This window comes from Calonectris borealis, chromosome 1, assembly GCF_964195595.1.
Source record: "Calonectris borealis chromosome 1, bCalBor7.hap1.2, whole genome shotgun sequence".
Taxonomy (NCBI): domain Eukaryota; kingdom Metazoa; phylum Chordata; class Aves; order Procellariiformes; family Procellariidae; genus Calonectris; species Calonectris borealis.
This window is the reverse complement of record NC_134312.1, coordinates 60,701,474-60,812,762: the sequence shown is the minus strand read 5'-3', so window position 1 is coordinate 60,812,762 and position 111,289 is coordinate 60,701,474. Positions and strand designations below refer to the sequence as shown.

Genomic DNA, 111,289 nt, shown 5'->3' with positions numbered 1-111,289 from the left:
AGATTATCCTCCACACACGCCTCTTCGTAGAGAGGAGGGTGGAGCAGAAGGGCGGCAGTCAAGCACAAAGCCGGGCAGAGGAAGTGGAGGCAGTACTTTGCCTATGCAAGTTTTTTAATCTTGTGAAGCATTTCATGGCATATTTAGTATTCCTGTGCTGCTGAGAGGAGTTCTGTTTCTAAACTCACATTTGAAGTACCTGGGACTTCCCTCTCTCCCTTGCCCATCCAACACTTCCTTGTCTAACAAACCTGAAAGTCACTGTTCATCCCCAAAGATCCTTAGAGAGGCACATGGAGAGGTCCCAAAGAAGGGGACAAGGGCCAGAAAACGTGTCTTTCCCCAACTATCCACGTTGGTGTACTTACCTAAAAGCCATGCCCTTAAACCAGCATGACTACAACTTTATTCCCTACAGATTGTGCACAAGTAGCTCCACTCACTCAGATAATAGCTGGGATAAAGGGTGCAATGTAAACACTGCTTAACGCAAACCCAGATCCTTCGGATTAGTGTAGCGGCTTCGCACCACGCCGCCGGCGGTGCTCCTCGCAGGAGGGTGCTGCTCCTGGCCGCAGGGAGCGTCTGCAGCCTCCCCTTTCTGCCGACAGCGCGGCCAGGGCCCCCCACGGGCGCAGCCACTCAGCCTCACCTCTCGGCCAAGGCACTCCCCAGCCCAACCAAGTGCCACAAGCCAAACTCCCGCACCCTGCAGCATCTCGGTCAGCGACGGCAACGCTGCCATCCCTTTCCTTCTCTCCTCCGCCCTACCACTACCCGGCATCTTCCTCCACCTCGGTGCCCCGGCCCCGCAGCCACCGAGGCCCCGCTTAGCGCAGGACCCACACGGGCCCTTGGGGGAGCCGGGCCCTGCCTGTCAGGGCCTGCCCCGTTCCCCGGGGGGGGAAAGTGCCCGCGCGCCTGTGAGGGCCATGAGGGTCGGGCCGGGGCCTACGTAGGCCCCCGGGGGCGGCCCTGCCCGCTCCGAGGGCGGCCGGCAGGGCTGTGTGGCGCCGCAGGAGGAGGCCGCGATGGGGGTGACGCCGCGAGGGCCCCCCGGCACCCTCGGGGCGGAGAGGGGGCGGGAGCGGCGGCGCCTGCGCGCCCCCCGGCCGCGGAGGGGGCGCGCCGCGCCGGGCGCTGGGGCGGGGTCTGCGGGCGCCGACGGGGCGGGCGGCGGCGGGCGCCACGTCGGCAGCGGGGAAAGGAGCGGGAGTAAAGTCTGCGGCGGAGCCGAGCTGTGTCCGCTGCGCGGTGAGTGAGGGCTGAGCGGCCGCTGCCGCCCCGGCCGCGCTGCGCCGTTAGCCGGGGGAGCCCGGCAGGCGGGCGGGCAGCCGCCCGAGCGCCCTTCCTGCCTCCCCTGTTCTCCTCCCCGCGGAGGAAGGGAAACTTCTGGGGGAGGAGGCGGGAGGGGACCCGGCGCGCCCCGGCGGAGCCGCCGGCGGGAGAGGCGGGCCCGGGGAAGCGGGGCCGCCGCCGCCACCTGCCCCCGGCGCCTTCCCGCCGCGCCGGCGGCCCGGCGCCCGCCTTTGTGCTTCCTGCCGCGGCACCGGGGGGCGTGAGGGAGGGAGGGAGGGCCGGGTCGGCCGTAGTGGCTCCGCCGCGGCCTTGCCTGCCACGTCAGTGCCGCCGCCCTGCGCCGAGGTGCCCGGCGCGGCCCGCGGTCGGCCCGGCGAGGGAAGCGGGCGGAGGTCGCTGCCGGGCGGTCTCCCGAGCTCTGCCGGGGAGGCAGGTAGCTGCGAGGGGAGGACGTGGCGGGGCCTGCGGGGTCTCGGGCCGCCCTACGAGGGGGGTGTAGGGCCTCGACGGGCCGGAGTTGGCGCCTCCTTGGGTGCGGGGCCCGGACCGGGCTGGGGGGCGGCTGCCGCGTCCTGCCGCTGCCGCCCTCCCTGGGCCGGGCGCCGCGCTGCCCGCGTCCGTGGCGGAGCGCCTGCCGCCTGCCCGGGAGGGCAGCTGAGGAAGCCGTGCTCGCCTTGGCCGCGCTCCTGCCTGGTCGTGTTCTCCCCCGTGAACTTCTCCGTGCCAGGAGAAGCTTTGTTTCGGGTTTTCTCTTTTTCTTTTTAACCTTTGCTGTACTCATGTTTCCTGTAGTGCCCTGCTCTTTATTTCATCTGTTTCTCTCAAGTCCAGCTTGATGGAGCAGAATCTGGAAGAGCGTTTTGTGAACTGTGTGGGAGCATTAGCTTTCAGCATTCGCCTAGCCTAGGCGTTTATGTGGTGTGGCCTGAAAATAAATGCAAGTTATTTTAGCCGTGCAGCTGGTTCTGGTCATTGTGCGAAGCTTATAGATAGCCTCTGCAGATGCGATTAAATGCTTCCTTCTGCTCATTTAACCGAGCTGAAAATGAGAACTCTGATTCAGGATGTCAGTCTGTAAGGAACATAAATACCAAGTGCACGTAGCCTGCTTCAGTGTGTCCAGAGCATTGCTTTGGGCAGCATGTCTCTGTATAATTGGAAGGTACATACAAGATAGCTTAATGTAGTACACAAATACTGGTTTGTATGCACATCAATTTTAAGACTGCTCTGTAAATACTATCCAGACTTTTTTTTTTAAAGCTTTCTGTTAAGCTCTGGTTAAACATTCAGTAGAGTTGGTGTTGCCTCCTCAGTATAGAAATGGACTGTGTTGCAAAAGCGCAAACCAAAAGGTGGTCCTTGTCCGGCAAGCGAACAGGTCTAAATGTCAGACAGGAACCAACAAACAGGTGGTGGACGCTGGGGAAAAAGTTCATTATTTCATTAGCAGGGGTGGCAAGGAAGTTCAGCAGCTGCTTTATCTCTCTGGCTGTTAGGCACTGTCAGGATTTGTCTTTGTAGGCCTGGTGGAAAAGGAGAGCTGAGGTGGGTGTGGAGCTCAGGCTTTGGGATAGCCTTAGAAGAAATGGGGAAGGCTCTGCTTTGGAAAGCTGAGCTAGCAGGAGGCGGAGGCTGACAGGACTGGTAAAATGGAGCAAGTTCTTGGTGTTTCTGAAGCTGTCCCCTGTGCGTTACTGGAATTTACCATTTAATTTGTAGAAACTAGTTTTGGAGGACTAGAAAAGGGGAATTTGGGTTCCTGTGCCTTTGATTTGGTATCTTGCGAATCCTTGCTTCAGAGGAAATTTTGTTTGCCAACATCAGGTGTTGAACATCTAGGTGTTCCCTAGAGCCTCTTCTGCAGCCTGATCTGTATTTTAGTTGAGGGTGATGGAGAAATGCTGGATTCTCTTATAGGCAGATACGATGCTATAATGTCCCGGGCAGAGTTAAGGGGTTTGGTTTTTTTTTTCAGGAGATATGCCTTTTTTTTTTGCCTTTAATTGTGGTGTGTGTTTGTTTGTTTTTTAATACAGATACATTGCATTACCTTCCCAGCTGTGTGCTGAACCCTGTATGCTGTGAGCCTGTTGTTTATATTTTTTGCGGCAGACTTGGTATCTTTTGGTGGTGGGGGGGGGAAGGTTTAGCTCATCCTGCTAGAGGTTTAAAAGTAAGCTGTGGTTCACACCTGGAAACTTCTGATCAACTTGCCATAGTCTTTCCCTGAAAACTGTCTTTTTCCCTCTGAAACGGGCATGCTTGCTTCCAAGTCGGTCCTGCTTTGTATATAAATCTGAATTTTGAAACTTGGCTTTTAAACAGAAGGCTTGTTGAAATGTCAGCTATGCTCTTGGTTTTTAGCTACACGCTTTCTACGTGCCTGGATTTGTTTTTTTTTACTTCAGTGCTGTTAGCATCGACTCTTTCTTCTTGCAGAAGCTCAGTCAGCTGTCTCCCTTGCATTAACTAACTGAAAAACACATTTCCATATCGGCTGTACTCTGAGGATTGTGTCTGAGAGAGCTAACAGCACTGAGCACTCTTACTCCTAATATGTTACAAGCTCTAATCCAAGGCGGAAAGTCAGGGGTCGCTTGTGCAGCTTGAAGCAGTACCCTGAAAAGCAGCCATGGGTGGGATTATCTTTTTGGCTTCATGCTTATTTCCTTGTTTAATTTGAAGAGTAGAGCACTGTTACTCTTTCCAAAATGTATTTCTTAAAGTATCATCCCTAAAAATACTTCTTTTTCATGTACATGAAAGACATCGGGTTCATTTTGAAATCTGCTGCAGCCGCTGAAAGAGGGGAAGGAGAGCCATGCACGTGGCAAGGGTGGTTTTGTTTTCCCTCATCTCTGTAGCCAAGCTTTCTAACTGCATAGCTGGTGGGCAGAAGGAAGATAATTTTTTCGTGGTGGACTAAGACGAGGCAATCGGTTTGTTTGCAGTTCTGTCAGGTGAATAGTTCCCGCGCTGTCTGCTGCTGCAGCCTTCTGGAGCAGCGTTATGCTGCCAGCTGAAATTGGCCCCATCCTTGGGTAGTTTCATTGCTGCCCGCAAATATCTGAGTAGCGGCGTTGAAACAAGCCAGTTTTTACTGGCTGCCGCTTGGGCCAGGTTTGCTGTGCAGAAACAGTAGGGCTTTTTGTCTGTAAAGTCAGAAGGACATCAAGGGCATCATCTGAAGCTCGGGAAGTTGCACACACGTCTAATTATTAGAGCCCGCTTCTCAATGGAAGGCTAAAATTTTACGCAAATTGCTGTCCAAGAACTGCAGACTGGTTAAGGAGAGGTTGTGTCTTAACATTGATTACCACAGGGCACAGCTTCTTAGTAATCCTCATGACAGTATATGGAGCAAGTAAAATTATCTCCATTGCTCAAGAACACAGAAGGAATTGGCGTTTTGGTGAGACAAATCTCATAAAATTTTGGCATCTTAAGGCCATGCTGAGTGTGCTTCTCCCCCAGTGTGGGGCTTTGTATTTATGATTCCCACCATAGTCCCATGGCAGGTACGTGACAGTAGCGCCGTTCCATAAGATGTCATTAACCTTCTACTTTTCTCGTAGGTGTATGCAGAATACTTTTGTGGAAACAACTAACTAGACATCTTCACGAAGGAATATATTTGGTGAGAAGATTTTATTTTAATCAGCTTTGATGTGAATGTGCGTGTGGCTGTACCATTACCTCCAGAGCTTCCTAGCGCTTTCATTCAGAGTTCTGTAACAGTGTTAATGTTATAAAGAGCTCTTGAATCAAAAATCCTCTTCTAAACCACTTCTTTCCTTACAACTATGTTAAACTTCAAAGGTTTCTATATATTTCATATTCTGACAATATGAAATTGTTTTCTTCTTTAAAACCAATTGAAAGAGTGACTTCCTTTTTTTTTTTTTTTTTTTTTTAGTATGAAGGTTGATACAAATTTTAATGTGTTGTTAAAAAAGATGAGAAGTTATCCCTTATCTCTTGAATGGCTAGCACCCTCATAAGCACACAGGAAAAAAACAGAGAAAGTAGTTTCCATGTGTGCCTGTTTGAAATCTCTTTTAAGATCTGGGCTTGCTTCCACATCTTAACATAAGAAAATACAAAGCTTACATATTCATCTGCATGGATGAAGAAGGAGACTGGAGAGTGCCACTGATATGCTAGATGTCTGCTTCATGAATGTCTGTATGAGTTCTGCCAAGGCTCATAGAGATACCACCTCATTCCATGTGATCATTTAATGCAGGTGTTAAATGAAGCTAGAGGCTTTTCCCCAGTCACACAACACACTGTGAATTTGGCATCACAGGATGAAAATGCCAGAGGAAGATCTATTTGCTTGCTTTCTTTTTCCCTTTTTTTTGGGCAGCCTTAGCATACTTTGAAGAAGATTCTGAAAAACGTATCAGAAAAGTTCCAAAGTTCAGGCTTCTGATAAATCTTTGCCTTGTTGCATGTGCTTGCAATACCAGTAGTAAGTGTGACTAATGATTCAGTGCATAGGGGACTTGGAATCTGCAGCTTCCAACTTAAGTTTCCAAAGTTCCTTAATCAATACCGTGTCTGAATGACCTAATTCTTTGCACAAAAGTCTTATCCTTGCACCTCCAGATCTCTGCCTTAGGTGTTAGCTGAGTTGTAATCTCTATTGGGTCTCATGAATTTTGCTTTCTTCTTCTTTGCGGGGACACAGCTTCAGCAGGAAGGGTGAAGAGGAACCTCCCTTAGGATACACTACAGACTGGTGACCCGGGGACTCCTGCAACGTGGGACATAGGAGCTTGGATCTTACTAGACGAAGGAGGTGTTGAACTGTAAGTGAGTGCTTTCACCTTGATGGTATTACGTAAAAGATAGTGAGTGGTTTCTGCTTTTCTAACTCCCAATTTTTGAAGAAAAAAAAATTATATTCCTGCCCTCTTCATCTGAAGACTGGATGAAGTCATCTGCCACCAAGCAGTTATTCCAGGCCTTTGACCTCCAGTCAATAGAAATACTCGCCTTAAATCTCTAGAGGGGAGCCAGGTTTAAGACATGCTCCTGTGTGTACTAGTTCCTGTTCCCCAGAGGTGTTACACTTGTTCAGCACACAGGATTTTGGATCACTTTTCAGAGGCGCTTAAGTCTCCTGATGCGTTAAATTGGCTACAAGGATGCATGATGCAGGCTGTAACCTAGATATCTTAAAATTTTCTGCTTAAGTCCTTTGTTAGATCTTGGTCCTGATTCTGTGATTCTGGAAAGAGCTGGAGAGCTTCTACAGAAAAACAAAAGGACTTGAATTGTGCTTTGTGAGCTCCCTTGGGTACCAAGTACTGTTTTGAGCCTTTTCTGACAGTGATGTGATTCTGTTTTCACTCACAATGATGCAGTAGGAGAACAGTGAGTAAAAACTAGCACAAGTTGGTTAGGCACATCTCTTGGAGCATCCCTGGAGTGCTTCCAGGCGCCTGTAGAACCACACGTCATACATTAGTCTTCCAACTTTCTGACCTGCAGACCCCTGAAGGCTCCCTTCTGTGCGGAACAAGTTCAGTCCTACCAACAGTGATTTATTTTCCCTTAGCTGCTCTTCTTAGGCCCATGTAGTACTCCATTGGCTTCTGGGGTCTGACAGCAGCAGGTTACTGGTGCCTGAGCTGTGGGAGATAGACCACTGTGGTCCATGTAGTTGTAAGAGGGTGAAGTATTTCTGTGGTTTAGAAGGAGTTGCAAGTGTGTTAAATCATTGCATATGCGTGATATATTGTGTAATATTCCTGTCTAACTTTTAAAAAGTAGCTGTGGTCAAGAATTACGTAACCTTAAGGTTCTGGGGAAGGTAGCAGGGGAGCAAATACCTAATCTTGTCACTGTTTTTTATGTAGCGCTGCAATTTTCTACGCTTTTTTTTTTTTTAATACTTTATCACTAAACTAGAAACTCTGCTGTGAAACTCCCCTGCCTGTACATTGCTTTGCTCATTTGGCTTTGCAGGAACTGCAAGCAAATCTGACAGTAGCCCAACCTAGATTACGGAGAGTTATGAAGGCATCTTTTCCCTGCGCTGTCTGTTTGCCAGTCTTACTCTGATTCTTTCCATTGGACAGGTCTTGTCTTAATGAAATACTTGTGTGATGCCTAGCGCAAGAGAGCCTTGGTACTTCATCGGGGCTGTATCTGCTGTCAGTGCTGTGGTGTCCAGTACCTTCTTAATAGTGGAAAATATTAAAACTTGCATGGAGCCTTGTGACACTTTATAGTGTTCTGCCATGTTCAAAACTGGTAACTTACTCCAACTCCCCTCTAAACTTGTTGATGATCCCTAACAGTATTTTGTCTCTCCTAACAGTATTTTGTCTCTCCTTATAAGATTAAATAACATTTCTGAGCCTCTTATGAGGAATTGTTGACAGAAACTTTTTGGAAGCTCAAACAAGCAATTGCATCTGGGTTTCTTTTGCAAGTTACATGCAGGCTAGGTACAAATATATTAGTGGAGGTAGTTCCTTATAAAAATTAATTTCTCTCTGGCTTAATTAATTTGTGTTTCCCTTGAGTCTGCTTTAAAACTCTTTTGGTCACTTTTTTTATTCCTTTGTTTGAAGTAAGGCTTGCTAGGTTGTGATTTTCCTTTTTTTTTTTTTTTTTTAGGACTTTCCCTAATGCAACAAACAAAAAAACCTCCTTCCAAATTCCTGATACAGTAATCATCTTAACGAACAGAATGGCCACGTGTCAAGTAGAAACACAGTTACTTCAGCTTTGTACAGATGTTTTGATAAAATAATGTCAGGCCTGTCAGTTTCTTACAGTGTCTGTCTTCTCTTTCTTACAGTGCTTGACATTTTTGTTTCAGATTGGAAAAAAGCAACAGCCTAGATGTAACTTCACACAATGAGGATGAAATCTTTATATTTCTTCCAGCTTGCATTAGATGAATGCAGAGAAATCGCCTAGTATCTGAATCCAGTCCTTTCTCAGAACCTGGTCGCCCTCAGTTGCTCCTTGTGATCGGTCGGGCGCGCTCCCCTTCCCCCTTGACTTACTGACCTGTGATTAAATAAAAGCACAAGGAATTATATAACTGATACTTTCTCAAATTGTCTTTTAGCCCTCATGTATTTAGTCTTCCATCTTGATGTGTTGCTACTGACTTTCCTATTTCTTAGCTTCCACATTTGTGTTTCTGGCTTTTGAGAGGTACTTGTTCAGCGTTGCCATCAAATCAGCCATCCTGGTAGTAGGTTTTTTTTTGCTTGCTTTCCTGTTCAGCTTCTTGTGTAAAGGTACCCATGTTTTCTGAGTCGTGAACTGATACCCTTAGTGCTGATTGTGAGGACTCTTTAATATTCAATTTGGGCTTGCTTCGCATCCAAAGATCTATCATTTAGTGTGTGGGTGCCAGTTTTTACTGTGATGTTTTGACTTCATAATTATACTGTGAGGGTTTTAGCTGTTGTTTTCTAGGTGAGTCTTCCCACCCTCAAGTTCTGCTTCTGCCTCCTCATCCCTTCTTTAGATCCCAGCCACTGTTTTCTCACCCAGAGGGGGTACAGAGACATCTGGGCATGGCAAGAGAGGCTGGAATTATTTTTGTGGTGGTTGGTGACTCCTGGAAGAAATTAAATGACTTAAAGGCTTGTGTATATGTGCAGGGAGAAGGGAACTAAGAGGTCACTGGCAAGAAGATAGAAGGATGCTGAGTGGTATAATGCAACTTGTTTTTCTTTCTCCTTTCACCTCAGTTCCTGCTGAGGAGGGAAAGCAGGATTGGCAGGAGGGCTCAGGGGAGGAGGCAGGCCTTAACACCAAGGCACGCTTTGGTGGGGGAGGAAAGCAGGAGGGAAACCTGTACTAGATATTGCTTTCTTCCCCTCTGAAGGTAAAATGTCATAAGCAGAGCTGCTGATTTGAGCTTTCTCCTGTGCTTCCCCGCAGTGTCAGGGACTGCTGCTCTAGAACTGCTCTACGAAACAGTTTTTGGTGTAAAGAAATTTTCTTTCTGAAATGTTTTCATTGGAAATCTTGTGTGGAGTTGAAACACCCTAGTTCTGCTGCTGTCACCACACAGTGTATGCAATACCACTACAAGATAAATGGAGTGTTTTCATTACAATTCTTCCATCTTGTTTTCTTGGCATTTATTCAAATTCTGCTTCAAGGACTTGTTTCTTTAAACTACTGCTTTCCAGGTACTAACAGATCTTATAGGCATGCTGCTGTTGTTTTTCAAGTGCCCACCATCTCTATGATCACTAGGCTTTTCTTTTCTAGTACATAAACATAAGCTGTTGTACGGCAGTGGCTGTTTTATTTTTATACTGGTTTTCTTCCTGATTGCTTTTTAGGTTTGAGATGCACTTGGTGTGGAGTAGCAGCTCTCACCAAGCCTGCTGACCTGGTGGAGGGCTCCTTTTTCTAGTATTGAGTGTGGCTGAAGAATGCAAAAGCACAGTCCGATAATAAAAAGAGCAGTAGTTTGGCAGGAGCTGCTAGCTTACCTAGTAATGAAAAAGGAGTTCCTTTTCTGTGGAACTTAAACTACATGAATTTTGGATTCATGGGTTACATTTATGCTTTGCCAGAAAAGATGTATAGCGTATGTGAATTTCTTTTTTAGGCAATAATGAATCAAACGGACAAAAATCAACAGGAAGTCCCATCATACCTTCATGATGAACCACCAGAAGGTATGTATTGATTTTCATAATACGAAGTAAGTTCATAGAAATTCATCAGAAGTTCAGTTCTCTCTTAAAAAAAAAAAATGGATCTGCAAGCTGAACACTTTAACCTTCATTTAAGTAACAGTAAGCAAGCCAACCCTGGGATGGGATGGGCCTGGATTATTGTTCCCTTCTGCATTATCCTGATTACAGTAAGGCCGCTGAATATAACTCAGTAAACAACTGTACTGATAAATTGTAGAGAAGACAGGAAGATACTGCAGGACATAATTCGCAGATTAGTTTCCAGAAATGTGAATTGGTTCAATGGGTATTTATTTCTGCTGTTCGTTATATGAGATGGGAAGAGCCCAGCTTCACTTTTGGAGACCTTGCTGAGTTCATAGTGCTTGTGACTTTTAAACAAGCTGTGTTTAAAAATATGTGGAACTTTATTACTACTTTTGGAGACCCTTTTCCATCATACCATTAACTGTGGTTCTAACTGTTTACTTAATCTCATGGTTTCATAAAAACAAACACACATTTGACTTCATTAATCCAGTGGCATCTTGGTCTCCTGAATCGAATTAATCTTAAATTGGTTATTAGATCTGCAGAGGAAATGCAGTTGCAAATGAGCAGAGTTACCTTCCGGGCTGTGGAACTGCAGGACTGTGAAGAGTCCTGGTTGCATAATGTGACTGGAAGCATACAAGGTCAAAAGCCATTCTTGGCACATAGGTTGTCTGTGTTCTGTTTTTTCTTGCTTTAAGACCAAATGTGTTTGGATGTAGAGGTCAGTGAGTCCCGATTCATCTCGTTTCCTTGCTCTTCGATTTACAATGGCCCTTTAAAGCTCTGTTTGTTTGTTGGTTTGGGTTTTTTTCTTGGCTTTTACATGGTGTATAACTGAACAATTTACTTCACTTGAACAACAGTATTATCCACTAACTGTAGCAGAAGGGATTGAAGTGGAATAGCTCGCTCTATTCTTAACAACTATTAGACAGGACACACGAGTACAAGAAGATGAGAGGAAAGGGAGAAATAGATTTTTGTGGCACCGTGGTTCTTAAGCTCTACTATACTTGAACTTGTTACAGTATCATGGTGTGAGGACAAAAACCTTTCTTTCTAAGCTCTTATGGAGTTGTCAAGATCCCAGAAGCACTTCTGAAAGCAAATGCCAGGTTGGAAACTATGCCCTAATGTGTGTCATCTTCAGGTCTAATTTTTACGGTGCCTTCCCCCTCCCCCCCCCCCTCCTTAAAGATTGAATTGTGGTTTTTAGCTGTTAAACCTCACGTATAGAAAGTGAACTGTGGTCCAACTGGTAAACTACAACCGATTCTTTCTTGAGGAAGGCAGTGAAACGAGGGCATTTTTTATCTTCCTGGAATATTCAGTAGGTTGTCCAGATTCAGAGCATAACAGCAGAGTCTGACCATCATTAGGTATTGCAAGGTTTTATTTAAAATTTGTGAGCAATTGAGACTCACTGTCTTCTGCACAGTATCTTCTTTCAGTGTGACAATAACCAGTTTGAATATGAAGTCTAAATAGGTGGAGAAAGTTGGTGTAGTTAGGAGTAGAATGAAACACAGCTTATCTTTAATGGAAACGCCATCCTTGAAGAGGCTTTTTCCTTTTGATTCTGTTTCACCTGCACTCTTCAAGCCTTATGAGTTTAGTTAAAATTTTGGAATACCCTTGAAGAACATCCCTGTTTTAGATGTCGTGCAAGGTCTTCGTATGCGGTACGCTTACACTATCATAGAAAGATGGCCAAATGTGGATGGAAGGCTACCAGTTCAATGTTGGCAAGAAGATCGTCTCTCTGAACAGGCTGCCAAAAAAAATCCTTAGAGGAAAGGCTCAATTCCAAAACCAATTTGCATTTTTTTGTAAAGATATAAATAGTTCCAGTTCGTCCAAATCACACTCGACAAGCTTGGTGCCCAAAGGGTTTAAAGAAATACATATGTAGAAGAAGCTTTTGTGCTCACGCTTTCTATGAGTAGTGCTATTCTAATGCTTTATTTTCTGCTTTGCAAGTGGCGCCAACCTTTGCAACCTACATTCATTCAAACCCTTGTTTGCTGTTGGACTCTTTTCAGCAGGAAGCTGGCTGCAAGGTAGCATGGTAGAGCCAACCCCTGAACAGGGAACTTGTGTCATTTTCTCCCTAGATTTAGGAATGATCTGTTTTACCTTCTTTCTCATACTGGTTAGAAACAAGGAGACCAGGAATGCATATCCTAGAATAGAAATCAACCGGCAATAAAAGTTCTTTGCAGCTGCAGGCATTTACTAGATCTAATGGACAATGCAAACAGGAATGAAACGGAAATGTGTCAACCATCACCAGAAATTATTAATACACCAAGTCACAGTCAGTATTTACACTTGTGAAACAGAGTAGATGTCAAAGGATTGGCTACCTGAAGTAATGGGAGGAAAACCATGTCAAGATTACTTTTGTTTGTTTGTTTCTCTCTTGTTATTTTTTAAGTTAGCTATGATGGGTCCTTTCTTGCTAATATCAGGTCTGATTTACTGAAATCAGCTCTTAAAATTCAATGTGATAAGACTTTGCTCCCATTCACCCTGATGATGGTGATCCAGTTAGGTGGAAGTGGACCACTTTCTGACCAAATTTTTTACAAGGTGTGTAAGTCTGGTCACAAGAATCCTCTAATGAATAATACCTAGACAGTGGATTTTACACGAGGCTCTATATACTCCTCTCGAGTGTGATTCTTTAAAGACTTTCTGTATGTAAATAGAAATTCTGATCTCTGTGTGCTTGTGTTGGCAATGCATTTTTGCTGGAGATGTCCAGGTTGAATGCTACTGGCCTAGGGTGAACCAGCAAGGGTATTACTTTGCTTTAAGTAAAAGGCTGTCATTTATGTTTCTAGTTTCCATGACCCTTTCTGTAATCTATATCAATTTCTTAAATAAGAGACTAGTGTAAGCCAGAAGCATTTTTAATATTTTTTCCTCCCTTGAGCTGCACTGTTCCTCCTTATGCTTTTTTTTCTTTTTGTCAAACTTGCAAGAAATTCTCTCATTTAGATGGCATCTTTTGTTTGAATTATTCTGGGCATGCATATAGAAACTCTGAACTTCCCAAATTTTTTAATGAATTCTGAGTTCTGGGTCAGTCCTGGCACTATCACAAACTCATTGGAGGTGCATGGGAAGTTGTTCACCTTAGTTTTCATCTTGTAGTAGATGAGTGCTGGGAGGAGACTCTTGGAAGCTGTCCTCTGAATGCGAGTTGTGAGCAGTCAAGGCACTGGAGGCAGAGCCCTGCTCTGCTGGTTCTCCTGAGGCATGTCACAGGGCAGAGTGGATGTATTGACAGGGGCTGGATATAGGTCTCTGGTGGATCTAGATCTGATTTTTCTTTTCCCCTGCCTCTCTAGACTCATTGTCCTTTTCCAAGCATGTTCTTTCTGCTGCTGACTCCCTCACCTCTTTATTTAATGCTTGTTTCTTCCCTAGCATTGCCCACTGTGGTTCCACTTGCTCTTTTCTTAGTTCCCTCTGTTGTTTTTCCTTAAGAAAGGGAAATGTATCTGTTAAATCCCATATATTATCTACAGGTAGCTAGAAAATACAAAAAACTGTGCAACTCTTGCCCTACTTCTGTTAACTGGCTGTCTCTTGCCATGGTTCTCTCTGAAACTTTGTTTTAAGAAGTGTTTGGGGTTGGTGAGGAATTGACAAGACAGGAGCTAAAAAATGCTTATCTTCACAACATTGTGAAGACCAGAGATTTTTCAAGGTTCACATTGAAAATACCTTGCAGACAAACATGTCACAGCTGCTGGTTTATAGGTGCAGTGGGTGATATTTCTTAAATACAACATTCCTATTTCTTCTTTGAAGATTATATGTTGCTTATGCAGTAGTGGGGCGTGGAGTTGTCTTAATTCCCTGTAGAGGCAAGGTGCGTCTCTCTCTTTAGGATTTTGAAGGCTACGTTTAGAAATATGAAGTAATACTAAACTATTGGAAGGCTGAGTGGCTAATTCGGGGAGTCTTTCTAATACTCTAATACTTTCTATTATTTTGAGGCCATGTAATTGTACTATAAATATGGAATAGGAATTGACTTACACGGCATATAGCAAGAAACTCTGCAAAGTGCACGTTAAACATAACATTAAAAAGAAAAAAACATATTTACGTGGTTGAATAACATGCAGAAATCCTATGGTTTGAGACTGTTTTGTGCATCATATTGGGACTTCTGTTGGGAGCCTGTAACTCTTGCTACTGTTAATGCCTTTGGGGACCACTTTTGGTATTTAATAAGTTTACTTGGCCATTGGACACCCCCCTCCCCCATCCAAATTACAGAAAATGCCTTTTTGGAAGAAACTTAAATTTGTGTACATGATGAAGAAAGTAAGTGATACAGTGAAGAGTTGGCATCAGTTTTGTCCTTCTTGCACTTCTTTCGACTCCTCTGATTGCTCTCTTGTTCGTAACTTTCTTTCCTTCTTTCCTGACCCCTGCACACAACCCTTATAAACACATCTTCAAAACAGTAATTATTAAGGAAAGAAACAACTTTGTCTCAAGGTGAACTCTTTTCAAAGAACAGCCCTTTCTTTTAAATAAACCTTTGGCTCTGCTTCTCCAGGAAACTTTTTCCAGTCCTTCCTTAGAGATTTGAACAGCAAGGTAGTGGTGCTGCTTTTTTGAGGTGTGTGTCCCCCATGGGTTAACTCTGAATATTAGGATGGGGGGAACAGGAGGGTTCCCTCCCCATTAATTAAGTCCAGAAATAAGGCTAACTTGGCCATGAGACTTTCCAGAGTCTGGGAAAGTGGTGGTGCACACAGAGGACAGAAGTTTATCATGTAAAACCATCTCGGAGCTTTATGCCTGATATTTGTAGACTCAGTATTGACTTGTGTTTTAGAAAACAGCATTGAGGTATGTCTCGCTGCAGCAAAGTGTCTTTTCTTGTTTGGAACAATGGTATTGTATCAGCATCCAAGAAGAGTGGCCTGCAAGGTAAGTATATGCTGTGTGCAATGGCGGTTAGGCTAGAAAAGGAAATACTTACAAACAACTTTTGAAAATACTTTGATCATAGCACTGTGATTGACTCGATTGTTATTTCCTCCCTTAGGTTCATTAAAAGACCACCCGCAGCAGCAGCCTGGAATGCTTTCTCGTGTGACTGGTGGCCTCTTCAGTGTCACGAAGGGAGCTGTTGGTGCCACAATCGGGGGTGTTGCTTGGATTGGAGGGAAGAGCTTGGAAATTACCAAAACAGCGGTCACATCTGTGCCTTCAATGGGAGTGGGGCTAGTCAAAGGAAGTGTTTCTGCTGTGGCTGGAGGTGTTACAGCTGTAGGATCTGCTGTTGCAAGTAAAGTGCCTTTAACAGGAAAGAAAAAGGATAAGTCTGACTAAAACCAAAACTGAGACATAGTCGATTCTCCAGAATATTACATCAGTGGCATTAAAATCTGCTAAGATTTGGACCATGAGAAGCCATGTGTCTTAGACACTTTATCTTCTAAAGAGCTGTGCAAGTAACTCGATTTCATCTGAAAAGGACAGAAGAAGCTTGGCTAGCACAGAGTATGAAGATTTATTAGAGCCTAGATTGAAGCTTTGTATCTGGTGAAATGTTACACTTGATAACTATAGAAGTGAGTAAGTGTATCTGAAGGGGTAATACATCTTTGAATATTCATTTACTGTAAGTCTTTTGCAGTTTTGGACTAAAATGTGAACATAGAAACTTGGTAATCTCTGCCGTACCATCAATATGACGAGATGCCATTTACTGTTCTCAGTGGTTTTCACATCCTCCTGCTAAGGATCCTTCAGCTGTGTAACGGCATTGTTGGACGTACCTGAATAGTTTCCGTTATGAAACTGTATTTGCAGGCAGCCTGTAAACTATCAATGACTGCATTCTGCTGGTGCAGACTGGAGCAAATAGAACTGGAGGTGTGCGGAAATTGGAAATGGGAGTGGGAGATAGAAGTGAGAAAGTTTGACAACATGGTAGAAGGGATCATAAAGAGTAAACTAATTTAATGCCTTATTAGAAAAAATATCTTTTTGCTAGGTGAAGCTGTGTAAAGAACTGTCCTGTCGTTTCAGTGCAGCTCACAGAATGAGCTTTAGACTATCTTTACAAATCCCGGTATCTGAAACGTTGTCAATTTTTGCTCCATCTCAGGTGTATTTAATGATATGCATCTATCTCCTGCAAGTGAAAACTTGCTTCTAATAAACTTCTTATAGACACTAGAAAAAAGGATGGCTTAATGGAAACTGGGCTGATGTTTGTGGTCATCTAGCACAACTGTCTGACTTGAAAGAAATTCCTTTGTGTAGTTGGAAACCACTGAAGAACTAGCAAAGCTGTTATCTCAATTCCATGATGTACCAGGTTAGCTTTTTGCTCTGTTTAAGCAAATGCAAGGAATTTTTCACTACATCTTCCTCTCATACTTCGCATTTTGATTTTTGAGTAAAATGCAATACTTTTATTTAAAGCAAACCAAAAAAGGTAGATGAGGCCTTTTAAAAAAAAAAAAAAGAGAGAGAGAAGGAAACATCATCCAAGTAAATTGTATACTGACGAATTCCAAACGTTGACACACCTCAGATGGGAACATCTGTAGGTCCTCTGCAGCATGTGACACAAAATGCACTTGTAATGACACAGCTTGAGGTTGCCTTAAAACAGCAGCTGTTGGTGATCTTTTCTTTTTTTTTTTTTCTTTTTTTTTTGTGTGTGTGTACTGACTCTGCAAATAAGTAACCTCTTTGGAAGCCCGTAGAAGGCGGCTGTGAATGTTGTGTATGCAGTATTTTCTAAACACTTGTGTTCCTACGGAGAACTTCTAAGCACGTAAGCTTACTTTTTCAGTGGCTCTGGTTGTACAAGAAGGATATAGGGAGAGACTTTTTAGAAATTAAAAAAAAAAAATAAAAACATATCACTTGTCTAAAACTTAGTCCTATATTCATGGGTGTTGAAAGTATACTATGTGTAAATTATGGTACAGTAGTCACCTAGTCTTTCTGAGCCATTGGTACTTCAACTGCACTCCGGAACAACTTTATTTGATATCAGTAATTGTATATGTTGGTAGTATGGTATTGGTAAGCATGGGGATTTGGGGCAGTGAGGAGAGCAAAAACCCAACAAATGGCATTATCTGCGCCTTTTGTTAGATGCACCAGCTGCTTAGCTCCAATCTGCTGCAAGGGTGCCATGAGGTAAGTTTGTGCAACAAATGGAAGACTTGAACTGTTTTTTGTAGTCAAAAGCTAATCGCATAGAATATAGTGTAGTTTAAGGCTACCAGTTATCTCTAGAAATGAGCTGGCTTGGATATCGGAGGCAATCTAGCTGCAGCAAATAATTTAGTATGGTCTGCTCCCCTGCAGTTCCCAATGCAGATGTATCCCCAGAGTGCTACCACTGAACTCTTAAGAGTCACCTGCTTGGAGCACGGCAGTATTCGTGACACTCAACCAAACCCTTCCTAATCGTTTTCTGAAAACATAAATGTTGAACTGGCCATACCCCTTTTTTTATGACATTCTCCGATTTTTATACTATGAAACTTGCTGCAAAACAAGTGTGGTCTGAGATAAGTAATGTTAGATCTGTAAGAGCTGCCAACACTTCATTATGTTTTGTTCTTAACATATTCTGTAGTTATTACTTCTGAATCTTGTAACTGAAACACTTAAACATGGCATATGGTTTTAGTTTTCGGAAAGAGCTTTGTCCTATATCCTGCATATTTTCCATGCACTTACGAAACTTGCTTCGTCTTAAAAACTTGTTCTGATTCTGTCCTGACACTTGTGAAACATTAAATTGTTGCTGTTTCAGATATTTGGAAGCTTCCTTAGTTAATTTGTGGAGAAAGGCATACTTAGGTATAAATCTTCCCCCAGTATCATGCCCCAGAGTGTCTTTTATCTGCATCTAAATAGCGCCAACCGGCTCTTAACAAAACCTGCACCTTCACTGTGTAGGCTGTGCATAGACACAGCACAAAATCCCTCATACTAATTTTTTTTTCCTGGGAACCAAGGCTTGGGGATACCCACTTTTAAGATCGTAGTGAGCTGAATGAAATATGGAACTGAAATTTTCAGGGGGGTGGGGTTGTTCCTGTGTTTTGGGTTTGGTTTTATTTTACTCTCCTTTTCCCAGCCCCCATTTCAAAAGGGGAAACGTTTATGAAGACTACGTGTATGCCTGGCTGCTCACTATGTAACGAAAGGCTGGTCTACAGGCTTTTAAGTGCCAGACTTAAACAGTATAAACTGGTTCATGTTCACTGTGAGTAACTGCAAGAGATGCAGTACAACATTTTGGTAGTTGGGAGCTTCCCTGAGGTTTCATTATAAATGAATCCTGTGAAGAAGAGAGAAACAGGTCGGAGGCATAGAGTTATGAATGAAGGATTGAATGAATTTCGGTCTGCTGGTAGAGAAAAGGAGTCTTTTTGCTTATGCTTTTGTTTGAAAGGGGAGGAGGAGAAATTGAAACATTCAGAATGGAAAATGGGTTTGTGGTAACTCAGGCTGTGATGCAATTAAGGAAATATGTCCCTTTCCTGTTCTGTCCGTTGCCACTGGAAATACTGTACGTGATGGGAATAAGCTGTTTCAGGAACTTTAAAAACAGATACCTGTAGAAATGCTGAAACTAAGTTTTCAGGGAAAATGTTGTTCTACGTCTTGGTTTCCTTTTCATCCTAAACCAGAGATCAGTTCTGTGGTTCAGCGTTACAGATTGTGTTATGAATAGCTTCAGCGAGCTGAAATGCCCCCTTGTGTCTGAGGGGAAGGATGCTTTTGAATTCAAATACTACTGTGGTCTGCTGAATAGCTGAGCACTGAAGGACAGTCAGAAAGTGACAAAGGCAAGTTCCTGTGAATAATATGGCTGTCTTCCCAGTTTCCTCTTAAAAAAATGATAACGTGTTTTGAAGAGCCAGCAGAGACATGGCTTAGTAACACAGCCTGACTTTTGTCGTGCTGGTGATATGCGTCCCTTCTTGAGTTCTCGCCGCTGTCATGGCCGCTCCTACAAGGGCGGTGTGTGCCCCCACGAGCTGCTGTCGCGTCCGCACTCCCCTGCATGGCGGTGAGTTTAAGACCTTCAGCTGTTGAGATCTTGGCACTGCTCTAACCAGATGTTTCCAGCCTTTTCCAAGCTCGCAGTGGATAACGTGGCAGGCGATATAAAATCACCATCTTGCAGCCCACCTTCTAAACAAGTAATTCAATACCAGGTTTCCTCAGCAATTTAAAACTTCTTGTTAAGAAAAGGAGCCCTGGACTTGCTGCCAAAATGTCTGTTAAAAATGACCTTGAAGAATGGCCCAGAGTGAGGGGGGGTGTAACTTTTTTCTCCTGCTGTCACGAGGGAATGTGTATGGAATAGTTGCTTAGGAAAGTCTTTCTGAGAAATAAAATCACTGATGATCCTAATTCTATTGAGATGATAGTCAAGATGCCACTATTTTATATTATCAGTCACAGCCCATAAATGAAAATAAATAAAATCCTGAGAACTTAAACACTGTCAGATAGTTACTGTTTTGAAAGCCAGCACTTGTCAACAATTACTGTACAGTGTTATCTGAGAAGCACTGTCACCCATATATTTAGAAACTGTGGCAGCTGTTTGCAAATCTGGTAATCATTTTTAATCACCAGTGGTTTATAGACTAGAGTTTTGTTACACTTAATATAAAAGCATGACTTTTTCCTTTCTCCTACAATCATCTAAGACTCACTTGAGTCTCTCCTGTTGTGGTTTAACCCCAGCCGGCAACTAAGCCCCACACAGCCCCTCGCTCACTCCCCCCCCCGGTGGGATGGGGAGAGAATCAGAAGGGTAAAAGTGAGAAAACTCGTGGGTTGAGATAAAGACAGTTTAATAGGGAAAGCAAAAGCCACGCACGCAAGCAAAGCAAAACAAGGAATTCATTCACTGCTTCCCACCGGCAGGCAGGTGTTCAGCCATCTCCAGGAAAGCAGGGCTCCATCACGCGTAACGGTTACTTGGGAAGACAAATGCCATCACTCCGAACATCCCCACCTTCCTCCTTCCCCCAGCTTTATAGGCAGAGCATGACATCGTTATGGTATGGAATATCCCTGTGGCCAGTTGGGGTCAGCTGTCCCAGCTGCGTCCCCTCCCAGCTTCCTGTGCACCCCCAGGCTACTCACTGGTGGGGTGGGGTGAGGAGCAGCAAAGGCCTTGACCCTGTGTGAGCACTGCTCAGCAAGAACGAAAACATCCCTGTGTTATCAGCACTGTTTCCAGCACAAATCCAAAACACAGCCCCATACTAGCTACTATAAAGAAAATTAACTCTACCCCAGCCAAAACCAGCATGCTCCCTAATCTTTTCTCTCCCCGAGCCTTGCTACAAAAGAAGAAATTAAGAACTAGACAATAAATGCATTTCCTCCTGCCCCAAACCTTTTGCAAAAGGAATAAATTTTGAAGTCTCAGAAATGTAAAGGAGGTTGCTTGTAGTTTCTTTGCATTATGGTTTGTACACAAACATACTAAGGCCTCACTGTAGCAGTCACTAAATAAAAAAATACCATGTCCTGCCCCTGTTCTCGGACTGCGCTCTAGCTGGGCTTTCCTATCCAAGAAGTCAAGTCTGCTGCAAGTCAGGATCCGGGAGCTAGAGCTACTTACTGCAGCGATAAGGAATGGAACCCCAAATGAGTCTCCAGAAGTCAGTGAACCAGTGGGTTGATGAACACTGCTGGAAAAATAACCCTCCTTTTCTCTTCTCAGATAAAGACTGCGCTAATCGCTATCACAGGCTGGACTGTGCAATGACAGAGCTGAAAATCCAAAGCAGTTAATGCCCTGTTAGACCAGGAAACGTAACAGAACCAAAAACACATGTGAGGTACTCCCTGGGAAAAAAGGCAACCTATATTGTAACTGGGTTCTATGACATTATTTGAAAGCATTAGAAAGCTACAATTGTATAATGAAGTTGTGCCTAAGACCCACTCCAGGACAAAGTACCGTACAGGACTACAATCTGGTTAAGATTACTTTTGTTTTGGCTCATCTCAAAGAAACAAACATCTTTTTTCTTTTTGATAATTTTCTTTTGCATAATTTAAAGTACAGCATTCAAATTAGTCTTCAATGTGTACAGGAGCAACAGGATTAAAAATTGGTCTCTCCTTCTTTGATTGTATCTTACCATAATTGACTTCAAAGTCTTTCTTAGTACCATTCAAGCTTTCTAGAGTTCCACTCTTTATATCATAACCCAAAGCAGAGAGTTTTTGAATTCGGTACCGAACAATTTGCGTTGTCAACTCCAGCACCATTGGTGTCTCTCTAATCTGCGCTACAGAAATTCCTTCCTTCAGTAGTCCTTCGAGTCTTTCTTCCAAAACTGGAACAGAGTAGTAGAGAAGGGCGGGGCATTTCAGCACTAGCTGTTTTAATTCTTGATCACTGCACTTAAAGACATTTTTGGAAAAAAGCATACTCTTCTGCATAGTAGTAGAAGTAAGTTGAAAAATGAAACCTTTCAGTTTGGACAGCAGCTGTAGAACTTCATGGTCAGTGAAATCATTCTTCTGGAGAAATTCCAAGTTCTCCTGGATTGCGGTGGAGGTATTTAATAAAATAAATGGATTTTGGCTTAATAGCTTCAGCATCCAGATCTTCATATTTGCATCAGAACCTCCTAAACTTAAGTAATTTCTTTGTAATGTCTCTATCACGTTTTTGTTTTTCTCCACAGGATTATAGAAAATATTGGGTGCGCTTGTCAAGAACCTGGTGATTATATTATTCTTAAGTCCCAACTCTTGAAAAAACAGTATGTTTGCCTTCTGGTTCTCATGATATTCAGTAGTAAAAAAAGACTCTGGAAATTGCTCTATTAATTTAATCAACTGTTTTTCATTCTGGCATACTAGTTGCCATAGAGCTCTTTGAGAGTTTATCTCTGCAGGGGTGCGGAGAATTGCCTCTGGGCAGCGTTCTAAAATGTTGGCTACAGCAGCCTCATCTGCTCCCATTTCTTGTAAGATACCAGCAATTTCTTTAACGTAGGCCACATCCTGGAGAAGGACCCATTCCTTTAGTCTGCGTATTTTCTTAATGTCAACTGACAATCTGTAGAGACTCTCAATGGTTTTTTTATTTTCCTCTCTTGACTTTGTATCAGTTGTGTAAGTCGAATGTATTGGGAAGCTTCTATTCACTACTTCAGTCCATACTGATGAAAAATTCAATCCCAGGTTACAGTACTGAGATCTTGCCAACAGAAGAGTAAATGTATCTTTTGCACTGTGAGCAACTCCTCTCAACATCGTGGAATTCAGCCCTAGGGAGAGAGAACAACTATAAGAAAACACATTTAAGGCACAAGTTAATGCTCAGAGACATTGATATTTAGACTGAGCTGGCGTAAGAAATTACTCTCAACAGTGTTGTTTGTTATTAGCACAAAATTCAGCTTTCACACGAAAGCGGGGGGGGGGGAAACATACTTTTGAAAGGTTAATGTTCTGATGGATGCCTCACTGGAACAGTAACATGCAGATGCAAGACACCTGATGTGGGGGCAGCACTCTGTCCATATAAATGCTTGCAGTCATACAAGAACGAAATTGTCAGCCATTTCCTGCAGCTAACATTGTTATTACATTACAGCTTACTCACACTATACTAGAAAAACGTTTCATGCAATTTGACAGTAATTCTACTAAATCATCTAAAAAAAAAAGCAGCTTAAATATCTTTCTTAACCCTTCTGAATGTATTTGCTTAACTTCTCAAGCATTGTTTGGAGCGTGACTTGCTCCTTCATGTGTCAGAGACCCCCCTGATGCTCCTTTGGCAGCAGTTCATAGTCTAACTGCATTTTGAAATCATTCTTGTTATAATTAAGGAAAAAATCACTGAAACCTTTATGTGTTTTTCACTAGCTGAGTCTGTTAATTGGGTTCTGAATAAGCACACTGGTATTTTGGAGGAGGAAGCAAGTACACGGTAACATCTTCAGGCCTTCACTTGCCTCTTCCAGTACCTACTTTGCTACAGCTGCCCTTTGCCCTGACGCCTTATTTCTGTCTCCAGGTCACTCCTGTCGTTTGCCAGCCACCCCCCAGCAGGCAGAGTCCTCGCGCACCCCGTGGAATAGGCGCGTGGCTGCGCTGGGGTCCACACAGCAACCATAGGGTAGCTGTGGGTAACCCCGCACCCCACCTTTGCTCAAACTGACTGCCAGGTATCGCCAATAGCAGGTGCGCTGCCACCTGCTCTGCAATGGCCAAAGGAGCCACAGCAGCCAAAGATATCATCGAGTCTATCTTTAACTTCCTGGGTGGTGTTTTCATAACAACCTTTTGGAAGCACAGAGCGTGAAAGGGAGAATTGCTGGTCTGTGAAATACTCGCACAAATTGCTGCTGCCGGTAACGTGCCTAAAACTCCTCAAATTGAACATGAGAAAAAAAATACAATTTGTGCATTTGACAATTCTATTTATAGAGTTGCTTTCACCTCTCCCAAAGTATAGCACGCTTCAGAAAGTACCTACGTGAGCATTAAGTTAAATTATTTTTTGTTTTTTTTTTTTTTAGGAGAGAAGACTGTTATGATCATGCAGTCTAATCTACACAACAGACCAACAAGCCTATTGCAGGAACAATATATTGCAGGAACAATATATACGGGACCCCTACAATCTTCCTTATAGCCCATCTTTTAAGAAAATATGTGGTTTGTTTAGATAGAGCCTCTATCTACTTGCCAGGTAAGGTTGTTAAATATTTTCCATTTTCCATGGTAAAATACTTTATCTCAAGAAAGTGTACCTTTGCTTTTAAGTTGATGTTTTTCAGCTTCTAAAAGCTGGACTCTTGTTATATTACTACATCATAAACTAACAGAATAAGACATAATTTCCTATATGCAAGCTTATGTTATTAACAGAAGCTGTTTATTGGTAACTTGTTTCTTAGTATTATTTCAAATCTCTGAGGCAAAATCTGATTGCCTAATGAAGCTGCTTGTGTCACAACCCCGAGGCTAATGATTTTATCTTCATAAACTTTATGACTTGAGAAGTGCTGTCCAGCAAGCTCCACCACAGAACATGTGATTTTTCCCCATAGCCCCGAAAGCACTGTAAGTGTAGGTAAGTCTTTTCGTGTGCTGACCTTTTCATGTCCTGAAAAAGTGACTGTTTCATGGGGACTGCAAACTAAAGCCTCTCCTTCACAGGGAGCGACACAACCGCCTGTGTCTGAGTACTCTGAGCAATTCTGAATTTAGTGGGTCCAGTCAGAGTAAGTAAATCTCTGAAGGATCAGGGCTTTCTTCATTAATGCTTCAGCTCAGCTGGAAACTACCAGCAAAATAAAGTATTGTTAAAATTGGTTGAGATGTCAGATGATATTTCCACATAAAAACTGGAAAAATAACTAACCATGGCTTTTACTTCAATGTGTAATCCAGCTGTTAAACAAAACTGCCTTGTGAGTAATGCAGTCACTTAAAATAGTCATTTTATCTATTACAGAGCTTTTAAAAAACTCTGATATAGTAAATTCTGCTCTTCCAAGATCTGAAATGGAAATGATTGTTATGTTCACTTAAAAGAAGCTTTATCTTGTCTGAAAATGTTTGACATCGTAGTCATTTTTTTTCCTGTTGTTAGTGAGGATCATCCATACAGAAACACAAAATACTATAAAAGCAAGGAAAACTTTATTTGCTAAACCATATTTGACTGGGGTACTCAGGAGCTCTTGTAAAGCACTAAGCAAAATACAACATACAAAATAAGATGAATGGATTTTAATGCCATGGTGTTTTATAAAAACTCAGAAGATGATGAAGAGTTATGATTTGGTGTATTTCAGAGTCCATAGATGACAGTATCACATTTGCAGGGTATGTAACCTGTTCTAAGAGTTCAGAGTTCTCTTAAAGCTCATGCTGGACTACTATTCTAATATGCAGGACCCTGCTGCATCTTTTTACATACTTGTATAGCTATGGGGGTAGTAAATCAATTGAGAGATTAAGAAAAAAAACAGCCAGCTTAGATGAGACGTTTGCTCTCACTGCCAGCAGCACCCTCTTATCGTCAGGTGTCATAACAGCAATAAGGAAGTGAACTAATGTCTACATGGAAGTTATCTGTGACTCTGCTTGCTAGCACACTTGCAGTGACCTATATCTACAGAGTGAACGTGTGTTATAAGTTTCATTATTTAATGGGACTCCTATGTATATCTTCTATAGGACATGGATACTAGGATCAACTGGCTGATTCATCCCTTTCATTCAGAAATTTTGAATTTCTGAATGTGTATTTTGAGACTCAAATCTCGCTTTTCGAAAAATTAGCAAACCAACCTCTTGCTTATGTTTTATTTTTCACAAAGTCTTTCACTGAAGAGAGCAGTAGTACGACTACTACTGTATGCTGTCACTACCATTCCTATTACAGCAAACTGCAGCCAGATCATAGTAGGCTGTAGAGGATTAAATGAAACCATTAAATGCCTAGATTGAACTTTGAATTAACCACAAAGAGTAGGTATCTACCGAGCAGAGAGCAGTCTAGATAGGTGAATAGCTTGTGAAGAAATCTGGAGCGGTAATAGGTAGCAGTTTTGTAGATTAATGCATAGTAAGAGTAAGCAGTCACACTTTTGCACTTACAGACAAAAAAATGAATCTCTGCTTCTGCATTGCTAGTAGAAATGAGGTAAAGAAGGATTACAAAAATACACTAAACCAACATAAAGCTTTCTAGAAAAAAAACTACGGAAGATCCTAGGATAATCCAGGCTGGAAGGGACCTCGAGAGCCCAAAGCAGGGTCAGCTATAGGGAAAGACCAGGCTGCTCTGTCCAGTCAGGTCTTGCAAACCTCCATGGATGGAGCCCGCCCAGCCTCTGTGGGCTGCCTGTTGTACTGCTTGACCATCCTCATGGGGAAAAGGCTTTTCCTTACATCTAGGAAACAGGTTCAAAAAAAGCTTAAGGGAGCATAGCACTATTTAAGCCAAAGGTCATGAAGTGGTGTTTTTAGTACAGAGAAAATGGAAAGCTAGCCAGCAACCACAGCCTGGTTGCCTACCGGCCCGGCCACCTGGACGATCCCCATCCGCACACCCCCTCTCCCGCTCGGGACTCCGCTTCGGGCTGGAGGGGCAGGAGGAGGATGGTTCCCCGCCGCCAGCACGGGAGCTGAGTGTGGGAGGCCCGGCAGGGCTCCCCCGACCCTCGCTACCAGCCAGCTTCTGCCGTGACTGCCGAAGTCACCCGGCAGGAACGCCACTCGCGGCCTACAACGAGGACTCGCGCCTGAGGACTTCCTTCCCACCCAGGCGCCATTTAAACAACACGCGGCTCCTCCTGCATCTCGCCCCGCTTATCTTCGCGCGTCCTCATTGTTATGACACGGCCGCATCTGTCGTCAAAGCACGGGAGGCCGAACATAACACGTCAGCCGGCCCGCTAACGGCCAAGGTTTCCCTCACCGGCCCGTGCTCGGCCGGGCCGCCGCTGAGGCACCCGCCGCCCCACGCCCCCAACCCCCGGCCCCGCGGCTGCTGTGAGGCGGCCGGAGCCGGCTGGGACCGGCCCGGCTCCCCGCGCCGCGTCTGACCTGGCTCCCCGCCGCGGAGCGCTGCGCCGCCGCGCTGGGTCCTACCACCGGTGCCGTCCGGGGGGGGAGGGAGGATGTACCATGCGGCGGGGAGGGGCGGGCGGCAGGGAAACTCCGCTGCGGGGCCTGAGCTTGGCGTGAAGAGCGGCTCTGACGTCCTGGGGCTGCGGCCCCGTGTGTGAGGTCACGTTCTTAATCAGGGTGGTAAATGCACGGTCTCTTCGTGATGCAAAATCACCTGAGGTTCTTCCGCTTGTTAAAAGAGATTTTGTTATGACTAGAAATAGTTGAAGGTGGTTGGATTTAAACAGCTTTCAAGAGAGAATTAGTGTAGTAAATAAAAAAAAAACTTTGAAAATCAATCATTTTGAAGTATTATGATATCAAAGAAATGAACGTTTTAAAATTAGGCTACTTGAGTGCCTGTGTTCTGATGGGGAGCAAATGATCCCATGGATTCGGTCAGGGAAGCGGTCTCTCCCCTGTGTTAATCCAGAACTGAAGTTGAAATAACGGCGCCAGCGAGGCCTTGCGCCCTGGGCAGCGCAACCGTTACCGCGCTCACCCCCCAAGACCAAAGCCCTGCCGCTCCTGGTACCAAACGTGTTGACCTCTGCAAAGACGCTTCTACTCTTTTTGAAAGCAGTACCCTGAAAAATCTCTTCAGGATCAAATTTGGGTGAGAGGCAATGCCGATTGGATGATGGGCATTACATCAGTGTATTTTCTTCCATACGATCACTGTCTTACATCAGTGTATTTTCTTCCATATGATCACTGCAGTTCTTACAGAGTAAAATAAAATTCACATCTGTAGTCATTGGATTTACAGTCTTTTGCTGGTGGTATTTCAGAAGTTAAATGAGCTGTGATGGTGAGAATCACCTTCCTCCATCTTACTTTTTTCAGCTGTATCTACTTTATTTCTCTTCTAAACTTAAAGTAACAGATCAGCAGAGACACATAAATGATTTCTAGACTAGAAAGATTTTTCTAGGTGTGTCAGGATTTTTTTAAACCGTGGGTCTGCACAATCACATCCTTCAGAGAGTGAAAATCAGTACTGGTCTCTCTGGGAACACTTCTTTTGTCAGCTCCATTTTCAGTAGCCTGTGTTAGATCTATCAAAAAGATCTAACGAAGAAGAGAACTGCTGCAGAAAGAAACCGTGCCCTGCAAACCCAGTTCAGGCTTGGTCTCCTACATGACTGCTGTTTCAAGAACAGTTAACAATGTTTGGGAATGTAGGTGACATACAATGATGTTAAAAATATGTACCTAAAAAACACTTCTAATTTGTAATACACAATGTATTGTATATGTGCTTCTTTATGTTTTTATCTTTTCTCCCTTCTAACTCCTCGCCACTCTCTTGATTTTTTGCGATCACGGTCTGAGCTATATAAGCAATAATGTTCTTTAAAAAAGTTATCCACAAGAGAACACACTAGTAAGGTTAACTTTTATGAGTTCCTTGATTAACTGTGATTCTATTTTCTTTTTCTACTAACTTGGAGAGATGCTTCCCTTGAGATTTAACATTTTAATTAATGTATTCTTCACCTTCCTTCCACTTCTAAATCAAGAACAAACCATCTAGCATGGTTCTATTGCTAGAGCGAATGGTGTTTTGACATAATGATATATTACAGTTGTTATTTAGTCTGTAGCAACAAATGGCTTATAGACTGATGGTTTTCATGGTTGCAGTTTGGTTATGAAACCGTAAGGTTTAGTGAGGGAGGGTTACTTCCACCTCAGTATTCCCAAGAAGGCAGATCAGTTGATGCTGGACTTTATTCAGGGCCATCTTCAGTGTCGCAGCCTTGTAAGGAGCTAGCAGGGAACATAAGGAGTATGAAAAAGTTTGAAATAAAAACTATATTGTGAGGTGACTTTAACTGAAAATAAGGAATCTATCTTCTTCAAAAATTGTAGAAATAAAAGGAGTTTGATGGAAAGTGGTCATTAACCACCGAGATTTCTTTATTTCTTTGAGAATTATTCACCAAATATTTGGCGTGTCTTCAGAATAAAAACAACAACAAAAAAACCAAGCAAGGAAGAATGTACTTTGCATTAATTGAGAAAACAATGCTCAACTTTACAATGACCCTACTATTCCAGGTTTGAGTTGCAGCAAGGGTATATGGCAGGATCCCATATGTTCTTCTTGGACCAGAACGATAAGCTGTGGAATGTGATGTTCTGCATATGACAAAATAATAATTGAAAAACTCATAGTAATTTATACTATTGTTAAAGTCAGTGCTTAAGAACAGTTCAGCCTCCATACTTTCTAGAAAGAAATTTTGTATAAAACCAAGTAGAAGGGGATTCTAATCTGCAGCCTTTCTAAGGCTGGGGCCTTTGCTGCTAGCATGCCTTGATCATTAATGACATTTTTTTAAGTCATTCGAAGTGAGGAAAGAAAAGCATGAAGGGAAACGTGATGCATGTCTCTTTCTGTTGACTTTACTTTTACTTTCTGTGTAGCTTAGCAGGAAAAAATATTTTAGTAGAAAGAGACTACAATTCTTGAAGTACTGTCCTGCTCTGGAATTCTGGAAGTCAAGAAAGGTCAGTACTGCTGATGCGAGTCCTCTGCCTTTCACTTGAGAGCCGTTATTTCTAATGAGACCCCCTCTTGCTGTTGCTATCCCCTTGATTGTGAACACTCTGGAAGTTGTAGATTTGAGTTGCAATCCACAGGCGGAGCTTTATTTTCAGATCTGCATCTAGAGCTGCCCCGTTAGGACTCGAAATTACACTACTGAGTCCTATCAGTGCGACACCTCATTCAGCAGTTAGCCATGCCGAGTGGTTAACACGAGAGAAGCTATAGGGAAACCTGCTGTGTCAGCAGCACGCACACATTGGCTTGAGCTCTGTAATTAAAAGAGGAGACGTTAGATATACACCATTTACTAATAATGACTTTACTAACAGTGCTAGAGAGACCATTTTAACTTATTCTGCTGCTCAGAACTTGCTTGAAAGCGTCTTTGCTTTCCGCAGCGCTGCACGGCCGAGCTCCTCTCGCTTGCTCGGTGGTTCTTTTCCAGCTCTTCTGACACCGGCCCAGCACTGCAGCGGGCAGCGGCAAAACCACGGTCCATTTCCTAAGGAACAGTACGCTTCTTACACTAACACGGGAGGGGAAGGGGCCGGGCCGGGTGGGCAGAAGGGGACGTGCACGGGCTAAACCGGGGGAGGACGGCCGCAGTCCCCCTGCCCGCCCGGCCCGGCCGCGCCTCGGCGGGGGCCGCGCATAGACCGGCACCCGGCGGGGGCTGGGCTCCCTACGCACACGCTTACATAAGCGCCCCGGCTCTGCCCGGCGGGCTGGGGCGCGGTGGGATCGGCCGAGCGGGGCCGGGACCAGCCCACAGGCGATGGCGGCGCCGCCACACCCGCGCTGCCCGCTGCCGCCTGCCCCGCGGCGCGCGCTGCCCGTGGGTGGGTGAGGCCAGCCCCCCCGCCCCGCGGGCGCGCGCGGGGCGCTATACATAACAGGTCAGCGGGCGCGCGCCGATGGCTCCGCGCTCCCCCCGCGCGCAGGCGCCTCCTGACAGGAATCGGCGCCTGCAGGAGCCTCCTCGGAGCCCCGTGCTCATCCGGGTCCCGCCGCCCCGAGCCTGAGGGGAGGGGGGGGCGCGGTCTCCACCCCCGGCGCCCCTCCCCGCCGCGGCCCGCCGCCTCGCACCGCCCCGGCGGGTGGGATTCCTGCCGAGATCACGGCCCCCCCCCGGCCGCCGGCGGCCCCGCCACCGTAGCGGGACCGGTGGGGCCCCGCGCCTCCCCGCCCCGCACCGCCTCCCCCCTCCCCCGCTAGTAAACACACTTCAGAAACGTGAGGGCCGGCGGTCACGTGGGGAGGGGCCGGCCAATCGGCGGCGGGGGGCGGGGCAGTGTGGCTGGCGGAGCCCCGGCGCCCGGCGCAGAGTCACAGGGCGAGCGGCGAGGCGGCTGCCACGAGGCGCGCGCGGCCGGCACTGACGGCCGCTTTCCCGCGAGCAGGGGGGGCCCCGCCGCCCCGGAGCGACCGCCGGATCCTGCTCGCCCTCCCTCCGTCTCCGCTCTCCCCGGCGCGGGGGCTCCGCGGGGTGATGCGTCCCCGCCGGGCGGCCGCCCCCGCCGTCTCCGCCGGGTCCTAGAGCCGCCCGAGGCGAGGCCCCGCGGACCCCGCGCCGCTCGGCCCCCTCTCCGCGCGGGGCGGCGGCGGCCGTTGCTCGCCCGGGCGCCGAGCGGCGGCGCCGCGCCATGAGCGGCCCCGCGGGCGGCGGCGGTTCCCGCTGAGCGCCCGCGACCCCGGCCCGGCGGCATGGGGGTGAACGCCGTGCACTGGTTCCGCAAGGGGCTGCGGCTCCACGACAACCCGGCGCTGCGGGAGTGCATCCAGGGCGCCGACACGGTCCGCTGCGTCTACATCCTGGACCCCTGGTTCGCCGGCTCGTCCAACGTGGGCATCAACAGGTGGCGGTGAGTGCGGGGCGGCGGGGGCGGCCGGCGGGGGCCCTAATCTCCGCGTTATGTATGCGGTCACGCTGCCTCCCCGCCATCCCCTCCCCTCGCCGCCCGATTGGGCCGCCGCCAGCACCGGCTTCCCTCGCGCGCCTGCCCGCCCTCCCCGCGGCTCCGGCGGCGGTGTTGTTACATATCCAGCCCCTGCGCCGGCCCGGGCTGCGGCTGCCGCGACGGGGGAGGAAGCGAGGAGGCCTCTGGCGGAGTGCGGGCCCGGGCGGGGCGGGGGGGCCGTGGTTTCCCGGGGAATGGGGGGGGGGGTGTCTTGTTCTCTCTCCCGAGGGCGGTGGTTCCGTGCCCGAGCGGGCCCCCGGCGCCCGCCCGCGCTGGAGCTCAGAGCGGGGCTGCTGGGGGGCTGCGTCGCCGGGAGCCGGGCTGCAAGCCGCGGGAGGAGCAGCCCGGAGGGCTTGCTTCACCTCGGCACCTCTGGGCAGCCAGAAAGCCCGCGCCGGCACAGGGTGACTCCATGCTGGAAAAAACGGTTAAGCTGCTCGATTGGTTCAAAAGTAATTTCTCAGAGTATCTTTCCTGCAGGGAAGGGTAGGTAGTGTCCCTTTCCAGAGCATGCAGATCTATTCTTACACCTTCAAGCCAGGTATGGTCCTACCTAATACAAAGACGAACTTTACTATGGAGTTGTGATTGACTCTTCCATGCTAAATGTATGCCATAGTAAGGCAGAGGTTGATGGGACTTCTGTGCGTACTGATCTTGTGAGATTGCTTAAAACATCACTAGGGATGTGAAAGTTGTTACCCTTTTAAAAGGGTTGATAATGCAGTAGAGTTCTTGTATCATCTGTCTGTCCAGTGTCAGGAACTTGAAATGCTTGTGAGCTTAGCCTGCCCAGACTACGATACTGAGAAGAGTTGCCTAATTATGGAACAAGCACAATGGAACTTGGCTTACACCACGTCACAGAAGAATGACAAAGTTGAGATACTTTGGGTTTCAGTTCAGTTTACTTCTCTTCAAGGATTATTCATTTCAGATTTAATAATTTCTATCTCAGGTCACTAAATACTTTACCAGCAAGGTAACTTACCTTTGGAGTTTTGTCGTCGTGTCCCCCCCCCATTTTTGAGAAGTTTTCCTTATGGTCCTATTTCTGGTTTTCGGAAGATGGAAATACTAAAAATGCTTTCTGTGAACTTAACTTGACAGTTATTCCATTTTCACTGACAAAAATAATGTTCATACTACTTAAGAAGAATAATTGTTAGATAATTCCCTTATCTGAGGTTCATGATGTACATTTCTTCTATAGAGGCTTTTAATTTTTTTTGTTTGTTTTGAAGGGGATAGGTTTTTTTGAATAACAAATCCTGACTTTATAAAGAAAGCTCAGAGGTCTTAGTTTTATGGATGAAGCATGAACAACTACTTAAGTTTTAGAAGAATGCAGGCAACTGGTGCAAGTCTAAGTGTTAAGGAAATCGCATGTCTTAAGAATACTTCATAGGTTTCTAATGTGTTTTGCAATTGAAATGCTAAACTGGTTTTGGTTATATTCTCTGAGTTAGTGAGTGATAGACAAATGTGAACTTTGATTCTAGCAAAAGGAAGTTCATGTCTTTAGTGCTACTACCCTGGTTCTTCAATGACTATTTAATATGATCATTAGCTAATACAGTCCTTGAGTACATTTGTGTGTGATATACTTAGCAGTTGGTTTACTTTACCAGTGTTCTCGGAGATCTAAAAGACAACTAGTCCCTGCACTGCACTTTGCATTTGAAGAAAACCATCTTTTTTTTAGTTGCTGGTTAGAGGGGCTGAGTTTTTGGTGGTGTGGGCTTATTTATTTATTTATTTATTTTATGAAGAAGAGCATTTTTCTTTTAGTCCTGTGTGCTTCCCCCATCCCCAAAGATCTCCCAGAAGAAGGGTAAATTACAACTCCCCTATCCAAAGCACTTCAGACAATCTCCTGGGACATAGATACCCTCAAGGCACATGCTGCACTTGGATTTGAGTAGGAAATCTCACTGCCTTCATAGCCTGGTTTTGTGAGATCTTCAGATTTTTTCAAGTTTAAAAGTACAGTAACTTTACAGAATAACTGGCTGTTACAGCTGTATTTTTATTAGAGTAATCTCAATAAATTCTTATTGACATGAACAGTTACTAGTTTGGAATGAATCCATTTTAGGTTCCAGTGGTTTTAATGAGTTATTTTTAACCAATGGTATATATACATTCACAGTATGCATACACAAGAGTTATGATGCAGTTTTTTGGTTTGACAAAAAACTTGTAATTGACAAACAAGCATTGTAATTAACAATCAAGCATTTTATCTCCTTGGTCACTTGATGACTGTAAGCAAGATTCTTGCTTACATGCGTGTGGAGTAGGGTGTTGAATTACTCAAAAATATTTTATTTGAGATGAGGAGCAGAAGCCCTTCAGCATTTGGAACATCAGTCAAATTTAATCTTCTGGTGTGAATTTACAGTGGTCCTTTCTTAGTTTGAATTGATTGACACCGAGAGCTTATGGTGCTAATGTCCTGGGCAAAACTCTTGTCTGTCAAAATTCAAAGTATGATTAACAGAATGGTTATGAGGAAAAATGGTGCAAGAATACAAGAAACCAGGAGGTTTATTTTCTTGTTAGAAGTAATGTTGTTCCTCTGCAGAGTCACCAGCTACTGTTCATTTTCAAAAATGTGTTTTAAATTTGGCAAATGGCAGCCTTTAATACATAGGTGCTTTCTGAATAACTTTTCTCTTTAAAACAGTCATGTAACACTCATGAATTAATATTTTTGTGTAATTGCACTATTGAGCAAGTCTAATTACTAAGCAGTCACATGGTCTTACTGACCTCCTTTCTCCTGGCATTCAGCCTACCTGTTCTAAAATCATGAATGCTACATAACAAGTGCCAGGGCCTTCCTCAACTCACTTCATTTTTTCTGGTTCTGTTCTGTTTCTTCTTATTGTTCCTTTTTTCAAGCTGTCAAATAAATCAAGATGTGCTTCCATTGAGACACGCTTTTTCTATATAATGAGTTTTCCAGTGTCGTTCACAGATCAAGGCTTGCGAGAGAGAGGTTATTCGGAGCAGTAAAAGGTGATGGAGAAATGGCGGAGGGAGATGCTAAATGGAAAATTGCTCTAACACTCTCTTAAAGTTTTGTCAATTGTCCTTAAACTTTTGGCACCAGAATTAGCATGCCTCTAATTGTGTCAACAGAGTAGACAAAGAATGTAACTTACGTACTCCAACAAGTAACCATTACCTACTTACGAAAAAATGTGTTCGTATGTGCTCGCAGACTTTTCCATATTAAGGAGAATGGGATCTCATGTTGAGCAATATGACTTAGGGCAGGGTTTCATTTAGCCCTGGTTTTAGTACAGAGTGGCAATTGATCACAATACCTAAAAAGAAATGCAAACATTCCATTATTTGCTGCATAAGAATTTACTTTGGCTAATAATTTACTTTTTTAGTTTGTCTTTTTGAGTGTGTATGTATGTTTCTGATATGCTAGTTAAAAGACTCGCTTGCAGCAATTGATTTAAAAAGACGGATAGTCTAATCTTGCCAATCCTTGTATTTCTTTTTTTAATCATTCCTGAAGAGAACAACTTTCATTTTTAAAACAAGAGTAATAAAATTTGTTTTGTATATCTAGTAGATTTTCTGAGAATTTTGGTGTGTTCAACATCATGCAAAGTTAGCTGCTGTTGTCATGGCAGATGGTCTTATTGATTCAGGAGAAAGAAAAGATGTGACTTTTTTTTTTTAAAAAACACTCATACCTCAAAGCATATTAAAAATTAAAAACCTGGGGGGGGGGGGGCGAAGTTTAATTTCCAGGACAATTACTGCAATTCATAGAAATGGGAGCTTGTTTTAAAAATTAATACTTGGACATCCTTCTGTAGCATCTGTTAAATTTTGCTATTCTGTACATCTCGTTTTGAAAATATGCTTACAGTTTCAGGTTATGTAGAAAATGATTTGTCCTGTAGAGACCTGTTTGTTGGATGTGGGATTGGTGAAAAAGTTTGTCAATAGAATTATTCTATGAGTGATTTCAGTATTAAATGATATCATATCTGTAATTCAGGCAGGCAAAATTTGTGTATTATACTTTGTTAATTTTGGTGACATGCTTGGTATGTAAAAAGGAGCATGCCGAAATAATGATGACTTCCCTCCTAAAAACATCCCTTTAAGTTTGTTTTCATGGTGTAGCACTTAGGATGAAAATCTGTTTGATTTATGAAATGTTTAACATCAAGCCAATTATCTAAAGTATAAATAGAGACAAGGCTCTTGGTTTTTCATATACAAAGCTAGACATACATCAGGTTTGGGGCTAACATTAGTTTTGTATGTATTGTGTAGATACTTTGGGGTTGCTTTTACTGGGTAAGTAGCCTGTGCTGAACTCCGCTGCTGTAGCCAGGGTGTAACAGGTCCGCAAAGGAACTTCAGTATTCCTGTGCTGTGTTATAGACATACCCATCATACCTTTTAATGAGTGGCTTCAGCTCTAGCTAAGTGTGCAATTTGGAGCACTTTTGTCCAACCAGCCCACTAAATTGAGGGTGATTAATCTGTAAATTTCAAAATCTGTTATCGAAGAGCGGTAACTTGTTTTCAGAAGCTGCGTGTTCAGATGGGAGTTCTGTGGTAGTGGCAGTTAGATTGCAGAAACCCTCCGGTGCCACACACTTAGGTTGCCCACCTGTCCTCTTTCATAGAAAGCCCTGTCTACCCCAAAAGTGCCTGCAGTTCAGCGATTCCCTCTATAGTTCACGGAGTTATATGACCTAGTCCTATGATTTACAAAGTACGTCACTGAACCACACTGACGTATGTCCTCATGGTTTTAATCCTGCGGTGTTGATGAAAGAGGTGGTTCCACCCTTTCGTGACAGCACGCAGCCCCGTGGTGAACCAGGTTAGCTCATCAATCTGTCCGTAAGAGATTATTTACCAGTTTTGGTGAGATTAGCCCTGTGGTAGATCGTGCCAGCAAAAAGGTCGCGGTGGTAGTAGTGAAGAGGCGAGAGCGGGAAGGGCAGGTACCATTTCTTTTAGTGGCAGTATGGATTTGTTCCAGATTAAAATGGCCATATAACTGCAGCCTGCATTGTTCATGTGTGTAGTAACCACCGGCTGTTTTTTGGAAGGTGATTATTGGTTTCTTCTATGGCTTGCTGTTTGCCGACACCCTTTGAAGTTATATTGTTGAAAATAAGTACCGGCCTTTTTACTGTGCTAGGGGAAAGGCTTGATTTATTTTTTTGTCAGACTGTCAGAATAAAGAAGTAACACTGGCAGCTGAGAAATTACGCTATGCTTGTTTGCTTATTTTGGTGAATGATCTTGTATCACCAGATTCTGTAATGTAACTATTATTAAATGGGACAAGAAGTCTGCACTGGTTGGTCTGGAGAGAGCAGGTGGCACTGCAAATCCAATTTTATATGAAGTGTTCAGTAAGTTGTTTTTTCCAAGTAGCAGGCCAGAAAAATTCCAATGAGCATTTATACAATTTGCTTGCTGACTGCAAAATTGATCTTGAAGGAATCTAATTCCTCAGGTTAAAAGGTTTTGAGGTTTGAGAGACCTGGTTTTACATCACTGATATCCAGGTTTGAGGATATCAAGAGAAGATCTGGGTAAAGTGTTCTTGATATGTGAGAGTAGCGTGTGAACTTTGAGATTGAGTATCAAGGGACAAATGCGGTCTTGAAACAACTCCGTAGGATTATTTCAGTCTTCCTTCTCTTGGGACCAGAAATCTATTTTTGTTTTATTTTACATAAGTATCAATAGATTGCATTCTTTATTTGAGCAGGGGAGGGTAATCTGTCTGCAACTTGTGATGTTACCTCCTCTGGTCATAAAAGGAGAGAGTGATAACCCCCAGCCAACACCATCTGTGGTGAACACAAAAGCAGCTTTTTTTAGGCAATCAAGAATACAGATTTTTTCTTTTTTTTTTCTTTTTTTGATATCTGATCAGTATGTGGTAGTGTCAATGAATTCTGCATCACTTCTTCAAATCAAATTATTTTATGTGTTGTTGTCCTGGTTTTGGCTGGGATAGAGTTAATTTTCTTCCTAGTAGCTGGTATAGTGCTGTATTTTGGATTTAATACGAGAATAATGTTGATAACACACTGATGTTGTAGGTGTTGCTGAGTAGTAGTCAAGGACTTTGCAGCTTCTCGTGCTCTACCGACTGAGAAAGCTGGAGATGTACAAGAAGCTGGGAGGGGGCACAGCCAGGACAGCTGACCCAAAGGGGTACTCATACCATACGACGTCATGCTCCGTGTATAAACTAGGGGAAAGCTGGCTGGGGGGCTGTAGCTTGGGGACTGGCTAGGCATCGATTGGCAGGTGGTGAGCAATTGCATCATGCATCACTTGCTTTGTATATTCTATTATTATTATTATTATTATTATTACTACTACTACTATTATTACTACTACTATTATTACTATTATTACTATTTTATTTAAATTATTAAACTGTTCTTATCTCAACCCACGAGGTTTTTTTCACTTTTACTCTTCTGATTCTCTCCCCCATCCCACCTGGGCGGGGAGTAAGCGAGCGGCTATGTGGTGCTCAGTTGCCAGCTAGAATTAAACCATGACAGTTGTCATCCTCTGTTGGCTATTTCCATGTGATAAAGTATTTTTTCCTCCAGTTTGTGAAAATACCTTTTTTCCTACAAATGGCAGATACTCTTGAAACACATACAGGAAAAGCTGTTCATCATTGTACCACCTGAACTTTTTTGGCTTCTGACAGGTTATCTACAGCATGGAAGCCTTTATTTTCAAGGAAAATGGTTCCTTTCGGTGCCCTCTCAATGCCTGGCAGGTTGTCAGGTTAGTTATATAAGCCACGATAGGAGGAAGGTCAAGCTGCCGGCGAAGTCAGCCATTTTTTCAGTATGAAAGTTACACTAAAGTCTGTGATGTATTAATTTGTATATTGAAAGAAATGCTTCGCTTTAAGGAATTTTGTGACTTTCCCATAGTGACCTAAAAAGGCTAAAGTCAGCTTGAGCATAAATCTGTTGTGCAAGTAGCGTGGGAGTATGTGGCTTTGTGTTTTGTAGGCTTAGTAATTTGCATATCACGTTTTAGCAGGTTTTATAGCCATGCCTTTGCTTACCTCTAGGAAAGGATTGGATTTGATTACCGGGTTAAGAACTTTATGGTATTTTGGTGCAATACATTTTACTTAAATTTTCAGAACTCCAATTTAAATGTGGAGCAAGGTTAGTTTGTGTGCTTCTATATACTTCCGGCTTTCAAGTTCTTTGCAATCTAGGTCAACAGGTGAACTATAATTGCAATGTTCTTCTAACCCCAAAGCCTCCATATATTTTTCAGGTCACCATTAAGCATTTGCTTTCACTGCTTTGGAGTTTTGTGTGTGTAAATGTTTCTTTATACAGCAATAAAGGTATAGCAGAGGTGAAGGATAGATTGGAAAGGTCTGAGGAAAGAGGTCAGTATTGCAATGTTCTGTTTCAAGTGTGTAAATGGAGACAGCTATGGCAAAAGTCCACATGTATATCTGTACTTTTGGAACAGTGATGAATCTGAGAGCATACCAATTACTAATGGAGAGATTAAAAAAATTAACACATGAGTTTTGTTAACATTAGTTTAGCTGAGCTGCAGTGAACAGAGCTTCCTAAAATATGCTTTTTTTCCTTAAATTCTGTACTTTGATTCTTTTTTTTTTTTTAATTGCGCTAGTATTTGAAAGGTCTGAAAGTCTATATTGGTAAATCTGGGTAGGAAATAAGAATTTGATAATAATCAGGGTTTCAGAAGTAAATTCTGGTGTCAAACTGTTGCTCATAAGCTCTTTGAAAAGTGCTAACACAACAAGTTCCTTGCAATAGGATGGAACCTGTCCGGATTATCAGCGGTAGAAGGGATTTCTTCCAGTTGAACATTGGTCCTGCAAGTCTAATTTCTGTGGTGACAGGCATATGATGTCATGTACACCTGAGCTTTGTGTTGTGCATTGCTTCCTCCTGCAACTAAACTAGAGAAGTTTTCTGGGCCTGCTTTTGAAACTTGCTTTATCTCAGTGTTTCTTGATTTGTAGGAACGCATTTCCTTTCCTCTTCAGTGATGGAGATGAAATATCTATAGCACAGGCTATTTAGGAACAACTCCTGTAAGGGAAACTTGGATGTTTCTATCTGTTATCTATCCAAAGTGTGGAATCCATGACCTAGGAAATGCTTTACTTTTTTATAGTAATGAACCTGTGGAGTTCAGCGCTTGCAGATTTTTGTTTTTTTCTTAATGCCAATATTCTACTTACCTTGTAGGTAAAGGGTAAACTATGCTGCAATTTAGAGAGAGGGGCAAAATAATGATCGAAAGAACAGAAATAGGAGGGCAACTTTAATCAGAAAGATTAGTAAATAATAGGTAACTCTTTTAACAGCAACTGTAGGTTGCTTGTTACTTCATGCCTTGTATAGTTTGTAAAACGTGACCATGGTCTGTACGGTTACAATTTTGCTATGCACTAAAGATATAGAACACCATGGCAAGCTTTATCTCAGTTTCAGAATCTGTGCAGTTCTGAAGTACTGGAGAAGTGTGCAGAGAATTTTGAGACTCCACTTTATAGAGCAACTGGCATTAAAAATAGTTAATGATTTGATTTCAATACATTGGATTAATTGAAGAATGCTCTCTTGTGAGTTTCCTCTGAGTTGAAATTTTCTGCCTGTAAATTCTATAGCATCAAGTGATTTTTTTAAATTTATTTTTTCTCCTATTCTTCATATTTCACATTCTTGAGAATAAACAAACTCATTTTTTCTAGGAGTCTTAAAGAAAAAGAGCACAATACGGCTTTTAGCAGAGATTGCCTACTATTGTTTTCCTTATTCCTCTCTCATGGGAGAGGCATGACTCTACATCTGTAAAACTGAGATATGCGTTTAAAGTAAAATATTCTACAGAGTAATTTTTGCCCTCCAGGTTTCAGAAGGGTCTTTGATTGGGGAGGAGGTTGCATTTTGGTTTTGTTCTTTGTTTTCATAAGTCTTGCTAGTAGCAAACTCAAGAAGTTGAAACTATCCAAGTCTTAACGAGGGTGATCAAGCAAAGGACGTAATCTGAATTGTTTCTTTTATTTGGATTGCCTAGGGATAAATCCTGTGACTTTCCATCATTATTTTTCAGTAGATGGCAGGCTTAAGATCTAGTTTCCTGTGCTTTATGTGTGTTTCTTTTTAGACAGCATAACAGTAAACAGCAAACAGCTATTATGCAGTATATCCCAAATCCTGTAAATGCATCTTTAAATTGCATTTTATGAGTGACTTTTTCATTTTCTTTTCTCCAGCATACTCTTTAACTGGTATGACCTGGAAACATCTACTAATGTGTAGTTTTGTCAGTTTATGACAAAGGAAGAAGTTTTAAATTGCTGTGATATTGATAGTTCAGTTTTCATTGTGGTATATTTTCCCCTTTTATTTCAAGGCTTTCATAATCCGGGGAGACCTGTATAAAGATTAGTATTGATCACATAGTCCTGGTGTTTTTCAGTGAGCAGAGTTTTTTCGTTTGATTGAAATTTTCTTTCTGTAAGCTAGTTAGCAATAAATTTACTGGTACTTTATTTCAGAGCTAGTGTGTTTTTCTTCCAAACCATGAAGAAAATAATGGGTTTGTGGGAATAATGTGGATCTTCCTCTTTTTACATTTTAGATTTTGGCTTTCTTTCAAATATAACTCCACCAATCTCTCTTTTTCAGTGCCAACTCTGAAGCGTGTTACTTTGCCAAAGAAAAGTTGCATTTACTGAAAGTTTTACTCCAGTTCTTTACTACTTCCATGTGAGACAGCACAACAGAGCTTGCGTTTTTGGCACTGGAGGTCACGCTTTCAGACTCAGAAGTGTTACTAGTGATCAGATGTTGCTCTTGCACCAGCAGCTTTTCTGATTTTTTTTTCATAGTTCTACGATTTGTTTCTTCTACCAGTCCATCTTTCTTCCAGAATCCTACCTTTGCAGCTGCTGCTGTACAGCTTGTCAAGTGCAATGGTAAAGTAAAAATAATTTTTAGGTTTTTTTTTTTTTGCTATTCTGTTTGAAGAGTGTGAGATTTGCAGGAGTAATTATCTCATATATATAATTTGTTCCCAAGAGAAAGTATGGGGGAAATTTCAAAAACTTTTCCACTTGCAGTACCGTATTGTCATCGATTCCAGTATTTTCCTGCTGAAATTACAAATTTTAAGAAGACTTAAGGTAAAGTAAGCTTTGGAGAGCTTTGCTGTGTGTGCTTTGTTTTTCTGCTTTCATAGTGTGAGCTATATCTGTCAGAATCTCTCTGTTAACCGAAGTTTTAATTAGGATGTACTATATGGTAATGCATAGCTTGCCTTTTGTTGGAATGAGTTGTCTTTCGCTTGGAATTGTTAGTCTCTTGTGCTTGCCTCTTAAATTTTACCTTGAATGAAAGCTGTTGAACTTAGGGTTTGCATGAATTGATCAAAAAATACCTATGCGCAAGTCTGTGTGATTGACGTTTGAAGCCTTGTAGGCTTATTTCTACAGAGATAATCTTCTTCATGAGGTTAAGATATAGTTCAATGAAAAGTTGCACTGGTAATCTTTTTGCCTTTGTCATAAGGTTAATGGTCATTAACAGCAACAGTAAACAGGAAATTAAGTAATTGTCAATGTTACTTCCTGGGTTTGTGTGGTACCTTTGTATGTCCCCCCCCCCCCGCTGTCCATGCAGGGGTAAATACAGTTTAAAAACATGGTACCTTTACCCTGTCATTCACAAGGGTTTTTCTTTTGTGCATATTTAATGTTACTTAGACCTGTAATGAAGGATTATGTCTGTTAGCTTGTGCTTGGACGTAGTGCTGAAGCAGCCTGCTTGTGCTGACGCTTGCTGCCAGATGTTGACTCTAGCAGGGGACACGTTGTTCACGAGCTGCTGTTCACTTTGACACCTTCCTCTTCTATTTGTTTATCAGCTCCTCTGGTTTTGAATATTGGCTTGGTACTTTTTGAACTCCGAGCACATACTAGGTTTCATTCAACCTTTAGCAGCCAACACTTCTAAATACGACACAGAGGAGCAGAACTGACCCGCTGCTTGTACCTGCTCAAAGCCTTTCTCTGTCCTGGTTAGCAATAAAGTTCAGCCGTGGTAGAGGAATCCTCTCGGAACGGCTTGGAAGAGAAGGAGAAATTGGGCTCCTACTACAAGGGTTACATATAACTGGCAAAGTAGGTCATTGTGGCAGGGAGTAGTCCAAACAGCCGCCTGGTTGCTGCAGCAACGACCTACTTTAGGAAACTATTTTGGTTGATTCATATTGAAACGTTCTTCTTACAAATGGTATGAGGAAATGATCAGGTTATGAGACATATAGCAATGAAAGCTGCAGACTTTGTAGACTCCCCCTGTCCCCCTCCCCTTCCCTCCCCCCTTTTTTTTCCCCTTTGGTTTTGCCCCTTGATGTTGGATGATGGGGATTAAAGCAAATAAGGTTTGTTTTTCTTAGTTTGACCTCTAGTGGGGAACATCTCTTCTTGCTTGAAGGTTCTGCATGGCAATAATACTGATGAATGGTGATTAAGTTTCCAGAGTTCAGAGCCTACACATGCTCCCATATCATTTTTGTCTATAGAAATAACTTTGGAGTTTTTTAAAAAAAAAAAAATCATCATCTTTGTTAGGAGTATCTATTTTCTGGAATGCTAACAGTTTGTCTTGATATTCAACTGCTCTTATTTTAACCACTTTGCCTCCAACAAAGCTTATCCACCTTCAGGAAGGTGGGCTTGGTGTCCCCTCCCCTTCCCCCCCCCCTTTTTTTTTTTCTTTTAAATTTGCAGTGTTCCTGTCTGCATCTTCTATGTTGCTATTAATTCTGATCCTGGCACAAACAAACTGGAAAAAATAAAGTGATCCTGTGTAGGATGATGTCTTCCAGTTGACTACCTTTATTCTTTCAACAGTCAAAGTAATAAAAAAATCTGGGGCTGGTGTTCAAGAAGTGAATTTTGGTAATTCATTCCCATCTTCTGAAAGGAATGGGAAAACAAGGAAAATATAAAAATACAGTTGTTCTAATAAAGGTGTCATTCTTCATAAAATAATTCTTCATCTAAACTACTATCACTTCTGCAGAGATGATTGAATATCACTTTTTAGTTATCAGAATGTTCCACTTAACTGTACTACATAACTTTTCAAGACTAATTTAGTTACTTCAAGTGAGCTACTTTCTGTTGGTCCTGACCTTCAGTATTGCAGTGAAGTGTTGCAGTTGTGGCAGATGAAGATAGCATGTTTATCTAGAGGTTATTTGAATTTTTTCATCTATTATGACTTGAGCTATATTTCAGTTTTGTTTACCAAGGCTTACATTACTGAGCTCCGTGCATCTTTTTCTTCAGCTCTAGACTTTGAGATGGAAGGCCTCTGCAGCATGAAATGAACCATAACCTCCATTAGTCTACTCGTACGCTAAGGAAGTTTGCGAAAAAGTGGAATTTTTCTGGACTTACGCAGCTTAACAAGAAAATCTGTGTTTCAGTTATTTGGGTTTTTTAAATTTTTTTTTTTAAAAATGTTGATTCTTTCAACATGATTATTACTCAAAAAACTTGAATGCATTTTGTTCATGTTTACCTTTTATTCAGATATAAATGACTAATTTCAGTTTTGAAAGACCAGTTCAGAAAATTTTGGCCTCATTGGTTCATAAGAGTAGCAGTGGGAAGTTAGGATAATGCTGAATGTCTGACTACCATGAGGCAAGCACCATGGAGATGAAATCCAGTCAGTTTTAATTAAGATTTTCAGGAACAGCTTCAGGGTTTGTTTTTCTGTTTTCCAAACTTTCTACCAATTTCTGTGATTGCTAATAGATTTCATTCTATCCTTAATTCTCTTTTATTAGTTTAATAGATTTTTCAATATGGGAAGCCAGAGACAATGGAATTATACCTTGAGGACTTGCAATTCATACAGTGTGGTTGAGAAATACATTCATTTGACAGTGTTTCATTTCTGGGAAACTTAACTGTGCAAAATCTTATTAGCAGTACTTACAACCTTGAAGAGGTCACTTTAATGTAAGGAGAGTAAAAGGATTTTATTAAAGCAAATGAGGGGCAGTATAAAATTCGTTCTTCAGAATTAGATTGCAAGACTATCTTGTTATAGTGTTCTTACCGCGCTTGCTCTTTTGAAATGAGCCATAGCTGTTACTTTCTCATGGACAGCTTAGACTGCCGAAAATAATGTGGCTGAACTATTTTATTCAGTGGCAGGAAGAAAAAGCAGGCCAGCTCTGGTTTAATTACATCAAGCCTCATGAGCAGCTCATTTAAATAAGAGAACTTGGGTGCGTGAGAGTAAGAAGTTTTAAATTTATTTAAATATGAGCATGTCTGTACTCTCAAGTAACTTAGTTTTGTAATTTGCTTCTAGGTCCTATTTTCCCAGCTGTCCCCACTGCAAATACATTTGTTTGCTCTTGGGTTTTCTTTATGGATCCAACTAGTTTCTCTCTGGAAAGAGTAGGCATAAGGAATTAAAGTAAAATAATAAGGACTTTGAATTATCAGATTGGAATTAGAGGATTAGAGAAAAATAAACACAGAATATATACATTAAAGAATGGAAGACACTGGGAGAGAGATTGAAGAAGCTGTGAGGCTGTTCGTCTCTCATATCACCAGAAGGCTGACCTTTGTAACAAGCAAGTAATTTGAGATGCTTGTTGCTAGTTATATGGGAATAGTTTAGATGAATAATAGGTGCCCTTTGAATGTGAAGTTAAGATCCAGATCTTTACAGCAGCTAAATACAGTATTTGCTGTGACGTATGGTTGACAAAATAGGAGCCAGATTGCTGTTTGAGAGATTATGAATGTCTTTTGAATAGAACAAAAATTTTGTGTTTCCTTCCTTTGGGGAATGCTAACCTTGAAAAGGTAGTTCAATTGGAAAGAAATTAATGGGGAATGATATGTAAGGAAAAGCTAGCTTTGTGTCCAGTGTAAGCTAAGTTAGATTGAAATGATTTTATTGTTCTTAATTGAGCAGTAGTGCTTGCTGTAGTTGGTATTCTAGCTTCACTCCATATGTGAGACGGTCTTTACTCCTTAACTTCAAAGAAGATGCACCCAAAAGGACTCAGCTTGGAGAGATTAAATTTTAGATGTTCCTTTCTCTCAATTATTGTTCGAAGCTCTTTTTCATGCATTTTCAAAGGGTTGAATTTGTTTTTTAAGAACCTCTTTTACAGCAATTACGAGTATTTCAGCTGTACATGGGCGTGGGTGTATCTTACCTTCTTCCTCCATCACAGCTCTGCTTTGGCTTGAAGATTATAACAGTAGTAAATATTAGAGGAAAAAAGCCAAGTGGCGCACTTCATGGTCTGTGTTTCATTTTGGTTTTGCATGTGGATCAGCTCTTACTAAGTTATGAAAGATGCTGAAGTCCTGAATTGCACTCTAAAGGAGCTGTTTTTTCTCCATGGACTATAGAGCAACGCTGCAGGAGATTAGTTAGCTCCCACAGCTGCTTCACTTAAGTATCTAGAGTTGAATAATACGAACTTTTTCCTGCTCTTGTGTATAAGTTTAAAGGATAATACCTCTATGAAATTTATTATTGTATACCTTTTTAGGATGTGGAAGTTGTATGCGGTATTCGCTGAAACAATGTAATATAATAAGGCATGCCTCTATGACCTTGATTTGGTAAGAGGAAAATATTACTATGGCTTGCTGCCAAAGGATGCTGTGGAGTGTACATAACACTTAAATCCTGTCTGAGCTTAATCTTCTTAGAGTTTCGTAAGAATATACTGCTCGCACTAAGACACATTAGTTGACAATCAAACAGGAAAATATACTGATAAAATATTAAATATTTGTATATAGTGATATCAAATTTGAGATACTTCTCAATGTCTCTTACTCTGTTTCAGAGTAAGAAATCTTAGGTGAAATCTGCCTTACGATTCCTGGAGAAGCTAGTATGAGGAAGGTATTTACCTAAATGATACTGGGCTTTCATAATGACCTAACTGAACATATGGCAAAATAGCAGATATGTATGAAAGAAAGGCGCGCGCTCTCTTCCCATGAAGAGAAATAAATGTTGCATAATTTATTAATACAATCAGGGTCTAATGCTGTAAACTATACTCACTCAAATAAAAAATGTGGTTGATGTTATACGGTATGTATTATTGTTTCTTTTTTATTAAATCCAGCTCTACTAAACTCTGAAAGATGAAGGAGGAATATCTGATAGCAATGTTGAAAAAAAAAAAATTGAACGGGAAAATAAAGCTAGCAGATGTTAGGCTGCTTAAGATAATTCTGGTAGACAAAGTCTAGATGGCGATCAAATATCCATAAATATATAGTCTCTTGTTTGACAGCGCTTTTCTTTCACTGGAGAGATTGTAATCAATGGCTTGGCATGAGGACTAGTGGTAGATAGAAGATATTTAAAAATATTGGTTAAACAAGTTTGGAAGGATTGCTGGAAGTTGACCACTCATAGGTAAAAATGTTAATTAAACCTAGGAATGAAACAAGTTTAACACTGTTCTTTTTCACTCAACTTTTTAAACTTCTTCCTCAGAATGAGGAAGCCTGACTAGATTCCTTTCTTTTGTGTTGTATTGGCTGTGCGGTCTTAACACGCCTGCCTTGCCTAACAGTTAAATTCAGAATCTGGATCAGTTCAGGAAAAAAACCTGAAACTGAAGTTTCTTGATTCTTAATGGCTTAGCACCACCATTTTCAGATGTGAATGACACCTGAAATAGAAGTCATTGCATTGTAAGTCCCCTCAATTCCCAGCAACTGTCCTTGTTTCATACTGGCAAGGATAGTTCTATGTGGTTACGGTTTCTGGGTGTTTATTACTCCTAAAAATAACCCCAAACAAGACTTAACGGTAGCCTTAAACAGTGTGTCTATAAGTATCCTTCTTGCAAGTCTCCTCCTAAATAAAAATGCTACCTTTTTAACAGACTGCTCCTGACTTCTTCCCTGTAGAAAGTCTTTAGTCATGTTAATAGTGCAGAGCAGGAAGGCTGCATGATGTAGTGTTTGGTTTTGTTCATTTTGTAATTGTTAACTGTGTTAACAACTAGTTATTTAACTTGAATTTCTGCCTTGATGGTACCAGTTTATTTCAGTTGCATCGTAGCTAAAATTATGATCTGTATTAAGCGAACCAGTTTCTGGCAGTCACTGTTAAGTTGCAGAGGGGCAGAATGTTTAGTTTAGATTTCAGACCCCAAGCAGACTTTGCATGACTGGCAGCAGGGAAGATTGTGGAGTTTATTGGAGTAAACAGCTAAGATTTTATGTGCATATCTTTAAAGAACGTGGTCTTCAGAAGCTTTCATAAAGATTCTGAATATCATAATTAGATGACCCTGAGCAAAATGTATGTAATGCCCTCTAAGAATGCTGCTTGAAGACAGGTACGCTTTGCATTGGCATCTTCCCTGTGTTACAGTAAAGTCTTTTCTGCCTCCCTTCGTCACCTCAGTCATGCATGTACCACACAGTTTGCTACCATGAAAGTAATGGTGAACTTTTACTTCCTCTGGTTTGTCCAAGGGAAGTTGAAGACCAGCTGCAGAAACCTAGGCTGATGCTCTGATCTGATAAATAATGTCTGTGCATCCTTTTTTTGTCTTTTTAATGCAGTCATGTAATGTAGTTTTTGTATTTATTCTAAGTGCAAAAGAAAGTGCTTTCCCATTGACTGTTAGGTTGAGAGGAAAAAGTTGTTTTAGACTGCAGACTCAGAAACATGACCTGTTACTGTAGGGAGAGATTTAAATAGCTCCTAATTGCCACACTTTGGTGTAAAGTATAATAGAGTTCAAGCCTAGTAGCTCTGACTTCATAGCTGCTGTGAAGAAACTTTGCCTCAAGAGCTCATATACTGAAAAGAAATTACTTTTTATGAGGTGGAGGTTTCATATTTGGTTTCAGTTCAGACTAATTTACTATTAATTTTCATTTGTGTTGTACTGTGAAAGGAACATGTTTGTGAGCATTTTGGTGTATCCCTTCAGAGAGAAAGCTGAAATAATTTTGCCTTGTCTGTCCTAGAATGCTGCTCTTAATTATGTTTAAATGTCTGCACTGAGCAAAACACCTGCATGTTCCTGTGCTGCAGCGAGTGCCCTTGCATGGCGTTAGAGTAATTCAGAACTATTTTCACTTGCAAACAAGTGTTATCAGTCAAAATGATACCTTGAAAAACTAAAAACTCTTCTCTTCCAGATCCCGTAATAATTCACTGTGACAGTATGTTGAATGCTGAAAATTATTATTTTATTATTTTTCTATTAGTATGCTTAATAGTGTGTGGATGTGCATGTTGTGGATATGTTATTACTCCTCCCCAACACATGTGTATGTTACAGATGAAACATTAATTTGCTAGGACAGGAGATAAGTGCAATGCGCTACAATGCCATGCCAAAATTGGAGAAAGTGCAGGAACTAGAGGGAGTTGGTATAATTAAAACATTTCCTTTCACGTAGGCCTATTCACACAGGCATCTGTTAACATGTTAGATGAATGGAGAAGTTCTGAAAGGTAGAATTTTCCTTCCTTAAATTCAGAGTAATTTGTATCTGGATGTACCTAAACCTAGATGTTAATTAGCATGCATTTAACCACAGTAAAGATGCTGTGCTGCTTCTGCAAGTTTTAAAGGTACTCATGAGAAAAAGAGGAGCTGAAAACTTTGGTTATGACAAGTAGTTGATTCAACTATTTCTTGGTAGGGGTTGTATCTAAAAGCAATGATTCAAGAAGGTTCATTTTTAATTGAGCAAAGCTCATTGCAGGGGGGGTTAAAGGTCCCTTCCAACCCAAACTATTCTATGATTTTATAAATCTGTGTGAAGACTTTTATGTTAGACAAATTTTAGTAACACTTCAATGAGAAAATGCCTTTAGATGTGGTATAGCATAAATATAGTTGGTGAAAACAAAATAGATGATTAATTATTTGCAGCACATTTTGTTAAAACACATTTGGTCCAACTGAAAGATTCAAATATGCTTAATGAGTTGCACGCTTGATTCTGAGTAACCACTTTAAACTAAATCTGTGTTCTGAAAGTCAAAGTGGTATTCTCTTGCATTGCTTTTACTATAGATATCATAAGGTCGCTAGGGTTTAATTTGGTCTATTATTTTTGAACAATGTGCTTTCAGTGAGTCTTGCAACTCAAGCTGTGGTTTGGCTGTTTTTCATTTGTTCTGTTTTTGTTCAGGTAGGGGGAGTGTGTGTGTGTCCCCTGGCCACTCTCCTGCTCCCTTCCTACATATATTTATCAATTTGAGTCTACACCATTATTTTTGTTAAATACATGAGTTTTATGGAGATGAAATGTTGGAGTCTGGTAAGAGGTAGTTAAGAGAGATAATAGATGGGATTCAGGGAACCAACAAAATAGAGATTAAACAGTATTAAGGGCAAGTTTAGGGAGAATTGGAGACTAGGTCAGAGCATGTAATCTTCTTGAATAGGATTTTGTGCCAAGTTCAGACTAGAAGTTGTATGTTACGGTCAGTCAGGTAGGAAGAAAAGAGATTGAGAAATTAGAGGGAACTGAGATGCAAATAGGGAAAAAACCTAACAATTTCCTGAAAGACAAATTTTTACTTTGAATAGTTATGAACATTTTATATCACCAATTTCTCTTCATACCCTTTCCCTATATTCTGTGATACTAAGTTAAAAAAAACCAAACAAAACCAAAATCAACAAAACAACAGCAAAGCCCCATCAAACAAAAAAACCCCAACCTTTCCTGGACTGTTCCAAAGGCATCTGGGACACTATTGCAGTTTGTCTTCATAGTGATTTGTGGAGTATAAGTGAAGGCACATGCTCTTTGAAAACAAGATTCAGGTGGATAAGATTAGTGATGAAGGTCTGTCATTCCAGCTTTCAAAAAAATTATAAAATTAAGCTGTACGTTTCAGAGTCCATCTGGAAGTGACTTTGGCCTGGGAACGTGGGGCCCAAGTTCTCTCTGATAGAGATGCAATTCTCATCTGATTCTTTACTCCTGTGTGGTTTCTAATTAAATGAGTATGCAGAAGTTTCTTTTTAGATATAGCATATTCTTCATGATCTCACTACTCTGGAGTATTTTTCAAAATAAAATTTAGGAAAGTGAGAGAATTAGACATTTTTGGCTTGTTCCAGTCATTAAACATATAAGCATAGTTACCAGCCAAGAAGCAGTTGTATTCTTGTACACTGGCTTCCTCTCAGACTTGCTTGCTTTCTGTTACCCTTTCAGGTCAAGTGAGTAATGCATTTTTGGCATTTAATAGCACTAGGGGGTTTTCCTGCCAGCCTTCTATATAGTAATTTTTATAATATTTTCCATATAAAGTTGGAGGCAATGTGTGTTAGGTGGGCATCACTTATATATTGCTAAATCTCTAAAAATGTAAAAAATGTTGGTAAGTTTACAACAGTCATGTATGCTATATCCCTCCTAGCATTTTCATTGTAAGTGATTGGTTTTTAGGATTCATTCTTAAATCTAGGTGTTTTCTGAACTCCTGATTTTAGTAAGCCTGGTTGCTTGGTGCCTTTGTCTTTGTAATGCTCAGGGCACTTGCAGTTGTGCAGCCTGCCCTTCCCTGGTGTAGCTCTGCACCCTTTCACCTGGGCTGCGGGCGCAGTGTCTCCAGGCATTGCTTTCCCTGTGTTGGTCTCGGGCAGTTGCTCCCGTGGTGTCATCCTCGTGGCCTTGCACCTGCACATAGTGTCGTACAGCAGGCTCTCTCAGGAATAATGGCCTGCAGTGTGGGACTCTCCTCTTTTTTGCCCCCTTTGGGTGTAGCTTTAGGTTTATGGCAGGGGATCCAATAATGTGTGTGCACAGAGGTTAATAACCAGCAGGCTCTGACTCAGCAGCTGCCTTGATCAACAAGCACTTTGGTGAGTGCCAACAGCATTGTAAGTAAGAACAGCTGACAGGGTTTGAGCAGCTCCTGGTGAAAACTATATTGTTACTATGAGGAAAAATATTGTGGAGGAGCCACTTGTTACACTGGAGAGGAGTCCAGGGGAAGGGCACTCATCTGGGGACCCCCAGCATCTCTCTTTCTGGCTGGCCGCAAGGGAGAGTTTTCATTTTTCCTCTCCTTCCTTTTGTTTTTATTTCTTCCCCCAAACAACTTCCACCATTGGAGTTATTTTTAGTTACTGTACCCACTAATAAATCCTTGCACGTGTGAACCTGTCTCAACATCCTTTGTGCTACTACCTGTTTCTCTTGAAGACTTGCAGATTTGCAGCACCCTACCCCACCCCCCCCTTATTTGCTGATTTGCTCATTAAATAATTCAGGTGAGGTTACAGCCAAGATGCATGAAACTGTTTGTTATATAGAGGGCTATTTTTATAAATGAAGGCCAAAGGGATAGTTATGAGCATGTAGTCCTCTGGTATGTTGTTTTCAGTAACAGTTCAGGCTGCTGTGTTGCAAGAAGGACTTGGATTAAGTTTAGTAGCGGTATGCCAACAGCTAATTGTCTGTTTGTTAGGTTTTTTTCTGTGGTACGCTTTTTTCCTTAGCGTGACAAGATACTTCTAGTTTTAGTTAAGACTTGAGTATGTTTTAGTCCATTCCAGAGTTGAATAGTGTTGAGGTGAAAACTTAAATGTCAGTGCAGTTTGGTTTTCTGAATTATTTATTGCTGAATATGTTATATGGTATTGAACTACTATAAGCTAAGTGTAATTAGGATGTGAACATGCATGCATCGCCAGAATATGGACCAAATACTGAAGGTCTGATAATCTTTGTTGGATTGTTCCTCTTAGTTCCCTTTTTCTATTGTAAAATTGTCTGGTTTGCCTCAGAAAATAAATGTTTCTTTACAATTCCTTGCAGATTCTTGCTTCAGTGTCTTGAGGATCTTGATGCCAATCTACGGAAACTGAATTCACGTTTGTTTGTTATTCGTGGACAGCCAGCAGATGTTTTCCCCAGACTTTTTAAGGTAAATGGCACCTTGCAGTTGTTGTTTCTGTCCATAAATACAACTGACAAACTAATTTCAACTAGGAATATTTCTTGTACTATATACTTCAGTGCAAGTTGTTATCCATGCACATACTTAACTATGTTGTAGTTTCTCTTTAAGATTGTTTTTGTTAGATTTGGATTTTTCCCCCTCTAATGAGCGTATCGCCAACTGAGCTGAGTTGCTCTTAGACTTTACCGTTTTTGGTTTCCTTCTTTCCAGAAATGGAACTGATCTCTAATGGTTTGCTAAGTGTAGGTACTGTGTATTACTAAATTTTCCTTTCCAGTTCCCTTTGAAATACTGAAATATAATTCTGTGCACATGAATCCAGGTTCAAAGCCTGACCTGTAAAAGCAAAGTTTTATTTAGGCCAAATACCTGCTGTAGTTGCTTTTTGGCCATTAAAAGTGATTTAATAAGCTTTTTGCTGGCAGTAGGCTTGGTAAAAGCACAGTGCAAGTAAAAAGCAATTTCTAGTCAAAGTAGTTTAAGGCTTTTGTGGGAAAGGGTCTTATTATTTAGCAAATTAAATCTGTGAGGGATTGTTACTGTCTTCCATGGATAATAGTGTATTTAAGGTAACAATACTATAATAAGATAGTAAAAATGAACACTTTGCAGACTGATTTTAAAAGTTTTTACAGAATGACTGGATTGAGGTGACTGAGATAAGCAAGACTGGGCGGGGGGGGGGGAATCTGTTTTTCCAAAGAGATCATCTGTTCAAGATTTTTATTCCCAATCTTCAACACCAAGCTGAAAACTCAACCAAAACTCACATTTCCGGCCTTCATTCTTGCGCTTCAGTTGTGAAATGCTAATTGGATGATACTCTGACTGGTCTTTTCTTGATTTCCCCTCAGTGAAGAATTTCCTGCAGGAGTACTGTGGCATTAGTTGCTGCTTGCAACCCCCCAGATATTCAAGCTTGTAATATCTGCCTGCCAAATTTGGTTTGATTGCATTTAAATAGGGGCCAAAATCTTGCTGTTGTGTGTGTTGCCTTCTGGATTTGAGTGACCTGTGGCAAGTTTTCTTAAATACTTTAATGGCTACTTTGACAACTCCTATTTCAGATCTTGCTACTAGGCTGATCTTTCTATGCCTAACAGCATTGGAGTGCCACATTTTCAGAATAGTAATTTTAGTGCTGAGAAGGTAATGAATATAACTGGTCATATAGATAGTGTACAGCAATCAAAAAAGAACATTCACATCTGTCTGTCGTCTTGGTCCTCAAATTACCAAAAAGTGTCTTTATCGTATATTTGTTCACTGAGAGGCTTTTCAGGACATCCTCTAGCCTCGAACAAGTAAGAGGCATTGTTGAAGCTCTTGAGGATTTCAGCTTTTGACTGAAGACTACCTGGAACATGCATCTATCTCATATCATTAATCTCACAGCCTCTTTTGCCAGAGCAGTAGCTGTACATCAGGCACTTGCAGTGCAGTGAAGGGCATATAACACTGAATTAAGCTTTTCAGATCATCCTCATTAAATGTCTCAAAGATGAGCAATGATCCTGACCCTGAAGAACACATGTAGATGTTTTTTGGCTGGGAGAAGATAACTTTAAGTAAATAATGGTAGGAGATAGTGGAACTTCTGTAGAGCCTTGTGTCAGGAGCCCTATCACAGATGCCAGCATGTGTGGATTTCCTGGGGATGAATGTTTCACAGCTGTTTCTTGGTAGGGCTCTCCTTTTCACAGGCTGAAGGACAATTCCTTCAAAAGGCAGAGCACTGATCTATCTTTATCCTTGCAAAAGACCTCTCAAGGACCTTTAGGCTCTTTCATTCGTGTGTCTGTCTCTGCGTGTGTGTGTGTGTATATATGTGACTGCTTTCCTCTTTCCAGTCCTTCAGAGCAGCTTTGCTTCCCTTAAGACACTGAATTCAGTGCCACATGTTTTCAGCAGTACTAGCTAACAGTGCTGCCAATAGCAGCAGTAGGCTGTCATCCTCTGGAGTAGTGCATAGAGACAGAATATTTTTACCAGTGGACTTTGCAGGTCTTTGCAAAATTCTTTTAGTTTTTTTGTTTGTTTGGGGGTTTTGTTTGGTGTTGGGTTTTTTTTGATTGGTTTTTTTTTTAAATAACTTGGGGATGGGGGTTCTCTCTGACTGCAGAGATGCAACTTCCACTAGTAGCCTGTTGGTTAACTTGGACTAGTCAAGTTTTGATTGCTTCTTGCCTCATTCTCTTCAATTTGTACTGGTCTGCTCGGTATCTATAGCTCTTTGGGATTGGCTTGATAAAGAAAATAACATTGGAACAATCTCTAATTCTTTAAATGCATCAGTGTTGCTAAAAGCATCCAGCAGTATGTGCAAAGCAATTTGTGTCCATGCTTCTTCTAAGTGCCTAGCTCATGCTGATGTGATCTGGGTATATTCACATCACGTAGCACTTCTCAGAGTTCCTTGGCTCCCTTGGGGATGTGGCTCTGGCTCTTAGACAAGTTTTTTATGGTTTTCTTCTCAAAATGCCAGAGGAAAGAAAGATTTAGAAAAATATCTGCTGCAACTTGTCAGACAGTGGTTTTACATTACGAAATGGGAAATAAATGTTGTATGAGGGTGTAGGAGGTTGCTTGAGGATTCAGGGCCTGCCGGGTCAGTCTTGGCAGATTTAATGATGGAAGAAGCCAAGCCTTCTTTCAAAGAGCAAGCACTCTTTGGAATCACCTGTCCTTGCGGTTGTACCTGGGCTTCATCTAGGAGAGAGCTAGAGTTCAGAAGTGAAACAGCATCCTAGGTGAACATAGAGTGCCCCTTGTCTCTTTGGTGTAAATCTAGTTCTCTGAAATAGTCTGGCTGGTGTATTTAAATCAACTGATTTAGATTCTGAGGGATTAGAAAGCTATTTCTCTGAGTTTGATTGGCAGGATGGCTTTCTAGGATCATCCTGTGTGTACTTTACCTTTCCAATTTCCTACTGTTGCAGAAGCCTTAGTCATAAGTTGATGCCTGCCTTTGCTTCTTTTCCCCTACCTGTTACTGTTGGCCTTGGTAACAGCATCTGTGACATAAAGGATATTAGACTTGAAGGCGTCCTCTTTTTAGGAGACAGATTTTTTTTTTTTTTAATTGAGAATTTGAAGATTGTCTATTCTGGTGGGTGAGGAATAGGGACTTGGAAAAGGGAAGGAAAGTGTGTGGTGTTTGGTTTGAGGGAGGGGGGGTTATTTTGCACTCTATGCCCCCGCCAAAACTTCAGTTCTGCTGTTAAAGTTGACAGGCATATGTGAAAAGCTTTTCTGCAGAGCAAGATACTGCTGCTGATCAATGTCCAGAAGACAGCCTCTGTTATCTTTCCCTTCTGTGGTGTCTCTTAAGGTATATGGATCCTAAAGTTAGAGCTGAGTTTTCAAAATTTGCACAGAATTTGTCCTACTACTGTGTGCACCCACAGTAATGGGACAGATAGAGGCTTTTTTTAATGCCTGATTCCTACTTAGATGCCAAAACGTTGGACTTTATTTTTGTGAGTCTGGGTATCTAAATGTATTTTGGGCCTTTGTGTATCTTTGACAACTATCTGCAGGTAATAGGTGGTGTTCCATCTTGTCCCTGTCCTTTCCCTCATACTCCATCAAGCGGCTGAATTGCTGAAGGACCACATTTTTGTTTTGCGTTGTAGGAATGGAATATTGCAAAACTTTCTATTGAATATGATTCTGAACCATTTGGGAAGGAAAGAGATGCAGCGATTAAGAAGCTGGCTAGTGAAGCTGGAGTGGAGGTCATTGTTCGAATTTCCCATACATTATATGACCTAGACAAGTAAGTTACCATTACCTCTGATTTTAAAAAAGTGTGAATTTTATGTAGTATTTGGTTAGATATTGTGTGCTACTTTCTAAGCAGAGCACTTTATAGTTAGGAAGACTAAATATTTGTTTTCTGTTTCTCTTTTATCCATCCATCCAAATTTTATTATATACTAAGTAGAACTTTGCAACTTCAAAAAATGGTACATAACTGTATCTGAAATACAGTTTCAATTTGGGTTTTCTTTTGAAAATAATGGTCATGTTAATTATCTGTCTTTTATAATGAAGTTACTCAAACATGCTTGTAACTTCTCCCAAATAAGGACTGTTGTTGTTTAGTTGTTTTGTTAGATATTTTTTGTCCTTATTTCACTTGCTGTACACAAGTTAGCAGAAAGTCCTTTATTTTTCAAGAACTGTTTCCTATCAGTTATGTATCCAATAAGTAGTTGGGAATTGTTTGATATCCCTGTGTTGCCTTACTTAATGTCTTGTTTATATTTTTCCACAGCTCTGTTTAAATGGATTAGTATTAGCTGCCTATTATAGAAACATAATCTGCAAACTATTCAAAAGTATAACTTGGCTTCTCTTAACATTGAGTAATTTATTGTGGTAGATGCACGTTTTATTCTGTTACAAACCAATGTATGAGAGGCAGCTAGACATATGGGAGGAAAGGGAAAGAGAATTATTTACTGTTTTGAAACCAATACCTGTTTTTCTTTTTTTAAATCCTAAACTGACAATTCCTTTTCTTCCATCCCCGCCCAAGCAAATGAACAGTTGGTTCGATCTACCACTTTGTAAATTATTTCTTTGAAGTTTTCCTGTTTCTGAGATTTTAGATATGTTTAAGGTGACAATGCAAAATATGGAAACTGTGTGTTTTTACAACAGTCATTGTGTATAAACTACACCTTAATTTTTCCCCATATTAAGACAGTTGTAATATTGGCTACTGTTCTCAATACCAGAGTAGAAGAATAGGGTTTTTTATGCAAATAGCATTGTCTTGGAGGGGACTTGGACGTATCTTTATGTAGCTATAGTATCTCATCTTCTTTGCTGATGTGTATTTTTCTTTGCCTTGAGCTGTCCATATTCATTACTTGTTCTTGAGGGACTTTCCTCAACCTAGGAATGAAGAGTAATTGACTTTTGGTTATAAACAGTTAATGTATATGTCTCCGTAGTGGGGGAAAAAAGGATGGTAAAATTAAAATTCAAACTGTCTGGATTACCATGTGTATCTGTGATTTTATATAACATGCTAGAGACAGGTAAGAAGATATTTCTGTGTGTGTATAGGTGTGTATATTTTATTTTTTAAAAAAAATTGTTATATACTATTGTCTGACATACTTCTTTTCTTTTTTCTTTTTTTTCAATCCAGAATAATAGAATTAAATGGAGGACAGCCTCCTCTTACTTACAAGCGATTCCAGACCCTAATTAGTAGAATGGAACCACTGGAGATGCCAGTGGAGACTATAACCCCAGAAGTAATGGAAAAATGTACTACTCCAGTTTCTGATGACCATGATGAGAAATACGGTGTCCCATCACTGGAAGAGCTAGGTGTGTTTTAAGATTGCTTTGACATTGTAAAACAAGTAAGATGTAATCTATCACTAAAAGCGTAATACTTAAAATAACCATGAGAGACGTTGTACTTGTGGTTAATTGTTAAACTGATGCCAATTATGACATTTAAAAGGAACAAAAAAGGATCAACTCTGTAAATTTTATTTGTTTTCTTTTAAATGGGAGGTCAAATAGATCAAACTATGCCAAGTACTGTTTGGCTTCTTGATACCAAATAATCATTAAGCTACTAATAGTCTTTGATACTTCATTTTTGTATTAAATGCTTTTGGTATCTTTGTGCTTCAGGTCATTAATCTGTCATTTTACAAGTTAATTAAAAAAACCTCTTGTCTTGCAGTGCCAAAAAAAGATAATAATAAGGCAAATAATTATTTTAGAAGCTTCTTGAAAACAAAGAGTCTTATATTTCTGTAAATTTAATTTTAAGAAATAGTGCCAAGCTATTGTCCTGTGAATCCCCCCTTCTCTTTCCTGTTACCCCCCACCCCCCGAAATACAAGCAAATGTGGTGTGACCTCCAAATTGCTAACAAAAGGGTCTGGACAGATTTTGGCTAAGCTTGGTCTGCTCTGTGTAGTCTCTTTGAACTCTCATACAACAGACCTTGCTTTTAAAGCCTTTTTAAGAAGCAAAGATGTCACTTTACAGTGTTAAACTGTAGGCAGACATGTTAATTTCATGCACCTGGTAAGCAATCTTAGGGGCTGTGTAGGGGTGTAGAAGACATCTTGTTACCTTCTTCTCATCTTTCTTTTGCAGCTAAAGTATGTGTTTATCATCCAATTGACAATAATCCCCATCTATTATTTAAGTCAAGGTTAATGAAGCCTAGGAATGTTCTGAAGATAGCACTCATGCTTTTAACTTGATGGAAAAAGTTTTTAGACATTCTGTAAATTACAATAGCAATTGTTCCTTCTTAGTAGTAATTAAAAAAAAAAAAGTTGTGGTTTTGGGATAGCCCACATATTGCAGAGCTGAGAACTTGAAAATAATTTGAAAAATTATAGAAAGGTCACTTAGTGCAAAAAAACCCAGAAGAAATGGAATTGAGCATGTGAAACTTGCAATGTAAATTAATGTAGATGTAAGAGTAGAACTTAGATTTTGCTGCAAGTTAGAGGTATTAAATGTGCTTTGATAAGAGTTGGTTGCATACTGTTGTAAAACTTGTACTTTGCCATGTGTCCAATTTAGTTATTCTCAAGATACAATAAAATGTAGTCAAGTGTCAATATGCTAGTATTTTGTTGCCCTACAGTATAAGCAAACAAGGAATTTCCTTGTTTCAATTTATTTTTCAGGTTTTGACACAGATGGTCTGCCTTCTGCAGTATGGCCAGGGGGAGAAACAGAAGCTCTCACACGATTGGAAAGACATTTAGAACGAAAGGTATGTTTCAAATCATTGCAAGTATGACATATCTGGGAAACATAATTGCTGTTTGCAATGGGATGTAAAAGGAATTGGGCAAGTCGTTTTAAAAAAAATCAAAACCACAAACTTGAACTCAAGGCCTCGATATAATGATATAAATCAAGTTGCTGTTTCTTAGTTTTAAACGATGATAGTACGTTGTCTTCTAATGTGAATTCTAGAGAAAGTCTGTTACACTGTTTTCTACTAAAAAAAATTTAATTATTTTTTTCTTTGGAGGTAATTTTTGCTTGAAACATACTTTTTATAACATATAAGGGGAATTCCGCTAAAAGCTAACATGTTGCTAGTTGTCTAGGTTTCCTCTGTATTCAAAAGAAAGGGATAGGTAGTTCTAGAAGATAGTTCATGCCTTCTGCATTGAGATGAATTACCTTCTAGAGATTCCGCTGATCGAAGAGGAACCCCTAGATATCGTATGTAACGTGATCATCTGTCCAGTGCCTGGATTCAGTTATAGACAGTGCATGATTTCTCCCTTTGTTTACGAGCTGCTACCTCGTCTGTAGTCTGATATTGCTGTGTGGGTTTTGTTTTGTTTTGTTTTTTAAGGCTTGGGTAGCAAACTTTGAAAGGCCACGAATGAATGCAAATTCCCTTCTGGCAAGCCCTACAGGGCTTAGTCCCTACCTCCGCTTTGGCTGTTTGTCCTGTCGTCTCTTTTATTTCAAGTTGACGGATCTATACAAAAAGGTATGATTTCTACATAGTCAGCTACACATTCTTAGATGCCATGATTTTTCCCTACTTCTACTCCTAATAAAATGTTTTCCTTTAATGATGATCTTCAGGTAAAAAAGAACAGCTCCCCTCCCCTCTCCCTCTATGGCCAGCTGTTATGGCGTGAATTTTTCTACACAGCAGCGACTAACAATCCACGGTTTGATAAAATGGAGGGGAATCCTATCTGTGTTCAAATTCCATGGGATAGGAATCCTGAGGCTTTGGCCAAGTGGGCAGAAGGCAGGACAGGTTTTCCTTGGATTGATGCAATTATGACACAGCTTCGTCAAGAAGGTTGGATTCACCATTTAGCCCGGCATGCTGTAGCATGCTTTTTGACTCGAGGTGACCTCTGGATTAGCTGGGAAGAAGGAATGAAGGTATTGTTTCTTATTCTTGAATTTCTTAAAGTGCCTCTTAAAGTTTCAGATAGTCATTCTAGAGTTGTTGTTACTGTGTGGTGTAAGTTGAATTTTAAACCTTAAACTGTGGCCAGAATTAAATCAGTTCTGATAAACCAATGATGCTGAAGTTTTGCCTGTTGAGTGCCCTCTTTTATTGGAATATTAGAGTGTTTCTTGCAATCAGAATAGGTCTGCAATTCTTCTAAATTTGAGATTTCTTCCTAAATCTTGGCATATAAACATGGATTACTCTTGTAATTGAAATTTCTTTCCAGTCTTTACTGTGTGAACAGTTTCTGTTCACATCTCGCATCTGCTTCTCTGCGAAGGAAAAGCACCAGGGAAATTAAAGGGAGAAAACTAAAAGCTGAGAATGTCTCCTCAGCAATTTCTGTCCCTTCACGCTATGTTGGAAGTTTGAGTATGGGCAACATGATTTGGCTGAAGTTTCAGTGCAATTAATTTCTATGCAGGTATCCAAGAGATGCTGAAATTCAAATTACAAATGTCAGTCTTCTGAAGAAAAGGATGGAATTATTTAATCTCAGCCTTTGAATCAGTTTTACATTTTTAGAGGGGTAGCACATCTTTTACTGAGCAATGATAATCAATTAAAAATAGTTTTTTATTTTTGAAATCTAAAAAAAAATTTACTTGCCATCAGGATTGTGACCTCATATTTATGCATGTATATAATCTTACAAAATTCCACCTTTCTTAACAAATCAGTTGTAAGCAAACACGTTTCATTTAAAAAAAAAATTGTCTTGGTTACACAACAACATAAGCTGCTTTAGGAATTTTCCTTTTGCAGTTCATAGATGAAGACATGGAAGATGCACATACATAAGTAACTCAGCCAAATCACAAAGCTGTATATTACAGATAAACATCAAGTTGTTCTTACTTTTGAAATAACACAGATATATGGAGGGCCCAGACTTGTGCAGTGGAAGGATGTTTAATTCATACATCCGTAGCTAGCAAAAGTTAATCTGGCCTTCTGTGGCGATATTATTTCCCAAGTCTTATTACATGGCAGCATCTAGTGGAACAGTTGTGTGCTAACACTTAGTGTTCATCTGAAGATCTTGTTACCTTATTAGTCACTTTCTATTTAAAACATTTTAAAAATGTTTTAAGATAAATCTTATTTTTTCAAAACAAACTTTTTTTTTCCTAATAGTTGCAGATATTTAAACAAAGATACTGTTGTAACACTTAGTCAGTGTGTATTGTAGAATGAAGGCCTTATTGAATATATGTAGAGAGAGAGATATCCTTGTTTAATGGTATTACCTTATTAGACTTTATACTGGAATAATATTAGTTGAAGTTGGATGGCAGTAGTAAGATGTTAAGTTTTAGTGTCTTAGCATGAATAAAGATGATGGTTTATTTCGAACATTTGGAGACGATGCAAGTTTGAAATGAAAATCGGAACTTGCAAAAATATGTATTAAGTAAGCATCTGTTTTGAAAACTACTTCTCAGTGCACTCTTTTTATAAAAGGTACTTGAATGTTCTCCTTCAAAGAATAAGGCTTCTCTATATTTCTTGTTAAGCCTGTATTGCTAGTGATCTGACTGAGCAGAGAAATTTCTTTTATACAAGTTAGTATTGTCTGTCTCAATAATTAAAAAACAATCGCTGCTGGAAATGCGAATGTTTCACAACTATTGAGCTCCAGATTTAAAGTAAAACCTTCATAAATCTTCAAGTTCCTCATGGGTTATTTTTAATATAATAAGGGTAGCAATTACCAGAGAAGACTTTTTTTTTGTCTTCAGACCAGAGTTCATTATCTGTCCCACCATTCTTCAGCATGCTTGGTTCATATAACTCCAGGAATTTAAGTGTGCATCCTCAAAACTGTGACTTACTAGATTAACTATTGGCCTTCAAGAATACGACTTCTGAATGTTTGTGCTACCCTGAAACTCTTGAATTCTACTCTTGGGACTCCTCACGTAGTGAAAGAGGTATTCAGACTGACAATTTGAGTTTGAAATGTGCTCTGTATGTTCTCTGTTTTCTGGAAGTTTGCAAAGCTTACTCAGTTGTAAAGTGATGAAGCAACACTTTTGAAATCAACAAAGGCCACTTGCAAGCAGTCAGGCTCCAGCCATCCTTTGAGGATTTATTTTTTAAGGATGTGTTTAGGCAAGTATGTGTAACTTTTTGGTTGTAGTTTTCTGAGATGTCTACAAGGTTTTTTACAGGGTAAAAGCCAAACAGGCTATCACACTTTTGTTCTAGAGTTTGGCATTTAGGTAAGTATTTGCAATTGCGTACTGAGCATTCTGTGAATGTTGCCACATAAGAAAGAGTGTTGCTATGTTGAAGAGCCGGGTTTCCTCTGCTGAAATCAGAAACTCAGAACAATTCCTGAAAAAGTAGGTGTCTCAAAGGTGTGCTGTGTTCAAACTACCTTGTTGCTCTAATTTCTTAAGGTCTTTGAAGAGCTCTTACTTGATGCAGATTGGAGTGTGAATGCTGGAAGCTGGATGTGGCTATCCTGTAGTTCCTTCTTTCAGCAGTTTTTTCACTGCTACTGTCCAGTGGGTTTTGGCAGAAGAACTGACCCAAATGGGGATTATATCAGGTAACTCACAGTCCAGAAACTGCAGCGATTCATGGATGTTGCTTAAACTGTTGAGTGGCTTTATACTTAAAATGATCTTTTAATTTTTTTTAAAGACGTTATTTGCCAGTACTTAGAGGTTTCCCTGCAAAATACATCTATGATCCTTGGAATGCCCCAGAGAGCGTCCAGAAGGCTGCAAAATGTATTATAGGAGTTAATTATCCCAAACCAATGGTAAATCATGCAGAGGCAAGCCGTCTGAATATTGAGAGGATGAAACAAATCTACCAGCAGCTTTCACGATACAGAGGACTGGGTATGGTCATAGGCTATTGGCTTTATTTATTTGAAAACTTCTCTCACCTTTTAGCAATTATTAATTTTGTCCCATAGCAGTGGTAATCAGGTGTGAGCTCAGTGTAGTGACCAGGGTTGTGTATCCAAATAAATGAAAATATTAGATGTAACCAAGAAAGGGAGGAAAGAGCTTGAGTGCAGTGTCTCTTTCCAAATCTTACCCAGAAGTTTTTTTCTGTGGGTTTTTGGAAGTTTTTTGGTTAAACTGGGTCTTCTGTGCATTATGGTATTCTTGTACAGATAGGTTTTAAGACCAGTGATTAGAAAATTAATGTGGTTCATAACTTCAACCGTACTGTATTTGCATTTGCAAATGCTGTTGCTCAAATAGAGACCAGTGGAACCTCTGGTAGCATTCTTCCTAGTTAGGAAGGACTGTCCCCTTCACTCCGAGAGGTAAACCACATGCACTTACACATTGCTCAGGAACGTGTAAGCAGTCCATATGTTCAGATACTGGACATTGAATCAGGGTACATTGCACTTCACTTCATAGTTGCCGCATAACAAATATGTGTAACTAATGAATATTGGAAAAGTTATGCAGAATATTATGTAGAAAATGCCTGTTAAGTAATTGTGAACTAAAATTACTTGGCAAGATCCCAGAAGATAGAGAGATGTTCTCCTGTTGTAAATGTAGACCACTCGGGGTGAGGATGGAGTGTTGGCTATCATGAGGAAAAAAGCATACTACACTTAATCTTTTTTTGCTGTCTGTCTTATGGCTATATGTTTTATTTCATTGCTTAGGTCTTCTTGCAACAGTGCCTTCTAATCCAAATGGAAATGGAAATGGTGGCCTCATGGGCTATTCACCAGGAGAAAGCATTTCTGGCTGTGGTAGTACAGGTCAGTCAAATTCTTTCAATACATAGAATTATTGGAATTGAACTGCACAAACTTCTTTTATAATGCCCTTTGCATTATGTATTATAAGAGCGAGCTGTTTTCACAAGACGGTTTTCTGTGCAAATCACAAACATTTTCAAATTTATTCGCTAAGTTTGGTAGTATTTGTGTAAGGGCATCTTTAGATTATTTTTTTTTTTTAAATCTCAAACATGTAGGAATTTTTTAACCGCCCCCCCCCCCCCCCCCCCCCCCCGAAAATTACTTATTAACGTGTATCAAACAGTTTGATTTCAAGAGTATTTGAATGTGATTTTCTTCTAGAAGTCTACAAGCATCCTGATATTTGTAATAAGGAGATCTGTGAATTTTCAAGTCAAAATGTTAATTTGTAAAGTTTTCTAAGGCTAGCATTAGATTAGAAACCCAACATTTAAAATTCCAGAACTGGAATTGTATCTTCTGTTATGTTTAAGTCTTTTTCCTTCCTCTCCAGGAGCTCAGCTGGGAACTGGTGATGGTCATACAGTTGTTCAGCCATGTGCCCTGGGAGACTCGCATACAGGAGCAAGTGGAATTCAGCAGCAAGGTATTATGGCAGTGCCTGTCTGTAGAGGATCTCCAAATCCTTGCAACTATGGAAAAACAGACAAAACTTCAAAATAACATGGATAGGTTTTTGGTGACAGCTGCTGTCTATGACTTGAACTGGCCTTGTTTCTGTTCTTGAAACATAAAGATTATTTCTTAGAGTGAACTTGCTTGTCTTGTCACTTTTATCTCTGAAATGCTCATCTAGAACAGTATTTGTATGTTTTGAGTGGGAGGGACCACAAGTGTGACTAAACAAAAATTAATAAACATTATCCTAGGTTACTTTAAATGAAAGATACTCAAAGAAAGAAGTTCACTTTGTGTATTTGATAGCAAAATTTGCATGTTATCTTTTCCCTGATTTTACTACCACTTTTTCCATATATAATAAATTTCCGCAGTTTTGTGTGGATATTCTCATATTGTGGGGGCAAATTTTTGTTACTTGCTTTATACAGAAACTTAAGCTGTGGTTTGTGATAGATCAAAGTTGCAATCAGATTTAACACAACTGTTTCTTTCTTTGCAGTCTTAACAGAGGTTGTATGTTTACTGATCGTGAAAGACTGTAATCTGTGTTTTGTTTAAGCATCCAGAACATAACTGGAACACCACAAGTATTCAGAATAAGAAACCTTGCAGCTGCTTTTGCTCATTTGCACTCTTCATGCAGAGCGCTCAGTGTCAAGGTTGCCAGTGGACAGTTTATGTGAACCAGAAAATAGTTTGCATCTTTCTTTAAGTTACTTGCATTTTTTTTTTTCCCCACAGCTTAGTTATGCTAAGGATTCGCTAGTATTGCTATAACAGAATAATAAAAAGGATGAAGAGACTTGGCAGAACAAAAGTTAAAATTTATAACAACTTAGAATTAAAGTGTTCGGATATATAAACATTCTGCTTGGATATATGAACATTCTGCTTGTTGCAAATATAATGCATAAATATGTATGCACTTAATATTATTCACTGTGCATATATATTTAACTGCTGTAGACTGCTATGAGGCCTTTTTATGCATAAGAGCTCTTCTGCTTTCAGGATGGTTTCGGGCAGGATTTTTCTTGATGGTGGAAAATAGACCAATTGGCTCCTTTTTGTTGTTGTAAAGAATGTAACTGTACACTTGCTTGCAGTTCTAAATTTTATTTATTATAATAAATATCTACTGTATCTGAACAGGTTACTGTCAAGCAAGTAGTATCTTACACTATGCTCATGGAGACAATCAGCAATCACACTTATTGCAAGCAGGTAATTTAAAGAACAACAAAAAACCCGAAATGCTTTCCCTGAATATATAAAGGTGCAATAGAGTCTTAATGTAAATACTGGTTTTAAATTATCAGGAAGAACAGCCGTTGGTACTGGCATTAGTGCAGGGAAACGCCCAAATCCAGAAGAAGAAACTCAGAGCGTTGGACCAAAAGTCCAGCGACAGAGCACAAATTAAACTGGTAAGATCTGAGACACCTTAAACTTATCATGCTAATGAGTAAATTCCTGTACAGATTTGTTTATGATAACATTTATATGACTGCAATGCAAAGGATCCTAAATTATTGCTGTAAATATTTCAGTTCCAGGTACTGTACAAACAAACAATACAAAATACTGGCTCTAGAGAGTTTACAAAGTATGAGATAGGAAGTAGTTACAAAAATAGAACCAGACTGAAGATTATCAGACACAGATCAAGGTGCTGATGAAAGGGAGATGGACATGTGGTTTGATATACATTAGCAGAGCTGCCTATGTAGCTTCAGTTACTCTCTGCTCCTGCATCTCACTTTAAGTTGTGCACAGCAGCATTGTTTGTGTGAATGTATGGTGACCTGAATCAGAAGACTAACACAACTTAAAAGGAAAGGCTCAGGGCCTGGATTAGAGTTTGACATACAAGTGGACTAAGTAGAACACGTTTTAGAGAGAGACTGCAGAAAACCTGCAAAATGCTGACGTAGTTATTGCATGCAAAGATGTAGGGACAAGGAAGATTTGAAGACTTGAGCATTTGTCGTTGGTCTGTGACCTAAGCAGGATGCTCAGATTGCCAAAGTTTGTGAAGAAGAGTACTGTGGTGAAGAGTACTTGAATTTGGAGAAGGAGGCATTGCTAGATAGATACACACGAACAGGTGTGAAAATGCGTAGAGAGAAGCAGTAAATTGGAGAAAGAGTTTGATTTGTGTGAAATCATCAACATAGAGAAGATAACTGGATTTTGTCTTTTGGATAAAGTTACTTAGGAACAGGAGAGAGAAAAGAGAAGGCCAAAGATGTTATACCTCTTCCCATAGTGAGCTCGATTTCAGAGGAATAAGGAAGATGAGCTGAAAGACAAGTTAGAGTAATTACTTAGGAGGAAAGCCAAAGAATGGAGGGCTGTCTAAAACAAGAGAGGACAAGATTCCAAGCCTAGGAGTGTGGCTACATAGATTAAAGGTGGTTGACATGTCATTCCATCCTTATATTTAAAAAAAAAAAAAGTTAAGAGTTGGTCATTATGGAGTTTGAAGAATAAGTAAGAATAGCACATAGGCAAAATAATAGTACATGGAGAGACTTTGGTGGAATTGGAAGATAGGGATTCCATGCAGCAAGTATAGAAGATGCATTCAGCATCTCTAGAGATAAAAAGGGAAATTCAATCCACTTCATCTGGATTTGACAGCAAGATCTAATTTTGCTTGTTATGTGGTGTCAGCACTTTGACAAAGTTATTGCGGTGCATTATGAACAATTGTGTTGTACTGATTTGATTGAGTGAAGAACCACAGCATTGTTTCCGTAATGCCTGTCACTTGAAGTGAGCTTAGCGATTGATCCATCTGCTATTTTCTCATGTACTGGAAGCACTGTAAACTGTGCTTCTGTGTTCTCAAACTGATTTCTGGTACTCAGATGGGCCTGACTGGAACATAATTCCAAGAGAGTCCGTGTTTCGTTAGCTGTCTAATCCTTAGTATGTGTAGATTCATTCAGCATCCATGTTTTGTATTGCAGAATTCCTTAGGTGCTCGTGTCTGTGTAGAAGAAGTGCCTGCAGAGCGAACGTCTGGTTCCTGTCTAAGCTCTTTTTCAATTGAGAGACAGGTTGGAGGGGGTTCTAGTTTGGCAGAGAAGACTGATTTTGTTAGGGGTGTTCAAAGCATGCTGCAAAAGTATTATAGTCAAATAAAAAATCAGCCAAGATCGTACTCAAAAACACTGCTGGCAAAAGGATGTGCGCCTTCTGAATAGCACTAAAGTACAGAGGATGTTGGGTTTCTTTTTTTTCTCTTTTTTTTTTTTTTCCTTTCGCATTTTGGCCTCTAAGGAGTAAGAAATAAGAATTCTGAGTATTTGGGCCAGTACAAATGGGGATAGGGCCTCCTGCACTGAGAAGGGGGGAAAGAATATTGGTCCCTTGAATTATTTCTGCTTTCTTCAAAGACTCACGACAAACTGCTTGAGAATAATTTTTTTCTTTTTTCTTGCAGCATTATTGGAAGAGAAGATACCACTCAAAGAACACACAGGACAAAATTCCTGCTACTCTGTATTGGAACTAAAGTGTTGTGAGAGTACTTGTACTAAAATTACATACTTTTTCATAAATTATTTTCAATTGTTCTCAGTTGTTGTAAACAAGTCCAATTTTTGGAATGCATTATTTCTAACTGGCATTTCTATGGTTTTTAACTTTTTAATGACTCTTTCACAAAGGGCAAATTGAGTTTTGTATATAAAGTATTTGGTGAAGAATTTGCTAACTTAATGTAAATATAAACATTCATGATTAGCAATAGACCTGTCGATATATTTTTGATAATCTTTCATGTATATGGTAGTAGGAAAAGCTGTAGTGACGTTCTGTAAAATGGATGGACATAGAAGGTTTTGAAGTTTTTAAATTGTTATTATTTTTAGATTCCAGAACTTGACCTCTGTATGATCAACTTCATATTTTCAAAATGTAAGTGCTTAGGACTGTTTAATCAAATACGGTAGAGTTGTAACCTTTATTAATCGCATCTGTATATAAGTCATATGCCAATTTTTTGTCAAGTTGTAAAATTTTCATGTATATGTCCAGTTGTTGTATTTCCCAGTTGCCTTGTTCAGTAATGACATACCTTGTTAATAAAAGAAAATTGTATAGATAGATAGATATATCTGTCTTTTGTGTATGCTATTGCTCTGGTACATATTTCCAAACAAAACTGTTCAGGAAAAAAGAAGGGAAATGTAATTTTTGGACTTAATCTGGAAGCCATAAACAGTGAACTATATTAACCTTTCACTTCAAGTTTCATGGTACTGAAGCAAAACACTATCCAAATTATTCAGACCTTTTTGTTGAAATTGCATGCGTGTATGTTTTCTTAACATTAAATGTTTTTCGCCATTAAATGTATTCATTAAGTGTTTCTTCAAAATCCAGGATTTTTTTTTTTGCTATAATTGCAATTTGCTTGATAGCCCAGTAGTCTTTCCTGCACTGCAGCTAATTTGCTGCTCTTCGAGGATGTTGATTTCTAAAAATACATCGGGTTTGCTGACTACTCAGTCGATACTGTCTCAAATGTTTAGAGAAGTTGTATCTAAAGGTCTTCTCAGACCATTAATGTCTCTGAAGAAGCAGTCTGAATTACTACATTTTACATATAACTACATCAATTACCTACTTGAGTGGGTGCACAAACTAATGCTCATGTGGGAGGAGTTAATTATCTTGTTCTTAGTATCACATGGGTGACTTCTAGTCATGGGCCACTTCTGTGTGTCGATTTAAAATTCAGACCAGATTTATGGGTTGACAACATACGCAGCAGGGCACTTGCTCCAGAATAAACTGCCATGGTTCTGCTTGTTCCTAGATTTTAGATGACAATAGTTAATATAAATATCTCTGCATACTGATTTGGATACAACAGCAAAATCAAAAGTACTACTAAGAAAAATACAGGCATGCTTACTGTTTTGAGGCAGAGAATCTTTGAGTGATCTTGAAGAAAAAAAATCTCAGCAGTGAGAATGGAGAAGCAGATGCTAAGTATTTTCCACAGATCAGTCCAAATAGAATGGAGAGGTTTCCTAGGGATGTACATAATCAGTAGAATAAACAATTCTTCTGTTTGTTTAAGTAGTCTGAAAAAAGACTGTAGGCCTACACTGTCGTAGGAAGTGTTTTATTCTGTCAAGACAAGATCATGTTGGATTTTTTTCTGCTGACTTACACTAAAAAGAAATCATACCATGTAAATGAAATACTCCACCTAGCTTTTCTGAATGAATAGGCTATGAAACTCCCCCAGAGAAACTTCATCAAGGTAAGAACATATGCGTACATATCCCCTTTCTCCCAACCAGTCTGGAAGTTCAATAGGTGAAAGAAGAAATTTCCCAAGGAGCTAATTTCCATGGTAAGTTAATTCCCCCCCTCCTTAAATGCTAAAAGGAGGTTTCCTCTTCTTGGTATAGGCAAGTCCTTAGATTAGGAAAGGCAAATCTGTGATGAAGATGCTGTTTCACTCATGCGCTGGCTTGAATGAGTTCTGGTGTCAGGAATGCAGTGGAAGAAACGCTCTGTAAGTAGGTTAGTGTGAGAGAGGGGAGAAGTTGCCTTCTGAGTAGCAGTATAGCTTCATAAAATCCCTTTGCTTCATATTCTTCCCTCCCACTAGCACTTGCTGTGACCATGAAAATAAAAACGGCTGAGGCTTTGGCTGCACAGAAAAATGGACCAAAACTATTGTAATGTGGAGGCTTTCTCCCTCCGCTACCCCCTTGTGATTTCCAAGGAGGAGTTGGACATGTGTTATAAACCCAGCATGGATAAGGGCCAGGATGTTGTTTCTTATTAGACCTCTTCTCCAGAAATGGAACTTAAAGTATTCCTCAAGAAAGCTCTGTTCCCGAGGGATTTAGCTGGCCCTTCCCTGAGCTGGTAGGGGTTGGGGAAAGGAGTGTTGCAGGCTGATGGTTTTTGGAAACCGAACCCCAGGAAAATGTACTCTGGAAGTGTGCAGGGACAACTGTAGCTGATATTTGTGATGAAAATAATAACTTTCAAGTGTCTTCAGAAACTTAGTGTTTCCTAAGGAACTTGCGTGGCCTGTCTTGTGCTGGTGGTACCTGCTTACAGATGTTTCTGAAAGGAGGGGAACGAAAGCAGTTGAATTGAGAGAAACCTGTGAAGGCCCTGCAGAGGGAATCCTGGGCTCACTTGGAATGAGAAGTACCTGTCAGTTAAGAATCAGAAATTAGTTTTATGCTGGGCTTAGCGACATAGTTGACTGGCTTCCGTTGAAGAAAAGTGACATTTACATGAACCTTCCTGTAACTTAGAAATCCTGTCTGTACCGGGCAGGAGCACGGAGCGACAGCGAGCTGCGATACGCGTGTTTACCACTTCCCACCCTGTCAGGAAAAGGCAGTTTGCAGGCAAAGCCGGGTGCCTGCGCTGCTCCCCTGGGTGGTGGCTTGCGGCCGGGCTCGCTGCAGCCGTCTGCCAACGCCTGGAGAATTGCATCCCTGTATTTACAGGTAGTTTGAGCTACTGAAAGTGATGCTCAGAGGTCAAAAAAACCAAAACCCCTTCAAGTTTTGGATGTATGTTTTAAGTAAAACTGTTGTTGTTGCCTATTTATTAAGCTCTGTGAGCTTTATTATTTTAAAATTAGACTTTAGAATTTTGACGTAAATTAAACTGAAATGTTCTGTGCCATTTTTTTGAGTATGAGACGGAAGGAAAAAAATACATCATTTACGTATGTTACCAGCTCTACAAATATAGGCGCCCGGAGGGGCACAGTTGTTCCGGGTGTGCGGCGGTCTGCACAGCGACGTGACCTGGGTACGGCCTCAGCTGCTGCTTGTCACTTGCAGTCGTCAGCGCACGGTGTCACGCGTGTGTGTCACGGAAACCTGCCGAGGCCTCCCCCCAGAGCCGGGCCTCGCCTCGTGGGCGCTGAGGAGCAAACTGCAGCGTGAGGAAGGATTATTTCCCCGTTCCCGTCTCCACCTCGCCTGCTCGTCTCGCTGCCTTGTTGCTCTTGGTCTGTAGATGGGGCTGTGGGCGCGGGGCCGGCGCGGAGCCCCGCCGCCCCCGAGGTCAGCCCGCCGCCGGCACCGCCGTCCCGCCTCCGCGGCGGGAGCAGCAGCCCTCCCCGCCTGCAGAGAAAGGACGCGCGAGGTCATCTTCTCGTGGAAGTTTAAGACTGCCTTTGAGTGAGAACTTCGGTTTTGAGTAGGAAAAAACGGGTCTTAGTCGTCCAAAATATTCTGCTAGCAGCTGGGGAAGGGGAAATGCGTAGAGATGATAGAATTGCTGTCTAGCTGCAGTGATGGCCACTGTGCTTCTCCAAACGGGAAACCACATCTCTGCTATTACACTAAAAGTTGCTTTTCAGGAACGCTGCCCTGTGTGCTTGCCTGCATAAACATATATTCTCTTTTTAAATACACTTTGCCAGACATATCTTAAAAACTGGCTTTTCAAAACGTAGTCAAGCTTTTACCTACCTGAAACATTCGCTAGGCTGTCTTTGTCCCCTGGGGACCCTTGTGACCAGAACATGGAGCTGGGACCCCCGAGGTTTTGGTTCTTGCCTCTGCTCTGTCACAGACCTGCTAAGCAGCCTCAGGTGAGTCTCTGCCTATTCCTGAGGCCTTCGTGCACAAGCTCTTGCTGGTAGCCGTGTTGTTCGGCTTTGTAATAGATTCGATTAGGTTAGATTAGATTGGAAGAAGCAGGAGAGAAAGAGAACCTCCTCTCTCTTGTTTGTGCTCCTTATTTGCAATAGAAAAGTGTTGTTTGGGGAAGAATTCCCTCCCTTAAAGGACCAAGCAAACAAAATTATCATACTTTAGCCATTACCTCTGCTTTCAACTCCATTGAATTTATTTGAGTTTATTGCAGTTTTTTTCCGGAAATTCAAAATTTCAAAGGTGGTGAAAATTTCTGGGTAGAGGGGAAATTTACATTCATCCAAAAAGCACAGGGAAATCTTAAGCAGACATAGAGAGATAATTTTAATGTTGATGTCAAGGGATCTAAGCTCCTGGTTTTGAATTGTGTGCACCGCAAATGCAAAATTAATTCAATATTAAATTAAAAAATGCAAATAGAGTTGATTTCAATATTTTTTACAAAAGGTCGTGCAAAACAGAAAGATGGAAGATGCAGAAAAGAAGATGGAAAAGATACCCAAAAGGAGCTTCTCTCTTCAGGATGCTGTTTCTTTGTTTGCTTGCAGTTTCTCTTAGTGCAAATTTCACAATCCGAAACTCGTACAAAAGAGCTGCAAAACACTGAAATGCAGCCAATGTGCGGTATCACGTCTGAGAACCTGCGGTTAGTAGAAGCTTGTGCACCTAATGCCAGGTAAATTATACTTTTCTCTGTTTTTCTTATCTCTGCTAATTACACCTAGCACAAGAAGATAATCTTGTTAACTGTGATTATTCTGACTGGGAGTAGCTGGTAAGCACATAAATAATTAATCAAAGAGCAATTTATAGTCAGCAATTACAGAGAGATTTTCTTCAGGTCTGTTTGGCTTTCTAGAGCTTCAGACCATGTGCTCATCACAAGGTCTTTAATTACTTGGGTTATACGTGTTTCTCAGGTGCCTGTTACCCTGTCCACACTAGGAATATTTTTAAGCAAAGTCATCTTTACCTGGTGGTAGATAGAAACAGAGCACTGCTCTGGGGAATGGCTTGCCCCAGCAATCATCATTAATGTTGCATTCAGACCTCAGGGTGACTGCTACACAGGAGCAGGGGATTTCAGGGAAGCTTGGCGAATGGTTGGAAGAAAGATGGTGGAAGTAGGGAAGGATTTTACAGAAACCTTAGAGAGGGAAGAAGGAAAATTAAAAGGACAGTGTAAGGTAAGTAGCCAGCTGAAGCAAAGAAGCAAAAAATCAGATAAGAAATGGAAGTGCTTTGGAAGATGAGGGTGCATGGATAAATTTAGCATCCATTGTGTCTTGACTAACTGGATAATTAGTCTTTCTATAACATGAGCCTTTTTTGAGGGGGTGAGAAGGGGAAGAAATGATCCTTTGCAGTTATTTTCGGTATTACACAACATTATGGTTTTCTGAAATGCTTACAGTGCATATGGCTTTGGTTTCCAAGTAGTTGGTGATTTTGATGGTTTTAGTTCTACTATCAGCCCTTCCAGGGAAGAGCGTTATGAGGCAGTAGACCCAGCTTCTCTCCCTTCTGCAGGGCAGCGGAGCCGCTGCCCCGCCGGGTGCTTCAGCATCCCCCTTGTGCGCTCAGCCGGCTCAGCAAAGCGTGGCTGGGCGCTTAGGAAGGCAGACTACCACGTGCAAAGTATTTGCATACCTGTATTTTTTTTATAATGAGCACAGTCGGGCCTTGATTTTATTTGTGACATCAAATGCTACTAATTACAGCGCTTTCTGATGAGGGCACCCCTCCTCTGCCATGGCTCCTGTTGCTAGACTTCTGCCTGAGAAGCTGGAGCTGACGAGAGGCTTTTTCTCTGTGCTGCACGCCTGTTGAGGCTGAACAAGCTGTGATTTTAGGTTCTTACTGAGGCTGTGGTGTTGGGTACTTACCGAGTGTTTTGGCAAAGTTCGATAGCTACGTCATCCAGCTCGGCTCGTGGGTAGCAAGGGGAGCATTGAGCTGAGGAGCTGTGTAACAAAAGCCATTTGCAGGGCAGCACACACCTTGCAGTCAAGCGGAGTAGCCTAGCCTGCCCTGCTGTGGTCCAAGTCACCGTAGGGAGAATTAAGGACTATTCCTTAATTCCGTGTAGCTGCCTGGGCTTGAGCAAACAGTTGGCTCGCCTGGGGACAGCTGCCATTAACAGGGCTCTTTGCAGTCTCCAGACAAGACTTAGAAACTGTAAATGGTCACACTTTGAAAAGCACTGGTTTAATCCTCTGGTTTAAGGACAAATGTGTTGAGTAGATGTGTAAAAAAAAAATCAACAATTGGTAAAGGAAAAATTACCTTAGTGCGTGTTTGAAGGTAGTATCTGAAAGATTTATTACAGTTTTATGCTCCATACCATAAAACATCACCCAAAGTGATGAAGTCTGTAGATAGAAGAAAAATTGTTGAAATGTTACCTTTATGACTGTGTAGCATTTGCACTGCAAGGCATTTTGTCATGTGCTTACAGCCCTAATCAAACGTGTTCGTGGATCCAGATAAAGAATAATGCCATTTTGAAACCACAACAGTACTGCTTGATGAACTCTCATTTAATTCACAGTTTATACCACCGACAGAAAATCCTGGGCTGATTCTCAAGGCTGTATGCGCACGTCCCTTGGAATCAGTGGGCAGGTAGAGTATGCACTGGCAAGAGAAGTCACTCTCCTCTTTCTGCTTTTGTTAATGTATGTGGAAAATTGTGACAAAAATGAAGCCCTGGGAGATGTTTCGTATGCCAAATTTGCATACCCAACCTCAGGATCTAAATCCAGATTTAGACGGTTTCTAAATAATTAATGACAGCAAAATGTAGTCAGAGTATCAGGTTTGACCAGTTATTTCTCATCTGAAACTGATACAATAACCTCTTTCCTACAGGTCTGTAGTTCATGCCCAAATTTGAACTAGCACTCTCTTTACCTGGGCTTTGGCTGTTAGGCACATTGGGCATCTATAATCTCCCCAGAAATGAGCTAGCAACAAAATACGTAGCTGTGTGGGTTTATCTGTGTAGACTGTGTCCCAGGTTTAGGTCCTCCTCCCCGTGATCTGAGCAGAACCTTGAGTCTCGCCTCCGGCCGCCCTCCGGAGCGAATGCTCCAAGTTTAGACATGGTTCTTTGCGTGCAGAGCCAAGCCTCAATCTCTAGGCATTTTGCATTGTTTGGTGGGTCCTGTTACTAGTTAGCGTGATTTATGTTTTACTATCGCTCCTGCAAGAGCTGGCATCATCTTATGGAGCGTATTTACAATGGAAAGAGATTCCTGTGGCTTCACTGAGGTGGTGGTGGATTCCATTCCCCATGTATCTTAGCTATTTTTATCAAATGATCTGGGGTGGGTTTCTGTCTCTACAGCTGTCATGACATGATGTATTTCAACGTGGCAATGATTGTGATCCGTAAGTTTCTTTTGGCCTCCAGTGCTTTAAAAAGGAAACCCAGATCCACCCCACCACCCCCGGCCAAAGAAATCTTCCTTGTATATAAGGGCACTCATTTCCAAACCAGTCTCTTCTCCCAGGACAAGAATAGATGAATGGGTCCTTTTTTCTCCGATGATAACTGCAGCCTGACGAGTGTGGCGTCTCCACTGGATGCTGGAGGCGGGCAGGGGTGGGATCTCTTCCCGCTGGAATCCCTGCCGTGCCGTGCGTTGCGACGAGAACCCGCTGGCAGAGTTTCCCTCCAATCTCTCTCTCTAATTTCTATCTGTAGTTCTTGTGCCCGTCTGCGCACAGCAGAGTAGGCTGTGCTGTTTCTAATTAAGATGAGAATTTTGAAATATCTCTTGAATCCTTGACCTTCAGGATTCCCTCAGACGACGTTCCTCTGATCTAGGGAGAGCTCTCTCACGAGTTGCCGCTCTTCGTGTGAAAATAAGTAGGGTGTAATTTACAAATATTTATAAAGTTCTGTTCTGGCTAATTGAAACTGCTGTTAATTGCTCATGATTTCAACCCAGACAGCTGGTTTGTTTTTCTGCACCGCTCCCACAGGAGAAGTTGCATTACTCAGTGCCTCAAACCCCCAAAGGCCTGCTGGTTTGCATAGCATATTGTCTATCTACTGCATTTTCAGTAATACTTGACTGAGTAGTAAAGGCGACCGTGGCTTGTTCCAGGCATTGAGACGGAGAATAGACAATATGTAAAGCTTTTTCGCTTTGAAAATTTGGGAATGATTGCACTGGGAGCCGAATGAGCACAAAGATGAGAGGAAGCAGAGCTGTCTGCCGGGGTTCTGAGCAACATGGCAGACCTCGTTAGGAGGGTAGATGTTATAAAGCCCCTTAAACAGTAATCTGAGGTTAGTTAGACTCCAGCTTTGACTCACACTGACTCTCCAAAGGTCAGGATGGATACACTTGACTGCCTCAGAGCACATTTCACCAGAAAACTATGCATGGGTGGGTAGATCCCACTGGACAGCTAATGAGCAGGAATGGCACGAGAAAGGGAATAACAGGAAAGCTGGTTGATGTTATTCCTGAGAGACATCTATGAGAAGAGAGGGTGTTAGGAGCAACCAGGAAAATTCAAGCAGCTGCAACAGAGGAGGAGAGATCATTCAGAGCCCAATAAATCAATAAGGTAATCAACAGCCATGTAATTGCAAGAATGTTACAACTGACTTAAACACGGCAAAGAACAAAAAGACAGACAAAAGGAAAGGAATCTGCTGTATATATGTAGCCTTGCATATAATAAAAGGAATAGAGGATCAATAAAAGCAGCAGTGGTCTTGAAGGGAAAAGATTGATGAGTTGGATATTGCTGTGGACCTGAAAGACAGTGAATGAAAAATGGTCTCTGAAAATGGGAAAAAAGAATAGAAGGAACTGGAGTGAAATCCAGGCAGCAGGAAATTCAAAGCACCTACATGTAAGTAAAGACACTACTCCACCTGCATCCATGGGACTGTCTCACACCCCAAAGAGATTTGTGCAGTTGCCTTGGGCTCGCAGCACCATGCAGTGGCCTCTGCCGGCTCCGTGACCCTCCCTGCCAGAGCAGCCTCATCCGCACAGCTGTGGCTTGGGCCCAGGAGAGACGTCGGGATTGGGCTGCAATATAGACAAACGTGCGCAGTGGCATTCAGCCGGCAGGGCCTAGAAACCACAACACTGCTGGCTCCATTACTTGCCAGTGGCTTCGCTCCTGGACCCTCGTTGTTGTCTTATGATCAGGCAGAGCCTGATGGAGTCTTGCAGAGGGTAGTTAGTCGTGCCTGGTTGACCTGATGAGTCGGTCACCTTCCTTGGGCTTTACGTTAGGGCTTCGTTTTGCAGGCGGGGTGGGACAGGAGGTCTCAGTCTCCCCGCTTCGCACCAGGGCTTTACCAGGCCTGCCTGGCCAACGAGCTTGGCAGCTCCCAGCCCTCAGCCAGCTGCAAGGACGCTCAGCTGTGTCTGGGGAACCAGGGCATGAGGAATAATTAGTTCAGACCAAGCAAAACCTAAGTAGTGTTCAGCAGCAGCTAGCAGTGTGGGACCTCTTGGTCAGTTTGTGAGCAAAGGAACGAGTATAGGTCAGATCGGAAGCCCCCTGACAGCAAGAGAAGATGCCCAGTGATTTGCGCTTTTGGCTTCCTCATGGCTGCACAAACTTCAATGCATCGGGGTGTCTTAAGCACATGCTAAACGTGACATATGTGATTTAAGCTACTTTTTGTTTCTCCTGGGACTGCTAGTTTTGAGGTGCTTTTAGGAGAAACTCAGTAGGTTAAACTGAGAAAAAAATAGCCTATCTCAGAAGAGGGGCTATGTCTAAGGGAAGCTGGGAAAAAACAGACAGATCAACAGAAATATTGATAAGTTTTAATTGTAACACATAGGAAAACAATGGAACGAAAATGCTGTAGACAGAAAAGGGGTTTATTTGGATCATTCTTACAAATATCCACCCAGTTTATATTTGATATATTATACAGGGTGAAATGTCCTCACTTCATTTTTAAAAAATGGCTTCATACACATGAATTGTACCATCCACCCTTTTTTTGAAAAGAAGAAAAAAACAAAAGGCTTTTGTAGCTAGCGGTTGTATTAATTTGGGAAAGATGGTGGGAGTCAGGGGAAGAGGCAAATACATACATCTGCTATGTATGAAGATCATTGTATTGTCCATTCCTTATTTATTACCACCTAACACTGTCTTTAATGGCAAATGCTAATGACTGACAACTACAGAAAATACCTAATAGACAGAGTACACCCAGTAAGACCCTCCAGCCAAACTGAAACTCCCCATAAGACCTCCATTAATTAAAATCTCTACAGATGGGTTCCCTTAATTGTAGGAAATGGAATACAATCCCTATAATTAACTCTTCACTCAAAGGCTTTTTCTCGCCCCCAGCATTTGGAAAGAGCAGGAGTGATTGTTTGGCACCTCGTTGCTGCAGTCCACTGCTGCCTCTCCAAAGCGACCTGCTGCCCAGGGCCCCACACCAAAACCAGTCTCAGCTCTTTGCTCACGCTCCTCCAGCAACTCTGCCGCACTGCACCGAGAGGTTTTTGTCTTAGCGTGGATCACGACACCAGTATCCACTAGCACAATGCCCATTTCTCTTCGCCGTGGCGCGAAATGTTGGTTCTTCTCTAAGGTCTTCTCTGCCTGGGCTGGAGGGTGAGCACCTCTTCTGCAGTGCAGGGAAAGATGCCACGCTGCGGAGCCAGTGGTACTGAGAGGTAACCAAAGAAAACTTGCCGTCCTCCTTGGAGCAGCGGGTGGTCTTTGGGGCAGACCTTGCCTTATGATGAGTTTGTGGAGCATCTAGCTGTGCAGCACCACCAGTCCACGAGGACTTCCAGCCAGTCTCGTGGGAATTTCCGCCTTTGTCTCCAGAGCTTACAGTTTCTTCCAGCACAGTTCTGACGTGTCGCCTTTTGTCTCTGCTCCTGTAACTAAAAGCCTTTGTCCAATCCCACAGCATTTTATGTACTGGTTACTACCTCTTTCTCCTCTTCCATCCTACTATCCCCTTTTGTTACCACCTTTCTTTGCACACTCCAAGTCCTAAAATTGTCTCAGCCTTTCTCATTCAGAGAGCTGTTTTCCCTCCATTAGTTGTATCCGCTACGTGGCACTGAATCCCATCTGCTGTCCTGCCTTTTCTTCTTCCATCATGTCGAGTCAGCGCACCAGAGCGGAGCAGAGTGGAGGAGAACAAAATGGCCTCCTCCCTGCGGCGGCTGTAAAGCCGTGGGGCTTCTTTTTCTTTTTTCCTTTTTGCTGCAGTGCGAGGCTCTGTGGCGCAGTGAAGAAAACTTCCCAAGAAGTGTAAGGCGGTGCCAGGCAAACTGAAAATCGTGTGCTCTGGCCCTAAGACAGAGCAGCTGGGTAAAGGTGCTTGCTCCAGGCTGCCCAGCATCCCTGGTCTTCTGGGACAGCTTGTGTGCGCTGATGGTGGTAATGCAAATGACGAAGGCATTGCGTATGGACGGGCCCCGATCCCTAAGGGTACGGTAGCTATTACCAGGAGCAGCTGCTACAGAGAGCACTTACACACACTCCTTAGCTAAGGGTTAAGTCATCACCACTGGTGTTACATGTCCCTGGGCTCTGCCACAGGTGAACCACACGGATGGAAGAAGCGGTGGCACCTTGCGCGTGGTGAATTTCAGCACTGAAGCAATGTATTTCTGACCACTTACTGACTTGCCCAAGGAGCTTTGCCACTTTTTGGGAAAGCCAGGGGACACCATCTGGAGAGAGGTTGCATGGTAGGAGGGTTTTGGGGGACCCGTGGGCCTGGAAGTAAAGTGGATACCCAGGGTCACTCTGCAGATTGCAGCCCTTCCTAATATCAGTCTGGACCTTGGAGGATCCACAGCTCCCCATGTCTCCTGAACACAGGGCAGGTCTTCAGAGGGTGTGTTCCTCTTACAACTCCTTTCTGCCTCCTACAACCAGCAAGGGTCCTGGTATCTTGTCTTGGAGGAGCTGCTGCAGAGATCCTTGTTCTTGGGGTTTGCAAGCATGTCGGAGCCGTTCTCCGGGGAGCCGTGGGAGCGTGGGACCAGCCGCAAGGCTGACGTGCACGGTGGCTGCAAAGGCTCCCCCAGAGAGTTGCACGAGAGGAGCGTGGGGTGCAGAGGGCTGCCTTCCTCCCCACCAAAACTACAAAGATGAAGGTCTCTGCTGGCAGTTCAGAGCATATCTAGCTCACAACTGTCGCAGACAAACAGACTCAAGAGAAGACACGCTCACACACGAACCTGAGGTAGGGGCTGCAAAGCCACGTGGCATCTTGCCCATGGACTCAACTAAGAAAATGTGCTTCATGCAACATGGGGTCTCCAAGCCAGCCCTGACCAGGAACAGCACTTTCAAAAGGAAAGAATATGTACGGGGCAGGGGGGTAATAAAAGAAAAAGTCATCCGCTTTCCCTTTCTGCCACTCGGTATTTATTTTACTGAAGTACGTGGGTACCCACTCAATACAAATCACTGCGCGCTTCTGCTGAAGGCATTTCCACGTTGTGCAGCACAGCACTGTACGAGCCAGATGTTTTACTGCTGCTTCCCACGCTTATCAGGAAGGAAAGCCAGTAACTGAAATAATGATCGTTTAATTGCTCATATACTCTCGCTTTGTTCTGCAAGAGCATTGTCAGAGTTTTCTATCTATGGCAGTTGTTTTTTTCCTGATCTTTAGAATGAGTTAGTTTTAGGAATGCAAATCTGCTTTTAATCAGTGTTTTAAAAAAATAGTTTTTCCTAGAAATAACTCAAGCATTGGTATCACTGGAGTCGCTTGTTCCCTGAGACGAGCTCTCGGCTGCTGTGAAATGCTAGGGTCTGCTGGCTACTCTGCAAACAGTTTCAGACGGTAAAGAATTGCACATTTTGCTTCTTGTAGCCAAGCCAGACATCCTTCAAACTACAAAAGTTCACCTTCAGGGTGGGCAGCACCTTTCTGAGTGTGGAGCAGGATCCCTGTGCGTGTACCCACGTAAGGCACTAACCTGCATCTCGGGAGCTGTGTCCGGTTTCCCACATTCACATACTCGGAGCAAGTAATTTCACAAAAAATTTTCAGAAATGATGAAGGAAGCTTCAGGCTACATCCTCAAAAATTACATAGCTATTGTAGAAGCCTTTCACTGCAAGTCAATTTTGAAAATGGGATATGCCTTGGAAAATAAGGAAAGGTAAGTATATTTGTGCCTTGAAGGCCATTGGACATCATGCAGCAGTGCCACACAGGGCCCCAAGATGCCCCTTTGTCATGCTCCTTGAAGAAGGTGCACCATCCCTTTTGCTCTTGCATATAGCATTTTCTTTCTGCTACGCTCTGAGTTCCTCTGGGGTGCCTCCTCCTGATCCTTCCCTCTGAGAGCCCACAGAAGTAGCAGCCCAGTCCAAACCATTGCTTCTAAATCCAGTGCTCCTAATGAAAAGGGGTTCATTCACCTGGCAGAGGGATCTGTAGATGCAAAATGCAAAAGAGCAAATAGGGTTCCGCAGCACACTCGAGGGTAGGACTTATTAGAGAGAGATCTAAGTGTGTGCTTAAGTGCCCTGCTGAGTCCCTGCTGTAACCTCTCAGTCACCAACAGACATGCAGCTAGAGAGGCACCAGTCTTCGTTGCACAGAATAGAGGATAAACAAGATGAAACCCTCACTAGCACTGGGCTGGCTGTAAGCTCGGAGTCCCACATCGCTTCCCGCAGTCTGCAACAGTCATAGTGCCATAGCCTCCTATCCTCCGCATTGAGCCAGAAGCGGTGTGGATGCCCAGTTTACCTCCCTCCAGAGGGTAAACCCTGGTGTCACTGGAAGCCTTGTTTTCTGATGGACTTGAACTGCTCAAAGGGCAGGGCTTGCGTCAGACTTGCTTCTCAGCAACCTAAACAGAGCTTCTGCACATGCTTAAACTTGGGGTTGTGGCTAGGGAGGATATTTCCTCATTCACTGCTAACAAGAAGACTGATTCAAATTTTAGAAATGCTTCTCCTTCTACCAAGGCTATTTATTCTGCAGAGATACACCCAGCAAGTGATTTTTCTCTATCAAGTTTTGCTACGTATTTCAAGAGACTGCTTCGTGCAAATTGCTACCTCAATGAATGTGCCTTGCAAACCTATATGATGACTTAATTCACTCCACTAAACTCTCTTTAGCAGAAGCAATTCCTACCTAAAGGCAAGGTACCCACTGTTACCCAATGAATTTTTAAATCCCTTTTTTCCTTTCACTTCAATGGTCCTTGTTGTTGAGCCATCAGATATTATGATCAGAATACAGACTTTTTTCCTCACGGCATGTGTAAGATTGTAAAAATATAAGCATTGATTCAATTGTACATTCAGCTTGTAAGAGGCCATCTAGTAGCCACAGTGAAGTCCTGCTTTTCTGCTGCTTACTGAGTGAAAAGCAATTCTGTTTAGCTCTTCTTAGCCAGAAAGCATCCTGCTGGCTTTTCATACCACAGGCTTGTTCCCATGCCTCCAGAGTCAATAGGGGTTTCGTCATTGATTTTCCTTTTTTTTTAACTCTTTATCTTGTAAGGTAGATTATAGGCAGTAAGATGATGTAGAATCTGATCCTGTCTGTACTAAAGTCAATACACAATGCTCATGGATTTTGGTGGCACTGCATTAATTCATTAATTGTAACTACATTTGCAGGGAGGTGAGGACCATGAAACATGCCTAGCTTATATCTGCCCTGGTATAGACACAGGCACAGAATCTAGTTTGACATCCTTAGCCATAATCGTGTGGGAAATCACTAGGTACTGACTTACCAACTCCATGAAACCAAAGCACAACCCGACAGCTCTCATGATATTGGTCTTTCTAGGAGTGACCCGTGCACGCCCAGACGTCTCTGCCCACAACCATTTCTTAGGTATAAAACTACAGGCTAAAACCATCCAACATAAAAGAAAACATTGTGTGTCAAAACATGACAATCTTTGGATGTCTAACTTATCTGCTTACTGGGGTTGATACCCGACCTTTCCACTGATCTCTCAAGGAAAAGGAGACTATTGCTTTTGTTTTCCAGCTCTGGCCCATGCAGTGCTGTAGTGAAAGGTAAATATAAGTTTTCCTAATGTGTTGAGCAATGTCAGCTTTAACTGCTTTTCATATACCAAACTCATTTTATATTTTTAAAACCTGCTTTCTATTTTCCTTTCTGCCATTTACGTGTTGCAGTAGGTATGAGCGTGACATAGAAATACAAGAAACAAAAGCCTCAAAGGGACTGGTGCTTCTGGCTAGTTTGATTTGTTGTCATTGTTCTTCATCTTGATGGTATTGACTTGCCCTCCCCCTGGCAGTACCCAACGTCTCTCACATGAGACTTGTTCCTTTTTGTATTCCAGTTAGGGAGAATTGTGTGCAATGGCATTTTTTTAGGAGGGCATGTTTATAAATGTTCACGTACACTACATAAGCCGTTCCCAAACACAGGGCATTTGTCCTGAAAGGGGAGTTTGAGCTTGGGAAGAAGTGACAGGACCAGAAACATTGGAGAACAGCAGTACTTGCCACTAGCTAAAGAGAAGAGAAAATGATCTCATAGAAATACTTCCACTGTTCTTACCTTTTTTCAAAACTTCTGGGGCCAAATTTGACCCAGTAATATTTTTAATTTTGTGAATTTCCAGTAGAACTATTGATGCACTGGGAAGGCACAGACTGACAGTCAATGACTCATCAGTCTTATTTTATGAACTGCCTCTGCCTCTCAGCTCTTCTAATTAAATATTCATTGCTTGGAAATGCCCTCCCAGTGCGTCCTTGCTGGTTAATTATAATCCCCTCACCTTGGCTCTGAAACCTCTCCTGCAGATGGGATGCAGCAAACTGCTGCTCCTTACCTGGGCAAATCTTTGACCAGCTCCCCGGGTTTGTGTTGAGTACCAGGTCCTGCTCGGGTCCACCGGCTCTGCTGTCAGCCACAGGGAAGCCACGGCAGCTTCTGCTTGGAGGGTACCCTCTGTCTTCATCAATGCTCAGACTCTCAACCTGCAAACTCAGTGAAAGCTGTTGAAATTGGAAGAGGACTAATCTCCTGTTGGGGAGAACTGGAGCAATGGCATTTAATTAAAAAAAAAAAAACAGACAAAAAACAACTCACATGGTTTCTCCAGCTCCACTGATAACTTTCCATGTGGGCCTAGGTCAAATGTAACCAAAGTCCACGTAGATTAAATCTACCACTTCTCCCTGGTCAAGACAAGCAGATATCCAAACAAGTTTAGTCTAATGTGATCTGTCTTTCCTGAAATCACATTTCATTTTTGCCTCCTTTCGTTTCTGCATCTTGATTGTTATTTCCTCCAATATCTGTTTTTAAAAGTTGTACGTGATAGAGGTCAGACTAATGAACTGTACTTTCTAAATGATTTTTTTCCCCAGCTCAAGATCTACTCCCAAGTCTTTAAAACTCTTCCTGTCATTTAAATGCCTGCACAATCTCCACTACTTTTCGTATGTTAACAACATTGCAGTACTCAGGGAAGAAATGCATAACCTTGAACTGTCAGTATACCCAGGTTCTCTGGCTGTTCAACATCAGATTAAGTTTTCAAAGAAATTGAACATGATGCAGCTTAAGACTTTCTCTATTTGCAGCCTTAAATTTGTATGTATTGTGAAATAGCCTCTGGTCAGTATTGCCATTGTATCAGTAGTTTAAAAATGTAGGCAAAAATGTTCATCTGTTTCATTTACATGAGTCTCTCAGATCAATAGAAAGAGCGTCTCTTTTTTTGACTTTCCTATGCAAAAATGTCATCAATTATTAATCAAAGCAGACTAGATTTCATTGAAGATCTGACTTCCTGCAGCAAGATACGTTAAAGGTGCATCTTTCTTAAAATGCTGCATGCTAGAGTAGCTTTTAATTGCAATATGAAATGGATCCAATTTAAATGAGTGTAAGTGTGAAATGTGGGCTGCAATGAGCTTTAATATGAGTACCGAAAGTGTGCAAAACAGCATGCTACACAAATGGTCCTGCAGGACTTCAGCAGAAAGCCATCCGTCCTGGATCGTTTCACCATCCCTAAGGATTGCTCTGGACCTCTGGGGGGGCACAGTGGGGACGTTCCCTCCTATGCAAAGAGCCAATAGGCCCCAAATCCAGATCGTCTTTGGAAGAAGTTGGGGATGCCAAAAGCTGAATTTCAAGGCTGGGGGTTTCTTTCCTGCAGTGATCTCTGGTGATCCTCACCCCAGCTAGCAAAGAGGTCCTGGGAGTCCTCAGCCTACCGGGGCCATGCCAGGACCTGGGCTGCTGAGGGAAACAGGGATGTTTGCTGGGTTGGGACTTAGACCTTGCATCAGCTTTCAGCAAGCAGCTTCCAGTATTTATTTTAAAGCTCTGTTGGCTCAGCTTAAGCCATGCCTGTCATGAGCATTATGTTCAAATGCAAGCCAAAATGACTTAAAGACACATCTAGAAGGACCGTGAACCCTGTCAGAATTGATAACCAAGGCCTCGCTTTCTTTATTATTTTCACATGCTCCATTTATTGAATATGTACAGAGAATGAATTGAAAACAAAGTGCTGTATTTGTGTGACATATTTAAATTATGTATCAGTAGCCCAAGACACTGTGGTTAGCCATTAAATAAATCATCGTAAACAGACCAATTCAGAATGATCTATTTCTATATTTACATTTGTGGCCTAAGAGAGGAAATGGAAGCTTTTCACGGAGAAAAAAAATCCATCCATCATGGGGTCCTCCAACTAAGGTATCCAGTGCTAGTAGAAATGGTATTTTAAAACATAGTATCAAATGGGTTTCCAGCTTCTCCTAGGAGCGGAAGGCGGTCAAGTTTCTTTGCGTTACCATTTGGTTTTTATATGATGTATGTGTTCATTTTGAGAGAAATGTAAGAACAGTTTGTTGGCTGGGCTTTTTTTTTTTTTTTTTTAAGAAAATTGTTTTCCGTTAATTAAATTGGAATTCATCCCTTTGAAACTCACCTGCCGCAGAGCTCAGCAGGCAGGAAAAGGCAGTCCTGCTGTCCCTGGAAACAGTAGCAACGCTCCAATTAATTGCAGTTGGACCACAAAAAATGGCAGTTCTCACAACGGCCTCAGAGATTTAATGTGTGCACTCAAGTGTTTGTGCTTTTCTTTTTACAGCTGCAGCTCCTGGAGTCGTGAGATTCCTGTCGCATTTCAGTTGTGTTTTTTGGGAAAAAAAGAGGGGAAAAGTTTCTACTTCTAATTGTGGACAAGATTGAAAAAGGGGACCCCCAGAAATCAGGCACAAGGAGGTAAGTAAAGGCATCTCAGGTTGGCATGGTAAACTCATCTGATGAAGCCTTTTTTTTGAGACCTTGCCTCATGATTTTGAGAGACCAGAGGTTGGTTATGCTGCAGCAGCTTCAGACCCTGTTGTTCAGAGCCATACGGTCAATTATGGAGGTGGCAGGTGACTTACACAGGTGATCAGGAGTTAAATGCACACCTGAAATGTATCATCCTCAAGCACGTGGCTGAGGTGGGACCTAACTTCCTTGGAGTATCCTACCCCAGGATCTGTTTGGGCAAAACATTGTGTCTATCGGAACATCTTAATGTAAGTGAGACCTAAGTTAGCAAAACTGAGGCAGTTTTTGGGATCCTGCTCTGCTTTTTGGTAATTGCATTATTTATCTAATTTACATGTCAGTTGGGTTGAGAAAAGTAAAACTCAAGTTTCGCTTTCTTCTACAGAGCTTCTGGTTAATTTAAGGTTCCCATCTGCATCCTTTAGCACAGTGCTGTGACAGCAGCAGCAGCAGCAAGTGCTCTGAGGGAGCTTTGGGGTTTACTTTTCTAGGGGAATATATACATAGAAGAAACATTTTTATTGCTTAAAGAAAAGGATCTTAACCTGATGACTTCTGTCCAATTTTATGTGCTGACCTCACTGTGTTTGATTTACACTAGTGCCTAATCTCAAGCAATGAACCTCCTAGCCTTCAGGAGCTGAGCAGTCTCTTTTAGCATTCCGATAAACCCCTTAATAACCACGGATACTATATAAAATGTGACTACTCAGAGATACTATCTTTCTGTGATTGTGCATTTTTAACCCAAGAACAGGAAAAGCTTCTTGCATTTACATTTTGCTATTGCAAAAAAGGCCAGCCACAAAGGCATGGAAAAATCAACACTAAAAAAATGCCAGAGGCTTGCTTTTCCCTTTGTATAAATATGCTGACTTACATCAGCTGAGATCTGAACCCATGTGGGAAACCTGAGAAGCTGTATCTGAGTGTCAGGAATAGGTCCTCCTATATTAATACCTTGTAAAAAGAGGAACAAACTGTTCTTTAGGAGGGAGAAAAATTGCACAGCTCTGTATGTGAATGATGGATCTATTACGCTTGCACAATTTCACTAAAGATTCTCCTGGCAAGAAAAATGCTCTGGGAAAGTATCCCTAAAAAATCCAACACTGCCAATAGTGTCAGCCACGCAAACACCACCTCTGTGTATGTCACCGTATGTACACCCGGTGAGCGAGATTTTTAACTGAATATTTCTGCTATTCCCCTCTCACCCTGAGAGCTGTTTGCATTAGCAGACAAAGTCTAATGTTTATGTACACAGTCACCCACGCTGTCTCCCTCCATCATTTAGCTTTTATTCTGGAGAATTATTCTCTCCAGTGATGCGAGGCTGCTTGGCTGCTGTAATCGCTCCACCGAGGGATCCTGCCTCTCAAAAGACAGCTGTACCAGTGGGGCTAGAAGATAAAAGCTGGGTCTGTGCGCTTTAATTGACACCAAAAGTTCTTTTAATCAAAAGCAAAAGGCACTGCCACGGTCTCTCTGTGGCTGGAAGAGACACAGATGAGGACAGAAAGCAGCTCTCTCACTCCCTCTGAAAGTTAACCCAGGTAGAATGAGAATTGCCTTTACAGGAGAGGGAAAAAAATACCGCAGTTAAGCACTTAGCATCACACAGTGCTGGTGATCGGAGAAGTCCACAGTGGCTCACACAGGTAGGTACTGTGTTTGATCCTGGGGGAGAAGCCGTGGCATGGAGGCAAGAGGTTTCTTCAAGGCTGGAGAGATTCTGCAGTAGAAACGGGGAGAGAAAGGACATTTTGTTATGCCACGCTCATGGCTCCGTCCCCTGGAACCCCGCGCATGGTACCGAGGAAGCTGTCAGACACTGATTGAAGCTCCAACAATTTTCTCCCCTCTCTGGCTGGTAAGTGAGTACTGTTGTTAAAATAGGCTCTTTCCAGTCATCCTCCTCATTGCTCCTACAAACCGCAATAGTAAAAGTGTCAGGAATTGCCTTCCTCTGTCTTTGAGTTACTAGGAAACTTCATCCGTTCCCTTGAATTACTGTTCAATCTTTTGTTGCCTAGAAATTATTTTCCTCGACACAAAGGGGGATGCTTCACTGGGCCTGCAGTGTGCACCATGTATAGTCTTATGCTCAATTGTTACAGTGATGGGCCATATTTTAAGACTCTCGGTGAGTTATATATATACATATGGAAGAAAACCTGCAGAATATGTCTGCTGTTCCTAGCTGAGTTAGGGCCGTTTGCAGGGGAGTGCTTCCCTGCTGTGGGATGATGCACTTTGTGTGAAGGACACAGGGCATGGGTGGGGGGGTCGATTCACCAGATTTTGCTAGGAAACACTCACCTTGGTTCATGGCTGGCCATGAACGGATGACGAACCTGTCACAGAGACCTTCATGCAACCATCAGCAGGCAAGCTGTGAAGAGGAAAAAGCAATCATTTGAGGATGGTGCCCAGCATGGGTCGGTGTCCGCACAGCCTTTGGCCCTGCTTCCCTCCAGTCTGGATGCCACAGGTGATGGGGACCAGCCCGACGGCAGCTCAGCCTGTGGCAAGAGCGGTTTCATCCCTAGGTGAGAAACCCACCAAGGCAAAGTCCCTGTGGGCACAAGCATGACTGTTTTACGTGACGGGCCCCCATGGGGTGGCAGGGTGCTGGGGGAGGCAGCAAGGTGACAGTGCGTGCCCGGCAGTGGAAGGCCAGCTCTGTTGGAGCTGGGGAGTTTTACCACCGATTTCAGCAGAGCTGAGATTTCGGCACTGGTGGTACCACACAAAGGAGCACACTCCCGTCCTACACGAGCTCAATTGCTCTCGGAGACGGGTGTCCTACCCCTGTTTGGAGTAAAAATTTGGGGACTGGCGATAGCAGACAAAGCACAGAGCTGCGGTGAAACAGAGCTCTGTTCTTCCATCTTTACACAAACAAAAGTCCCTTTGAAAGCAGTAAGACATTGAGTCCTCTGATTGAAATATATATATAAATACATATAAAAATTTGATGTATTACAGTTTCAGCTCTATGCTTTCCCTTGATTTTAATTTTCTCTGTGGAGTTCAAATACAGAGTGTTCCTTCACAGCTTATTTTCAAAGCCTTTTTTTTTTGACTTTCATATTTAAACTCATTTAAGGCCCTTAGATTTTTCTCCCAGCTGTGGAAAGCAAAGACAGAGAGAGACAGAGGGAAATAGAAAAATCAAAGACTCTTTTACAATACTGGAACCTTTAAAAAGCATCCTTGAAATATAGGAAAAAATCCACAATAAATAATGCTTCAGTTTTTTAAAGGAAGTTATCTTTTTGAGTAAAGCCTTTTCCCATTTTAAGAGTATGAAATAATTAAAGTGTGTGCGTGCATAATTATGCTTTGTCTACACCTGCAAGTATTGTGTGTGTTTTTTCTCTCTTTTGCTCCTATTTTATCTCCCTTGGGTTACCAGTTGGATACTGCTTCCCAAGCAGGTGCCCTTGGAAAGGAGAAATGCCTGAGCTTATGCCAGAATCACTGTCCTGGTTCTTCGGCAAAACCAGGTTTCCAACATGTGCAGCACATGCCGTGCCCAGGCAGGTGACTGTCTCGGGGCTTTCGTCCAGCAAGGGTGGGTGTTGCTCTCTGGGGTTTTGTTTCCATCCTTCCCTGTAGCTGATGTGGCTGCTTTGAATTTTCTTTGCTTGTTGTGGGGAGAAAACAGCCAGGTTTGTGCATTGAAGCAGATTTGTGCAGAAGCAAGCAGTGTGTGTTCAAGTGCCTCTCGGACATCCGAGCATCCCTGGATGACTGAAGCTCTCATTAATGGGGCAGCAGTCCTGGTCCCAGCCCACCCCTTTGCAGATCTGAGGAGCCCAAGGTCCCTGGACCCGCTTATCGAGCGCAGCTGCAGAGGCAGCCTGCAGATGCAGCAGCTTGTGCAGTAGTTTTTGGGCTCTACTTTGAGATTTGAGATTGTGGGGGGCTCCTGAGAGCCCTTTGAGACCTGGGGGTGCTGGCTGCTGCGGGGTGAGGACAGCAACCGGGACCACGAGTGAGCTCTGGAAGCCTGGAGTTCATCTTCCCTCTGTAACCTATATTGCTGTAAAATGCCGATCCACTGAAACTTTTTGCAGACATTTGCCTGTGTCAGTAACCACTTGCTTCAGCCCCCCTCCCAGTGCTCAGCCCTGACCTGTATCATGCAGACTGTGATTTTGCCCTACAAACCCCACATCCAGGTAAGGCTTTTGCTCGCTCTCCCAAATGCCTCATAACCTTTGGGCGGGCCTGACCTCATCCTGGGTGGGAATGGGGCAAGGTCTGAAACTACACATTTCTTTTCCCCCCTCAGAAAGCAAAGTTTTATTTCTTTATTTTTCGAAGAAATAGAGTAAGTTGGAGAACCAAAGTGATAAGTTTTGTATTGCAAAACTTGATTCATTGTATCACATTTCCACGGTACTGTTTTTCCTCCTCCATAAACCTCTTTCTCCACAGCTCTTCAGAGGACTCGTTATATTAATATTGCTGCCTCTGCTGGATTTGGAAGCTCAGTGGCTAGAAAAGAAGGCAGGGAAAGGGCCCATGCTTCCCCAGGACGGACACTGGGGAAAGCAGGCTGGCGCTGGGGCCACCCAGCTTTACGGGGTGGACTCCCTCCTGAAATGCTTTTCAAATGCTGGCAGCTTTGTGTGGTCTCATAGGAGCAGCTGGGTTAACTTTTTCAAGAGTCAAGCAAGCTACTTGCAACCTTGGGAGGTGTCTCTTAAATATCGAGGTGCGGGGGTATCAGACCACCTAGCGAGCGTGGAGGTCATCCTGGAGGGCCGGCTCCAACGCTGGTTGTTTGCAGCCCCTCCTCACCCTGGGTAACAGGAAGGTTTTCTTCCCATGGAGGAAGCTCCTCTAGCGGAAGCTGAGGAGGACAGCTTTCTACTTAGAAAGCTTGGAGCATCTCAAGGAGCTGCTTGGGGCCTCCTGCCAGCAGCTGCGTAGCCTCCAGGTCATATGTGCGTGACTTTATTGGGTGTCTCTCCCGAAGCTTGGGGGCATTGCCAGGGATGCCGTGTTTGTAAAACACCCTCGTCATTCAGCCGGGGAGGGTGACAAGTTAATTTCTTCCTCCTTCATTTTCTCTGGATGAAACATTTATTTGTGCGGTGTAATTAGTGGGGGTGCGTGCAGGTGTCTGCCATCTGGAGCACACCCAATTAAGTCAGGAGACTAAAAAATGGGCTGGGAGGCTTGCGGAGAGCGTGAGAGGGAAGGGTGCGCTGGCTGGGAATAGCGCCCCAAAAAAGATCCCCACTGCCACCCCACTCACAGGCAGCCGTCCCCTCGAAGGGGCTGTGGGGCACGGAGACGTAACTCTCAGCCTTGCCCAGAGTCTTCCTCGCCTCACAGGAACACGCCATTGCAGCAGCGGTTTAACCCACTACATGGGGAGAGGTAGTGGAAGGAGACAAAGGGTGGTGGGCACCACGGAAGAGTGGAGGAGTTTGCCCCACTCATGGAATGGACACCTTTTCCAGCCCCTGTGTCAGGGCGGTGGGACTTGGCTGCTTGTCACCACCATTAAATTTTGATCCCACTGGCCAAATCCAGCCGGGTTTGAGAGAAACTCAGGAGTCTCGAAGTTAATTATATATTCTCAGCAGATTTATGATGAGGCTCATTAAATCAAGGAGGTGGGCCCAGAGAGGGGACCACCAAGGGGACCACGCTCGTAGCTTGATCCAGCCGATGCTGGTCCAGCATCTTGCCCATGCATATATCACCAAAAGCAGAGGGTAGGAGCTGGTTATTGCTGGGATCGCTGGGGAACAGAAGATGCAAATTTGTAGAAACACATGCTCCATTAATTTCACTGCTCTGTAAATGAGGGTGGGGGAGAAGGAGGAAGAGCAGTCATTACTAGGATGCTTGTGATTATTAGGAGAAATCCACTAGAGCTATGAAATTAGTATGCTTAAGTGTGCTAAGTCTCTGGATGTTCTTACTCAGAAGTCACTTTTTTTGCTATCAGATCTTTTGTTAGATCGTTAGAGGGCCCCAGCTAGAGCTCAGGGTGGCCAACCATGTGAATAGGACTGTACGTGAGCCGGAGCTCATCAGGTGAAAGCTGAAGCAGTAGAAGGAAAATCTCAGGTCAAAAGAAAGCATTTCCAGAGTCCATGAAGGGAGAGAAGCTGAGTGTTCTGCCTGTATGTGAAATACATCCTCCAGCTAGATTTTTCAGGAGGATTACCCTGAAGGGGCTGTTGTGACTTTTTCTTAAGCATGTCAGAGAGCGTTTCTAAGATAGTACTTACATTTCCACTCCCTTTTGTGAGAGCTGCAGATTCTCAGCTATGCTTGTTATGAAGTCTCATTCTTAAGTGCATTTAAAAAAAAATAGAGCCACGCTTAGCCATCTTTTCTACGGGGACTTGATAGATTTTCTGCAAATGTTATACAACTCTCGGCATCTCATGAGCAACTCAAGTATCTTCTATTTAAAAATGGTGCAAACCCACTTCCTAAATCAGAATTTGAGACATGCCATTGAAGGGATCAATAAAATGTTTGTTGGGTTTTTTTTTAAACAACTAAACGTGTCCTGTTCCTGCAAATTGAGACCATTCAGCTATGCCTAGACTGTAGGCTGCCGAGCAGGATAGGGAACCCACTTGACTCTTTGAGATGGGTATTGAGGTGTCTGGTCACAAGAGAGTGATGATCCCAGCAAAATGAATGAGGGGGTGCTGGGGTCTGTGATCCTGTGGGAAGGCTGTTACTGGTGCTCCAGCTAGCTCATTTACAGCTGCGAGCTGCAGTGTGGACTATCGGATACACAGTGGCTTTAAAGCGGAGGAGAGATCTGAGCTGTAATTTTCCACCAGGGATGCAGGTCTTTCCCTGCATCGCTTTAAGTTGGGATCATTCATAATCATTCGTGTAGCAGCACATGTGGGCTCCATTTGAAATTGGGCTCCCTTGGATGCGCTATTGCACAGCCGCATATTAAAGGTACTCTCTGTCTTCAGAAACTTCTCCCATAAATATATAAGGCAAAGGATGACCGGGGGGAAGGAAGGGCCCATCACGTAGCCGGTGAGCCTAGGTACCAGAGGCAGGGATAGCAGCAGCAGGGATCTCCCTGCTCGCTAGTGTTGCCCTCCTGCAGAGCCCCCGTCTCGCTGTGGTTCAGCCAGCTGTGGCAGAGGCAGGGGCTCTTGCTCGGCCTCGCTGGTGGAAAGTTGTCCTTTCTGTAGCGCTTCAGTGCTTAGGCAGAAGGGGCTGACTTGCTAATTGGAGAGCTTTGCTTTCGCTGACGAACGCACCTCGGGAGCTGCTCAGCTGATGGCGATTGCTGCCCTCGGTCAGTCCAAAGCAACTGTGCCAAATACTGTGCCAAACTCTGCCAAAACATTGCATGTCTGCCAGGCGTTATAATTAGAAGTAATCAGGCCCTGGAGGGGTTTTGCTGCCTGCAGCACAGCAGGCTGCAGAAGACACTGGTATCCAGGCCAGCTCCATGTTTGGGGCACTGCTACCAGTACAGCTGAAGTTAACCCTTGAGCGTAATGTTGTCCAGGCAGTGATATTGCTGTAGGCCTGCAAAGGCTGGGCAAGCAGGCAGTGAATCCAATCGATTGCTGCCCGTGCTGCACTGGATTTGAAATCTTGCCGTAATGCCTGATGTGAGGCTCTGCAGGCACAATTTGATGGGTGAAAGTAATGTCTGTAGGAAGCATCGCGGTCAATCCCAAAGGATTGAAAGCAACAGCCCACGCAAGGCAGAGCAAACCTGTCATGTGGGGAAAAGCTATTTTGATATAAGACCCTTTGGTGCTTCTAGTCCCATATGCAGCAAGACTGTGGCTCCTCTGGTCTCTCGTTTGCTGGATGAGCATGTGTTGGCCTCATTATATGGCACCATTGTGACTGCTGGCAGACCTTTTGCTGACTTTGGTAAATGAGGTACTGAAACCTGACTGCCATTCTTCCGTGCGCTTTCATGGTAAAAAGGTGTGATTTTCAATTCTTGAGCATCTTTCTGTATCCACACAGGAAGAAAAAAATCTGGGAGCTGATTGTCCACAACTCCTAAAACAAATCAGGAGTCTTCCTCTTGTACAAAGTGTAGGAAACTCCCACGGTAAAAGTGCTGTAAGACAGAATACAGACAGAGTCCCTTGGGCCTTACTTGGCAAGTGACGGGCTGGAGAAACCCCTCTGAGCCATCTATTGCTTCTCAGAATAGGAAGGGAGATTTAAACGGGGCTAATGAAAATGTCTCCTTTGCACTTTCAGTTCCAAGCTGGTGCTGCCTGTCATGCTGGCTCAACCTCCTTACCTACTTGTTTTTTCTTTCCTTGATACCCGTAGCTCTGAAGATGGGTGGGCAGTTAGCTATTTGCTGTCATCTTTGGTCCTTTTTCTTAAAACTGGGAATGTTAGATACTTGCAAGTACTCATGCATTGCTCCTCCTCATCCTTTCCTTGCTCTGATGGCATTTGTTAGGTCTGTCTTACATTAGACCCATCTGCTTTGTAATACTGGAATATAGCTAATAAGCAGTACGATTTTTATCCAAAGTATTGTAAGACATTAGTTTTACTGCTCCTACTATAATTTTTGAGCTAATAGTCATGATCCTATAGTTATGATTGAGTTCTAGTTTGTACATAAGGCTGGGGTTCATAATCTTTTTGTATGAAAAATACAATTTGTCCTCTACAAACTTTGCAACATTTACTCACTGAGTAGAAACAGGACATTTTTTGAGAATTTGCAAGCATATCCTTCAATTAGCTTGGAGTTAAAATTAGTTATAGTTTTGTCCCTTTAAGAAAGTTAGTACTTGTGACAAATCTTTCGCTATGATTACTCTTGATATCAGAGTAGCACAGATACCTCACACTCTCCATATAATAAAAATGAAATCTTGGGCCCAGGTAACACTGAAAAATATTAGGTTGTAAATATCCTAATTATTAACAATTGCATTTAATTACTATAATTTTAGCAGGTTAAATACGGTCAAGTCAGCAGCTTAGATAAGTCTTAGGTGAGGCCATTTGAGACATCAAAACTAAAGTCACCTTCACCGTCCTGCCCGTACAGGTGTGTGTGTGACATGATTCAAACATCTGTAACAAGGAAAATATATGGGCGAGCAGGCACCCGTGCACCCAGGGCAGTGTGGCAGATTACATGAGGCAGCCCTGTTGCTCTGGGAAGCTCTGCGGCTGCACGCGGGCATGGGGGCTTGCACCCAGCCCTGCACGTGCGTTGGTACCCCATGGCCAGGGACGCCGCAGCAGGGGCTGGGCAAAGCATCAGGTGTCTGAGAAGGGGTGCCCCAAAGCCCTGAATGGAGAGCTTGCAAGACAGCCGTCACATCATGCACAGAGAGGGCCATGGGTAGGTAGCTGGGTACCAAACCAGGCTGCCAGAGGCACTGCTACTTCAGGTTCATAGCTTGTGGCTGGCATTGTGTTGGGCTTTTCTTGATGGCCATCCCTGAAGGTGCTTTCCTGGACTTGGGCTCTGTTTTCTCCTCCACCTCTGAGCAGCTGAATCTCCATCTCCCACTTCCAAGATGGGACTCTTCCTTACCCTGCTGAAGGCAAGTCCTCCAGCCAAACTTGTCTTGCTTTACACAAACATTGCTGTATTCCCTGTGACCCACAGGAAAAAAACAAGTTCCTAGTCTGAGGATTAAGACGCTCTTCCATCCAAGGCAAAGAGGGGTGGGGTTGTTAGTTTCAGTCCCTGTTCCTGCAGATGGTTACATATTTCATATCGAGTATTCACAGAAACAAGGGCTGGAGCCCCATTTCTGCACTCTCACTGGCTTGTGGAATGTGAAGGTTTTCCATGCCGAGAGGTGCAGCTTCAAGAGGTGATGGGGGAGCTCAGCCTGCTGGGAAGCTGTGTGCTCAGCTCCCAGGGGCTGGGGATGGCATCGAGACCACCCCCACCCACCAAGGGTGTCCTCTGAGGACAGCAGTGTCAGGTGAAAAGGGAAAGGCATTGCTGCTCTTGCATTGGAGTCCACATGGCCTTTCCTTGATGCCTGAGGGCTGCCAGAGATGAATATACAAACTGTTGCTCTAAGGTGATTGGTGTGAAATGTAAAAAGATTAGTAAAATTAGTTTGTTAAACAAATTAATGTTGACCTTTGAGATGGTGGGTTGAAATCAGCAGCAAAAAGGCAAGGCTTGCCAGAGACTGATGTTGGTTGGATAAAACCATCACAAGATAAATGAGGAATGATTTGGAGAGCCCATGCGATGCCTAGGCCAGAGATCACATTGTCACATGGAGATGTTGCTGGCCAGAAAGGTGGTGGCTCTGCACCAATGGGTCACTTGCTGTGTCACTGAGCCATTCTGGTTTGTGTTGTGTGCCTGTGCATGTTGTCATTGTAGCCATCAGGTGAGCTACTGTTTGTGTAAAATCATTATAACGTTAACAACAATAGTTGAGATATCGCTTTATGTGATGAAGTGTGCATAACTCAATGATCATCTGATCCAACCATAGGTCTCGCTGTGTAAATTGATCCATAAGTCTCAGAGTTTTAGGTGCTGCATGCTAAGATTTATTCTTGAGAAACGTCCCAATCCTGCGGCGTGAGGAGGTGCCCAGCATGGCTGTGGGCAGAGGTGGCCTGGACTTTGGGACCAGGGATGTTGAGCTGGCTGTGGCCAGGGAGGGAGAGGGCCTCTGCTGTAGGCAGCACTAGAAACACAGCACAGTGGCCTTCTCTTCCCTGCCTTGTCTTTAGTGGCTGTGGGAACTCATTCAAATAGTTTTCCCGGTTAAACTGAAAACTAAGAATTAATATCCATCATAATAATAATAATCTAGAAGCATTGTAATTACTTCTCCTGCTCTTCCTGGAAGTTAGGAGTCTTGCCAGCCATGTTTACCTCAAAGCATTCAGATTTCTTTTTTGCTCCCCAGTAAAAGTGCACCGACAACCATGTCTCTGTCCTGGCGTGACAATGCAATGAGAAAATTGTATCTTTAAATACCAACTTAATCTAATCTGGGACAAAAACAATAAAAGGCTTTAATCATAATTGCACGGTGCCTGCAGGCTGTCACTAGAGGGCAGAGACAAGGTTGTTCATTGCCACGTGTGGATAGTTTAGAAATTAAATCCCCTTTTCACAAAGGCAATAAATTCTGCTCTTGCTTGTGTCCTTTCCAAATATTTCAGCTCTGTAACCAGATAGCTCATGTCATCAGCATCTGTCAGAGACTTTCTCTTGCTTCGTTCAAGCTATCTACAAAGGTGCAAGGGGAAATGTCTTTATAATCCTATACACGCCTGACTTTGTGACATCACAGCTTACATGAAATATTAGCTCTAAATATAAACAGGAGACTAACTTTTCCTTCACAGGGATTTTTTCCACTGTTTTGTACTTGTAGTGCGCACACTCTGCGGATGCATCCCACCCTGGGTACCCACAGCAAGTACGGGGGGTCTAGTGGGAATGCATCTTTGATCAAGAATTGCTCTCATATGGTACATGTGGAAAACTGCACAGTGGTTTCCACTTAGAAGAATAAAGGTTTTAAAGCCCAAACCAGTAAGGTGCAATTTGTACGATGCCTAGCCTATGTAGGGAAGGCAGATTCTGAGAACTCCTCTATTTTCCATTTCCTAAGTTGGAAAGACAGCGAGGGTTTTGAGAGCGTCAGTGGCAGCCTCTGAATTCATTTTTGTTCTGGTAAATATCGTGAGGTTTTCGGCAGCAGGAAACCAGCTCAGTCTTAGACACTGAAGCAAGGCACATCAACCTTGAGGAACCCCACCCTGGCAGAGCCCTGGCAGCAACTGGTAGTCATTGACTCGAAATAGCGCTGTCAGCATTTCTGCTTGAGGACTAGCGCGTGGAAAATCCTAGTAGAAGGGGAATGGGCAGAAGTGCCACAGGCTGACTGTTTTAAAGAGAAATGCCCTTTGACAAGGAACAGGGACTCTCTGGAACAAGAGGCAGAAGTAGGAGACCTGGAGTCCTTGGATTTCCTGCAAATACCAGGGACCTGTTGGCAGCACTGGTACCTGGGGGGAAGGAGATGTGCTCAGGAGGGTCTGCTTTTTCATGGCTGCATACCTCCTTGCTGTAATCTATAAGTGACTTGGTTTTGTTTAGGGAGAGGTTTTTAAAAGTCCTTGCAATCCTCCCTGGTTGTTTCCTGGATAGTTAAACTGCATAAAAACATCTAAGGACTTTGCACCTTGGGGAGGCTGAAGGTCCTCTCAGATGATGCCAGGCAGGAAACAAGTATGAGAGACCAGGATTACGTACAGGATCTGAACGATGCTCATAGCCTTGGAAGGAACAAGGCAGGCTGACTCCTAAGGACAGCATGGGAGTAAAGAGGAAAGCATGAATCCTTGAGCACGGATTAAGTAAATATAATTTATTGTACTTTGTGTCTTAGCATATAATTCTGAATTAAACACCCAGCTCTGTGTGTTTCCCTGTCTGAAGAGGGAAAAACAATTGGAGAAATCTGTAGGTTGGGAAGGATTTGTCCTGTGTCTGAACTCCAGGGCTATAGTGATGCAGAAAGATGCTGGATGCTGTTTGCAGTGTACTAGGTTTGCAGTATTCCCAGATCTTAAAATCCACGGCTCTGCACAATGAAAATGAAGAAGTTAACCTGAAATTGGACAGTGTCCTAAATGTGACACGGAGGTCTCCTCGTAGGAGGCCAAGTGGGTACGCGGCAAGCAGATTCAGCATCACTGATGTCAACCATGCTGTTACAGCTGTGTGATCAGCGTTTTCTGCCATCGGGTTCCTTTTTGCTTCCATCTCTGGCAGGTTTGATGACGAGCAAATGCATCAGGAAGGACAGAAGCTCAGTGCATGTAGGAGTTTGGCTAGAAGGCATGACAGCAAAAAGAGCAAGGGAGCTGTGGCTCTTTCAGCTCTTTCTGGTTTTAAGGAGCTACTGCTGCAGGATGCACTGAGGACTTGAGAAGAGACAGCATTACAGGCGCTCTTGCAATTCAGGTACGGATGTTTCCCTCTCCTTCCTCTCCCCCCACTGCTGCTGGCCGTCACCGGGGGATGTCTTTTCCCATGGACACCTCTTTGCTACCAGCTCCCAGACAACTCCTTGGAGGGGAGTTGCTCCTAAAGTAAGATGCAGAGGCTTGGTCTTGCTCTCTGTTTTCCACCTATTGTGTTGTTTAGATAGCTCATATGATGAGGGATCGGATACTTATACATTTCTGATCTTAAATTTGTGATCAAGAACAGAATAAAAGATATGAGGAAGCAGACTTGCTTTTTCACCCGTCCCCTTTTTTGGTCTCCTATGGAATTAATCAGAATCCAATGTCTCCCCACCTTGCACCAGGATATCTTACTCTTTAATTACAAAAATATTTATACACTAGCTCAGGCAATAGAACGAGGGAAGGGGGAAGAGGCTTGTCAAAGCATGTTAAAACGATTGTAGGGTAATGTTATTTTGTCCTACCAGCTACTGTTCGGACTCCGCATTTATCATTTTTACGTCTTAAACCTTAAATTTTTATGAGATAATCAGACTATAACACTCTGATCACACTTACATGCCTGTAGTTTTAGTTTAGTTTCATGGTCATGATATTGAATCACCTTAAAACAGAGGCAAGATAGTTTGACAGCAGTAACTCTTTATTTCCACGCTCAGCCGGGCTCGTGTTATTTCTCAGTATATCTTTCCTTCTGAACGTCTAATGCTTAGCTTTTGGATTATTGCAATGTCTGTAGTGTTCTACCCCAAAATGCTGCTTTGGACTGTCTCCCTTCAACTGTACCTTAGCACAGCTTTGGTTTGGGAAAAGCTGCGTTACACAGAACAGCGCTGCCAGGCTGCATAACTGAAACATGCTGCTTGTTTTTCTCTGGGGTTGCTGCTTTGTAACGTAATTTAGTAGATCTGAGCCCAGTTTTTCACCTCATGATTATGGAGGATGAGTTTCTGACCCAGCTTGCTGCTCCCACACTCCCAGGACACCCGGTGCGTCCAGAAAGCCTCTATCTGTCTTCAAAGGTGGATCCAGAGAAGGTAGGCAGCAGACGGCTGCTGCCAGTGAAGTTGGTTTGTGCCATGTACCACTAAACGCCCCGGTTTCGTATCTATAAATGATCTGTTGGGTCTGCTGTTCATCACTTCAGTGCGATGGCTTAACTGGAGTTAAGCCTTCACTCGGGAGGTGAAGAAGGAAACGCTTTTAATTGGAAGCAGGAATCGTTGGCCAGCTTGCCAAATCAGATTAGGAGCAGCTTATATGACCATTGTAAGGATTTATCATAAAGTGCCTAGACATGGGAGACATCAGTACATAAACAAGATATCCCCTGATGTCTTAATTATTTTGGCCTGCAACGGTGAAAAGCATTTGAAAGGCCAGATCCTTTGTAGTGCTGAATATCCTCAACTCCAGTTGCAGCCCTTGAAACCCAACATGCTTCGCGCCTTCCCAGGAGGCTCATCTGGTAACGGCCCCACGCTGCCCTCCCTCCCAGTGAGAAGCCACTACCACCCCAAGGATGGAAATTAAAAGAGCAACCTGACTCCATCAAGAACCGCAAGACATTCCATGTATATGAAATTACTTCACATTCAAGATTTCTACATAGCGGTGCTGCTACTTACAGAAATATGTTTTCACAGCTTAAATGCATTAACCCCTAGTGGACCTCAGGTCTCTATGTCGGATTTGATGTGTCTTCAGGAGATCTTCAGGACCTGCACAGGAATCTATGTGAACTAAGCACCAACAGGAAGAAAAAAAGCCACTCCTGGAAATTAAAAAAATAACTGAATTTAGATCAAACACATGGAAAGTCTGGCTTTTGCCCTAAAAGTTTAATTGCTATTTGGAATTTTTTTGCCGTGGGAGATTCCTTGTGTAATATTGAAAGGCAAGATCAAAACCCAACATCGTCTTTTGAGTGCCAGTGTCACGCCTGGATAAAAACAAGTTAGATCAGCGCTAATGATATTTGCTCCCAGACACGCTGCTGAATCTCTTGCTATGTTTGGGATAGGAAGGAATTTCCTCATGTGGTGAACTGGCAAAGCCTTGGGGTTTGTCTTGTTCTCGTGCATTGCTCAAGGACCATTTTTTGGAGTCTTATTTCACATTCTTTGACTTTCTGCAGCCTTGTGATCAGAGCTGAACATTTGCCTTTTCCCGTCACTGGGCCCTGTTTTGTTGCTAAAGTTTTCCGTTGCTTTACCGAACAGGTATGGATGGATCTGTTTTTTCTGCATTACAAAGATACTCTAGTAATCACAAAATAATCCAGATTATTGCCCACCTAGAAATAAAATACAGGGAAAGGAAGAGGGCAAAGGGAATAATAAGCTGCTCACTCAGTTACAGCCTTCAACTCCACTCTCTAGAAAACAAATGGATTGCAGGATGCTCCAGTGAGCAGAAGTATGGTCAAAGCACACGTTGTGTTGGGGCAGCACATGTGAGGAGCAACCTCTCTGCTTTCATGTGTGCCTAGATCATCGTCAGGCCTAGTGTGAAACAAAGGAAGTAATTGCTAAACCTCACAGGTAATGGCAAAATTCCTTTATTATTTCCTTGCTGTTATGTTTATGAAAATGGTCTGTAGGTCTGATGGATACTTACAGCACACTCGATTACTCTGGTTATTTCAGGCGCGTTACTTCCAGATCTTTATGAACAGCCCCGGTGCTTTCTTTTGGTGCTCTTGGTAACCTGTGTGTAATTCAGCCTTGCTTGAAGCCAACGGGAGACTTTGCACTGGACTCACAGACAGCGGGCTTTGACTTGCGTCGAGTAGAGCCCACAACTAGATCCAGCAACAACTACTCGATCCAATGTTTTTCTAGCTGGTTTTTCTGTTTTGCAAAAGGTAAGCTTATTTTAAATAGTAGTCCCTGGCTTGTTATACACCTCACATTCAAGCCCCATGATTAGAAACCCACCGAGACTAGACAGCTGTGTGAAGGTTGTCTTGTGAGCATGTGAGCAAACTGAAAAAGGGAGCTTGAAGAGAAGGATAAATTGAATCATTCCTCCAAAAGGGATATTCACTTCAGCGTATTGTAACTGTAAGCAATGTTTGCAGTTCAATACCTAATTCCATTAGTTACAGATAAACTGGTCCACTCTGGGGGGTGCCAGGCGAGTTTTCCCAGATGGGGCACTGCTGTCCTCCCTTCTCTCTATCGCCTTGGCGGTGCACATCTGGTTTAATATCTTCCTCGTTGTTCATGGGCCGCCCCATGGATCAGAGGCTGCTGAGGATGCTCATGCGAGGCAATAGCCCCTGCGCGCGTCCGGCAGGCGTGACACCAACTACGTGACCAACAAAGTGCCCATTGCTGCTGTCGGCTCCACCGCCACCCGGTGCGCAAAGCTTAAAGGGCTCTGACAGGGCCCAGCCGATCGTACTGAAATCCCTTTCATTTAGCTCTGCTTTGCCCTTGTCCTGCTGCTCCTGAAGTCAATAGCAAAAGTCCTTTGACTTCAGCTGTGCTGGAGTATGTGTCCTGCCTGGCTGAAAAAAGAGGAGTCTGCTGCGATGGTGCATAAAAGGCAGGTGGAGAGGCAGGCGCTCCTCCTCCTTCCATTGTTATTTTATTGTTGTTCATCATTTATCATAATTGTCGTTTCACTGTTAATTGCTGTTCATCTGAGGAACGCGCACAGAGCACGCTTCCTATTTGGAACTGACAGAGAGGGAGCATCTCAAAAAATCCCTGAGGATTTTTGAGATCACAAGCCTCAGAAAGATAACAAAATTAGCACGCATAATTCCCCTTGATTTTCTTCATGCCTGCTGACAAGGTTAGCAGCAACCCTTCTTTCTGAGAGCTTGTTTTGTCTCCTCTACCAAAGAATCCGGATTGGCAAGCGTTAGGTCTGATTTATTATTGTATATCATGTTTTTCTTATGGAAAGGGTGGTGAAATTAGAAACAAACTACATGAAAGCATCATAAATTAGTGAGGTGAATGATGAAGCCCAAGCTCAGTGAAACTGCACAGTGATTAGACTGAGTGTGGTCTGTAATATGTCTGTTGGTGGCTGAGCCAATCTGTCTGTCCTCAGATGAGTTCCTCTTGAGTTACGGTAACTCAAGCAATTCTTGATGCCAGCTCTCAGCTATCCCTGGAATTAAATTCTAGGCTAGTAGCATGCATTTTAATAGAAAAACATCTATTTGATCTCCAATTTTTTCATTCTCATAAAGAAACGTTAATTTCTCTAATTTCTGTTGATTTTTCCCGTGCATCCCCGGCTTCTCCCACACGTTCTGGCTTGTGACAGAAGCACTTTTGTGATGAAGGAAAGTAGGACCTATTCATGGGAAGAGGCAGGGACTGTCTGGATGCTTCAGAGGATCATCTTGTAAGTAGCTTGTCTTTATTGTCTCACGGTACGAACATGAATCCCTGTCCTTGTTAATCTGGTTGATTCAAGAGTGAGGAATGGTGTGCAACGATATTGATGGGTTATCCTTAGGGCTGAAGAATGAGAACACCCATTACCTATTTGAAAATCTCAGTTACTTATGTTCTCAGCAAACGCTCCTAATTTTCTCAGCTATTTCCGTATAGTCAGCATAAAAGGGTTGCATAATGGGCCCAGCGACTCCCGCAACTATTGTTTACAATCTGTCAGCTAATCCTTTCTGTGAGTCAAGCGGTGCCTACTGGGTTGGGCATTTGATTGGGATTAGAAACTCATTATTATGATGATGCATATTGCAGTGCTGCCTGGAGGCCTCAGCAGGATTACGGCCACATGGTGCGAGGCAGTGTGCAAACCTACAGCTTGTAGCCTGTTGTTAGAGCACCTTCACTCTCATTCTGGATTTGACCCCATTTCTCCTCGTGGCTCTTGGGTAAGACATCTAATCCTGTTCTGTTTCCATATCCTTTCAGGGGAGATGATAATTCGTTTCCTACCATCAGTCAATGCCTGGAACCACCTGCGTTTGGAGGAGAATGCCAGGATGATGTCACCCAAAGGCCACAGGGAAATGCTGCAGCGCAAGTGGGAAATAGCATTTCCTCTGCTCCAGTGCCTCTGCTATTCAGTGAAGTAGGCTTTGCAATGGGAATTTGTGCCCTTTCCAGCAATGCTGCTGCACCCAAGGAATACCCAAGCCAAAAAACGCAGCAAGTCTTGAGTTGCGCCAATGCTGTCTGCAGCCATGGAGTTGCTCGCTGCACCAGGGGCACAGTAAGTGCCTTTAGAGTCTCTCTTCTCCCCTCTCTGTGCTGCACATGGCTCCCGTCCTAATGCGGGGCCCATGTGGGGTAGCAGGTAGGCTCTCCTCCTCCCTGTCCTTTCAGGCTCTAGGCGTTCCTGCTGCTGTTCTTCCAGTTTCATGACAAAAGAAAGCTTGCTGGGTCCAGCTACCATTACTCCCTGTTTGTACTCCATCTCTGTGCTGCCATGGCCTCGCATTCGCGTCTGCAGTTAACCCCAAGCCTTGTCCACACCTGCACTTCACTCACTAGCAGCTGCTGCCCTACGATATTGCTGAAGTGTGAACCTTGACAGGGACAAGACAGCTGTCTTTCCATACAGTGTTGGGGTGAGCTTGATGGGATTTTATCTCCCCATAGAAATGGTACCTCTTCTTGTCTGTCCTGGGTGCTTTACTGAGGTGGCTGTACCAATAGGTTGGAAAAATGGAGCAGAGCCACGTACAGATGAGCCCTTTGTGGGTTGCCTGCTGCCCCGTTTCCCTCGTTACCGAGGAATTGCTGCACAGTGGGGCCACTCTGCAAGATGCTGCTAAAGAGCAAAGATGTCTGAGACATAAAGGTGACATGCATAGGAAAGACCATGCTGATCACGGCCATAATTCCATTGGGAGACTTGTGTGCTTGTTTTTATGCTGAGGGCAAGTAGAGCAGAGCTTAAATTCAGTTTAAAAGTCTGGTCATCCTGAAGCTGTATCCCGCATCCCTCAAAGACAGGAGCAAGGTGGTGCTTGCTGAGGAACCGATGAACAGCTTCAGCTTTGTCTCCCTCTTTTCTAAGCCCAGATCCCTTCTCTATAAGCTAATAACAATGTGCTGGTGTCGTCACAGCCATCACAGGCTGGAGCTGGCACACACAGGGCTACCCTGTTTTGTGAACTTTTTTGTCTCATGAGAGATTTGAGACTTAAACAGTTGTTTGGTCTGTACCTCCTTATTTGAGACTGACCAGTCTGAATCACTTTTGATAAACTATCAGTAGGAGTCTCAAACATAGGTAAGTTCCTATCACTTTAATTAAAGTAGATCACTGGATAGAAATACCCTGTGAAATGCTCCCACAGAGAAGAAAGCTACACCGTGAGTGCTCCCCTGAGTAATCGTCGGAGGCTATTTCACATTGAAGAGCTTAACTTGAAACTCAGACCTCGCCACACGCCAAAGAACAGCTGAGACAAGAGTGACTAAGGACTAATCGTGTCCACTATATCGTGAGAGTAACTGAAAAGTAATGGAGGAGCCACCATAAGATGGTATGAGACAGGTCTGTAGGAAACAGGGTTTAACTAATTTTCTTGTCCAAGAGACAGCTGTTTGATATGGCCAAGGTTTTCAAATACTACTTTTATGCTATTATAGGCACAAGGTCAGTCAGTCAGTAAAAACATTGTTAAAGTAGGCAAAGTCATATTTAAAGACTTTCTTTACCTATTGCATTCTAGCTCTGTCCTGCAGTAGCTTTCCAGGATGTGGTACCATGTGAATGAGCCTGGATATGAGAAGCTGGAAAGAGACAATGGGGAGAAGAAAGCATTTAGGGTCAGCATGGAGTTTACTTCATGATTCTCCTACCCTGGTGAGTTCTGGTGCTGGCCACGGTGGTACGGACTATACCGGGTCACCTTTGGGTACTCAAATTTGATAGACATATCTTTTATCTTCTATAGTTTTCGTTGTGTCTTCACTAATTAGTGTTTGTAGAAGCTAACCACAGATTAGATAGTGCATTGCTCCCATGGGATGCAGACTTTAGGGTTTAGGCAATGCTCTGTGGCTAACAAGAGCCAACAAGTTATACCTGAGTCATTCCCCTGGGTGAAACATGCCCTGCTCCAATGATGACAGGAGCGAACTGAGCATCCTCCCAGGAGACGCCAAGTGTCGACACGAGGGCAGTCGTCTCCCATCGTGATTAACCAAGCAGAACTTGCAGTGGAAAAGCCACCAAGGCGATCGATCTTACATTTATGCTAGCAGTGATAGCAGGCTGCTGACAAGATTAGAAGGACGACACTTAATGTAGTCTTTTGGTAGTGAGGCAAGATTTATATTCTTAGCATAAGCTGCTTAGGAGAAGCTTCTTTTATTTAGCATTTACCACTTGTTACTGATGTTTTATGACATTGACAGCCAATGCAAGAAAATGTTTTAAAGTCCCTACCTGTTCATACATAGGCGTATTCCTGTTGACGCCAAACATATTTTGGGAGAACAAGACAGGAGACAAACTGAGTTAGACCTACTTAGTTACACTGATGTAAACTTAGTGTGGTTCCCCTTTTGACCAACGAAATAGGGCCTAATGTGCTTTTTGAGTCGTGGTGTTTCTTCCTACTGGCACTGAAGCTGGATCCGGCGTATGGTGACCGCAGATCTGTGGACCTTACTCAAGACAAGCTTACAGTAAGCTTAGCAGGACCTCTGGCTTGAGCAAGAAATACTAAATTTGATCCTGTAGGGTAAAACACATTGCATTTCCTCAAACACGTCTTTGGTCTGCTTCCCCCCAGATGAGCCAAGCCAGACACATTCCTTCTAGGTGAAACAGTCTTGTTTGTTTGTTTGTTTTTCACAAGCTTCTCAGGTATACAAAAGGATAATGCAGTGTACGTCATCATCGCCTAGCGGTTCCTGTAATGTGCGCTACGCAGAAGAGTCCCAGGGTGTTGTACAATGAAATTCTACAATAATCTTAGTAACTAAGAACAATTAAGAGCAGCAGTTAACCTACATTTCTCTACCCTACTTTAAGTGTCAACACACACCCAGGATTGCAAATACTAGTTGGAAGAGCATCGCACTGTCCAGAGGCATAATTACAGAAAGCTGTAGTTATCTTTATCACAAAGTTTTAATTAGCAGGACACGTTAAATAACTAGCTGATACAGATCTTAATGAATCATTTATAGGCCTACATCTAAGATAATTATATGTAGCTGGTCACACATAATCACTCACATACGCCTGGGATCATGTGAAATGGAATATACATCTTCCTCATGTGAAGTGAAGGTGAAAGATAGGGATGAGACAAAACTGGGGCAACAGCCCACCTTAGCCAAACAGCTTGCGCCTGGACCATTGCTGACAAGATTGGGGGGAAATAAGAATAGCTGGCTTCAAAAGAAATCCACCTTGAGGAAAGGCAGGAGCTCTGGGCTCGCGATTTGTTGGCTGGTTTGGTTTTTTTGGCTTTTAAAATCAATGTGCTTGTCCCAAGTGGGCACTTTATGTGGTGCTGCTCAGGAATGAGGAGAGGGCAGCTGCTCACCAGGGTCGAGGACGCGGTTTCTGGGGCGAGCTGGGACTCTGGTGTCTGCAAGCCACATGGCACTGTCCTTGCTGCGGCTCCCTGGCAGCCTCGCATGCCCTAGATCTGTCCCTCTTTTCTCCTGCCCTGGAGCACGGAGAGGCTGCTCCAGAGCAACCACCGCAGACCCTCGGCAGCCGGGTCTCTGTTGCACCGGAGGAGTTCCCAGCTCTCCGGTTTCACCAGCTTTCTTGCTGCTTAGTAAGTCTGGATGAAAAAGTGGGAAACATGCCCAAACATCCAATTGCTGCAGGGCTAATTTTTGCTCTGCGTACTGTTTCAGGGTCAGATTTTCACAACATTTGTTTGTGACTGCTCCTTGATAGTAAAAAAGAAGTATACGTTGTCTGTTTATCTGGCCAAGTGAAGGAGGCATGGGAGCAGCTGGCTATGAAAGCGTATTTATTGTCACTGCCGATTTCTGTAGAGCTCAGTAGGCATATGCACATAGCATGGCTGAAACCATGTAAACAAATAAGCCGTGGTGTAAGAGGCGTAACGCATGCCTCTTCCTCCCCTTTGCCTGGAAGACACGGCCGGACGGAGGCAGGCTGCTCTCGTCCATCGGCTGCGGCGGCAAGACGGTCGGACTGACGGAGCTTCGCTTGTGAAACTGGTTCTTAGGGGAAGTCTGTCAGGCTCCGGGATGCATATGTCGGGCACGGTGCCAGTCCCGTTTCTTTCGGCAGGTTTATCCCTCCCACCCACTGCGCTGAGCTCCCTTGTGTACTCGCGTCCCCACTCCTCCCCGCCCCGTGGGCTGCCTTGGTCTCCGTCTCAGGTCCTGTATAATTTTGAGCTGTTTCGTTTCTTCTCCTGTTTTTTATCAAGTAATACTTCCATGCCTGATTGTACGTAATACATTATGTCCAAAAAAACCCCCAACAAAACAAACCTCCTGCATCAGATAGACGTATTTGTCCATAATCTTGCGATGTCTGACTTGGCTTACCCTGCTTAGCTGGAGCTCCAGGAGGAGCAGAGCCCATGTTTGTCTGATTGCAAGGCAAAAGCTAGTGATAAACAAACCATTGCAAATGTATATTTGAAAAGATTAGGAGCAAAGTATTACCGACCCATGCAATATTGTAATCCAAGGTCCTTTAAAAGCAGTGTTGAATAATTTTCTCAATTATCCACAGAGCCTACTGTTAACAGGTTTCCCTGGTTCCCTGGCATCAGACGAACTCTGCTGATCCCTGCAAAACTTCTTTCAGTATAAGTACAGAGTTCTCCTTAAAATTAGTGGGCTTTTCAGACTTAACATGTTAATCTCCTCATGCACCACAGCAGGCGTCTGGAATAGATCTTACTAGACTGTTTACACTGTGCTTCCTTTCAGGGTGGTTAGAGGCAAAGGAGCACTTGTGGCAAGAACTGATGTGGTGTAGGGTTTGACAGCATCTTTCCACACCTAGTTGTTGCTTTTGTGGAGGAGGGAGGAGCAGAGGCTCCCAGTATGGCTCCCAGTATGGCTTCTCAGCTTCTTCCCATCAGGGGGCTGTCGCAGAGCAGGGCGCCAGCCCCTGCTCCGTTTCCCCCAGCGTGCCCCGGGTGGCAGAGGTTTCCTTTGCCGTCTTCTCCTGGAAGAAAAGGAGAAACCTGGCAGAAGAGGTTTACTTTCTCTCTCTGAGGCAGAAAATAGTTTGTACAACCCTCCGAGCCCAGAGGCACCTACGCCAGAGCAGCGCGCCACGTGCTCCATCCGACAGGGCAGCCGCTGGGAATGCTCTCAGCACCACGTCTGATAGCAGCCTACGTGCTAAAGCTGACAGTCTCTCTGGACGGATGGTTGTAATAACTTTGCACTTTGTGGCTGTCACCGTTTTTATCCTCCCAACCCCCCCCCGGGAGGTAAGGAAGTGCTGTTAGTCATTTTATGGGGAGAAACTGAGCCACGGCGTGATGAGGCCACACAGGGAGCCTGCGGCAGAGCTGTTCGGCTATCAGACCCTCCTCTCGTTCCTTATCAGCTCTGCCCGATACGTGTGCATAAGTAGGATATGGGGAAATGGCTCCTGAGTGACTGCGAAGAGTGGGAAGGAGCCAGGGAAACGGGAAGAGCAGTGCCTGCTCCTGACACCAAAACTGGGCTGCCTGAAAGCCGGTACACTGAACGACGACAGATTTGCTCCAGCACCATGTTTTCAATAGAGCAGATTTTTTCCCAGTTCTCTTGTTAGACTCTCAGTCTTGGTTTTCCAGCCACCGCCAACACTGTCTGGGCACAGGTCCATGTTTACTCTAGCTCCACAGCCAGAAATATGGTGATCTCTGGTTCATGCTAGTGTGTGGTTGTGCTGAATGCATCAAAATGCGTCATCAAGAGTCACCAGCTACATAAAGCACGGAGCCGTGGCAGGGAAATCAGAGAGTATATAGCACAACATTGAGGAGAGTAACAGCACTGGAAGCCAGAAACTTGCTTAAAACACTCCGAGGTTTAAAATCACTTTATCAGAAGGCCACTTCCTAAAGTAAAATGTTTCTTTTGGAGTGCCGTGTTTTGTTTTCTGAGCTGGATCAGGACTACAGTTTATTTTACAAGAGTCAGTGGTACCAATTACAGCCTGCGACTTTCAGAGCAGCACAGGGGACTCAACCACACATCTTCCATTAATTATCTCTTGGCCAAGTTAACTCTGCAATGATAGCACAAGTAATATGTCACAAGCTCATTTTCTGTCATTAAAATCAGCAGATATGACCCTGATCCTTGCTGGGAGCACATCTTCTCAGTAAGAAGATGCTATTTTACTGCTTTTCGAAGAACGCTGTTTTAATGCCAGGTCATGCTGAAGCAGAGCCTGGCTCCTGCTTTCTCAGACCTCCTGAAGCAGGGAAGAACTAAGAGCCTGCACTAGCCCTGTTACCAGTGCAGAACCTGGACTGAGCATGTCTTTGCTGACCTTCTCCTCCTCCTCTTGGTACAACAAAGGAAGGAACTTAGTTTCAAAAAGCTGACACGTAGGTACAGGTGGTAGGTATTAGCACTTCAGTTGTATATTGCTGGAATGCAAATAATTCAGCTGTTGTTTTACTTGCTTGACTCCTTGGTGTATATGCTTAAAAAGTCTTGGAAGCAAGTGCCCTGGATTCCAGATC

The 111,289-nt window shown here is 42.8% G+C and overlaps 3 protein-coding genes across 10 annotated transcripts; 2 read left to right on the top strand and 1 right to left on the bottom strand.

Moving 5' to 3' along the window:
* Nucleotides 1–1,168: 1,168 nt before the first annotated feature.
* Nucleotides 1,169–17,850, top strand: TMEM263 (transmembrane protein 263). 4 transcript variants are annotated; one of them, XM_075156731.1, is made up of 6 exons: nt 1,580–1,732; nt 3,742–3,938; nt 4,878–4,939; nt 5,996–6,116; nt 9,905–9,974; nt 15,106–17,850. In XM_075156731.1, the coding sequence occupies exons 5-6, from the start codon at nt 9,911–9,913 to the stop codon at nt 15,390–15,392; spliced, it is 351 nt and encodes a 116-aa protein (XP_075012832.1). In that variant the 5' UTR covers nt 1,580–1,732; nt 3,742–3,938; nt 4,878–4,939; nt 5,996–6,116; nt 9,905–9,910; the 3' UTR covers nt 15,393–17,850. The 4 variants fall into 4 exon arrangements, with proteins under 4 accessions (XP_075012811.1, XP_075012832.1, XP_075012842.1 ...); XM_075156710.1 differs by lacking the exons at nt 1,580–1,732; nt 3,742–3,938 and adding an exon at nt 1,169–1,254; XM_075156741.1 differs by lacking the exon at nt 3,742–3,938.
* A 2,044-nt stretch (nt 17,851–19,894) lies between these two features.
* On the bottom strand, nt 19,895–26,713 carry MTERF2 (mitochondrial transcription termination factor 2). Its single transcript, XM_075156697.1, has 2 exons — nt 26,658–26,713; nt 19,895–22,354 (listed from the first exon to the last, which is right to left on the bottom strand). Exon 2 carries the CDS (start codon nt 22,338–22,340, stop codon nt 21,147–21,149), a length of 1,194 nt encoding a protein of 397 aa, XP_075012798.1. The 5' UTR covers nt 22,341–22,354; nt 26,658–26,713; the 3' UTR covers nt 19,895–21,146.
* Nucleotides 26,714–30,883: 4,170 nt separating this feature from the next.
* On the top strand, nt 30,884–68,796 carry CRY1 (cryptochrome circadian regulator 1). Of its 5 annotated transcripts, none has more exons than XM_075156654.1 (14): nt 30,884–31,139; nt 52,171–52,279; nt 55,951–56,093; nt 57,480–57,664; nt 58,999–59,087; nt 59,685–59,825; nt 59,924–60,235; nt 62,714–62,865; nt 62,961–63,163; nt 63,958–64,056; nt 64,553–64,645; nt 65,833–65,904; nt 66,000–66,107; nt 68,132–68,796. In XM_075156654.1, exons 1-13 carry the CDS (start codon nt 30,982–30,984, stop codon nt 66,101–66,103), a joined length of 1,860 nt encoding a protein of 619 aa, XP_075012755.1. In that variant the 5' UTR covers nt 30,884–30,981; the 3' UTR covers nt 66,104–66,107; nt 68,132–68,796. The 5 variants fall into 5 exon arrangements, with proteins under 5 accessions (XP_075012755.1, XP_075012772.1, XP_075012782.1 ...); XM_075156662.1 differs by lacking the exon at nt 68,132–68,796 and adding an exon at nt 67,656–67,745 and having other exon boundaries at nt 30,911–31,139; XM_075156681.1 differs by lacking the exon at nt 59,924–60,235 and having other exon boundaries at nt 30,909–31,139.
* Nucleotides 68,797–111,289: the final 42,493 nt, after the last annotated feature.

Excerpts from the sequence above, each read along its gene's own strand:
- TMEM263 (XM_075156710.1), top strand. The coding sequence starts at position 9,911 with ATGAATCAAACGGACAAAAATCAACAGGAAGTCCCATCATACCTTCAT. Across the intron at positions 9,975-15,105 it reads TCATGATGAACCACCAGAAG|GTTCATTAAAAGACCACCCG; the intron begins GTATGTATTGAT and ends TTCCTCCCTTAG.
- MTERF2 (XM_075156697.1), bottom strand. The coding sequence starts at position 22,340 with ATGTTGAGAGGAGTTGCTCACAGTGCAAAAGATACATTTACTCTTCTG.
- CRY1 (XM_075156645.1), top strand. The coding sequence starts at position 30,982 with ATGGGGGTGAACGCCGTGCACTGGTTCCGCAAGGGGCTGCGGCTCCAC. Across the intron at positions 56,094-57,479 it reads ACATTATATGACCTAGACAA|AATAATAGAATTAAATGGAG; the intron begins GTAAGTTACCAT and ends TTTTCAATCCAG. Across the intron at positions 64,646-68,131 it reads AAGTGGAATTCAGCAGCAAG|CATTATTGGAAGAGAAGATA; the intron begins GTATTATGGCAG and ends TTTTTCTTGCAG.